Source organism: Mustelus asterias, chromosome 3 (genome assembly GCF_964213995.1).
Source record: "Mustelus asterias chromosome 3, sMusAst1.hap1.1, whole genome shotgun sequence".
Classification (NCBI taxonomy): domain Eukaryota; kingdom Metazoa; phylum Chordata; class Chondrichthyes; order Carcharhiniformes; family Triakidae; genus Mustelus; species Mustelus asterias.
The window spans coordinates 44,829,438-44,973,616 of NC_135803.1; the positions used below are offsets into that span (position 1 = coordinate 44,829,438).

Below are 144,179 nucleotides of genomic sequence, written 5' to 3' on the forward strand. Positions count from 1 at the left end.
TAGGGTAGCAATCTCTGGATTACTCCCCGTGCCATGTGCTAGTGAGGCTAGGAACAGGGAGACTGTGCAGCTGAACACGTGGCTAAAGAACTGGTGCAGGAGGGAGGGTTTCAGATTTGTGGATCACTGGGAAGTCTTCCAGGGAGGATGGGACCTGTACAAGAAGGGCGGGTTACACCTGAACTGGAGGGGCACCAATATCCTGGCTGGGAGGTTTGCTAGTGTGGTTCGGGTGGGTTTAAACTAATGTGGCAGGGGGGTGGGGATCAGAACAGTAGGTCAACAAGCATAGAGACTGGGGACGAGCATGGGGCTAAGACAAGGCTACCTAAGAGGAAGAGCAATCTGGGGGAGGATGAACTCAGTGGGCCTGGAGGTCTGGAGTGCATCTGCTTCAATGCAAGGAGCGTAACGGGCAAGACAGATGAACTTAGAGCCTTAATGCTTGTGCGGAACCTGGATGTGGTTGCAGTGACGGAGACTTGGTTAAAAGAAGGATAGGACTGGCAGCTGAATATTCCGGGCTGTAAGTGTTTTAGGCGAGACAGAGGAGGGGCTAGAAGAGGTGGGGGAGTAGTAATACTGGTTAGGGAGCATATTACAGTGGTACAGAGGGTGGACAATTTAGAAGGATCATGTAACGAGACACTGTGGGGAGAGCTCAGAAACAGGAAGGGCACAGTCACTATCTGGGGGTATACTACAGGCCTCCCAACAGCCCACAGGAAGTTGAGGAACGGATATGTAAGGAGATTCTGGACAGGTGCAGAAAAAATAGGGTTGTTGTAGTGGGAGACTTTAATTTCCCTTATATAGACTGGAAATCCCTTAGGGCTGGGGGTCCAGACGGGGAGGAATTTGTAAAATGTGTCCAGGAAGGTTCTTTGGAACAGTATGTTGATAACCCAACTAGAGAGGGGGCTATACTGGACCGAGTACTGGGGAATGAGCCCGGTCAGGTCATCAAAGTTTCAGTGGGGGAACATGTGGCGAACAGTGACCACAATTCTGTAAACTTTCGGATAGTCATGGAAAAGGGTGAGTGTTATCCTATGGGTAAGGTGCTGAATTGGGGGAAGGCTAACTACAGCCGGATTAGGTGGCTGTTGATTGGGAGAGGCTGTTCAAGGGTAAATCCACATCTGGCATGTGGGAGTCTTTTAAGGAGCAGTTGATAGGAGTGCAGGACAGGCATGTGCCTGTAAAAAGGAAGGACAGGAAAGGTAGGATTCGAGAGCCGTGGATAACCAGAGAAATTGTGGGTCTAATCAAAAAGAAAAAAGAGGCATACATAAGGTCCAGGCAGCTAAAAACAGATGAAGCACTGGAGGAATACAGAGAAAGTAGAAAAGAACTCAAACAGGGAGTTAGAAGGGCAAAAAGGGGTCACGAAATGTCCTTGGCAGACAGGATTAAGGAGAATCCCAAGGCATTTTATACATACGTTAGGAACAAGAGAGTTGTCAGAGAAAGAGCCGGACCTCTCAAGAACAAAGGAGGGGAATTATACTTAGAACCCAAGGAAGTAGGTGAGATCCTAAATGAATACTTTGCATCAGTATTCACAAAGGAGAGGGACACGTTGATTGGTAATGTCTCAGAGGGATGTGTAGACCCGTTAGAACAAATCTCAATTACAAGGGAGGAAGTGTTAGGTGTTTTAGGAAGCAATAAGGTAGACAAATCCCCAGGGCCAGATGGCATCTGTCCTAGATTGCTGAGAGAGACAAGAGATGAAATTGCTGGGCCTCTAACAGAAATCTTTGTTTCTTCATTGGACACAGGTGAGGTCCCAGAGGATTGGAGGATAGCAAATGTGGTCCCGTTATTTAAGAAGGGTCGCAAGGATAACTCGGGGAATTATAGGCCAGTGAGCTTGACGTCTGTGGTAGGGAAATTGTTGGAGAAGATTCTTAGAGATAGGATCTATACACATTTAGAACATAGAACATAGAACATAGAACATTACAGCGCAGAACAGGCCCTTCGGCCCACGATGTTGCACCGACCAGTTAAAAAAAAAAAAACTGTGACCCTCCAACCTAAACCAATTTCTTTTCGTCCATGAACCTATCTACGGATCTCTTAAACGCCCCCAAACTAGGCGCATTTACTACTGATGCTGGCAGGGCATTCCAATCCCTCACCACCCTCTGGGTAAAGAACCTACCCCTGACATCGGTTCTATAACTACCCCCCCTCAATTTAAAGCCATGCCCCCTCGTGCTGGATTTCTCCATCAGAGGAAAAAGGCTATCACTATCCACCCTATCTAAACCTCTAATCATCTTATATGTTTCAATAAGATCCCCTCTTAGCCGCCGCCTTTCCAGCGAAAACAATCCCAAATCCCTCAGCCTCTCCTCATAGGATCTCCCCTCCATACCAGGCAACATCCTGGTAAACCTCCTCTGCACCCTCTCCAAAGCCTCCACATCCTTCCTGTAATGTGGGGACCAGAACTGCACACAGTACTCCAAGTGCGGCCGCACCAGAGTTGTGTACAGTTGCAACATAACGCTACGACTCCTAAATTCAATCCCCCTACCAATAAACGCCAAGACACCATATGCCTTCTTAACAACCTTATCTACTTGATTCCCAACTTTCAGGGATCTATGCACACATACACCTAGATCCCTCTGCTCCTCCACACTATTCAAAGTCCTCCCATTAGCCCTATACTCAACACATCTGTTATTCCTACCAAAGTGAATTACCTCACACTTCTCCGCATTAAACTCCATCCGCCACCTCTCGGCCCAACTTTGCAACCTGTCTAAGTCTTCCTGCAAACTACGACACCCTTCCTCACTGTCTACCACACCACCGACTTTGGTGTCATCAGCAAATTTGCTAATCCACCCAACTATACCCTCATCCAGATCATTAATAAATATTACAAACAGCAGTGGCCCCAAAACAGATCCCTGAGGTACACCACTTGTAACCGCACTCCATGATGAATATTTACTATCAACCACCACCCTCTGTTTCCTATCCGCTAGCCAATTCCTGATCCAATTTCCTAGATCACCCCCAATCCCATACATCTGCATTTTCTGCAGAAGCCTACCATGGTGAACCTTATCAAACGCCTTACTAAAATCCATATATACCACGTCCACTGCCTTGCCCCCATCCACCTCCTTGGTCACTTTCTCAAAAAACTCAATAAGGTTAGTAAGGCACGACCTACCTGCCACAAAACCATGCTGACTATCACCTATCAATTCATTACTCTCCAAATAACTATAAATCCTATCCCTTATAATTTTTTCCAACATCTTGCCGACAACAGAAGTGAGACTCACCGGTCTATAATTCCCGGGGAAGTCTCTGTTCCCCTTCTTAAACAATGGGACAACATTCGCTAACCTCCAATCTTTATTTAGAACTGAATAATCTCATTAGCGATAGACAACATGGTTTTGTACGCGGGAGGTCATGCCTCACAAATTTGGTTGAGTTTTTTGAGGAGGTGACAAAAATGATTGATGAGGGAAGGGCTGTGGATGTCATCTACATGGATTTTAGTAAAGCATTTGACAAGGTCCCTCATGGCAGGCTGGTGCAAAAGGTTAAACCTCACGGGATCAAAGGTGAACTAGCTAGATGGGTACAGAACTGGCTTGGCTATAGAAGACAGGGGGTAGCAGTGGAGGGGTCTTTTTCTGATTGGAGGTCTGTGACTCGTGGTGTTCCGCAGGGCTCTGTACTGGGAATTCTGCTGTTTGTGATATATATAAATGATTTGGAAGAAGATGTAGCTGATCTGATTAGTAAGTTTGCGGATGACACAAAGATTGCTGGAGTTGCGGATAGTGATGAACATTGTCAGAGAATACAGCAGGATATAGATAGGCTGGAAAATTGGGCGGAGAAATGACAGATGGAATTTAATCCAGATAAATGCGAAGTGATGCATTTTGGTAGATCTAATGCAGGGGGAACTATACAATGGCAGAACCATCAGGAGTATAGACACACAGAGGGATCTGGGTGTGCAAGTCCACAGATCCTTAAAGGTAGCAGCAGGTGGAAAAGGTGGTGAAGAAGGCATATGGCATGCTTGCCTTTATTGGACGGGGCATAGAGTATAAAAGTTGGCATATGATGTTGCAGTTATATCGAACGTTGGTTAGGCCACATTTGGAATACTGCGTCCAGTTCTGGTCGCCACACTACCAGAAGGACGTGGAGGCTTTAGAGAGAGTACAGAAAAGGTTTACCAGGATGTTGCCTGGTATGGAGGGTATTAGCTATGAAGAGAGATTGAGTAAACTAGGGTTGTTCTCCCTGGAAAGACGGAGGTTGAGGGACGACCTAATAGAAGTTTATAAAATTATGAAGGGCATAGATAGGGTGAACAGTTGGAAGCTTTTTCCCAGGTCAGAAATGACAAACACAAGGGGTCACAAGTTCAAGGTAAGGGGGGCAAGGTTCAATACAGATATGCGGGGGACGTATTTTACACAGAGGGTGGTGGGGGCCTGGAATGCACTACCAAGCAAGGTGGTTGAGGCAGACATGCTAGGATAATTTAAGACTTATCTAGATAGCCACATGAACAGACTGGGAATAGAAGGATACAAACGGATGGTCTAGTTAGGAACACATGATTGGTGCAGGCTTGGAGGGCCGAAGGGCCTGTTCCTGTGCTGTATTGTTCTTTGTCCATATGTGTGCTACAAAAATGCCATCAGATAAAATAGCTGATCATTAAAAGGTTCTCTCATTCCCATGTTCTTCATCATTCATTTAATCTTGGTCCAAGTCCTGCAAATCCAGCATTTGAAATCTCATATTTCTCATTAATACCAAAACCACATTTTATCAAAGATTTTCCTTGTGTAATAGCCTTGTCATGTTCAGTCCTCCGGTACAAGAGTGTTTTAATAAAACAAAGGAAAGGCTATGTCCATGGCTTAAAACAAATCGAGGCCTGGGCTCCGGACCTACAGGACCTGTGGTCCAGGCTGTAAATGCAGGTTTTAAACTCCCGCCACTGGTCTCTCATTGAGCAAGCTCCTGCTCGCTCAATAGGAAACACATATTCCACGAGTCCATGGGGAGATCTAATAATGACGCCCAATGTCCTTCATGACCACTATAACACCTTGCTTAACCCAATGAGATTCACAGAGAGCTTTTTTTTTTATATAAAAGAAGTGGGTTTGAGTGGAAAGAGGATTAGAGGTGACACAATAATAAGTTGGTACCAATTGGTTTGGTTTAGTTGATAATATTCTGAATTAAATGATTAAGGATACAAATCTTACTACAGGATATAGTGGAATACTACGACAGTGCTATACTGCATTGTCCAACATGGCATCTCATAGAAATTGCTGGTGCAATATGGATGCAAAGAATGACCCCTGCACTGGAACAGGTAGACCAGAGGCCCAATCAGAATTGGACTGGAGGCTTCATTTATATTAGGCCAAGAAGCTGCAGATGCCTACTGTGTTTTTCCAAGCAGCTCACTGCCAAAGCAAACATAGTAGCATTTTATTCTTAGCTATGTGTAGATCCTGGAAGCTGAAGATGGGGTGGAGGAGCAGATGGGGTGCAAAGTGTCTCCTGGTCATCCTAGCTTCTCCTAAAAACAATAACTACTTCCATTGGCAACCACAAGGGTAGGAAATGGATCCAACACCAGTTATGCTCATCACTATAAAGGGGTTCTTTAACAGCTCTCATGTCTCAGGAGTATAGCATATGTAATATGGCTATATCCAGCCAGGACATTTAAAAATGTCAATGTCCATGAGTTTAGCAGTGGGGCTACACCTGTGCAAAATTGCTCGCAGCTATCCACAGCTAAATTGATATGCTTTACACCCATTTTGTGCCTAAAAACAATATTTACACAAGAAATAAGAAATAGGAACAGGAGGAGACCATATGGTCTGTTGAGCCTGCTCTGTCTGCCATTCAATACAATCATGGCTAATCTTTGGCTCTCCATTTTCCCACCTGCAGTTGATTCCGAGGCACCAAACTCCTTGTTTAATATATTCAACGTATCTACAACCCTCCGCAGTAGAGAATTCCAAAGATTCATAATCCTTCGATGGGGAAATTTCATATCTCGGCCCTAAATTGGCTAGCTGTAAGAAGACAGAGGGTGGTGGTTGATGGGAAATGTTCATCCTGGAGTTCAGTTACTAGTGGTGTACCGCAAGGATCTGTTTTGGGGCCACTGCTGTTTGCCATTTTTATAAATGACCTGGATGAGGGCGTAGAAGGATGGGTTAGTAAATTTGCGGATGATACTAAAGTCGGTGGAGTTGTGGACAGTGCGGAAGGATGTTGCAGGTTACAGAGGGACATAGATAAGTCGCAGAGCTGGGCTGAGAGGTGGCAAATGGAGTTTAATGTGGAAAAGTGTGAGGTGATTCACTTTGGAAGGAGTAACAGGAATACAGAGTACTGGCTTAATGGTAAGATACTTGGTAGTGTGGATGAGCAGAGAGATCTCGGTGTCCATGTGCATAGATCCCTGAAAGTTGGCACCCAGGTTGATAGGGTTGTTAAAAAGGCATACGGAGTGTTAGCTTTTATTGGTAGAGGGATTAAGTTTCGGAGCCATGAGGTCATGTTGCAGCTGTACAAAACTCTGGTGCGGCCACACTTGGAGTATTGCGTACAGTTCTGGTCGCCACATTATAGGAAGGATGTGGAAGCATTGGAAAGGGTGCAGAGGAGATTTACCAGGATGTTGCCTGGTATGGTGGGAAGGTCTTATGAGGAAAGGCTGAGGAACTTGAGGCTGTTTTCGTTAGAGAGAAGAAGGTTAAGAGGTGACTTAATAGAGACATACAAGATGATCAGAGGATTAGATAGGGTGGACAGTGACAGCCTTTTTCCTGGGATGGTGATGGCTAGCACGAGGGGACATAGCTTTAAATTGAGGGGTGATAGATATAGGACAGATGTCAGAGGTAGGTTCTTTCCTCAGAGAGTAGTAAGGGTGTGGAATGCCCTGCCTGCAAGTAGTGGACTCGCCAACATTAAGGACATTTAAATGGTCATTGGATAAACATATGGATGATATTGGAATAGTGTAGATTAGATGGGCTTTAGATTGGTTTCACAGGTCGGCGCAACATCGAGGGCCGAAGGGCCTGTACTGCGCTGTAATGTTCTATGTTCTAAATATTTGCCCCTTATAAGGCTGCACCCATGTTTTAGATTTCCCAGGCAGCGGAAGCAATCTTTCAGTTGTCAATCCCCCAGAATCTTGTATGTTTCAAAAAGATCATGCTTACATTCTTCTAAACCATAGAGAGCATATGCCCAATTTACTCTCTTTCTCATCATAGAACCAACCTCTCATCCAAAGAACCAATTCAGTGAAACTCTGTTGTATCTCTAATGCAAATGTGTCTTCCTTAAATGTGGAAAATAAAACTGCAGAGTATTCCAAATGCCGACACACCAAAGCCCAATAATTGTAGCAAGACTTCTTTATTCTTGTATTTCAATTCCCTTACAATAAAGGCCAATATGGCATTTACCTTCCTCATAGTTTGCTGTACCTACATGCTAACTTTGTGTTTCTTGTAAGAGTACATCAAAGTCCACCTGAGCATCAACTTCCTAAGTTTCCTTAAAAAAAATCTGCTTTTCCATTCTTATGACCAAAATGAATAACTTCACAGTTCCCCACATTATACTCCCATTTGTCACCTTGTTTCCATTAACATAATCTATCCATATCCCTTTGCAGATTATTTGTGTCCTCCTCACAGTTTAAATTCCTATCTAGCTTTGTATCATTAGCAAATTTTGATCCATCACTCTCTCTCTCTCTCTGTCCAAGTCCGTGGATCACCACCTTGACATGGTGGAGAGGCAAGCGTGCACTGACAATCACTTCAGTGATGCTATCAGAAGCTCCTTTGCTCAAAAATTGACCTAAAGCACCATAAACAAGGTTTTATTTCCTGCTGCGCTCAAAGTTCTGGAGCTAATTTTAAATCCATTTTGAACCAGTGTAATTGCAGTAAATTTTCATGTATTGCTGTTTAGCCTAGCAGCAGAGATAAGATTCGTTCAGGCACAGGGTTCGATAGGTGGTTGTAAAAGATCACAGAAATTCAGTCAGTGTAATTACATGCATGGCTCATACACTCAATTTTTCTTGATCTTTTACGCTTTACGCCTCAATTACAGATGTCTCTGGATGCAAATACATGACATTTGTCTCCATAATGCTATTTCTTGGTATCTGTGAAACAAAAATGTACTTCAAATTACGAATAAAATTTAAGCATCAAATGAAACGGATGCTTTTATTTCAAACAAAACGTAACTTTCACAAGTCTGAGCAAACTGACAAAAACAAAGTGTACAAATATGACAGAAATCACAGCTACGTAAATGGATTTATTTACTCAATCGATTAACTTCCCACATCACCATTAAGCATTTCAGCAATGTGTACAAAGACCAATAACAGCTGCAGATTTTCATTTCAAGACTCTAACATAAAATTTTATGCATTCAACATTAATAAAACTTCATACATAGAAAATCCAGATCAGTGACATTTACTTTTAAGAAGACAACAACTCTTACATTTTGAAACAGTTAAGTGTACAGTTAACTATGCATGTGCTTTATTCTAAAATAATGTTTCAAAGGGAGGGTTATTTAAAAAAGTTGCAAATGGCATTTTTTTTTTTAAAGTCCTAAATCACAGTCTAAGTAAGAAGTAAATTTCTGGCTCACTGACGGTGCTGGGTTCAGTTTGCAAAATTGAGTTGTCAGTGTAAAAGTTGTCAAGGTACCTATGATGTAGTGTACTACAAGAACCTTCAGGAATACCTCGGCCTTCCAATCCTTCCTCTTCGAGCTGGTTCAGGTATCCAGCAATGTAGGAACCTGTAGAGTGCCTATTAACTGTATGGTGCTGTATTGGGGGTTTATTTCTTAAAACCACACCACCAGAAAATCTATGCTTGTTGGCTTCTTGAATTTGCTTTGCCCTGTTGGCAATGTAACGCACTCTGCTCTGGCTCCTCGATGAGAGCTTTCTTACTAGTCCCCGTTGGAAACCGGATTCTGGCCTTATACCTGAAACCTGGGTTACTTGATTTTCCTCCTGTTCTAATGATACAAGTTTGCGCAATTGCTCTGTTAAAGCATCTGCAGGCTGTGGCACATTTTTAAAGGAAGATGTTTGTTGATCTTTTATACGTGGCACAATAAAACCTTTGCTAATGAACTTGTATTTGCTTTCAAAGGTGCAGCCTATGTCCTCGGAAGTTAGATCACCAAGACTCTTGGATTTACATGTGTTCGGTTGATTTGCTGCAGTAAAACAATGGATGTCTGTTGAGGTTCTGCATGTAGCTGAAGGCGGTGGATTCCAATTATTTGTTTTAGAAGTACACAATGCCGCCTTTTCATCTGCAATTGAAACTGGCAAGTCCTCCAAAAACATGCAGTTTCTTACGTTTTCACCATCCATGTGGCCCAATGGATAATAATTCCAAGCTGATGGGGAATTTTCTGGGCCCATGTCTTCATTACAGTTTTCTGTGGCTGTCATTGTAAACTCAAATTCATCCATTTCTATCAAACTACTGCCAACAGAATCTATCGGTGCAGACACATTAAGAACTGTATCATCAGCTGCCGTACCTGTGGCAGCTGTACTATCACATTTAGTGTGATCATCCATCGAGCTACAGGTTACGTCACAGATAGATGCATTTACATTTATAAAAGTATTTGTATGGCTATTCAAAGGATTTAAGGTTTTATTTAATGCTACCTCCAAAGTTCTATCAAATGTATTTCCATTTCTAGTGTTTTGCAAGGAAATTGGAGAGAGAACTTCCTCATGAATTATGGTATACGTGGAATGGTCTGATGTTTCAGGGCTAGAGAAGACTGTAGTATCTGCTGTAACATCCAAACATGGTTTCTTGTTTTCAACGTTCTTACAAAGTGGATCTACAGGTGCACTCATTTCTAAGCCACAAATATGTGACAGTCCAGACATCATGCTTAACGTATGACTGCCGGTTCCCTGAAAACTGGAAACCATGGTCAGATTGGTTCTGTCAGCTGTTGTTTCAAACTGTGAAATGAGTGCTGAAATGGAACTGCCAACTCCACTTTCACTGGACAAGGACATGGCATCAATCAGATGAGAGACTGTGCTGTCAGGAGTCAAAGCTAAAGATTGTGAAGCATCAAAATTGTTGACAGGGACTGGTGAACAAATGGAAGACATTGTGAGGTAATGCACCTTATTGTTGGATTCTATTTTTCCAATAGTTTCTTCAGCTTCTACAAGCTTTGTATTGCAAAATGGAGCTGAACCAATTTCCCGATTTGGTTCCTGCTGTCGCTCAGTGAGATCCTGTTCTTGTATCAGGTTTTCTTTGGTCAGCTGACACAAAGTCCGATTAGCTTCAAATTGGAACTGTTCATTTTTGTGCAAATGTTCTTCCTTACGTACCTCATCAGATTTAGCATGATGCTGCCCTTTGAAGGAAAGATTTTCAAAGCAGCTATGCTCATGTTTTGGAATGTTAGATGAAAAGTCTTCTGTATTTACAGATAATACTTTAGAAATATTCCTCGTCAAGTCTTGTGATTGAGATCCACAAAATTCATTGGCAGCAGTTAATGGAATACAGTGAGGTAAAATAAAAGATGATTCCACATGGTTGTCTTCACTGCACTTTTTACTTGAGCTTTTGTTAGTTTTTGTTCCTGCAAAACAAATCAGCAGAAAGTGAGTTTTTGAAGGAAGGCCCATAATTTTACATTTGTTTAATGGTAACCTTTTCATTTCTGAATCAGTTGATGGATTCGGGTCTCACTCCAGACAGTGTCAGCAAGTGAAGCCAAGAATATGGCCTCTAAATAGCTGGCTTTTTGCATCTAGATGGAATGACCACTGGTCAGTGGTAGAATTCCCACTTGTGCGACAGAAGGGGTCAGTTTGAGCTCCAGGCCAGACAATGTCACAGCACTGGTTCTAAATGTTGGACTGGCTTCTGGTTGGGAGCCACTGGCTGGGCCAGCATTTATTGCCCATCATGCTGGGTCATTTCAGAGAGCAGTCAAGAGTCAACCACATTACTGTGGGTCTCGAGTTCTTTGTAGGCCAGACAAGGTAAGGATGGCAGATTTCCTTCCTTAATGTACATTAGTGAACCAGATGGGTATTAACAACGATAGACAATGGCTTTCAAGGTCATTATAGATCACTAGATTGTGTCCAAGGATGTGCATTTTAGGTTGATTGGCCATGCTAAATTGTCCCCTAGTGTCAGATGGATTAGGAGGGTAAATACATGGGGTTACAGGGTCTGGGTGGGATTGTTGTTGGTGCAGGCTCGATGGGCTAAAACATGGCCTCTTTCTGCACTGTAGGAATTCTATGATCTGACAAATGTGGACAATGGCTGCAACAAACATCCTCCCTCTTCCTCCCCACCATTGTAAGAGGTAGATGGGTTTCTTTAGTCTTAGCCAACAAGTTCAAATGATAAATATTCACATTCATAAGTATAAATTTAAATTCCCTACATAATTTGAGTGGTTTTAAAGGGTGGCAAGAATTATTGTCCAATTTGTGTATGAAGTAAATGTTTCTGACCTTGGATATTACCAATTTACTCTCAGCATCCTGAATGCAGATCTGTAGGATGTAAGTTGCAACTCTTCACTGCAACTCATTCATCCCTACTTGATCCTTTCACTGAAGACATCTGTTTTTAACAATCACACGAGAAAATGTATGGAGATGTAGGTTTCATGAAAGTATTTTTAAATACTTGGAGCGAGGAAGAGAAAAAAAGTTATTGATGAGGTCCTTCACTGAACTTCATCATATGTTTCAGTTTAAATTTAGTGACATTTCAAATCTGAAAACAGCAAAGAAAAGAAATTTATGAAATACAGTCTTGATTCTTATCAGTGAAGCACCTTTCTCAAAGTTTAGATTTACCTGCAGAAGTTTCCTAGTCAGTTTTGAACTACAAAGAAACAGGACAGTGAAGACAGAACAAAAATAGAAACAATTTTGTTAAAATAATTCTCAAATCAGATCCACATTACAGAATTTCAAAAGAAAGCAATTTAATCAAAGGGAAGAACACAATTGGACCATTAAATTTAAGATACAGAAAATGCTTCATAAACAACATTCACTTTTGTCAGGGATCATATAGATATTTTTCATGCATTTATTTATTTTCAATTTAAATTTGCCTTCCTAAAAGAGACAAAACTAAATGCTGATTTTTAAAAAATTGATGCAGCTTGCGAGGCTATATCATGGACTGTTTGAGTGTTTTGATAAGACTGTGGCAATAATTCTGTGTACAAAGATTCTTTATAAATTCTTTATACAGCAAGTTCAGGTGAAGGCGGCAAAAGCAAAAAAATATAAATAATACATAAATGTAGATAGGGTTCAGACAATGTGTCATCAGATAACCTTTAGCCAAAGAATGCAATGAATTCAAGAGGATTCCATATCATTCTCCATCAAGAGGATGATGGAATTAAGGGATTTGAAAATAAAATATTTCTTGCTTGTATGGTTCATATAAAGAAGTCAATTTGTTAAAGAAAATAACTTGCCATGACTTACTAAAACACTTATCACCTCATTTGTCTATTTGCTTACATTAAAAGGCAATTACTTCACTTTATGCCTCTACAAAATTTTGTATCATCAATATCTTGAAATTGTCTTCTATCTGAATATTCAACATGCTAAATATGAAACGGCTACTGAACCAAATCTAGAAAATCAATTATACCCAGAACCGGGCTTGCAGGGGCGAGGACATGCCCTCTACATGCCATATGGGTCACAGCACCCATATTAGGTTGGTGCTGGCAGGCCATGATAACAGTAAGAGTTTTAACAACACCAGGTTAAAGTCCAACAGGTTTATTTGGTAGCATATACCATTAGCTTTCGGAGCGCTGCTCCTTCGTCAGATGGAGTAGATATCTGCTCTCAGATATCCATTCCATCTGACGAAGGAGCAGCGCTCCGAAAGCTAATGGTATATGCTACCAAATAAACCTGTTGGACTTTAACCTGGTGTTGTTAAAACTCTTACTGTGTTCACCCCAGTCCAACGCCAGCATCTCCACATCAGGCCATGATAAACCAGGCATTCAGCCAGTCATACGCACTTTTTAATGGCTGCAGGCTTGTCCAAGGGTTGGGATCTTGAGCTTCACTGACACAACTTAGTTGACATTTCTTAAAAGGAACATGCGTCCTGGTTGCAGACAGCAGGAATTATTTGCAGTGGAGAGTTTAGTGCAAGTATAAAGGGTGCATTCAGATTCTCTGAAGCTGTATTCAAAATCCAGGTCCCGACAGTGGGCAAGGGGAAAGAGCAAGGGGCAGAAACCTTTCCAGGCAAAACCTCCGCTGCAGTGGGAAGTGGATGCTGAGGAGCAAAACGCCAGGACTATGGCTCCCAAGGATATGGCTGCAATGCAGGAAGCAGTTCAATAGCACAATCAGGATTTTCATAGTAAGAATTTTGTTTCTCATAAAAGGTCCCCTTTAAAGTTTTTCAGCCAATTATTTTTTCAGTGTGTGGTCCTTTTGAATTGCTTTGAATGCAATTGTGGAATTATTCTGCCTGTGCAGCACCATCTGGTCTACACACTTGTGCAGCTTAGCAAGAACATTGCTTCCAGCTCTCCTACTATTTCCTCACCTGCAATCTCAATACTGCTCTCCCTTGCTTCCCTCAGTCCTCTACAATCACTGCACCACACTATATTCCAGCTTCTCTTCTGCTCACATAGTTGCACTTTCATCACTATTACAATTCTCACTTTCATAACTCAGATCTTACAAACTACATGCAAACTACCTGACCATGACAGGCACCTTCTTTAAATACTTGGTCATGTTTCTCATGACAGAATGGGATGCCAGTTCTGCAGCTATGCCTGGGGTTGCTGACAGTGTCATGAACCACTTCTGAAGGCCTTTGTTTCACAGTGGCATGATATCCTGAGTTGATCAAAGACAACACAAAGGGCTGGTACAAACTAAATGAATTGTGAGTACTCTCAACAAACTAGACACAGAATTGTAATGATGCTCTGCCTATGTACACAAATCAGCTGGGCACAGAGGAAGTGGAATCCTTTTCTATTCAAGATGATGGAGGTCAAACAAGACACTGTTGGTGCAATTTACAATAATTTACACCTTGGGAAACCTGCAATAGAGGTGAAACCTTGTGTCTTTTCACCCTGCTTTCACTCTGTGCATTGAGAAAATAATGTAGCTGATCCACTTGGTACAGACAGCCTCAGAGACCTGTCATTTACAACACTGAAGTGTAAATCAGTAGATGTCGCTGGTGTCACCTGCTGCAGTCTGGAATGACACCGTGACACAAAGCTTAAGGGCCATAGTGACTTTAACAGCTACAGGCAGTGCTGTTCATGCTTTGGTTTCAGTCCTGAGTTTTGACTCAAACAAGTGACATAACTCGGTGATAAATTTCCGAAGTGATGATGCTTCAAAATTAAGAATAAAGACCTGCTGTGGGTATGGCCTCCTGCTCACTCCGGTCATTTTGACAGCTCCCCCACTTATCTCCAGCCCTGAAGATGGATCTACAGACTACCCATGATTGCAGGAAAATTCTTTTGGGGGACAGTTCAATACCAGCAAAATGTGTCAGATCACATATCAGTTGTAGAAGGTGGAAAATATGCCAAATCTACCTGCAACAATCCCCTCCTTCCACCACAGTAGTTAGCCAGAAGCCTAAAATGAAAAACCTGCACCTAACCTGTATGTAGTGAGTGAACCCTTTAAATAAACATGCTAAACAATCCATTCTGCCTGTTAACTCACTCAAGGGGTATCACATGACAAGTCTCTTCTCTTTCTTCAAAAGTTCATCTTTTACATGCACTAGATCTGTACTGGAGGAAAACCAACTTGTGTAAATCCTTCTACTACTATGTTAGTCAGGTGAATTTTGCCTCCACCAGTTTTGTATAGAATGCATCATTCTGAATGCCAATATTAATTAGTTAGGAGGATTGGCCGTGCTAAATGGCCCCTTAGTGTCCAAAGATTTGGAGGTTTGGTGGATTAGCCATGGTAAATACGCAGGTTTACAGGGATAAGGCATGGAGGGCCTGGCTGGGATGCTCTTTTGAAGAGTTTGTGCAGACTTGATGGACCAAATGGCCTCCTTCTGCACTGCAGGGATTCTATGATATGCTACTGTATGGTAATTATTTGACCCCAGTTGCCCTGAAGCAACCCATTGGCTGCCCTGTCCCTACATGTCTTCAGAAGTCACTCTCACCTTATCTCTGGCATTCAGCTCTTTTGTCCATGTTTGAACTAAGGCTGTAATGAGGTCGAGTGGCCCTGGCGGAACACAAACTGAGTGTCAGTGAGTGGGTTATTGCAACTGCCGCTTGATAGCACTGTTGATGGTCCCTTCCATCACTTTACTGATAATCAAGAGTAGAGTGATGGAGTGGTAACTGGCTGGGTTGAATTTGGTCTTTTTGTGTACAAGACATACCTGGGTATTTTTCCACATTGCTGGGTAGATGCCTGTGTTGGAGCTGTACTGGAACAGCTTGGCTAGTGGCACGGCAAGTTCTGGAGCAGAAGTCTTCAGTACTATTGCCGAAATATTGTGAGAGCCCATAGCCTTTGCAGAATCCGGTGCCTTCAGCTGTTTCTTGATATCATGCGGAGTGAATCAAAATGGCTGAAGTCTGGCATCTGTGATGCTGGGGACCTCCTAAGGAGGCCGAGATGGATTATCCACTCGGCACATCTGACTGAAGATTGTTGCAAATGCTTCAGCCTTCTTTTTTGCTCTGAGAACAAAGCTTTTTATAGACACAAACTGGGGGTCAATGGACCAGAATAGGAGTAACTTTGCTGTGGGTATCTTGACACATCTAAGTTGTTTCCCTTTCTTTTGTATGATGTAAGAAAATCCTATTTTTGTTATTGATAAGTAATAAACACTCTAAAATGTCATCTTTATAGAAAGAATCATATTCCTGTTTGCACCACTACTTAAAAAATGTAATTTTGCATTTTTAGAATTCTGTATTTGCCTTACCAGAGCTATCTTGATTTTCATCAACAGGTGGCGTTATTTCTCCATAAAGCAATTTATCGACTGGCATAGAAGCAGGCCGTGTTTGGAGTTTTTTCATTCCACACCTGCTGCGAGTTTCTTGCCTGCTGCACTCAAGAGGATCGGATTCTTTTGGCTTCAACTCAGTGCATGTTTCCAAAAGCACACTTTTGCTCTTTTTGCCTCCCTTTGTAGGTGCACTGGCAGTGCGGCGTAGAATGCGATTCCCAAACGATTTCTTTTGTGTAAAGTTGCCACGGTTTTTGTTTCCAGAGGCATTCTTGGTGTTTTTGTTAAATAAACCTTTCAGTCCCATTAGTTGCTGCATCTGGTGGTTAAAGCATTAGTAACTCAAATCAGGAGAATTGACTAATTTTTTTTGAGGGATTTTATATTCCTGATGTTGAACATGCTGGTATTAGATTTTTTCATACATCAGGGAAAATCTGAGCAATTCTACTCCAGGCATGCTAATTAATAAATACAGTTCACAATGCCTGGTACACACTACTATGGAAACTTAAAAATATTAAGTTGTACATTTTAAATGGTTATTTACAAAATTGGAAATGATTTCCATTTGTTTCACAATTGTTTACAATGGTCTTTTAAAGTTTTTGATTTATTTCAAATCAAGGACTAAATAACCCTTAAAATAACACATTGAATCAAATGAAAACAAAATGATCCATATTGAATGTTGTAATGACAACAAAACTGTCAGCATCACTGTTGCTACTGTATAAAATGGGCAATCACTTCTGGTGTTCACAGATAGACAGTGAAATATAGAAATCTGGAAGCTTCTGTCAACGATGCCCTGCTCCAATTTTATAGATTTGATCAATACAGAATAAGTGATCCCACCTGAACTTCAACCTTGTAGGCACTATTCTCACTCAAAAGTCTTGGTGAATGAGGTGTAACTGAGTTTTTGACAGGTTAAATACCCATGAATTCTCTGGAAAGATCAATATTACTACTGTGGAGTAGCATTTCCTCACAATGTGTAAACATTGGATGATTTTTAAAATAAAAGATAACTCAATTTTAAAGCTTATGATATTTCAGTTTTTACCTTAATCTCAATTATTCTGCTCCCTATAACGTGATTAAAAAGTGATTATGACCCATGCTTTTATTTTCTGGCATTCCAGCTATGAAAATGCTTCATTCTGATTGGTTGATCATAGAAATCATAGAAACCCTACAGTGCAGAAGGAGGCCATTCGGCCCATCGAGTCTGCGCCGACCACAATCCCACCCAGGCCCTACCCCCCACATATTTACCCGCTAATCCCTCCAACCTACACATCCCAGGACTCTAAGGGGCAATTTTTAACCTGGCCAATCAACCTAACCCACACATCTTTGGACTGTGGGAGGAAACCGGAGCACCCGGAGGAAACCCACGCAGGCACGAGGAGAATGTGCAAACTCCACACAGACAGTGACCCGAGCCAGGAATCGAAACCGGGACCCTGGAGCTGTGAAGCAGCAGTGCTAACCACTGTGCTACCGTGCCGCCCATGATCCACCAGCTTATGGCTTTACTCTTATTGGATATCACAGATTCCGATAGATGGTGCCAGATTCAATGTCACACACGAATAGGAGAATTGACATCAAGAGACACTAAATGTTGGTGGGCAGCTTTTCTCGACATCAGTGGCATGCATCTTTTCTTTGCTGCCTGCTGTAATATCCAGGTCCAATATATCAATTTAACATAGTCATCATTTTTTGGCAAGGTCCATAGGCAAAAATGCCTATCATGGACTATCATTGGAACTCTGAGAATAACACTAAGTTGGACTGATTAGGGGCTCTAGTGCAAAGCAAAAGAATGTTTAAGTTTATTTATTAGTATCATAGGTAGGCTTACGTTAATACTGCAGTGAAGTCACTGTGAAAGTCCCCTAGTTGCCACACTCCAACGCCTGTGACTACTAGCAACGTTGATCAGTTTGTCAGAGAACATAACCGTGGGATATTCTTATCACTAGCCAAATACTGTAAATACAAGGCCTAACTAGGCTGATGTGACAGCAAAGCTTAATCATCATCTTAAAGGTAACAGGGATACTTTGTATAAAAGATGTAGGAGCAGAAGCAGAAGCCCATCGAGTTTGCTCTGCCAGTCAACCAGATCCTGATATGATAAATTCACTTTCCTGCCTTATCCCCATAACCCTTGATTCCCTCGCTGATTCAAAATCTATATCACCCTTCCTTGAACATTTTTAATGATCCAGCCTGAGAATTCCTGAGATTCACTACCTCAGAGAAGAAATTCCTCCTCATCTCAGTCTTAAAGGGTGACCCCTTACTCTGAGATTATGCACTCTGGTCCTAGACACCGCCACAAGGGTAAACAACATTTCAGCATCTACCCTGTTAACCTCCCAGAGAATCCCATCTGTCTCAATATCTTCACCTCACATTCTTTTAAACTCCAATGAGTGCAGGCCCTGTCCTTATAAGAAAATCCCTCCATACCTGGGATCAGCCTAGTGAACCTTTTCTGGAGTGTATGCCAGTATATCAGAGCTGATAAGCAGCCATTCCATTCCTAACTATCGCAGGACCATCTCATTTTCAGTGGCACAGTGGATAGCACTGCTGCCTCACAGTGCCAGGGACCCAGGTTGAATTCTGGCTTGGGTCACTGTCTGTGCGGAGTTCTCCCGATGTCTGTGTGGGTTTTCTCTGGGTGCTACAGTTTCCACCCACAGTCCAAAAGATGAGTTGGTTAGGTGCATTGGCCATGCTAAATTCTCCCTCAGTGGACCCAAACAGGCGCCGGAGTGTGGCGGCTACGGGATTTTCACAGTAACTTCATTGCAGTGTTAATGTAAGTCTACTTGTGACACTAATAAATAATCTTTAAACTTTTCTAAATAATATTTAAAACTTGAAGATGATCTGTTACTCATCCAATTTCAATTTGGATTCACAATTTAAAGCTGTCCATTTTCGTCAATAACTTTTCAAGTTAAATTGCCAAAATCTAACTTGCAATTTGCTTTACTCGAAGCTTTAAAATCATGTGAATTCATCTAGTGAGATGTACCTAACATCTAATTTTGTATCTCCAAAGAATACATTCCATACAAACAAAACAGCACTTTGACCAAGAACATTTCCAAATCGGAAATGAAAATAAACAAACCCAAGCAGATTACGTACCTTTCCATAAATGTCATGAATCATCACATGCACAAAGAGTGAAGCTTCTTCCATGCCTTCCAGGTAAACATGCCTATATCCTGTGGAAGGAAGCATTTTGTTCAAATCTCTATGTTACCTGTTGGTCCACAGCAATGTAATAATGAATGGCGTTTTCACAAATGATTTCAAAAGGTGTACTGACCAGGCATGAGAGTACTAAAAGGCACAGTCCTTTGACCAACAAAATCTCGACCAATAGGATCATGATCCCAGACCAGGAACCGAACCAGGGCTATTTCAGGCATGTGGACTGTAAAAGTTATAGTTTCCTCCCAGACAGGATTAAATCCTAAAGATGAGAATCAAATGTATAATTTCACTCCTGTTTGGAACATCTCTTTACATCATATACACACCTTTCTCTGTCATTAACTACATTATTGGAAAATAACCAATATTGCTTTAGAGAATACAGTTAAAGAAATGCAGATGCTGGTACCATTCACCATGTGATGAAAATTGAAATATGGAGTGCAATATTACATATTATGTGTGATGTGTAAAAACTGAAACTTTATTTAGAACTATCCAACAGTATGCAAATTAATCAAAAGTTGACAGTATAAAGCAATGAATGTAAATGTGGCAGATGAGCTGATCCGTACGAGGGAAAGAAAGTGTTTGCACATACACAAAGAGGTATTGTTAATCAACATATAGGGCCCGATTTTACCATTTTCGTTCTAAGTGCTGAATCTGGGCGTAATTCAGATCCGACTTGGAAATCTGCTTTCAGGCGCCCCCATACGCACTCAGCCTGAAAAAAAAATCACCAGTCCCATTCGTGGTGTGGGCGGGGCTTAGCGCGGCCAAAACGATCGGAGCTCTGAACCACGCATGCGCAGTTAGAAACAATTTGAAAAAGCGTGCCCGTGTCAGATCGCTCCCGAGCCGCAGAAAGCGGAGAAAGCGGCCCGGGAGCGAAAAGCAGGAGCGATGGTGCACACACACATCACTGTCCTCCTTATCCTCCACCTCCCCCCCCGCTACCCACACACATCACTGTCCCCCTTATCCACCCCCCCACTACCCACACACATCGCTGTCCCCCTCATCCACCCACCCCCCCGCTACCCAGACCAATCGCCACCCCTGCCCTGCTCCCCCCCACCAATCACCCACAGAGTGGCAGTGGACCCCCTGCCCCCCGCGCCTCCACCAGAGATCCATCTGCCCCCCCACCAGAGATCCATCTGCCCCCCCCCCACCAGAGATCCATCTGCCCCCCACCCCCCCCTTCACCAGAGGTCCATCTGCCTCCTCCTCCCACCAGTGAGCGATCGGGCCTCCCCCCCCACCCCTACCCCCACCAGACAATGATCTTGCCTCACCTCACCCCCCCCCCCCCTCCAGACAACGATCTGGCCTCACTCACCCGCCCCCCCACCCCCCCCGGACAACCATCTGGCCTCACTCACCCTGCCCCCCCCCCTCCCCTCCCCCCCGAGAATGGTCTGGCCTCACTCACTCCCACCCCCCACCCCCAGAGGAACATCTGACCTGACTCCTACTCACCCCCCCCACCAGACAACGATCTGACCTCACTCTCCTCCCCCCCCCAACCAGAGAATGATCAGGCCCGCCTCCCTCCTCCCCCCCCACTGATCTGAGTCAGTGAGCCGTTGGAAACACTGAACGCGCTCTTCAGCAGCTGGAGCGCCCATTTCAGACTATTATTTAGCAGGTCCATTACGGCGCACTTCCGGATTGGCGAACGCGGTGGTAAAGGGGGAAATGCTGATAAAGTTGGGCAGGCAGTTTATTAATTCAATTTAAATGCATGCAAATACATTTAAATCGCCGTTGCACACATTTTGGGCGTGAAGCGGATCGCTGCCATTCCCGGGTTTCGGTAAAGTGGCAATCTGCGTGGACACGGGCACAGATCGCGATAATGGCCTCACACCTGACTTTACCACGTTTTCGCGCCCGCAATGGTAAAATCGGGCCCATAGTGTGGAGCCAGAGTCCCATGCCAGCTGGACTGGATATGGGCTGAAGAATATTAATGAACCAGCTGGGTTACAATAACCCAGCAACCCATCATGCTCTTTTAAAAATTCCTTTACTCGCCCACAAATTACCAAATTTAGTCAATTCTTTATCATGGTGGGATTTGAACTGTCATTTGCTGAGTTACAAATCCATTGCCATAACTGCAACACAATTGAATCCATGGGATCACATGCTCAGGAAGTGATGGGGCTCCCAGGTTCTAAAGCTTTTCCCAATGTATCTTTTACCCCTTCTCCAGAAGATCTCTTCCCTGCAGTGCATGCGTATCGCAGGAATACTCCCCACTGCAATTTTGAGACACCAGAGCCCTACTGTCTAGTACTCTGTTTCCTCGTACTGACAAACCTGCATTCAACCAGATTGTCAGAACTCCATCCCAATGCAATGATAACCTGGAAGCCTTCCACAGAAATTCAGATACAAGCTACGGCTGCCTCCGTGCTCGAGGTCAGAGCACCTTCCCCATCTCCGCTAATTCTTGCAACCTTCCTCTGTTAGTGATGGAAGATGGTAATACCTTCGCAATGCTATGTGAAAATAAATTTGGGTTATACTTTAGCTGACCTGGAGCATGTGTATACTATATTCAGGGTAGTAACTCACAAGGTCAAGGAAGTCATTTTAACACTACCATGTGGCTGAAGAAACCATTTTGTATCCTGTATTAACATGTATGAATAAAAGTTCCGTATTGAGTAGTGCAGTGGTTCCCAACCTTTCTATATGTCATGACATACCTCTGTACGATAAGAAAATTGAGGCGCAACTCCTATTTTCTCTTCCTTCTTCTCTGATTGGGAACTTAGTTTATAAACTTGTCTCTGTCCTGTTGCCTGTATTTTTAATCTCTCCTGTCTCTCTCCCTCATTTCTCCCAGGGTTTTTATGCCCCTTTTGAGTTTTTGATTTTTGTGCAGGCACATGGGACCTTTGCCTTCAGCATCAAGTCCCGTTGGTCATGCGCATGGGTCTGACCAACATAAAAAATCTAAACTGTGCACCTGTGGCTCTTTCCCAGCTAGTGCTGGAGATGCCAACCACACAGAGCTCAAGATGAAGATTAATTTCAGTTTAATTATATGAACTTTGAATCATTTTGAATCGTTTCTTGCGACACACTTGGAGGGGTCTTCACGGCATGCTGGTTGGGAACCAATGGAGTCGTGACCGGTCATGAAACAGGTCACTGGTAAAAGGAATGCACCTTCATGGAGTTAAAATCAATGAAATTGATAATGATATTACAAAGATCCTAGGTTTTTATTTACATATTAATGTATAATCATTGTATAAGTTTTAAATTTTTCTCTCCAAAAGTGCAGTTTTAGCTGGAATTGTGCAAACAATCCTGATTAGGTCAGTGAGCCAGTATGCTATGGTCTTCAAGAGTCTAGCTTCATTCAGGAAGAGTTGATTAATAAGCAGCGAGAATTAATCTCATTGTATTCCTATTACAAGGAGGTCTTGTGGCGTATTGGACCTCTGAGCCCGAAGCTCTGGGTTTGAGTCCCACCCCAGGACTTTGATGGCTAAGGAAGATGCATTCATAATGCAGTTAACAGGTTGCGTATCAACCTGCAAAATTCTTCCAACGCACCAACAGCAGACAGTAAGAGCAGGAGAGTCTCCTGGACAGCCACACTTCGTGTGGAGCTATGTTCCTCGAAGTACAAGTCTGGCGACAGGCTAACGACCTGTCCCAGGTAAAATTCGCTATGGAATCAGATGACAGTCTGCCTTATGCGCCACTAGGTGTGGGAAGAGAGACAAACAATTCCTGTTAGAGATCCTAATAGAGATAGGGGAAAATGATGGCATAGTGCTAACGTCACTGGGCTAGTAATCCTGAGGCTCAGACTAATGCTCTGGGTAACATGGGTCAAATCCTACCACGGCAGTTAGTGGAATTTAAATTCAATTAATAAAATCTGGAGTTAAAAGCTAGTCTCAGTAATAGTTCACTAATGTCTTTTAGGCAAGAAAATCTGCTGTCCTTACTTGGTCTAGCCAACATGCAACTCCAGACCACAATAATGTGGTTGACTGTTAACTGCCCTCCGAAATGGCCAAGCATGCCACCTCGAGAGCAATTACAGACAGTCAACAAATGCTGGCCTTGCCTGCGATACCCATATCCCATGAAAGAATAAATAAAAATGAAATACAGAGGATAGACGGTCTCAAGAAGGAAGATGCAAGTGAAATTTACCTAGCCAATCATTAAATCAATGATGGTCTGACTCTAACATACTATGATCGTCATCGAGAGGTTCTATAAACTTTTGTTGCTAGCCATTGAATAGTTCAAACTAATTTACGATCTTGACAAGTGGGTTCAAGACCAGACCAGCAACTTCAGAAGGTGAATCCTGTGGCCTACACTTCAACAGAATGTGCAACCAGCTGAAGCTAAAAAAGTCATTGGCTCAAGTTGCTAAGTATACATTTTCATCAATAAACTTCCTAAATTTTATGATTCAAAGCATCATGTTTTGCCTTAATTGGTTAAGTCACTTTCAAACAAAAGTAGATTTATCAAGTCACTTACAATTTGAGTATTGCTGAAAAGAAGAGACATGCTATCAAAGCTTTTTGTCTTGCACTCATCAGGACAGATTCGCAAGAATACCAAATCTCAATAACAATTTACACACGAGAAGCATGTCTTCTTTGTCAGCAATCCTCAATACTATACTGCCAAGTGACTATTTGCTTACAATTGCTGGCAATTTGAGTGACTGAAATCAGTCACATTGAGTTGTACCTCTCAAATGGCAACTGCACTTCAATAGAACTGCAATATCCCAGGATCCTAATTTTTTTACCAATTGCTACAAATTCCTATGCTATCTCTCAATTTCTTCCAGATTCAGAAAACATTCTCACTGGGGTGGGGGGCGCGGGGAAGGTAAATGGGGACAGGTTGTAGTTCGCACACCCATGGTTCACGGAGGTGGCTGCACATGTAAATGTGCAGCTGCCGTCAAATAGGCGCAACTGAGATGCCATAAACATGACTCGTGGGTTTTAGACCTATGAGGATAAAGGCCTAAAGTTGTCAAAGTTATTAGAAGAGGTACAGTATTCTTTGAGAGGTGCAGATATGCCTTTGAGAGAAGTGAGGTTCCCTTTGTCAGATGTCACGTGCCCCTTGGGTTTGAGAGTAGATACGGCTGTGCATAGAAAGTGGATAAACACAGTGAAACTATCAAGCTGTCAAATCATTTAAATTCCTAAGCCCCGTGAATTAAAAAAAAATACAGCCTGTGGTTGCTTAAAGATTCATTAGCTGTCTATTGACATAAGCCCAAGGGTTACCTTTATAAGATTTGTGCTGCATTCCACACCCTATCATTTCATAGTGAGGTGGGGAGCTCTGGAAGTTCACACTCCATTGATAGCCTCACGTGCTTATATAGTTTTGATGTGAGGCTATGAAGACAAATATTAGCTTTCATATAGGATCAAATACTCAAAGGAAATGTTTGTTTTTATTAGGGATTGAGTACTTGAATGAATTTAAATGTATTCAGTGAGTTTTTTATTAATGACAGTGTTTATTTTTAAATATAGGGTAGATAAAACAAGGGTAGATGAAACAAAATAAAGTTCAGAGCTCTGCCCATGGTGGACGTGGGCGAGTTGGCATGGCAAATGTAATGGTAAAGAGTGGCAGACCCCAGATGATGATCTTTATTGCAACTAGGAAATGCTTTTGTAAAAGGATATGTCCACAACTTTATTATACACAAACTCTGTTTTTATCCTATGAATTTAAACAGGTGGCAGGACAAACATTTGTGGCTAATTGAACAATGCAGACTTGAGCCAAAGGTGCCGACCACGCCTCTGTTTCTTCATTTATGAAACAGCACCACTTAAGAACATATGTACACAGCACATAAGCCCCAACAACTCACCATTATCATCCACCACTCTGGTCTGTTCCTTACAGCAATCAATTGGTAAACCAATGATTTCCACTTCAACAAAGGGATCAATTATCTGTTGGAGATCAAGCAAGTGAAAAGCATAAACATGTGAATATGTTATTAAGAGTCAGCTGATTTACTTACTCAATTTAAAGAAATAAAACAATAAAGAGAAGAAATTACATATTATATTACAGCAATAGATGCACTGTAGTAGAGACCATTTGTACATGTCACAAGAAACATAACTGTTGGAACCAGGGGCTATATTCCCTCCATTAATTTTAGCAAGACAATAGGTAAAGTATCAACAGCTCAAATGGTTACTATTTTTATTTTACATTTATAATTTGTTTAGTCAGTGTTGCTATTTTTCACGAATGTTCATTTTTTACCTGTTTGTTCTACCTTGTATCAGAGATCTGTGTGGCGACTAGGGGATTTTCACAGTAACTTTATTGCAGTGCTAATGTAATCCTACTTGTGACTAATAAAACTTTAGAACACCTTCCAGTCCTAAATGTACAAAGTGTGAAGAATTGGTATTTCTGGTTATTGTGCACATGTGGTTCGTCTGTACAAGATTTCAAGCAAGCGAAGTGGACCAATGTTGACAGGAGTTATGGGTAAGTGTATAAGAAGAGGAGAACAGGAGAGTGTGCTGATCGGGTGAGATGAAGAGGGGTTGGTGAGACTCGCGGAGTGTAAACACTGACATGGACCATTTGGACAGAACGGCTAATTTATGTACATTCAATGCTGTTTCAGTGAAGAGAAATGATAGTTCTATATCGTTACATTTCAATTTGGTCTCAGTACCAAGGCCAAATCGTTTTGTGGAAACTGAAAAGTAGCCACTGGAATAATTCCATTCTGGAACACACTAGTCCCCTTCACCGGATCAAAATCCTGGAACTTCCTCCCCAACAGCACTGTGGGTGTACCTACACCACACGCACTGCGGCAGTTCAAGAAGGCAGCTCACCACCACCTTCTCGAGGGCAATCAGGGATGGGCAATAAATGCTGGCCTAGCCAGTGACACCCACATCCTTGAATGAATTATTAAAACATTTGTGTTGGATAAGAATACCACCATCACCGTAATTGGAGCTGTGTTGGTAATTCGCCTTAAATGAGAACTTTTTTTGGAAAGATGAATCAAAGTAGGGATTGTAGAAGCATGAATTGTATTTCAATGATTAAAATCTATACCAGCAACCCAGTGAAACTACATTACCTCTCCTCTGTCCCCAAACATGGAATGAGGTGGCTTTGGCAACTGCTGCCCACTGATTATTTTCAGAGTTAGCTGCTTTTTTGGATGGCCATGCAGAGGATCTTCGGAGAATGGATTAAAAACATCTAAAACCGCAATTTAATACAGTTTAAAAAACAGCCACAGGATTTAATTGATCAGCTATGATTTCTTTAAGAGAAACAGATTTCAACTTAACACAACAGCTTGTCAATATTGGTATGCAGGTCAAACTAATTTAGTCGTATGTTGCTTCCACTTGGCACAACTCAAAATGCATCTGCTACAACTATTAAACTCCAATGAGATGCTTGCACATCATCTGCTTTACTACATAAAATGGACTTGGCAAAAATGAGAGACAACCATCCAGAAATTATTGTGCATTAAGTTTTCATCTGCTATTATGTATCTGTATGGGATGCCTCTGCGCAAAACATTAGCTAGATGTTGTGTTGTTTAAAATGGAATTTCATAAAATTATATTAAAATGTTGTTTGCTTTAACTTCTAAAATGAAATCTGAAAAGCTTTGGGGAATCTTAATTCCCACCAAACAAATTCCCACTGAAACTGAAAGAGGAGGGGAATTAAAAAGGAGTGGAAGACTTAACTGCTGCTCTCCACTCAGGCTGACTGCAATATTATATTGCAGTCACCAAAGGACATCCACCTGAAGCTGGCACAGATTGGGCAGAAATCACTGTCTTTGGCCCTCACCACAATCTGTGTGACTGAATCTACGCACCTCCCTAGTAACTGTCTCCAGTTGAATCAGACTGTTCACAACCTGTCTTCTATCTTGACTTCTGCTGAACTTCTGAACCTCCAATTCCTCCCCATCACTAAGACCATTCATTTCCTACTTCAAGACTCTGATCTATGCTTTTTGATACTTTCAGGCTCTGGTCTCCAGCAGTGCTTCTTGCCATTCAGTTTTAATGATCAGGCAGGAGCTTCTTGTCCACTCCTGATAGTTTCTGTCGGAAAGTCAGCCAGTGACACATTAATGAAGCCAGGCCATTAAAATTGGTTGAGCTTCCCAGCTGCCATTCTCAGACAAGCCAGACACTCATTTGGCATAATTCCGAACTGGAGGTTAAAATCAATTCCATTGCTTATTTTAATTCAATTAGTCCTAAACCGTATTGAATCATACAGTGCAGAAGGGGCCCTTCAGCCCATCAAGTCTACATCTACTCGAGAAATACTTGACCTACCACCTAATCTCATTTACCAGCACTTGGCCCATAGCCTTGAATGCTATGATGTGCCAAGTGCTCATCCACATCTTTTTAAAAGGATATGAGGCAACTCGTCTCTACCACCCTCTCAGGCAGTGCATTCCAGACCGTCACCACCTTCCTCACATTCCCCAAAACCTCCTGCCCCTCACCTTGACCCTTCAATGGGGGAACAGCTACTTCTTATCCACTCTGTCTAATACCCTCATAATCTTGATCAGGTTGCCCCTCAGTCTTCTCTGCTCCATTGAAAACAATTCAAGCCTGTTCAACCTCTCCATAACTTAAATGCTCCATCCCAGGCAGCATCCTGTGAATCTCCTCTGCATCCCCTCCAGTGCAATCACATCTTTCCAAAAATGAGGCAACTAGAACTGCACACAGTACACTAGCAGTGGCCTCATCAGAGTTCTATACAACTCCAACATGACTTCTCTGCTTTTGTAATCTATACCTCGATTGATAAATGCAAGTGCCCCATATGCTTATGTTTAGAAAGCGTTGGAACAGAAAAGTAGTCATGGCAGGAATCTTATTAACGGCCAAGGAGTTTTCAGATAGATCCAATTTGTTCAGATTCTTTCAAACATGAGCTAATAGCTCTTGAAGTGCAGACATTAACTGGCCCTTTTTAAAAAAAGATTCTGGTAACAACTCCTGCAGGAGGAAATGAGACAGCTCATTTTTTAAATTACAAAAAACTGATCGCCAGTACAATCAGATTGTACAAACTGTATACAGCAGAAATTAACTACTGTTTTGTTGGCTCTCAGACTCTGTACCTGCATCCCTTTAAAAAAAATGTATCCTTCAGGAAAAATATACGTGTCTGCTTTGTAAACCTGCCTTTATTCATCAAAAGTTATGTTGTAAAATAAAATATTAAAACATATTTTTAATGCCATTTAGTGGTTACAACTCCCCATACGAAGGTGATCATTTTTGCAGCTACCTAGTTTACCCAACATTCACACAGTAACATTTAATTTCAGTAGTCCACAGGAAGTAATATATTTACAACGTGAATTTAACATTGAAAAATATTCCAATACATTTCATATAAATATAATCTGACACAAATTGATACCAAGCCTAAATAGGAGGTGCAATATTAAAAGGGTTGACAAAATTCTATTACTAAGCTACGAAGGGGTACAAAAAAAACTGCATTTAAGGTTATTTTGCTTCAAGTTTATAGATAAATGGAATCTTCTACCACCTATCCTTTATTCTTTAAAAAGGTAAGAAATAGGTGAAAATTTAAATGGCAGAATACCTTGACACATCGACTGAGGTTTTAGGACATACCCACAATTTCCATTCAGTGTAAATAGTGCCCTGTTTAGCTGCATCATTCGACCATCAGACTGGTAATTTAATGCCACTGTGGATACAAACAGAATGCCAGAATCACAAACAGAACATTTCCCTTTTCATTACTTCAATAGCTACTTTCTAAGAATGAAATTGTCTACAGAATAATTGTACAGATTAAGCTGTAGCAAGGCTAAATGTTAAAAGTTAATGCTTTTATTTGGTTCTGAACTAACAGTTCATTTTAACAATTCTGAAATGTCCCAATCGGAAAAATCTGAAAGAAAAAATCTGAAAGAAAAAATCTGAAAGAAACAGTTTGTTCAATCCACCCACCATTAAAAAAATAATAGTCTTTTCTAAAACAGGAGGCGAAGGGACCAAAATATTTAAATTTCATTTTGGGTCAGAAGACATCTGTAATGCATGTGCTGCAATAATTTAGGTAATTTATCAGTTCCAGGAAAGCACCTTACTTTACCCTTTTTCTTTTCTATAACATTAGGTATGGTGGAATTACCAGCGTACATCCTGATTCAGTTAATTCCTTCCCTTTAAACTTGTTTCATCAGCAGCTTCTAATAGGGTTTGTCAGGGAGCAGCAACACAGGAAATAAATCAATACACTCATTTCAATGGCGGTGATTTTCAGGCCCCACCACAATGGATGAGCAGCTCCAGAAAATCCTGCCAGTGAGTGGGGCCTGAAAATCTTGCCCAATATGTCCATCATATTTCTACTCAAAACTTTGAACTCTTGTATCTGTGATGCTTGTGTCTGTGATGCTTATAGGTAACACTGATAGTAAATCCCCTATTTATTTCTAATTGCATTGGAATGTCACATGATGGTTCCTTAAATATTATTATTCTTCCTTTTCCTTTAATGTTGCATTTTTGAAACAGAGTTGGCGAGGTCTTTGCCAGTACTTCCTCTGACATAATGATGAGCATGCTACCAGTTTTGGTCACTTTAAAAGTAAATATTTGGCCTCACCACAGCTTAGGCAAACTGGTGCCAATTTTTACCATTTTCCCAAGTTGGTCTGTTCTGCACACGAATGCCCATCGATGACTTTAGACTTTAAATGCAAGGCATTAATTTTTAATAAAACATTCAAGTTATCTCATAGATGTGAGATGTGTCCAAAGATGTGTGGGTTAGGTTGATTGGTCATGCTAAAATTGCCCCTTAGTGTCTTGAGATGCGTAGGTTAGAGGGATTAGCGGGTAAAATATGTAGGGATATGGGGGTAGGGCCTGGGTGGGATTGTGGTCGGTGCAGACTCGATGGGCCAAATGGCCTCTTTCTGCACTGTAGGGTTTCTGTGATAGACACAATGGGGAAAATTTTGCATCAAAAAAGGCTAAATGTGGGTTTGGTGGGAAGTTAAACTACTAAAAGTCTAAACCCTGAACCTAATGTGCCTTCGACATGCTGATTTTCAATCTATTTCAACACAAGCAGGGTGGGCTGGGGTGGCAGTTGGCAGCCAAACTGCTCCAAGAGGCAGGTTGGCACCTTAAACGTAATAATGAGATTGTGCGCTACATTTTGTATTCACCCCCATATGAAATTGAACATTGGTCTCAGAGATCATGCCAGCTAAACTGAGGTGAGAAGCTGATGGATTCGGCAGTAAGTGCCTTTCCACTTACCTGCTGATCCAGTGTGCCTGCCTGGCCAACCAATGCCTGTCATCTAGCAGTTCCATTCTGTAGCTTTGGTAGCTCATTTTTAGCCATCAAGATTAACTACACCAACCTGTGAAACACTTTGCAATGCATTCTTTCATCATAAAAACTTTTCCAAGTGTTAAACACTCTTTAAACAAGCGCAAGAAAACCTGTCAAACCCCAAAGTCTGTGGGGAAACCCAGTACACCATCTATAACAGGCACAGACACTTCTCCCCTCCACTCAACCTCAACACTATTCTCCTCTTGTAACCTAGTATCTTGACCTTGACTCTCATGGATGACTGAATGGTACTAATTATTTTTAATTCATATTTGTCACACAACATTTATAGAGATGATTTTGTGCCATAGAGTAATTACAGTGACAGCTGAAATTTTGCTTATAAGCACTTAAACATATAACAATTTTAAGATAGGAATCTGAAAATAGGATCGAGCCACCTATTGTTAATTAAATATCATTTTTGGATATCTGAACAATAGGTAAACTATTACATCACCAATGTGGTTACTCACAATTTGGCAAAACAATGCTCTTTCAGAGTAAACATGGATTAAAATGAGAGGCAGATTGCTCCAGATACAAGAGAGACACGATAGATAAGAATCTAAGGAGCAAAGACTTCAAACTTTGATGACTGGTATTTATTCAAATAGTAAATATTATCGAAGGTTGTCAAACATTTACAAAAGCAAGTCATACGACGAGCAGCTCCAGATTTCTTGGAGTGACTGCACCTTGGAATTGTATTTGGATAGTATGTGATATGGTCAAACTGAAGGAGGAAACAAACTAAATTGTATTAAGTTTGCTCTTGGAAGAGACTCGATTTTAAAATCATTAACATACTTACCCATCTGACAGCCAGCATTCCAGTATTCTTGTGGGTTAAAATTGCTCGAGTCTATTCTGTAGGCAGATGGGTAGATGCGGGTGAGTTGTTTTTGGTTAAAACGGATGAAGTATTCAGGCTTTTGATGTAAAAGTTGGTTGGCTTGAGTCTCACTTAAAGACAAAACTTTCCCTGCAGGACCTGTTTGAGCATATTTAGAATGTTAACTGGGGACAGAACCTTACATAAAATGAAGACATCAACAACCATGACAATCTCATCTTTGTGTACTTTACCAAATTTAAAAGCAGAGGGAGTCTCAATATGAGTGCAATCATCTCAGTATGAGATAAGAGCTGCCACTGATTAGGTTCATGCTTAAACAACAGCCACTTGTATAAGTGCTGGACAGTAAGTCAATGCATTAGCACAACAATGAATCATTACTTTGAGGAAAGATGAGTGACAGGAAAAACACTGGCAGAAAAGCCTTTGACAGAAAAAACATTGAGATTCTCAGTAACACCCCCCCCCCCGGCGTGTTTCTCGGCAGCCCGCCATTGGCCGGGAGCGAGATCTTCTGTCAAGGGGATTTGCCATTCAATCCTTCCAATGCCACTGGGAAACCCACGGCAGGGGAATGCCATCGGCGGGGCCAGAAGACCCCGTCAGCATGAAGAACTGGAAGATCTCACTCAAAATGTTTTTGAAAAAGTGAGAGATCAGATGATGGAGGGTACAAGTGGTCAAAGAATTGACGTGATCACACACCATCCTCGACTTGGAACTATATCAGCATTGCTTCATTGTAGTTGGGTCAAAACCCTGAAATTGCTGCTCTATCAGCACTGTGGATGGGCCTACCCAGCAGTTCAAGCTGGCAGCTCAGCACCATTTTCTCAAGGGCAATTAGAGATGGGTACTAAATGTGGCATTGCCAACAATGCTTACATCCCATGAATAAATGAAAAAAATGATTGTCACAAATGTTTAGTGCTGCAAAACAACCTTGAATTCATCACAAGCTTAAATTCACATCACAAGCTGTGGCAGTGAATATATTACTGACGATCAGATTGTGCAGTAAGTGTTTTACCTATGGTGTTAGCAGGTCATTTTAATCAGTAGCAAGCTTATTTGCAGTTTTTTGTTCAAAGCTCAATCCAGATTTTGAAGCATTCAAACAGAATTTTATTTTCTTTAATAGGATTTTACAACTATTTCAAATGCATCTTTCATAGTAAGAATGCATACCATAAATATTTGATTGACAGCCGATTGTGTGTAAATGTCAACTCTCAACCTTTGCCCAAAAAATCCTTAATTTTTCACATATACATCAATCCCCAACTTTTGGTGACAAAATCCTTATTTTTTTCATATACACCAATTCTTTAAAACAGTAATTATGTGACATTTTCCAATGGCTTGGCCTTTTGCTTTTTTTCCCCCTGCCACCACTTCCTCTCCCAGGCTGTGGGGGTTGGCGGAGGCTCTCTGATAGGGAGCACAACCTGACGAAACCTTGTTGCGGACTGGGCTTAAGTTCAATGCCTCTATGGGATTTTGGTGGGAGCACCATGTTGACAGGTCATTACGGTCACCTAACATCTAATGTGCATTGTAAAAACAGATCAATCTGGAACTGAGTGCCATGCTACCTGAAAGACTGGGAGTTCCATGCCCTGTTCAAAGTTCATGGGTGATTAAGCCCTGGTACCTTGCTTGAAAGCAAAGAAAAGTTCCACCATTTAGGACAATTCAGACATGCACCCAAACAATAAGTGTGCTGATTGGTGTTTCCATACGTCTCAGCGATGGCTTCCGTATTATCTCTTAGTTGAAAGTAAGCCCCTTGAAAACATTACCTATGTAATTGTCAACCTCACCTCCCCCCACCTAATTTTTTGTCTAAAAATTGGGTCTCAGAAATTCAACTCTTTTTTGATCACGAGAGCCTCACAAATGCTGCTTACCTTTCCCTAGAAGATCCTGAGAAGTCACAGAGTTGGTGTATATAACCAGATCAGAAAGCCCGCGGTAGAGTTTCACTGTTTTCCTGCGGTGGCCCATTCTACGTAAAAACACAAAGAAAACTTACTGATGATTGGAAAAGTAGTTTAACTCCAGCAAACTATCCAACACTGGTCTGGAAGAAAGGTCAATTAGTGAGCTGAATAATTCCATTTACAACTCAATTAAATTTTGTTCTTTAAAGTGGTCCTTTGTAAGATTGCTGTAGCCAAATCTCTGGAGACCACTTTAAAAACACTTCATGTCAAAATGACTTCTACTGTTTCCATTTTAAAAAGTTATGGGTGGAATCAGATTCTTCCTAATTTTAAAATTGAAAGAGAAGAAAGCTGAAAATACTCGGACTTGGCACCATTTATGATGAAGCAATCTTCTCGTGTTTCGCGTCTAAGATCCCTCAGGGCTGGAAGGTATTATAGCTGTACATCAGGTAAAAAAGAACAAAATAAATGAAAGAAGGGAGGGAAGAGGGGGAAAAATAGAATAACGTGTGAATGAAGTGCTTGGGTGAAGAACTGGAAAAAGTGATATCAGCAAGAGGCTAAAGGAGACCATCGTAACAGAATCAGAGAAGTAAAGGACAGTGGAGATAGAGCTTGTGCATATCCAAGGGGCAGAGGCAAAAAGAAAAGTATAAAAAAATCAGAAAGGAGAGTTGACTCCAGTGGTCTGGGAATCTGGAAAAATAAACAAAAAGCAGATTGATATGAAGGATGTAGACCACTTGATTATTAGTGTGGGGGCTGCACCCGCAACCATCATTATGTTTCTCACCCTTGGATACACCAGCACACCTCTCCAACATTGTTCCACTGGAGCAAGCTGAGAGGGAGTGATTGGAGGCAGCAGTGCTGGTGAGAGATTAATTGAATTGTTTATTTATTTAATTAGTCAGCTAGTGTGTGTTTTTTTTTTGGCCTTTACTTTTGCAGTAGTATTTTAAGTTTAAAGTGAAAACTGGAAGTGGGCTGCTAAGGAGTCTGGGAAGGGTTTTTATTTTAACTTTAAAAGTCAGTTACCTGGGAGGTTCCCCCTCATTGTTCCACTGGAGCAAGCTGAGAGGGAGTGATTGGATGCAGCAGTGCTGGTGAGAGATTAATTGAATTGTTTATTTATTTAATTAGTCAGCTAGTGTGTGTTTTTTTTTGGCCTTTACTTTTGCAGTAGTATTTTAAGTTTAAAGTGAAAACTGGAAGTGGGCTGCTAAGGAGTCTGGGAAGGGTTTTTTAAGCACGTGAAGTATAAAAGGTAGGCTGCAGTATACAGTGGGCAGCGTCGGGAGCGGGCAGTGGAGTGCGTGGGAAGCAGAGTGTGAGGTATAAGGCTTTGGCTCACAGGGCTTAGGCAGAAAGGGTGAGCAGGGGTGAGTTTAATTCATTTTTGCTGTTTCTACCTGGTACTGGCAAGGTATCTAGAGGGGATGGGCGTGCAGGCAGTGCTATGTTCCTCTTGCACTATGTTTGAGGTGAGGGACGACGACAGTGTCCCTGCTGATTACATCTGTGGGAAGTGCACCCATCTGCAGCTCCTCCAAAACCGTGTTAGGGAACTGGAGCTGGAGTTGGATGAATTTAGGATCATTCAGGATGCAGAGGTGGCCATAGACAGAAGCTTTAGGAATACAGTTACTCCGAGGAATGAAAACAGATGGGTGACGGTGAGAGGGGCTGGGAGGAAGCAGTCCGTGCAGGGATCCCCGGTGGTCGTTCCCCTTAGCAACAAGTATTCCGCTTTGGATACGGTTGAGGGGGATGACATACCAGTGGTGAGCCGCAGTGAGAGGATCTCCAGCACTGTGTCCGTCTCTGTGGCTCGGGAGGGTAAGGGGCAGAACGGGAGGGCAATAGTTATTGGGGACTCGTTAGTTAGAGGGATAGATAGGAGGTTCTGTGGCAGCAAAAGAGACTCACGGATGCTATGTTGCCTACCGGATGCCAAGGTCTGTGACGTCTCAGACCGTGTTTTCCGGATTCTGAAGGGGGAGGGGAAACAGTCACAAGTCGTGGTACACATTGGTACCAATGACATAGGTAAGCGAAGGGACGGGGATTTAAAGCAGGAATTTCTGGAGCTGGGCTGGAAGCTGAGAGCCAAGACAAAACATGTGGTCATCTCTGGTACGTTGCCGGTACCATGTGATAGCGAGTTGAGGAACAGGGAGAGAGTGCAGTTAAACTTGTGGTTGCAGGGATGGTGGAGGAGGGAGGGTTTCAGATACGTGGATAATTGGAACACTTTCTGGGGAAGGTGGGACCTGTACAAACAGGACGGGGTGCACCTGAACCAGAGAGGCACCAATATCCTAGGAGTGAAATTTGTTACGGCTCTTCAGGGGGGTTTAAACTAATTTGTCAGGGGAGTGGGAAAAGGAGTTGTAGTCCAGAAGTCAGTGAGGGTGGTGAGGTATTGGGGAAGGTATCAGGGTCAAGGGTGGGTACCGGTAGACAGGAAGGTGGGTTGAAGTGTGTCTACTTCAATGCAAGGAGCATCCGGAACAAGGTAGATGAACTTGGGGCGTGGATTGGTACTTGGGACTACGATGTTGTGGCCATTATGGAGACGTGGGTAGAACAAGGACAGGAATGGTTGTTGGACGTTCCGGGGTATAGATGTTTCACTAAGTGTAGGGAAGCTGGTAAAAGAGGTGGAGGAGTGGCATTGTTAATCAAGGATAGTTTAACGGCTGCGGAAAGGCACTTCGAGGGGGATCTGCACACTGAGGTAATGTGGGCTGAGGTTAGAAATAGGAAAGGAGCGGTCACGTTGTTAGGAGTTTACTATAGGCCCCCAAATATTAATAGAGACGTGGAGGAAGAAATTGCTAAGCAGATTATGGATATGTGCGGGGGTCACAGGGTAGTTGTCATGGGGGACTTTAACTTTCCAAATATTGATTGGAACCTTTGTCGGTTAAATAGTTCGGATGGGGCACTTTTTGTGCAGTGCGTGCAGGAGGGTTTCCTAAAAAAGTGGATAGGCCGACAAGAGGTGAGGCCACATTGGATTTGGTGCTGGGAAATGAACCGGGCCAAGTGTTAGATTTGGTTGTGGGAGAGCACTTTGGAGATAGTGACCACAATTCGGTGTCTTTTGTTATTGCAATGGAGAGGGATAGGGCCGTACGGCAGGACAAGGTTTACAATTGGGGGAGAGGTAATTATGATGCGATTAGGCAAGAATTAGGGGGCATAAGTTGGGAACAGAAACTGTCAGAGAAAGGAACTAATGAAAAGTGGAACTTTTTCAAGGAACTGGAGGATGTACACCACTTGATTATTAGTGTGGGGGCTGCACCCGCAACCATCATTATGTTTCTACTGGATGTCCTTGATAGGTATGTCCCTGTCAGGCAGGGAGGAAATGGCTGAGTGAGGGAACCATGGTTCACGAAAGAGGTGGAATGTCTTGTGAAAAGGAAGAGGGAAGCTTATGTAGGGATGAGGAAACAAGGTTCAGATGGCTCGATTGAGGGCTACAAGTTAGCAAGGAATGAGCTGAAAAAGGGGCTTAGGAGAGCTAGGAGGGGACACGAGAAGTCCTTGGCGGGTCGGATCAAGGAAAACCCCAAGGCTTTTTACTCTTATGTGAGGAATAAAAGAATGACCAGGGTGAGGTTAAGGCCGGTCAAGGACAGTAGTGGGAACTTGTGTATGGAGTCAGTAGAGATAGGCGAGGTGATGAATGAATACTTTTCTTCAGTGTTCACCAAGGAGAGGGGCCATGTTTTTCAGGAAGAGAAGGTGTTACAGGCTAATAGGCTGGAGGAAATAGATGTTCGGAGGGAGGATGTCCTGGCAGTTTTGAATAAACTGAAGGTCGATAAGTCCCCTGAGCCTGATGAAATGTATCCTAGGATTCTTTGGGAGGCAAGGGATGAGATTGCAGAGCCTTTGGCTTTGATCTTTGGGTCCTCGCTGTCCACGGGGATGGTGCCAGAAGACTGGAGAATGGCGAATGTTGTTCCTCTGTTTAAGAAAGGGAATAGAAATGACCCTGGTAATTATAGACCGGTTAGTCTTACTTCGGTGGTTGGTAAATTGATGAAAAAGGTCCTTAGAGATGGGATTTACGATCATTTAGAAAGATGCGGATTAATCCGGGATAGTCAGCACGGATTCATGAAGGGCAAGTCGTGCCTCACAAATTTGATAGAATTTTTTGAGGAGGTAACTAAGTGTGTTGATGAAGGTAGGGCAGTTGATGTCATATACATGGATTTTAGTAAGGCGTTTGATAAGGTCCCCCATGGTCGGCTTATGATGAAACTGAGGAGGTGTGGATAGAGGGAAAGTTGGCCGATTGGATAGGTAACTGGCCCCTGTTTAAGCTCTCTCCTGCTATCTTTGTATTCTTCAAGAGCCTTGTCTGTTTTCAATTTCCTGAAATTTATGTATGCCTCCTCCTCCTTTTTCACTAAGCTCACAATCTCTCTTATCATCTCGGGTTCCCGAATCTTGCCACCTTTATCCTTCATTTTTACAGGGACATACTTGTCCTGAATTGTTAACAACTGACTAAAAGACTCCCACATAAATGTTTTATTGAACATTTTTAAATTATGAAATACTTACAGTGAACAAGAGAATCACAATGTTCCTTACCTGTAGACCTGCCCAGTTTCTTTCCCTGTGGATTCCTGCTGATCTTCGTCACTTGTAGCGTACAGTTTTGCTTTGGATTTTCCATTTTTCTGGGATAACAAAGGAAATCATATTAGGCGCAACATGCTAAATGCACTGATTAGAAGTTCTACTGCTACTAAATTCAACATATTGAATAAGCTTAAATAATTAAACTATAGCAGCCTGCTGTGTCCAAATCAGTTATATATTTCTCTATGTTTTAAATAACAGCTCGAACACATTGTACCAATAGATTAAAATGAGCAAATGATACCTTGTGTTTGGAAAAGCTACTGATAAACGAACGGTTGTGTGCTTTCTTTTCATTTTCTTTAACCTCTAACTTCTGGAGGAGCAAAAATAAAGGAAATGTATAGCGGTTAGATTTACAATATGAAACAAAAATCAGATATATGCCATAAAATATTCTATAAAATTATTAAACGATCATAAAAGCATTGCCTGATGATAATGACGATTAAATTATTAGAATAAAAAGAAAATTTCTTTCTTAATCGTGTTTAGCAGTTTTAGAATCCTTTAACAGGTGGCATAGTGATGCACTACAACTGTCCTTTAGTATTTGGATGTGGGATTGTAATTCCATAATTCTGCACTTTCCCAATTTAGGTCAAGTTCCTGACAGGCAAATCATTATGGCATGCTTACATACATCATTAATCATGAGTGGGAAGCTCAGGAATATTATTGTTCCTGACCCAGTTTATTATCCAGGAAATAGAGGCTTATGAAAAACTATTTACAAGAAAGTAATATAGCAGGAAATGGAAAAAAAGCTACTTAGCATTCTTTGTGTAGTCTCAGTTGGATACTACAGTGTATATTATACCTCTAGGGCAGTGGTTCCCAAAGGGTGCGGCGCGCCACACTGGTGCGGCGAGAGAGGATGGCAAGTATGGCGGGAAGATTCAAGGACAATCAAAGAACCATTTAAACATGGTTTAAACAAGCATTGTTTTATACTTTCTGGATGTCCCATGATCATATTATAAAGTAGTTGTCTTCTATGTTATGAATCAAGCACTGCTAGGAGTTGTTTTTTTTTTGTTTTTGAATGTATTTCTTATCAATAAAAAATTCGGTGTGGCGTGAGCAAATTTTTATTCCGAAAGTGCGGGCCAGTGGAAAATAGTTTGGGAATCACTGCTCTAGGGTTTCATTTTAAACAACCCAAGACTGTCTCCTGGTCTAAATGTCTTACTGAAATAAATTTCAGTTCCATCAACCATAGCACACAGCTAGCCTCACTTTGACATTCTTGCTCTCAAGCATTACTGGAACACAAATGTGGAGGATTGAAAATGTTGCAACTATGGTGGAAGTTACTTTTAAGATTTCTGTGACTTAGAGGAAGATTTTCATTGCATTTGAATAACATACCCAACACTGGATCAATTGAGGTCACAAGCCCGAAATGTGAGTTTGCAATTTTCCAGTAGGAAAGAAACTAAATTCAATAGTTTATGTACTAACGTAATGAAATGAGCTGGAAAAATATTTCAGTAAAGTGAATGCTACATTCGTTGCTTTCTTTGCCAGGTAAGAAAATTAAATGGAATGTTGAAATTTTTTTTTTCCTGATTAATTTCTTTCTTTGGATTAATTTATTCCTTTAACCCTTCTTCCACAAAAAGCCATGCAGGAAACAGCATTCTGCATCACATAGGAACAGGAGTAGGCCATTCAGCCCCTTGAGCCTGTTCCAACATTCAATGAGATCATGACTGATCTGTGGCCTAACTCCATATCCCTGTCTTTGGCCTATATCCCTTAATACCTCCGCTTAACAAAAATTTATCGATCTCAGATTTAAAATTAGCAACTGATCTCGGATCAACTACTGTTTGTGGAAGAGAGTTCCAAACCTTTGTGTGTAGAAATGCTTCCTAACATCTCTCCTGAATGGACTGGCCCTCATTTTTGGACTATGTCCTCCAGTTCTAGAATCTCCAATCAGTGGAAATAGTTTATTTTTATCAACCCTGCCTTTTCCTATTAAAATCTTGGAAGACTTTGATCAGATCATCCCTAAACCTTCTAAAGGAAACGGGCCGAATTTGTATAACCTCACCTCATCTCATGACTTAACCCCTGAAGTCCAGGTATTATTCTTGTAAACCTGTGTTGTGCTACCTCCAAGGCCAGTACATCCTTCCAAAGGTATGGTGCCCAGATCTGCTCACAATACTCCAAATGGGGTCTAACCAAGATTTTGTAGCATTCCTCCTGCATCCTTATACTCCAGTCCTCTAGATATAAAGGCCAGGATTCCATTAGCCTTCTTGATTAAGTTAGCCCACCAACTGTCAAACAATCAATTGATAAAGTTGCATTCCAAACCAACTGGATACCTGGGTTTGATCCAAAGACTAGCCTGTTGACTAAGCAGTGGTTAAGGGACTGAATTAGGTTTTCTGTTGGTCTTTTTGATGAAGATATGATATTGGAATAATGGAGTCCACTCAAACTCAACGCAATGTGATCAAACACCAACAAGAGTAATAACCCTATTTATCCATAGTACACTATATCTGAGGCTCTTTATTGGTGTCTATGTCTCCCTAGAGGTCTGCAAGATGGCTTCAAATTTACAGACCAACTATTCCACATTGTTCACAAATGTCTCATCTTTCTGGCTGTACATCTTCTAATTTCAGATTCCCAATAGTCGATGATTCCATCCTGAAAATCAGAAACGCGTACTGGTTTTACTAAAAGTTATTTTCAAAATTCTGTACAGCTTGGCAGAATATCTTACTGCAATGCCAGTCTCCTTCAAAGTTAGTCATGCTTAAACTTATTTTACTATCCTTTACCCCATGCTGACCCACACAAGAAGGTTCGAGTGCCTGATTCCATGCTTCAATGATTGCTATTTCCTTAGGTCATAGCTTGAGGCCATTTACATCCAATTAGCCAAGTGAAATGCTGGATGTGACTGAACAATGGATTGAATAAAGAACAAGATTCCGGCAGGGCAATGACTTGTGACTGATAGCTGATCTTTCCAAAGTGTGTGATTCATGGGCATGGTTGCTAATTTAAATTGGAATGAGTAAAAAGTAGGGTTATAATGGATTTCTTGCTGAAAGCACTCAATCACCCTGGTGAAAGAACATTATCTCCAAGTGCAATCATGTAGAAACAAGAGAAACAACCACAGCAAGATATAGATCGGTTGGAGGCTTGGGCAGAGAGATTGCAGATGGAGTTTAATCCAGACAAATGTAAGGTAATGCATTTTGGAAGGTCTAATACAGATAGGAAATATACAGTAAATGACAGAACCCTTAAGAGTATTGATAGGCTGAAGGATCTGGGTATATAGGTACGCAGGTCACTGAAAGTGGCAATGCAGGTGGAGAAGGTAGGCAAGAAGGCATACGACATGCTTGCCTTCATCGGCCGGGGCATTGAGTTTAAAAATCGGCAAGTCATAGAACATAGAACATAGAAAGCCACAGCACAAACAGGCCCTTCGGCCCACAAGTTGCGCCGATCACATCCCCACCTCTAGGCCTATCTATAGCCCTCAATCCCATTAAATCCCATGTACTCATCCAGAAGTCTCTTAAAAGACCCCAACGAGTTTGCCTCCACCACCACCGACGTCAGTCGATTCCATTCACCCACCACCCTCTGAGTGAAAAACTTACCCCTGACATCTCCTCTGTACCTACCCCCCAGCACCTTAAACCTGTGTCCTCTCGTAGCAACCATTTCAGCCCTTGGAAATAGCCTCTGAGAGTCTACCCTATCCAGACCTCTCAACATCTTGTAAACCTCTATCAGGTCACCTCTCATCCTTCGTCTCTCCAGGGAGAAGAGACCAAGCTCCCTCAACCTATCCTCATAAGGCATGCCCCCCAATCCAGGCAACATCCTTGTAAATCTCCTCTGCACCCTTTCAATGGCTTCAACATCTTTCCTGTAATGAGGTGACCAGAACTGCGCGCAGTACTCCAAGTGGGGTCTAACCAGGGTCCTATAAAGCTGCAGCATTATCTCCCGACTCCTAAACTCAATCCCTCGATTAATGAAGGCCAGTACGCCGTACGCCTTCTTGACCGCATCCTCCACCTGCGAGGCCGATTTAAGAGTCCTATGGACCCGGACCCCAAGGTCCTTCTGATCCTCTACACTGCTAAGAATGGTACCCTTCATATTATACTGCTGCTTCATCCCATTGGATCTGCCAAAATGGATCACTACACACTTATCCGGGTTGAAGTCCATCTGCCACTTCTCCGCCCAGTCTTGCATTCTATCTATGTCTCGCTGCAACTTCTGACATCCCTCCAAACTATCCACAACACCACCTACCTTGGTGTCGTCAGCAAACTTACCAACCCATCCCTCCACTTCCTCATCCAGGTCATTTATGAAAATGACAAACAGCAAGGGTCCCAGAACAGATCCCTGGGGCACTCCACTGGTCACTGACCTCCATGCAGAGAAAGACCCCTCCACAGCCACTCTCTGCCTTCTGCAGGCAAGCCAGTTCTGGATCCACAAGGCAACAGCCCCTTGGATCCCATGCCCTCTCACTTTCTCAAGAAGTCTTGCATGGGGGACCTTATCGAACGCCTTGCTGAAGTCCATATAGACCACATCCACCGCTCTTCCTTCGTCAATGTGTTTGGTCACATTTTCAAAGAACTCAACCAGGCTCGTAAGGCACGACCTGCCCTTGACAAACCGTGCTGACTACTTTTGATCATACTAAACTTCTCTAGGTGATCATAAATCCTGTCTCTCAGGATCCTCTCCATCAACTTACCAACCACTGAGGTTAGACTCACCGGTCGGTAATTTCCCGGGCTGTCCCTGTTCCCTTTCTTGAATATAGGGACCACATCTGCAATCCTCCAATCCTCCGGAACCTCTCCCGTCTCCATCGACGATGCAAAGATCATCGCCAAAGGCTCCGCAATCTCCTCCCTCGCCTCCCACAGTAACCTGGGGTACATCCCATCCGGTCCCGGCGACTTACCAACCTTGATGCCATTCAATAGTTCCAACACATCCTCTTTATGTCCACATGCTCGATCCTTTCTGTCCACCGCAAACCAGCAGTACAACCACCCAGATCCCTTTCCACCGTGAATACCGAGGTAAAGTATTCATTAAGCAGCTCCGCCATTTCTAACGGTTCCGCACAAACTTTTCCCCCTTCACCTTTTAAGGGTCCTATGCCTTCACATCTCATCCTTTTACTCTTGACATATTTGTAGAAAGCCTTGGGATTCTCCTTAATCTTACCCGCCAAGGCCTTCTCATGACCCCTTCTCGCTCTCCTAATTTCCTTCTTAAGCTCCTTCCTACATCCCGTATACTCCTCTAAATCCTTAACACCTCCTAGCTCTCTGAACCTTCTGTACGCCTCTCTTTTCTTATTCACCAGGTTCATCACAACCTTCGTGCACCACGGTTCCCGTACCCTACCAACACCCCCCTGTCTCATCGGAACGTTGTCATGCAGAGCTCCAGACAAACATTCCTTGAAAATCCTCCACTTTCCTTCGGTACTTTTCCCCAAGAATGCCTCCTTCCAATTTACCCGTCTAATTTCCTCCCTGATGACACTGTATTTCCCTTTACTCCAGAGAAACACTTTCCTAGCCTGCCTGATCCTATCTCTTTCCAATGCTATCGTGAAGGAGATAGAATTATGATCGCTATCCCCAAGATGCTCACCCACCGAGAGATCCTCCACCTGTCCAGGTTCATTAGCCAGCACCAGATCAAGTACAGCCTCTCCTCTAGTAGGCTTATCCACATACTGTGTCAGGAAACTCTCCTGGACACACCTAACAAACTCCTCTCCATCCAAACCCCTAGCCCTAGGGATATTCATGTTGCAGCTTTATAGAACCTTAGTTAGGCCGCACTTGGAATATAGTGTTCAATTCTGGTTGCCACACTACCAGAAGGATGTGGAGGCTTTGGAGAGGGTACAGAAAAGATTTACCAGGTTGTTGCCTGGTATGGAGGGCATTAGCTATGAGGAGAGGTTGGAGAAACTTGGTTTGTTCTCATTGGAACAACGGAGGTTGAGAGGCGACCTGATAGAAGTCTACAAGATGAAGGGCACGGACAGAGTGGATAGTCAGAAGCTTTTTCCCAGGGTGGAAGAGTCAATTACTAGGGGACATAGGTTTAAGGTACGAGGGGCAAGGTTTAAAGGAGATATACTAGGCAAGTTTTTTACCCAGAGGGTGGTGGGTGCCTGAAACACGCTGCTGGGGGAGGTAGTAGAAGCAGTGAGTTTTAAGGGGCATCTTGACAAATACATTAATAGGATGGGAATGGAGAGATATGGTCCCCGGAAGAGTCAGGGGTTTTAGTTCAGTCGGGCAGAATGGTCTGTGCAGGCTTGGAGGGCCTCTTCCTGTGCTGTAATTTTCTTTGTTCTTTGTCTCCATATCTGGTCCTGGAAGAGTTGGGGTGGGGATGTAATATCTGGACAGAGGCCAAGTGAAGGGCTTAGCGAGGCAAACCTGTGAAGGGCATGCTCACTGAATTTATCACTTCAATGCATTCACAGATCCACTAAGACATCAGTGATACAGGCAACCCTATCTAGGTAATGACTCTTAGCCAGATGAGAAGGGCCCATTGCAGGTTGGCCAGGATGAGTAACGGCCTGTGCGCAGCAAGTGGCAGCAGGGCCTCAAGTAGGTCAAGATGTTGGCGAACACGGACATCTGCAACAACGAGCATTGGCCTGACCATGGTTGTATCACAGGCGGTATTCCTTGTGAAAGGTAATGCTAAAGGTGCCCACATATGTCCCTGGATGTGGATGCTCACATCTGCTAGTTTCTCCAGTACGAGCTGCAGCCACAAGGATTCTGGAGGAGCAATGAGGAGCTCCTGGCCTGGATTGAATGAACAGCTGTCCAGGTCCCATTTAAATTTGGCACCAGGGCCTTTGGTCCACCTGGTAATGGCAGAGCAGGTGACTTCCTGCCCACCCCACCACGAGATTTGCCATGCCCCTCACAAAAAAATTACCACCCATGCCGGTATGAAAGAGATAAAACGCAGGTACTTTATCCTCAAACAAAAGCATTGTATTAAAATTCTCACTGTTACTACAAAAGAGGGCAAAGTCAAGCAAATTTACATGAAATGTTTGTTTGAACCAGTAAAAGAAACCATGCAATCACAATTGCAATATAGATTTTTTTAAACATTGAAGTGCTGTCCTTTCGTTTGATTCATTTATTTTGTTGAAAAAGCAGCAAATATCCTCCCAACCTGCTGTATCTTGTGGGGAATCTCCTTTTTCATCAGGCTACACTGGTGATGGTGGGGTAACTCTCTCATATTCTTTCATTCAAGAAAGGTGTGATCAAATACAGCCTGCAGCAAACCTTCCTGGTATGCTCAATAAATATATTTACCCACCAGAACTCCTGGTGCTGCAACCCTGTGCAAACCCTTTGGGCTGGATTTTACACAACCCCACCAGGCATGCTTCTACTAGGAGCCATGTCAAACATGCCGGATGGCCAGCCCACCACATTCCCACCCACACAGCCCTGAGCTGACACCTATAAAACACTAGGTGGGTAGGTGCAGAAATTGGCGGCCTACCATACTTAAATAAATATAGATCATTTAGTTTGGCTCGCAAGCCTATTGATTGGCAGAATACACTACGCATGCCTTAATACGGTTGGTGAAGTCGCGCAGGTGGAACTGGAAGGGCTGCTTTTTGTTGCCAAGGTGAAAAACAGCAGGAAGGATGGAAGGCATATTGTTTGAGGGTAGAATGGGGAGGGGGAGGGGCAGGAGGGTGCTGTGTACATTAGGGGCAATCGTTCAAAGGTGCCATCCCTCTTTCTCCCTCAACTCTTGCTCGGCAATAATTGCCCCTCCCCCCTAAAGCTCTCTCTCCCACTCTCTGGATTCTTGGATCCCACACTGCCCTAAATGCCCGAAACTTACCTTTCTGCGGTAGTCATAGCCTTTTAGGTGCTTCATCCTGCAGACCCAGTAGGGCTACTCATAAAACTGTTCAGAGTTGTCGGCCAATTAGGTTGACTGTTTGTTCTTAAGAGCAGGGCTTCCATCCCATCAGGAAGTCCCATTCTCAGCAAGTATTGCCCGCACTCCAACATGCTGTGGTAGCAGAGTGTGCTTCTTTAGGGCCTGTCACAGCCAGGTGATTTTCTTTCTGGGAGGTAAACAGTCCGCAGCTGCTTTTGTGAGAATACTGAAGCGGAACTGCCACCCTCTGCCCCAGAGCTTTTGGAAGCGCTTGCAGCTATGTCTACAGATTCCTCAGAACCAAATTCAGTGAAATGCTGGTGTGATATTTTGTTGTGGATACTCTGATCAATACTACACCGTTTCTGCTGTGGTGTTGCAAGTGTTGGTCCTGTATCTTACTGATGTGAAGCTGGAATTTCAGCAACAACCTCAACGAAAGTAATGAGACATGCTGAAATAGAGTCGCAAGTCATATCGATTTACTGCACAGAAGGAGGCCATTCAACCCATCCTGTGATAATGGCGTGTACTTGTTGATGGTACCTACCCCCCCACACCTCAACAGAATTGTTGCTGGACACCTTACATAATTAAAATAAAAATAACAAACATTTAATTGCACAACTGATTTTTATATAGGAAAAATTCTTGTATTACAGGAGAGCCATGAATTTTTATAACATGGGAGGGCGGCTTCAGAAGCAAGTCATTGCCCTCGATAATAGCAAGTATATAAGACCCAAGACCCCATGGAAAGTCAAGCTTCCCTCTTCTTCACAATTATAAAAGATATATTCGAAGAATTTTAATTTTGCTCTCTGCGCAGTAAGCTTTATTTGTAAACAGAGGGATTTTCCTTTTTCAGCTTTTGCAAGATGTTATCTTTAAGACTTCTGTTCATAATTTATTTAGAGGCTATCTTCTACTTAGACTCCACTAATTCACTCTGGGCAGATACCATTCATTTTGTAAAGCAGATGTTGGAGAATTGCATTTCCATGTAATACTGACGTCTTAACTTAATGCTCTGCTTGCCATGTTTTGAATACCAACGAGCTGTATGACAAATACAAAAACACTGGGCTGAAACGTAACCTGCAGGAACGAGTGTGGGAGTGGGTCGAGGTTATAAATAGAGGAAATTGCATGCTGGGAAGCCTGCTTCAACCTGTCAACTTCTGCATTTAACTGCAGCAGATGGAGCTGTGCCTGAACAACCCCCTCAGGAGAGGCCGGTTGTTTCAATATGTTAATTGCTCAATTATGACAATATTAATATGGCTTTAGCAATTTAATTGTGCGTCCATCGGTCTCTCAGAGCTTCTGGAACTCACCAAGGATAGAGAAAACATAGTGACAATGGAGGGGGCTGGGAAATATACCAATAAGTACTGAAACCTCATAGCTGCTTTCCTACCTACTTGTATGAAAAGCTTTGTTCACAGCATTTGTGCTGAGAAATTACTTTGAGAACACTGGACAATTGTTATGTCTAATCTCCATTATGGAGCTCTGATTAGATTGTTTTACCAACAAATTAGGACCAAAAAGACAAGTAGCAACAACAGCACCAGCTGGAGCAGCGGGAAGATCACCAATAGGAAAAGCAGCAGCCTGTAGCTCCATTGGAGAGATGAGCAGTGAGAGAGACCAGAGGAGGCCATGCCCACAACACAAGTTCAGCAGGGACAGGATAAGCTTTTTCGACCTGTAAGAACACAAATGTGTTAGGAGGCTTAGGGTACTGCAGCATACGGCTGACAGTCACCACCACCCTCAGCATCTCTGTCTTTAGACCTGTCCAGGGCTCTACTGAAGACATTTGTGGAATCTTGCAGTCAGTGGCCTACAAATACATATGTCAGGTGACTGATGTCATGTCTGCCAATCAAGAGTGACTGCACAGATGGATTTGCACCTCTGGCTGGCTTCCCACAGGTGGAAAGCATTATTGACTGAGGGCATGTGGCAATTAAGGTGCCCCAAATCACCAAAGACATGCTTCAACCATGTAGGCTTCCACTCCCGTAATAGTTGTTTATTCAGGTATGAGCAAGATTCTAGGACAGCCTGTGTCCATAAAAGTTCATTCTTTCTGATTTCTTCACACGTTGAAGTAGGCTTAGTAGTTTGCTGTTTAGAGGCATGGGATGCCCATTTCAAATGTGATGACATCTGTGAGGAACCCAACCAATGAGCTCCAGGAGTGATAGAGTGGAAGCCATATGACCACCAGCTGTGTCACTGAGCAAGCCATTGGCATACTGAAGAAGCATTTCAGGTGCCTAGACACATCTGGAAGCACACTTGCGTATGTTCACTTTGTTGGGTTAAAATCCTAGAATTCCCTCCCTCACAGCACTGTGGGTGTATCTGCACCACCTGGACTGCAGCGGTTCCTGGCAGCTCACCACCACCTTCTCAAGTATAATTAGGCGATGGGCAATGAACGCTGACCTAGAGGCCGGAACCCTTGAATGAATTTTTTAAAAATGCACAAAGAAAATCTCCAGAATGGCCAGTGTGTGCTGCGCTCTGCTCAACATTGCACAGTAGCAAAGTCTATCAAAATTTCAGATTTGGAGGGGCCTTTAAATATTGGAGTTGAAACCGATATTGCAGGTCATCATCACTCCCACTAATTTGATCAGGAATCCCAGAAATAACATGAAAATGCAATGATTCAGTTAAAAGGCCACTGAGATTAGTGGTTACACTTATTTCAGGGTCCCGCATGCTATACAATACCCCTGCTTCCAGTATGTCAGGAATGTAAAATTAATCAGGCCACATAAGGACTATGTAAAGCTCTTTCAGAAGTTTCATATGCATATGCCCAACGGCTGAAAAATTCAGGCAGTAGTGTATCAAACATTATTGATGAGCTGTAGACATCAATGTGACAGATGCTAAAAAGTAAGGTTGCTGGTACTTAATGGCTTGTCCTCAAATGAAGTGGTTGCATACAGTAACAGAAGTTGACTTTATTTATCTTATCAGGTGCATACATATTGCATGTATAAAGAATTCTGGATACAGTGATTGGTTTGACAAATAGTGAAAATTACTCCATCTGATTTGGTATCACATTCTTGCTCATTTTTGGGTCAACGCATGTTCTTGTTCACAAGAATCATGCAAGAAAATCCATAATTAAAACCTTGAAGCCCCTTCATTGATCTTTGAAGACTGGACTCCAGGGCCCAATAACTGCTGTCAATTGTGGTCTCAATTGGCATTTTTAGCTATGAACAAGATATCATTGATGTTCAGTGCAATTAAACTTGATGAGTTGTACCTTCTTTGCAAAAAATGGCTTGAACGTCAAGGTAAAAAAAACATTTTAGTGTCTGTCAGTTTCATTATCACCTTTAAATGGGTCAAGATGATAAAACTCCATTAACAGCACAAAATGTGTTATAGACAATGGAATGTTGAACTTCAGCGTGGAGATAGAAATGCATAATCAGATCATTCCTCTGTTATGCATCGCATCTGATGATCTGTGAGGACAGAACAAATCAAAATTTCCATTGGCTTCAAGGCCAAAATTGTGTGCTGCTCAGGCACTGCTGACTTTAGCAATGAAAATCAAACCCAGCGGGTTAGGCACTTGCAACCTCAGCATTCTTTGGATTGTGGTAGGATGGAGATTAAGATCAGAAAACAAAAGGTCAATGTGAAAAGGCTACCTTGTAAGGAGAAGTCATTACAACAAAAATTAAAAACTGAAACTCGTCTCCCATTCTGGTGACCTGACAGATAAAAGAGGTATGCCTGCCTAACCCAGTCAACATGTTACCATAACATCAGGCTCTTTGCACATGCATTGCGTATTTTATTTTGTTGCCCATAGCTATCTTCTATTAATAAGGGATTCGAGAAGAAAACAAGATAAAAGACAAGTACAAAGAGAACTATAAACAGATGAGAGGAAAGGAGGTCAATAATGACTGACAATGCCAGTTCCTTTTCTTCATCATATTATTCCAGGTGTGTACATAGTAAACATCAATCCCTTCCTCAAATTCATCTAACCTCACAGTCTCAGCTTCTCTCCTTCACACTCTTTTCCTCCTCCATGCTCACACTGGATCAAAGTTATCCTGCCACTCATCTAGCAGCTTGCCAACATCATAATGTTGAACACAACCTCTACTGTTTGGTTCTCTCTTGCTCACCTGGGGTTTGAGCAACTGCTACTGACAGCAACACAGGCTTCCCATTCACACAAACACATGGAAAGAACAGCAAATAGTTGCAGTGTGAAGGCTGCACCATCACAGCAGTGTTCCTAAGAAACTCATAATATACAATCCCTACATTTCTTTACTAATTGGCATTGTATGTTTAGGATTGTGGTGAACCATTGTTGGTTCCCACCAGGTAGTGCTGAGCCATGGTCTGGCCAGTACTAGGAGTCTGTATATATGTTACTGTTGGGGTTAGGGTTGGGCTGTTCTACCTGTTAATATAGTTGTTATGGTACACCCCAGTCGGCTCCGCCTCCTGGGAGAGGTATAAAGGTCACTGCTCTGCCTGGTGACCCTTTAGTCTGGGATCGTATACTGTATATGGTAGCTCTGTTATTGTTGGCAATAAAAGCCTTTATTTCCCGAGTACATCACGCCTCTCGTGTGTTATATCACGCATCAAGGATGAAATGTCCACCAAGCTTATTTAATCATAAATCAGTCATTGGGTTAGTACAAATTCTGATCATTGCCATTACAAGATTTTTTTGGTGTGGCTCAGTACCTAGAATAATTTAACCAAATAACGTGTGGCTTTGTCAAGTTAATAAACTTTCACCCAGTTTGAACTTTCACGCCAAATGTCTTAACTCAAACATTTAAGTTGTTGAAAAATAGGCAATGCGTCTACAAGAAATAACATCGATTAGAAATAAATGCTCTTTACTCATGTTGCAAATAAAATATCAGTGCTATTTTTCCATTTGACAGTTCTACGAAGACTATATTTTCAAAATATGTGCAAATTTCCACAAGTTCAAACCAACTTGAGAGGGAGTAAGCAATTCCATAGGTTGAATTTGGTTCTGATTGACTGAAGACTCAGTTGCTGAAGTTGCTGATGACACAAAGATAGGTGGGAAAGTAAATTGTGAGGACATAACATATCTAAATCCCTTTGTAGATTCTTTAGTGAGTGGGCAAAAAATTGACAGTATGTGGGAAAATGTGAAAGCACACACTTTGGCAGGAAGAATAGAAAAGCAGTACATTATTTAACTGGAGAATGACTGCAAATCTCTATGGTACTGAAGGATGTGGGTGTCCTAGTACATGAATCACAAAAGGTTAGTTTGCAGGTACAGCAAGTGATTGGGAAGGCAAATGGAATGTGACATTTATTGCAAGTGGAATGTAATATAAAAGTAGGGATGTTTTCTACAATTGTATAAGCCCTTGGTGAGACCACATCCGGACCACTGTGTACAGTTTTAGTTTCCTTGTTTGAAGAATGATTTAGAGGCAATTCAGAGAAGGTTTGCTCAATTGATGCCTGGGATCAAAGGGTTGGACATGCTGGGCCTATGTCCACTAGAGTTAGAAGAAAGTGAGATGTACTTAATGAAATATGCAAGATCCTGAGAGAAAGTGACAGCATGGACGCTGACCCCTGTGGGAGAGACTAAAATTAAGGGACATCGTTTAAAAATAAGGATCCCCATTTAAACAGAGGAGAATGTTTTCCTCTCAGAGGGTTGTTGGTTCGTGAAATTCCCCACACAGTAGTGGAGATAGGGCCATTGAATATTGGTCAGGCTGAGTTAGATTGACTTCATTGTCAATCAAGAATCTAAGCAAATAGAAGATGGGAAGGAAAGTGGAGTGGAGGCCACAATCAGATCACCCTTGATCTTATTAAATAGGAGAGAAAGCCTGAATGGCCTACTCATGCTTGCAATCTGTATGTTGGCAAAGACCCAAAACATTTGGGACTTCTCAAAGGAATGGTCAAATTTTCAAAAAGGAAATGGTGCAAGTCATTTAAAAACATTTTAGTTTATGTGGCTGATAAACAACTATCCATGTATGAATTAAAATTGTTCGAAAAATAGATGGATTAATGGCTCCAATCTATAGGTTTATCCCAATCCTCTTTCCCCTCCTCCTTCATTTGAAGTTAAACCATCAGGCACAACAAGGAATAATACAAGGATATATAGGTTGTATACAAGTTGACAATCATTACCTGCTGAAGACTGACATTTAGGCCTTTGTGTGTAGCTCTCAGGAGTGCACAGACTGTATAGCTATCTGGATCCTCTTTATCCTGGATCTGAGACTCTTTCAGCAAGAAATCCAGTTTCTTTCTGATAAATGATTCCACTTGATGATAGTTTGTGCTGTTACCCTGTATGGGTCACATATAAAGACAGTATTACATCTTGTCAATAGTGTTGCTAAACAATTGCTAAAACATGCTAAAATCAGAAGTTCTAGGGACAATGTTTTGCTCTGCCAGAACCAGGCAGTATAAATCAGCTGGGAGGCTTATCTGCTAATGTCTTGCTTTCTTCCTGCAGTCTTTAAATTTAACCTGCTCTTCTGAGCAAGAAGTAGGAACACCCGGCAGAAACATATTCCTTCAACATGCAGATTAGGCACCAATAATGTTGTCATGGATCGATTGCCATTTTAAGCATCATAGTGGGGAAGCTTTCTATCAACATACAGTAAAAACAAAATACATGTTCAAGATCATTCTAACTGAAGGTTGTGGCATTACAAAATCTATTGAGTATAAAATTATAAACAGCTGGTGATAATTATACCATCAAACATTTTAAAGATACCTTAAATGCCAAGGCTTGCAAGTAACGTTGAGACAGGTTCACCTCTCAACTGTTATCATTCAACAATTACACAAATTTGTCTCTTGATCAGACTGGATATAGTTTAATTACGGAGTGGTATTTAAAACCCAATGTCATCCTAAAAACAGTGACGAAAGCTATAAAAAGTTAAATTCAGAATTTAGTTTGGAAATGCTCAGTTGAACTCAGTTGGAAAAGGAAAAATTAAAGTGAAACGGGGATGGGGCAAGGTCGAGACTTAGCACAGGTATATTGGGCTGAATAACCTCCACTTGGTACTATGGTTGTAAATTCATTCTCTCTACTATATAATACATTACAAATTACATGGCAGAATAATTCTGTTAAATGGGGCATCCTACAAATTGCCACGACCTATGCCACAAGAGATCCACAGGTTTCATAGGATCTTTACTTGCCAATGCCAGGGTTCATTCCTCTCCAACAACTGTCTCCGCACCCCCCTCCACATCACCCCCCCCGCCCTCAAATCCACACTAAGTGCTTTTCAATGCTTCCTTTAACCTGCTTTAATAAATTTAAGTACAATTATTTGAAGCCATTTGAAGTATAATTTTTCATGCATGCTAGAGGAAAATTGCAGAACTTCGTTACAAGATTAGAAGCCAAAATAAATAATTTCAATTTCATCGCACTTCAATGATATTGATCACTTGGACAGATCAACGCTGAAATGCAGGGTTATTAATCTCAAGAGGAAATGAAAAATCAATTATATTTACAAACCAAAATCTCTCTCGGATAGGTCAACTAAAACAGTGAAACCTTTAGGTTCAAATTACTTACTTTGGGCATAAAGGAAAAAAGTGTGTTAGCAGCAAAAAATGATTGGCAAAACATTTTTTTCAAAGCAATGTTTGTTTTTAGTCATTATAATAAATGAGAGTTTTTTACATCATCAATCACAAATGGATCATCATTGCATCTCAATCGATATTGTTGATTTTGTGCAATTTTTGCATATGAAACTGCTCCCTGCGAAACAAGCCATTATACTTAAATGCTATTAATAAGTTTCCTTCTGAATTTGGATTGAAAATGCCAAGTTGAACTATTACATTGATTTGTTTTAATTTGCACTCTTCTTCAATTTCATCAGCACTATCTTCATCAGACACTTCTCCTTCTTCTGCATCAGTCCGGAGGTCAGGAGGCAGTTTTTTCCCCTGAAACAAAACAGCATTGCACAAGTTAGTCAATTCTCACCTTTACCAGAGTATAATTTTGGGTTGTTTTTACTATTGAAGTTACATTTGTCTGATACACAAGGCTTTATGCTACACCTTTGAGAACAAGTTTATATTGGTATCAAATAAAGGTGACTTTTAATTACTTCAACAATGTGTGTGCTTTAATCGGTGGAACACACAAATCTGGCATTAATAACCTGGAAACTTAAATATACTATAGAATTTGTGCTATGGAAACATTAATTTCATTGCATTTACACTTTTAAGTCCATTATACCAACAAGATGGTAATTATACTGTGACTTTTGAATTAAATAGAATGGCTTTGGTTCCACATTATTGCGTATCGCCATAGCTTGAAATTTGTTTTGCGAGTTGACTTTCAAACAGCACAAGAACTGTTCATCTCGCATTTGATTGACTTCATGTGGAATATAATTTCAGTCTGGTTTAAATGCAACAGTGTATAATGCTCAGACACAGCACTCCCTTTTCATTTCCTGAGCATTTTATAACTTTTCCTAGTGTTACAAAAAGGCACACACATATTGAGAGACTCAAATCTACCTTGGATGTACCTTTATCTATAGCAGTGCCGGTGCACAAATGGATTAAGCATCTTATGTTTACGTCCATTATCTAACAACAAGAAAGCGTAACCATAAGACCACAGAATCATAGAATCACTACAGTGCAGAAGGAGGCCATTCAGCCCATTGAGTCTGCACTGACTCGCCGACAGAGCATTCCACCCAGGCCCTATCCCCGTAGCCCCATGTATTTACCCACTAATCCCCCTAACCTACATATTTTGGGATATTAAGGGGCAATTTAGCGTGGTCAATCCACTTAACCTGCACATCTTTGGACTTTGGGAGGAAACCAGAGAACCTGGAGGAAACCTATGCAGTCACAGGGAGAATGTGCACACAGACAGTCACCCAAGGCTTGAATTGAACACGGGTCCCTGGCGCTGTGAGGCTGCAATGCTAACCACTGTGCCACCCATCTTGTGATCAGAGCTAAAAATTGTACATTTTGCATTGGCGTCAAGTATACATTTATTTTTAAAATAGCTAAAAAAAAACACAAGAGCATACCATGAATCATTAATCCGCTTTATTTTAGAGACAGCAAGTGAATTTAAAGTAACAGGTGGCACGTGATCTCACCTATTCTAATTTCTATTCCCTCATCAAAGAAAAATAACTTTGTACTGCTGTCTTGGTAAGTGGTCTAACGACCATTCTTTTAGATCAAAGCAAGTGCTGCAGATGCTGGAAATCTGAAATATTAATGCTGAATGTGACTCCTCACTGAATGAGTCATATTTGACTCCAAATCTTAACGCTGTTTCCCTCAACACCATTTCTGCCAGACCTGCTGAGCTTTTCCAGTTACCATTCTTTTCATCTGTCTTAGCATTAAAACCAAAGCTTATGCAGAACATGCTTGTCCCTTTTCCTAAAGTAATGTGCCTGGACCTTACTGACGGCCCTCTTAGCAATTCACCCAAATGATCTCTCAACATTGATAAAACCTCTCTTCAGAACAATCTGAAATGTTGGGTGGAATTATTGTGTGTGGTGGCAGGTTAAAAGATCAGAAACTGCCAGGGTGTTGGAATGCCTGCGGGAATCTGTCAACTTCTGTATTTAACTTGAACACATTTGTTAGCATGCAGGAAATGGCCACAGGGTGGGCAGGTCTGACGGTACATATGTTAGAAGCCAACTATGAGGAGTTTTAACCCTGGATTTTACCTTTAACTTGGAGCTCACAAGTTTCTTGAACTCATTATACTGAACTAGATGAGAGGACAGTGGGATAGACAGGGCTGAGCAAGTGGCAACCAAGAAAGTTTTTAAGAACTAAGATATTATAGCTGCTTCTTTGTCCAATGTAAGACTTTTGGTCACAGGACTTGTTCTAAGAATGCACTTTCATCACTTTGGAGGGGTTTTCCGATACATTGGAAGCAAGTTTTAGGGGGAAAAGGATATATTGGCACGGAGGGAGTGCAGAGGAGATTCACTGGGTTGATTCCAGAGTTGAGAGGGTTGGCTTATGAGGAGAGACCGAGTAGAATTTAGAAGAATGAGGGGGGATCTTATGGAAACATATAAAATTATGAAGGGAATAGATAAGATAGAAACAGGGAGGTTGTTTCCACTGACGGGTGGAACCAGAACTAGGGGACATAGCCTCAAAATAAGGGGGAGCAGATTTAGGACTGAGTTGAGGAGGAACCTCTTCATCCAAAGGGTTGTGAATCTGTGGAATTCCCTGCCCAATGAAGCAGTTTAGGCTACCTCGTTGAATGTTTTTAAGGCAAAGATAGATAGATTTTTGAACAGTAAAGGAACTAAGGGTTATGGTGAGCGGGTGGGTAAGTGAAGCTGCGTCCACAAAAAGATCAGCCATGATCTTATTGAATGGCGGAGCAGATTCAAGGGGCCAAATAGCCTACTGCTGCTCCTAATTCCTATCATTCTCCCCAAAACAATTCTAAGTGTCGAATTCACGTGAAAACTGGAGTGAATCACGCTGGTTGTTTCAGCGGGAGTTTAAAAATGAATGGCCGTGCAAGATACCCAAGGAGCACCCATGGTGTCTATCAATCATGCACCAGACAAATCTCCTATCGATACTCACACCTTCAAGCAGTCTGTGGATGGTTCCTTAGAGAGAGGAGCTACCTTTAAAGGTGTGGCTGATGATACCTGTGAGGAGCCCTACCACTAACACTCAGGAAAGGTACAATCAAAGCCACATGAACACAAGAAGACGTTGGGCAAGCCACCAAGGTGCTAAAGATCTGATTAATTTAACTGGATATATCTGGGGGGCTCACTTCACTCTTTAAGCATTTCTAGAATGATCGTGCTGTCTCTTGCACAGCAATGAGGACTGGACTTTCATGAGGAGGGAGACAATGGCCACTCTGCATCTTTGAAGGAGAAGCCTGATGTCGTGAAGGAATGGAGCTTGCCAAAGATGCCTGCATGGATTGATTCAGACATGCTTCAGCTAATCTAATGCAGTGAAGCCATCTGGAACATTAATTCTGAAACCACTGTGCCCCTCAGCCTCCAAAACAAAGCAGTCCCACATTCAACAATCCATCCCTATCACAGATATCCATTATTCATTTATCATTCTTGTCATATAATTTTTCACAAGGCAGACAACAGCAATGGGGAGAATAGAACTTTGAAATAAGGTTTATAGCTGATAAACAGTGAACAGAAAAATTACATTGTTAGTGTTAAATACCCTGGTGAATACCCGAAAACAGCACAAATCCTTTATCTTTTCCTTTTACTCCTATTTTGTGTAACCGCTGTAGCTTTAGCAGACCTGAGTCACGCTGTTTTTTCTCTCTCTGCTGCATAGTTTAGATGCTGATAACCTCTGGGATTTGGAGCACGCAAGAGTCACACCAAAGATTACCAAACTGCATCTGTGCAGGGGTAGACTCAGCCAGTGGGACAAATGTGGTACGTGGGCAGAAGTTGAATTGCTTTGAGCAGAGTCTGCATTTCCATGTACCCTTTCCCCATCTTCCCTCTCACAGCTAGGAGCTCAGAGCTGGAGAGCACTTTGCTGTACCTCAGTGAGGCTCTGAATTGCCATGTTGAAGTTTTTCTCTCTCCTGCTTCAGTAGGCTATGGGTCAAGGCAAGCCTATACCCATTGCCTGCCACGTCTGATAGTCCCTGAATGTGGCCACTCTTTCCACTGGCGCAGTTGTCAGATCAAACACCTGAGACACCATAATACTTATGGTAGAGACATTCTTCCAATCTCTCTCCAATCATGCACAGTGCCTCTGGAATATTTTCTGCTGCTGCTTCAGGAGAGTCCTTTTCATTGATAACCCCTTAGGCTGACCATCTGTGTCCAGCTGAGCAGAGCTTGGCGCATCCTGTGTTCTCTGGGGAGATATCTGTTCCCATCTCCACCTCCTCGCTCCATTCACTTGTGATGTGTGCTTCACCATGTGACATCTTGGCGATCCCATTGAGTGCACCTTCTCTCGGCAGCAAGCTTCTCTCTTCTGCCTATCATCTCCGTCTTTCTCTCTCCACAGATGCTGCCTGACCTGTTGAGTATTTTTCAGCATTTCAACATGATGCCTTTTTTCCCCTCTTTCTCTCCTGCAGGGAGTTGGGGTTTGATTCCTAACCCCTCCCAGGAGTTGGTTATATGAGATGCTACTTAATCCTGCTATATACCTCCTTTCTTTGAAACTGCATCCGCAAAGCTCAACAAGAGTGCATTTTCAAACTCCCTATGGCATGACTGTTTCTTGGAAACATTAAAATTTTATCCGGCCCTTTGACCACCCTCTGACTGGGTGTTGATAAAACTGCGGGAACCCATGGTCCCCAACCATATCCCGCCATCAGGGAATTTTATCGCAGTACCTGTGGCCCCAGTGATATCTCCAGAGGGGTTTCCTCTTCAGCACTCACCCACTATTTTAAAAGTTTTCCTTTATCCTACCACTTGTTGGCTGCAGGGCCCCTGCCTGCCTTAGCCGTGGCCACTGCTCCTGATGGCATGGCTGAAGCTGCTGGACCTCTGGTTGGACTAGTCCTCAGGCAGGCTGCCATTAGGAACAGGATTTCAGCAGCCCAATGGCAACCACTCAACTAGCTGCTGCCCATAAAAAATTTCTAGAAGGCCCATTGTCGATACACATTTCCACACAACATTGGGCTGCTGAACCAACCTGTGACGTTCTACCCAGTGACTCTATTTCTGACTGCCATGCAGGATGGCAACAAATAACAGTTCCATCCCCTCTATGTACCAGCCACTTCATGCTGGAGGAGAATTTCTAAAGGCTGATGAGATCTCCTCTAAATTAAAACCAACACTTTAACCCTAACCCAGTACAAATATGATAAAAGAAATTCTGAAAATATCGCAGAATCATTACCTTTATGAGAATTTTTCCCTTCAGGCGCTTGGGAGTTGGAAATTGGTCTGTATCGCGAATACCAACAGGGGATAAGTCCAGTTTGTCACCAAGGATATCTTTTAAATATTGGGCAATCTTTTGTTGCTGCTGGATGCTGCAGTGGTTCTCAATGGATAGGATTACAGGATACCTGTCAATAAGATAAAAAGAAGAATATTAATTCAGTTGCTGGCAATGTTGCTGGGTGTTGGGTGAGGGGAAATCTAAACGGAATCTAAAATCAAATTTTGTTTCTTTAGAGCACACATGAACATAGCTTTTAGAACATTTAGTACAACATCGCAGGTATTATTATCCAAATACTAATATTTATTCCTTGTGGATTCATTTTTCCTCTTTTGGTGTAACCCATGCTATTGGTGAATGCTGGACAGACTGAAGGCCTACATAAAATAAAGAATCCTGTATGCTATATGGCAAGTCACCAATCATGCACCATAATTGTCAGTACAGAAATTGAGATTGGTAAACACAGATTATGTGAACTGAAGAAAATTAACACCTGACACACAAGCATTCAATATTAATCTATTACAGAACAGAGAACGGTACAGCACAGGAACAGGCCCTTCAGTCCACAATATTGTGCCAAACATGACGCCAAATTAAACTATTCCTTTCTGTCTGTCCTTGGTCTGTATCCCTCTATTCCTTGCATATTTATGTGCTTATCTAAAAGCCTCTTAAACGCCGCTGTCGTATCTGCCTGCACCACCACCCCTGGCAGCTCATTCCAGACACCAACCACAATGTGCAAAAGACTTGCCCCTCACATCTCCTTTGTACTTCCCCCCATCTCCCTCAGTGCATGCCCCCTAGTATTAGACACTATCACTCACTCATTTTGGATGAAAGCATATTTGCCGATGGTCTCAACAACATCTCTGAAGAGGACCTTGGAGGTGAGTGTGTAACCATGCTGCACAATTGGCTCCCCCTCTGGACCATCCCAGCAGTCAACTGCATCAAGAGAAAACAGTTTAAAGGTCAAGCTGGACCAATGGTAATAAATCAAGTGACACGCCAGCAGAGATAACATAGATAAATAAGAGAAAACTGAAAATAAAACGTAGGTTGATGACAGTTATGTAAATCGATCTCGCTTTTTGTTGTGCATTCATACTTCCGCCATTCATTGATTCATTCTCCAGGGCAACGCCTTCACCAATCAGGGTCAAGCAGCCTGGTTTAAATTTCAAATAATGCTTGGCAGTTATCTGTCAGTCACCATCAACTAGTGCATTCTCCATGGCAATGCCTTTACCAATCAGAGTCCACTTGCAGAAAAATCAACATTTTTTTCTCATACAGTATAAATTGTTGTTTTCCCCCATACTGGTTTCTTGTGAAGTGTCCTGATGAATTGAAGGCAGAAATCTTCAACAACTGTTTTTTTCAGCAACTGCTTCTTTATTAAGATCAACTTTAGGAGGGAAAGTGGTTGTCCCATCTTTAAAATCAGAACAGAAGTGGAACCTCACCCATCCATGGAGAATACAGTGCTGATGGCTTTACTGCCCGTGTCAGGATACCAGCATTGCATATATAACTTGAAGCTAACACATCATTAGTACCTTCCACACAGCGGCAACCAGCCTGTAGTACCCAGGAATACATATCCACCTTGGACTGAGAAAGGAGTTGATCCCCTGTCAAGTAAGTGTTGTGCGATGAAGCAATAAAGTAGTTGCACAGGGGCTGATCCATATCCTGATTTACTTCACAGTGCAAAGGGTTAAATATGTCACATGCAGGACTGCGCATGAAGTTAGTAAAACCTAGATGCAAAAGGAGAATTAATAAACCAGAGAAAAGCAGGTTTTGTTTACAATCCTTCGATTCACACACAGCATGGAACCTTTCCCCATGGAATAAAATCCATTAAGTTTAATGAGCCGAAATGTTAAAAAAGCCAGCAAGGAGTATAGTATGTTATAATGATGCCCAAAGTTTATTTGTCTCAATATGCAATTGGAAACCTCAAATGATTGAAAACACTTTCAGAATAAGTTTACCACTGAATACCATTAGTTCTTCATCCATAACTAAATATTACAGCATTGTGCTAGTTCTATAGGTCTCCAGACCTGGGTCCTTAATTATCATGTGGAATGAATGAAGTTTTACTGACCCTGATTTGCCACGTATTAATGCACAGAACACTGGAAACCACTATGCGTGCTATTAAGTTAGTTGGTCTTTTGAAGTTGTGCTGCTATTAAATCTACGTGGTAGACTGGTATATACAAGTAATAGGAGCAGGAGTAGACCATACAGACTCTTTGAGCCTGCTCCATGAATAGGAAATAATAAATGCCCCATTTTTTGGGAAGGACTCACAAACCAATGTACAAGGTTGACTGATACTCTAGCAAAATCTCAGGAACAGGCCTGTATATTCCAAATACCAGAGTGACGATCTTAAATGGACTAAAAAAAAACATTTTCACAATAGCATTACAGCTTAGTTCCTGGTTTTGGCCTCAAAGTTCTTCATTTGCAACTGAAAGCTTGCAGTCTGAGCTGACCTTTTTTTTTCCAGATGTCATCACCTCTGTGTAAATTATTTTAAGAAAGTAAACATTAAATTCAACAGAGAATAAGAATATCATGCATGAATTTTTAAAGGGTGAACATCTGTCCAAGGTTTTCAGGATAACAACTCAAAGCAGACACAACCCAAATTTCCTCTGGTTTCAGAATTGCGCCAATAGTACTTCATAAAACATAACAAAATAGAAACTGGAGCACAGGAAGCAGCTATTTAGCCAATTGTGTCCATGCTAACTCCATACTACAGCTATTCAATCTCAGGTTCTGCTCCCTTTAATAGCTTTCCAGCTGATTGATTTTATTTCATACGATCATCAGAAATAGGAAAAGGAGTAGGCCATTCAGCCCTTCGAGCCAGCACTGCCATTTAATAAGATCATGGCTGAATTAACACTCAGCAAGTCCATTTTCCTGCTTCCTCTCTGTAATCGTTAATTCCCCAACTGATAAAAAAAAAATTGATCTCAGCCTTGAAGATGTTGAAGGATTCAACCACCACAGCATCCTGGGATAAAGAATTCCAAATAAGAAATTCTACCTCAAATCCCTCTTCAATTAACACCCCCTTAGTCTGCGTCTATACCCTCTGGCCCCAAACTCTCCCACGAGTGAAAGCACCCTATCTATTCCCCCTAAGAATCTTATATGTTTCAATCATATCATCTCTCATTCTTCTGAACTCCAAGGAGCGCAGACCCAACCTGTCCAAGGAGCGCAGACCCAACCTGTCCAAGGAGCGCAGACCCAACCTGTCCAAGGAGCGCAGACCCAACCTGTCCAAGGAGCGCAGACCCAACCTGTCCAAGGAGCGCAGACCCAACCTGTCCAAGGAGCGCAGACCCAACCTGTCCAAGGAGCGCAGACCCAACCTGTCCAAGGAGCGCAGACCCAACCTGTCCAAGGAGCGCAGACCCAACCTGTCCAAGGAGCGCAGACCCAACCTGTCCAAGGAGCGCAGACCCAACCTGTCCAAGGAGCGCAGACCCAACCTGTCCAAGGAGCGCAGACCCAACCTGTCCAAGGAGCGCAGACCCAACCTGTCCAAGGAGCGCAGACCCAACCTGTCCAAGGAGCGCAGACCCAACCTGTCCAAGGAGCGCAGACCCGGCGTGTCCAAGGAGCGCAGACCCGGCGTGTCCAAGGAGCGCAGACCCGGCGTGTCCAAGGAGCGCAGACCCGGCGTGTCCAATTTTTCCACATATGGCAGTCCCTCCATACCCGAGATCATTTTAGTAAGTTTCCTTTGTATTGCCTCCAATGATAATGTATCTTTCCTTAAATAAGGGGACCAAAACCATACACAATATTGTAAATGTGACCTCACTAGTACCTTCCACAGTTGCAGCAACAGCCCTTACTTTTATACTCCAGCTCTTTTGAAATAAAAGCCAGCATTCCATCTCATGGCTGGAATTTTCCGGTCGTTTATGCTAGCCGATTTGGCCGAGTGTCAAATTCTCTGTCCTTCCTTGCAGCAGCGGCGGGGCGTGAAGGGCCGGAAAATTCCAGCCCATATCTTTTTTTTTGGTCTGTGACTTTGATAAATTATAAACCTATTTCAATACTTCTTTCAGTAGCTGTCATTCTTCTATTCCAATGTACACCCAAAATGTTAAAAATGTAGTTAGGATTCTCCAATAAAATGTATTTGCTCAATTATGATATTTGTCATTGCGAACATAAAAGATCAAGTGTAGTATGGATCGCCTGCACTTGGTTGAGGTCATTAGGTTACACTGAGGCTTCATGTGTTTCATATGAAGCAATTTTTAAAAGCGGCATCTCAGCCTTTTGGCTAAGATGCAAATGAGCTCAAGTCTTGGAGGAGGATCCTCCCCCTTCTCCAATCAGCTTGACTCATGTAGATCAGGCCCAGGACAGGGTGGTTTTGGTCTCCCGTCCTGTCTTGTCAGCCTGGATCTGAAATGTCTCAACTTGTTGAGACTCTGAATTGGATTTGATTTGATTGAATTGGAAAAGTATTAAAAAAAACAAAAATAAAAAAAAAACATAATACTAAGAAAGAACTTGCATTTAAATGGCATCTTTCACAACCTCAGGATGCCTCACATTTGCCTGCAATCAATGAAATACATGTAAAGAGCAGTCATTATTGTAATGTAAAGGGAATTCAAGTTGATAACTGTGTGTGGAACAGGTTAAATTGAAATTACTCAACTGTATCCCAATCATTTTTTTTTACTATTTCTTCTCCCTTGTAATTCTTACTCTAAGAGAATCTGAATGCTCCTTTAGCTGACTGAACATCTTATGCGCCTTCACATCAAGAAGTTCTTCCGAATAAGTGACTTTGTTTTGCACTCTGCAGGCTTTAGCTCAGCTTACATAAATCAATACTCATACACGAACTTCATATATCCCCAGAGACACTAATGTGCTGTGACATGACCCCCGAGGTTATATTATAACCCAAAATAGTACATTTGAGAAATATTTCATACTAAACTCTGGTGCTTAAATGTGTTTATTTAATTTGGAATTTTAAAACTGATTGCCTTGAGATCATTACACTTGTTTAATTTATGATATTTTTTAAAAATTACAGCAGTCAGCAATTGCAAAGAATATTTAAACCACATGGCTTACCAGCCAGTAGGTGCCATATTTTAAATTCAAACTTCAAAAACTAAGTGCTGGATTTTCACCAGCAAAATGGGCAGTTCGAGTTGGGAAATTTCCAACCTCCTTTAACAGACCCCCTTATATCCAATTTTCATTCTGGGGAGGTGGGGGGTGGGGTAGAATCAGGCCCACCAACCCTGGAAGCAGATCCTAGGCAGGCACAAGAACAGGCAAGTGGGCTGGTTAGAAAGCCTGCTTCAGTTCTCTGGGACCTTGTCCCTGTTGTTTTAGAAGCAGTTAGGTTCTGTTGCCCTCACACCCATTCCCAATGGCTCCTGAGATCCACAAGCTATCTTCATGCCAACAAATACACCATACCCCCTCCCATGCCCCATCATACCTCATGGCACTTCCAACTCATGCCCCCACCCATTCCCATCATACCCCCAATTCCCCCTCGTACCAACAAGCTCCTTCCACAACTAATTCCCCAATATCTACATTGGGCAGACCTCAGAAGCCGTATGGAGTTTAAAATAAAACTAAACAAATGCAGCTCTCACTCATTTACATTAGTGGTAGAGGTAGTAAAAATTTGCATATTCCCATACAACTGTTAATTAAGCAAATTATATACACTGACATCACTAAAACGATTGCAAGGAATTTCTTGCAGAAATCAACATTTTAATGTATGAAAACATTTTTAACTGCATTGATAGGAATGATAAGATCATGAGATGAAAATTAATATGCAAATAATTTTCATAACATTTAAAGCATTTTTAGTGCAAACTTAATGTTAAGTAAGAAAAGGGACCAGGCTATCCAATCAGATCATGAGGTTAAAAAGTACAAAAGAAAACATTTGGCTAAATTCCATTCCATTAGTGCTGGAGTGCTCACTACCATCAAGTGTAGTACAAATTCTTTGAAAAGTTCCAATTACCTTCAACTCCCAAAACATTTTGTTGCTTGTTTTCCTCGGAGACTTCAAACTTTCTTATAATATCCATACAATATTCTAATGTCACATTCGTCATCTGTGTGAAGAATAAATGTGAACCTAGAGGTTTTTTAAAAAGAAATTTCACCATTGTCCTGAGAAAAACACAATGCGATGGACAAAATCTCAAACCCAGAGTTTGCTGATTATAAATAAATTAACTTTCAGGTAACTCCAAGCAATTTAGTTCAATTGAAAATTTATAACATTTTAAATAGACATTTGAACTTGGGTTAAATTGGATAGTTTCTGAAAACAGGTGCAGGTCCCATGCAGAAGACACACTGGGTGGAATTTTCTCATCCCGCCCACCATGAGAATCGTAGCAGGTGGGATGCGGACCACACAAAGATCCATTGACTTCAGGCAGGATCTTCCGGCTCTGGGGTGAACACGGCCAGAAAATCCCACCCTTTATTTCTGTTACCTTCTCATCTGAATGATGTCAGTTCATCAGCAAGAGGCCAATATCATGAGTGGCAAGTGCCAATTAAAGTTACTCTGCACTGTTTAAAGCAGCTTGCATGTGTTGAAGTGGATGTGCACTGTGACTGGAGTAGATGCCAAGAGTTGTGGTTGAAGACAATATGGCCAGGGAAAAATGAGGAATGGCACAGCCGGGGAATGTGCATACTCTGAATTTTCTGGACAATCCTCTGGAGACCTTGGTGAAAAGGGGAATGGTTCAGGTCCAGAATGCACTGCCTGAAAGTGTGGTAGGGGGAGGTTCAATCAAGGCATTCTAGAGAGCATTAGATGATTATTTGAATAGAAACAATGTGCAGGGATATGGGGAAAGAGCAGGAGAATGACACTAAGTCATGTTGGTTATTTGGAGAGCCTGTGCAAACATGATTGGACAAATGGCCTCCTTCTGCACTGTAACAATTGTGATTCTGTGATCTTGTCCTGATGCAACTGGTTTGCACATAAATCTTGAAGTCAGAAAAACATCCTTTAGTAATGACCATATCATTTCCTGTCGTCTTTTGCAACTTCAAACAACCACTTCTAGAATAGTAACAGCAAGAAGAAATCAACTAAGCAATAGGTACTTAATGAACCCTTTAAATAGCATTCATGACAGAGGAGTTTTTCTTGTTCAGCTATGTGAAGTTACTGGAGCATTGAGCTGCAAAGTGATAGTGTTGGTGCCTAAATCAATGTTGCACATTGCTTTATGTCATGATCTGTCTGCTATGACTCTGGTACATGTTCAATGAGTGCATTGCTGCCTGCACCAACAGGCCACTGACAAGTTCAATCTCTCGACCTGCCATTCTTTTAACAAAATGGCTTTCACTGGGTAATAGATCATTTGTCCAGCTTTTCCTCTCATCAAAGGCAAAAATGCAGAATAATTATTTTGTTTCACTGCTTCAACTAACACAATTATTATTCTCCATTACACTATTAGCCTTGCAGTCAGGCTTTCGGGAGGAGGGGGGCACAAGACAGCGTTTCATAGACGAGATCCAATTGGAAAGTACTATGCAGCAAACTGTCCAACTTATACACAACAACATAGCAAATTTGCCAGACCTCTGTTCCTGATGACTACCTAATGGGCATCGTTGCAAAGTATGATTGCGTAGGTGACAACTGAACAAATCTATGAAGTCCTCCTTAAATTGCTCCTCAACACCTACTGTTTAAATTCACATTTGAGGAACGGCTGCTTGTACAAAGTACCAGAGGCAGCCTAAAACAATAAGAAACATATCCCAGCATGAGTTATTAATAATGCCTTTAGGAAAGTGAAAAAGAAAATTGAGTGTTGGGTGGAGTGGGTGGGTGAAGAGAAATTAGCCACAAGTTATTTATGGAACCATGAATTGTGCACAGATGTTGGGTAATCAACAAAACTATCTTATTATTACTGCAGTCTGAACCTTGGACTGATTTGACAAAGATTTTTAATCCATTAAAGAAAGCTGTAAATCAAAACATCAAAAATGTATAGGTAAGCATGTGTTCTCAATGGCAACTTAAAGTTTGTAGAGTTTAAATATGGTGTTTGAATGACTTACTTTTTGTTCCAATTTAAGAAACTGAGCGAGCTCTTCCACGGTTAGATAGTCCTTCCTGTCACTGTAAAACCTCACCAGTAGGAAGAGATCCCTTCTCAAAGACATCATCTTATAAAACACAGAGAACTCTTCGAGATTTAACGTGCCCTGATTTTCATCTGTATCAGCTTCCTATTGGGGAAAAAACATAAAAGTCTTGTCAAAACAAAGATTTCAAGTTATTTGGCAGTACATTTTTTGATTTAACTTTTATGAAGATTTTTTGGAGTATATTTTCTTTTTACCATAACAATCTTAACTCCTTGTTGGTTTTCCTTTCTTAAAGTTACAAAGTCAATGCATAGAATGAACAGGACAAGCCTTTAATCCATTTCCATGTTTTCTCCAAAAGACAATTCAAATCGAATCCAATTCATGGTCTCCACAAGAGAGACATTCAAGATCCAAGCTGACAAGAAAAAGCATTGCACCTGATCTTGAACTTGGTCTTTTCGCCTCACTCAACAACCTCCTGCAATTCTCCTGTTAACTGCAGTCAGTTTCAATGCTGCTGTCATTGGCAAGGAGGACAAGTCATAAATTATTACATCTCACCAGCTTTCCTTTAGCTTCCAACTCCCAAAGTGGAACAGAGCACACCCTCCTCTATTAAGCTGAGACCAGGGACTATTTAAGGTAGAACGCTAACCTGCTTCCATTCTTACTATCTAAAAACACTCAAAACCAGTTACAAAATTGAAGTATTCACATGTTGTCCACATGGAAGAATTTCTACTGCAACAGTTGAAAGTGAAATACAGCACTAGAAATTAATTCATATATAAAACAAGTATCCCTTTTCACATTAAAGATAAATTCTGCGGACACATTAACAATTGTTGGTGACAAAATATAAAAAGTAAAAGGTACAAGCAGAAATGCACCATTATATAAAACGTAGAGTGAAATGTTTAATTTCTTAAAAATAACAAGTTAGGAGTATTTTGTCCAATGCAAGTAGTTTGTAAAGCAACTGTTATACTAGTGACCTTAACTGTTCAATTAGCTTATTGGTTAATCATATTTGGGAATTCACTGTTCAAATGGTAAAACTCAATCATGTCCACTAAGTTAACCGAACAGTCACCCATGACTTAAAGGCATTTGTGAAAAAGAGAATTTATAATCATATCTATATCTAAGTCAATCATAGTACCATCATGATAAAGTTGTCTTGTCTGATATTGTGTTAGCTCTTTTTCTACTTCATTGGCAATCAGCAGTGTGATTCTGTCATATTAATTATAATATCATTCTCTGTGCTCTCCTTGCTTGTCATGCTTCATTAAATTTAGGAAAGAATGAGCAACTGATTCATTTACTATTTGAACTGTATCCAAAACAATGGGCAGAATTCTCTCAAGTCCTTGCTGGTTTTGATCGCAGACACAGGAGGAGAACCTGACGTGAGGCCTAGATATCTGTTTCACACCCACATGAAGTTACATTGGGACCAATCCTCGGTTGGTTCCCAGCAAGGTGGGTCAGAAACCCCGCCAGAGGCTGGCATGAACCTCATTTGCATCCCATTAACTGGATGTAGATGAAAGCCCAACCTCCACCCAATGCCAGATTCTCCACAGTGCCAGTGGGAAAACAGGCCAGTGTGGAACACATTCCAAACAACATGGCATGCAGATGTCGGGACTCATCTGAACAATGCCTGGGGCAGCCTTCAGAATTCAGGATAGAGGCTGCCAGCAACCCTGGAACACCACAGCAGTGGGCCAAGGGGACATCTGCATGTGAACCTTCCAGATTCGGTGTCCTGGAAGGGGTCCATTTTACAGCCTCAATGTTCCGGGATTTCATCTTCGTTCTCAGGTGGTCCACCTTCTTTCTTAATAGTGGGTCAGTAATTTTGGGCACCTTTTCAATATGGCACCCAGACATGATTGCGGACTACGTGCCATCCAGACTTGCCTCGCCACAGAATATGGCATGAAACATCCAGGTGCATAATAGATAAGGTTAGGGTCAGAAGATTTGGTATGTTTTCCCATTGGGTGCCGCAGCAGCAGTGGTAAATAATGCCACTTGTGCATGATACTTTGTAGTGGTCTTTGCATGCTCTTGAGTAATATCTGTCACGTTCTGTTTTTTTCTCAAACTTTTATTTCCTCACTGAAAAGATTTAAGAAAAAGTGTTTAAATGCATTTAACATAAAAAGGCAATAGGTGCTTAAAATACTAATGCATCAAGCTCAAACTGTTTCCCCATCACTAAGTAAAAGCTATTTTTTTCATCTCATCCATACAATAAATAAGTGCCACACAATGTTTTGGGAAGACTCTCAAGTTAGGGCATGATATGGTTAAAAAGCTACATTAATTTCATGCATTAATTAGTTTCAAGGACAACTGACATTATTTGCAGATATTGCACTTTTGAGCCGAATGTGTAAAATAACTTATAAAAAATATTTTTGTTACCCTCAATAGAGGCTATGTTTTCGAAGGTATAGCAATACCTTTTTATCAATGTTTGAGAAAAATATTAATTGCCTTCTTCTATTGCAAGGACTTTGTCTTTTTTTCAAAAACATTTGGAATTCTCCCATTTCGAGACTAAGTGCAGTGGTGGATATAGGAATATGGTGTTTCCCACTGTGGTGGCTGGCGGAAAAACATACCAAATCTTCCGGCCCTAACCTACAAAACTATGAAGTCAGTGAGACTTCAAACGGAAAAAGGTCAATGAAAACTTTGATGAAGCTCAAAAGTTTGGAATGCATTTTTTGCATGTGACTTGGGAGAAGTATGTTTATTGTTTAGTCATATTACATAAGGACAGCATTAATTGAACCAAATCAATTGACCATATCTGTTCCTTTGTATGTCCACTTGCCATGAAATAAAGGAGACTAATGATTTTTAGCTGGCCACACATCATCAGCCTACCTTGGAAAAGATGGAAAAAAAACATACATGCAAAAAAAATACAAATAGCCAATACAGATTATGAAAATACTGCCACACCCTGAATTAGACTATTATGTATATATAGATAATGGCCACTCTGTGAAGATATCCTTTTTTTAAAATAGGCTGTATTAGAGTGACCAGTACCAATAATTTATTGGCAAGGATCATTCGTCAAATTAGAGAAATGGCCCCTGCACTAATTCCTGAGGACAGAATCATCATATTGTTACAAGTGCTGCAATGGGGCAGATTTTAGCTTAAAAGATTTTTTAAAAATGTTTTGAAGATTTTGCTTGGCAATTTAAGTTTAAGTTTATTTATTATTGTCACAAGTAGGCTTACATTAACACTGCAATTAAGTTACTGTGAAAATCCCCTGGTCGTGACACTCTGGCATCTGTTCAGGTACACAGAGAGAATTTAACATGCCAATGTTTCATTTTTTACTGCTTTGGTCTGATATCACTCTATCTAATGTATATCCCTTGCTGATTATTTACAAAAGATTATTCAAAGCCTTTAAACTTATTTAGGTATTTGCTGATCATGAAACTATTAAATCAGAATCAGCAGATGAAAACAAATTTTCACCCTAAATATAGCTTTCAATCATACATTTTAAAAAAGCATTAAAGGGTTAATTCGGAACATTCTATTGTATGTTACACGTTACCAAAATAATTTTGTCAATATTCGATATTAGGAAAGCTCAACTCATCACTAGTTCCCTTAATACTTTCTCTTTCATGATTATTTTTAGATAGCATACTTAAAATTGTCATAACATTTCAAAATGAAAAAAAGGATAAAAATGAAAAGAGTCTTTACTCATGACTCATATTAAATTGAGATCTATGCACAAATACATATATGCATTCAGTAAGTCTTCCTCCCAAGGTTTGATCTCAACTTTTATTATATACTGAAGCTTCATCTCTATATGTCGAGGGTAGTGTAAGCTGATGGGATTCTTCTAAAATGAACTTGCCAGCTTAAACTGTCTGATGACTGATTAAAATCTGCCTCCTGGCCTTCAACTATTTGAACCGCAACTGGATTACAGGCACATTTTCATTTTAGGATGATTATCAAAATCGGTGAGGGGGGGGCGCGCTTTAGATCAAGTTTAGTTTTCAATAATATACAATGAATGACGGGAGCATTGTAATAACATCAAGTTCAATTTAGATTGGAAAGAAGAGGTTTGGGGAATCACACTAACTCATTGCATATTATAAAAATCCTTCATTATTTAAAAGGTAACTCTTGTTCATACATTTTATTTTGTGGAGTATGTGCTTTGCACTCAGCTTGAAAATAGTTTCTAGGATTGCCTCTATCACAATCTTTAGATTGACAAACATAGAAGTGGGTGCTTTGGATGTGCATATGTCTGTATAAATGTATTTTCCACAGCCCAAGGCAAGGTGATTTCTGGCAAATCAAGTTTATGCTCTGATGCTGCATATTCCGTGACCCTTAGTGGAGCTAGACAAAGAGCCGTGGCCTTAGTTGTGTCATTCAAGAGGAAAAGGCTGCTCCAGTGGATGACTTAATACAAAGGGGTAGAACTTAACTGTATTCAACAGCTCAATAAAGGTCATCAGTTAAATTCTCCTTTCCTCTTCCCCCAACTTGTGTGCCTTGTTTTTCTACATTTGGAACATGTTTAGCTGGCAATCTGTGTGAGTGAATCGGATTATAAAATAGAGATTTCAATCATGTACTTTTTAGGCTATACATATTGGCCAAAAAATTTCCATTTTCGTTTGAACTGGGATTTTCCAGTGTTGCTGACAGCGAATGGAGTTTTGGCTGGAACGCCAAATTTTCTGTTCTTACTTCTAACAGGTGCCACCACAGATGAGACCAGAGACCTTGCCCAATAAGTACAATATTGCTAAATGTCTGATGAGTACATTCAATGTAGAAATTTGACAATACTTTCTGTACATGTGAATGAGATTCATTCAGAATCTACACAGTAAGAAAAATGTGAGAAAAGACAACTGATAATTCTCAAACACAAAGGAAATGAATGGTTTCAATGACCTGAAAATAGCACAACATAATAAAATTATTCTATATAAAGGATCATCCAATAGAGCAATGAAAGGTATCGGAAGAAAAAAATGAATAATTAAATAGCTAAAATAGTGAAAAGTCTATACAAGAAAAAAAGCATGAGGAAAGAAAGCGAAAAGCTGCAGGAATTAAGAAGTTATAAACATGAACTATTGCAAAAATGCAGTAGGTCCACTACTCCCCAAGGACAAAAAGAAACAGGTTAGACAATGGCACTCACCCCACATTCCTGACCTGCATTCAGAGAATACGTAAATATTTGAAACATGAACCTAACTCTCTTCTCTCTAATGCGACCAGATCCCCAACTAAATTAAAAAGTGAATTATATTTATTATTATTTAGTTTCTTTTTATTAATGTCACAAGTAGGCTTACATTAATAATACAATGAAGTTACTGTGCAAATCCTCTAAATCCCATTGACTAAAGTCAATGTCCAGACTAGAGGGCTGCAACGTATAGGTGAGATTGAAGAGTTTGGTTGGAATAATGTAGGAGACCAATGAGAAAAGTAAAAATGGCATTCGGATGGGAATTAAAGAAGTCAACCAGCTGGAGGACAGGGAAAGAGAGCACCTAACGTGCATTTGATTTCCACTATGTTGATACAGATGTGCACCCACATGGAAAAGCTGGAAACTCAGAAGACCGAAATAGATAGAAAATGAATTGATACACTTGCAACATTCTTCCAATCTTGATCTATCCATTAATCGAGACAAGGTTGCCTTCAACAGTGCTCAATGAACTTAACAGAGACCCGTTTCTGATTCTGCATTGATACATTAATTAGTTGAATTGAGGGGTCATTTTGAAAGACACCAGCAATTCCAGCCAGATTTTGCTGGTGCATGTTTGAGGTATTAGGTACATAATCACATTCAGATAGCAATGTCCAGTAGGGCAAATATATATCAACTTTGAAATCAAAAGCTGTATTAATACCCATATCTTCAGTTCCCTGTGACCTCAATATTGTTGACAGGATAATCCAGACTAAAAATTAATTTTATAGCTTAAATGCCTGAGGTAGACAACTACTGCTCAGTAGCAGCAGTGCGTACTATTTACAAGATGCACTGCAGCAATTTACCAAAGATCCTTAGACAGCACTTTCCAAACCCCCAACCACTTCCATCTAGAAGGACAAGCGCAGCAGATAAATGGGAACACCACCACCTGCAAGTTCCCCTCCAAGCCACTCACCATCCTGACTTGGAAATATATCGCCGTTCCTTCGCAGTCGCTGGGTCAAAATCCTGGAATTCCTTCTCTATGGCATTGTGGTCAACCCACAGAACATGGACTGCAGTGATTCAAGAAGGCAGCTCACCATCACCTTCTCAAGGGCAACTAGGGATAGGCAATAAATGCTGGCCAGCCAACACTGCCCATGTCCCACGAATGAATAGAAATTTTTTAAAACTAGAATTGGGAAAAATAGTTGCTTAATACATGTCAGGAGTGGGAATTTTACATTCCCCATTATAGATTACACTAACTACATAGGTCCTACTTGGTGATGGGTAGCTAGTATCTGGATTCATATTGTTTATCCATCATGAATTGCCAACCAAATGCCTGTTACCTCTGGTACGTTTTTGTTCATAAGCTGTACTAATGACTCCTGGGACAGGCTTTTGTCTTTGGGTCAGGACCAAATGGAGGTCTCAATTCCGCACTGTCCGGAACAGCGGTCCAGCAATGATTTTCTCTGACGTAGCCAATTTGTGGCTAGAAGGAGCACTTGCTCTCCAAATAAGCATGTCAAGTGAGTTGTCTCCAGCACTCAGAGCTGCAGCCTGCCACTGAAGGTAAGAGGGAGGCTGCCTCCATCTTGGGGCCCTCTCAAATTTAATAACTTCCACAGCTGCCGAGTCACCATTGTATTGGGACAGCCCTCCACAGCTGTGGCCATTTAAGCAGGGAGGACCTCAAAACCTGCCTGGAGGGCTCATTCACTGTTCTGCTGCGAGGTGGCTGCCTCTGGGCAGCTGATCTGTTCCTGACATCACAAAGGCCAACAGACCGGCTGGAAAATTCCAGTCAGCCTCTGGCCTTAATTGCCCTTTTTCTTCCTCCTCAATTCAGACTCCAGCAAAATGGCTAGGAGGCATGTTTGTGGGATATGAGTCAAAGTTACATGCCTGCCTGCATCCACTCTCACCTCTATATTGGGGTGAAAATTCTGCCCCTGGTTTCCAGTATTATGATTCCTTAGATGCCATTTATCATTTACAGAATACAGGCTGTTATGGATATATCACTGCACATTTTTGAAGCCTGTGAGAAAAATTTATCATCTCTTTAACCAGGTAAATATCCCATATATTATCATTTCCACATGAATGAGAAAAGAGATTGAATATAATAAATTAACGAGTAATTTTCTAACATCCTGCATCACTTCAGCAAAATACTTACATTTTAAGGGAATTAAGTCAAGGAATTAATAAAGCAAATCATATTGACCAGCTTAAATCAGCAATGACCAGCTCAGGGGAGGCAACTAACCTGAAACATCTGCCTGATTTTCCTGCGAGGTAGATTCACATTTAGTTTATGCATCAGTTGATAGATTTCCTCAATGCAGAGTAAGCCATCTCCATTTCTGTCAGCTTCTTCAAAGGTCTGTTTCATCCATTTAAAAAGGAAATTAAGGAAAAGTAAAATTGAGAACATAGTGGGCAGTGCATTCAGGTTTGCTGAAAATTATTCCAACCTTTATATGCATCATTGTCCACATGCCTATAAGAGTAAAATTGATAAGACCATAGAGTTTTGAATGTTTGCTTATTGTGATGAAAGAAAGTGCATTAAACAACTATATTAGCAATTCAACAAATTCTGGTGAAAATTGTGAGACACATTTTAAGTACATGTTTACATGGGCCGCCAATATGGCATGGATATGGTAATGAAATCATTGTGGTACCTAGCTTCGAGCCTCAAGTTCCAATCTTACCATGCAAAATTGAGAAAATAAACTGGTGACTTGTGGACTACAAGGATATGAACCATTCCCTTAATGAGATGAGATGAAAACTGGTTTGTAGTCTTAATTCCAAAGGATATTGATCATGAATTCTCTGTCTTTTCGCAAGTGAATCTTCATCTTTAATTCCAGCCATTAGGTATTTTAATCCAGTTATCCAAGTGCGTGCGTCCTCACAGTTGGATGTTACCAAATCTAATGCCTCCATATGACTGCCATGGTAAACACTAAAGCAGCAGCTAGAATCAAAGCTCCCCTCAGCATGCCGATGAAGGGTCCCTTCTAAAACTTTACAAATGGAATCAATGGTAACTGAGGGAAAGAAGAAAAAGTTGCGAATCATTTAAATGCACAACAGTGGTTTTCACAAATCATCTGCTCATTTATTTTACAATTTTTATCCAATTACTTTTTTCATTTGAACATGGTGTGGGCATGAACGAGTATTGAACATCAAGATATTAGTCTGCCATTGTAAAGAGGAAAAGCATTAGTATTTAAAAAGCTGTAATTTAATCTTTAAGACTAATTAAATTTGGGTTTTTTTTCCAGGCAGTACAGAAGTTATGCTCTTCTAGAACGTATCACTTTTTCTTGTTTTGCATTCTTTTTCCTTTAATGGTCAAGTTCAAACAAGTAATGTATTCATTCTTTAAAAATGGAAAGAGATTATGTATATTACAGATCTTACAATGCAACTTATTCAGTCATTGGCACTTTTTCAGTTTAGTGAATTAATTCTGATACAAGCTTTTCAAATAACCTGCCCATCGTATAACAATATTCAAAGTTAACCTGGTGTTTTGAGACTTCTTATTGTGAACCCAACTCTCTGCTCACCTGATGAAGGGGCAGCGCTCCGAAAGCGCGTGCTACCAAATAAACCTGTTGGACTTTAACCTGGTGTTGTGAGACTTCTTAATATTCAAAGTGCACAAGGTGAATTTTACAGTGCATCTCTTTACTTTCCACCGCCTGAAGTTTGCAACCAACTTTTTAAAAAGGCTGCCCTGTAGCAATATAATGCTGTGAATGGCCTCAACAAACAAGAGTGGGGGGCTTTCGCTCCTTAGTGGAAGGAAATCCCACTTTTGAGAGCTGCTGGCCAATCTTTCAGTCCCAGCAATGCAAGGAGAGAACAGTGGGTGCTGCTGGGACTGCAAGCAGTTCCATGAAAAAGGTGGCATAGATGCCAGAGTGAGGCATGTCCAAGCTTTTTGGGCGGAGGGAGACCGGGCATTCTCAAAAGAATCATAGAATCTGTACAGTGCAGAAGGAGGTCGTTCGGCCCATCGAGTCTGCACTGAGCCATCTTTTTATCTTACCCAGACCCTATCACCATCACCCCACGTATTTAACCTGCTAACCCTTCTAAACTACACATTTTAGGACACCAAGGGGCAATTTTAGCATGGCCAATCCACCTAACCTGCACATTTTGGAGTGTGGGAGGAAACTGGAGCACCCGGAGGAAACCCACACAGACACAGGGAGAACGTGCAAACTCCACAGACAGCAGTGACCCACGGCCGGAATTGAACTCAGGTCCTTGGCCCACGGCCGGAATTGAACTCAGGTCCACCGTGCCAGTGGAGGCGGGTGGATTGTCAGGTTTGGAAGGCTTAGTGAGGGGTGGGGAGGGCACAAAGGTTAGTTTCTACCTTGGGGGTGTGACCCAATGCACACAAGCACCCCCCCCCCCCCCCCCCCTCCTTGGAAGGAGGTAATCCTTACTTCCTTTCCATTTTTTCACTTCAGATGGTGGAAAAGCAGGCTTTCCACCTCATCCACCTTCCGCTGCCTAGCATTGTATGGCAGTGGAGGTGGAATGAATCCCTTAATTGCCACTTAATTGGACAATTAAGGGTCTCATTAGGCCTAAGGGCAGATGGTCCGGTGGGCACTTCACCTACCCTTTGTATTAAGGGGAAATGGTCAGGGGTGGCCGGAAAGCAGTGGGCTAGCCACCAGTCATAATTTACGTGTTCACCCAATTGAAAACATGTCTGTTGGGAGGCCACAAAATTCACCCCCTAGGCATTTAGTTAGATATATATTTACTGATGTATTTTACTACAAACTAATTGGAAAGTAGGAGGAGTAAAAATTCTTACTTTTTGCCTTTTCGTTTTTCCTGGATGGGCGCCACCTAATGCATGTCCTGTGTTCATCCAGGTAGAAAAGGCGAACCAAACCTTTGCTTCCACCTTTTAGCTTGACCATTTGAGTTCCTGACTGCATTACACTCATGCACCTTTCCACTGTGAAAGCAAGCCAGTAAGAGTCAATTAGCAAGGATAGAAAAAGCAGGTTTGATGTAAAGTCTGTTGATTAATATGCTAAGGTACCTCAAAAACTACATTAACAGATCCCTTCAGTACTAAAATCAATGTAAATTATTCCAACAATGCAACAGTTCCCAAGAGTGTTCTCTTTTACAAATAGGAAAAGAGAAGGATGGAAGAAAGAGCAGTAAGCAATATTGTTAAAGTTTGCATACATTGCATAACTTTTATCAAAGGGATGACACAAACTCTCAACATAGGATTTGTCAGTTAGTTCAAACATAAATATTTAAGTGAAATTACATTAACTTTGCAATGAAATGGAAAACTTAACATACCTTTAATAAGAGCATAAAAAGTCAGGAGCAAAAATATTACTCATTGATAATATTTTTCCATTCACGTGTTGAAGAAAAAGACGTGCATGCAAGGAATTTCAATTTAATATTAAATTTATACAGTCCAAGTCCTAGCTCTCTCTAGCTCACAACAGTGTATGTATCTACACCACATGGACTGCAGTGCTTCAAGGCGGCGGCTCACCACCAGCTTCTCAAACGCTGGACTAGCTGGCAATGGCCACATCCCATGAATGAATTTTTAAAAAATGACTCATTGCTGTCTTTGAGCTTGCAACCCCAAAATCTCATCTCACAACCCGACTGGTCACGAGCCACGCCACGGTTTGGCTTAAAACCTGCAACTGATTCTAATTCACCAAAAGGAAGCACCAAGTTTAAAACCGGTGTCTGCCAGACTATGGGTAGAATTTTAATGAAGGGAAGCGATTAAAGCTTGCCATCCATCAAGTCGGCACGTAACATGTTACCAACAACTCTCACAAGCCCACTGCCATTTAATTGTCATTTGAGCACTGACTGACAGTTGGTGGGACGTCTGTCCGCCACTAGAAGGAAGACCCGCCTGTGGCCGACAGCTCTCCAGCCAAGCATAGCGCTGCAGTGGCAAGAAGTGGTACTGCAGGAACAAAGTCCCTGGACCATTGAAAAGGCAAGTCCGGGGGTCCCAGGGGGTAGGTTGTGATGGGGATGGGGAAGAGGATGGGGGGCAACTCTGAAGGGATCTTCAGATTAAGGCACCCAGCTCTCCTTCCCGTCCGAGATGGATAAAAGGTTTTTTCTCCGTTTCCCACCCTACCTGCAACCATTCCTGCCAACTTAAAAATTAAGGCTGGGTGGGAAAAGGCCCTTAGGTGCCTACTTAAGGCCACAATAAACAAAAGGGCAGATTTCCCACCCGAAGCGCTGTCTGCCTAAGTGTACAATCTGGGTTTGGGTGGGTGGGTTTCCATGGGGAATGTTGCCCATTCAATTTTATGCTCCCCCTGTCTCAGCACCAGCTGTAAAGAACCAGGGAATGGAGGAAAGAACTCATTCATATTGCACCTTTTTGCATTTCAGAACATCCCAAACATTTCACCACCAATGAATTAGTTCTAGAGTGCCATGCTGTGAAGTAGACAGACATTTGAACCAAGGATTCTCACAACAAAAGCCAAAAAGCCTCAATGAGAAGAACATCCAGTTAAGTTGTTGGTCGCGAGGTGGTCATTGACCATGACATTGGAAGAACTACCAGCTGTTCAAGAGTGCAAAGGAATTTTGATGCCCTGCTAAACAACCAGATGTCTCTAAAGATAAAGGCCAGAGACACTTGGTTTCTGACAAAACTTGCACCCCGTCAGAAAAATGATCAAGCGGCATTTTGAAACCTCATCATCTGATGCTGCTAGTGCTCACTCTTGACGCTTTTCTCAGGTCATTCTCCTGATTTTGCAAGTTACTCTCTGAAATGTTGAACCCTTCTCTTTATTGCACTGATATGATTCTCTGTTCCATTGTTTGAGTGGCTCTGCAAGAATTTCCATGCAAAAACATGCTTTAAAAAGAACAAAAATCACATGAGCCCTCTAAAATATTTGACAATGAATTCAGTCCAGCAAACCATTCACTGCTTCTCTACTGCAGCCCTAAGCTACAGCCACTCTTTTTTTAAAAAAAGGCTCCACAGTTCATTTCCGATCTTCCCTACGCAAAACTCCAATCTTACAAGGGATTTGCAATAATGAGCCACCAAAAGGACATGCGGGTGAGTTGATCCCACAACTTACAATGGGGTCAGCACTGGAAAACAACTGGCAAAATCCAGCTGATGGGTACAACACTGGCATAAATGGCCCAGGTGAACTTGGGGCTAAAATATTCAGATAACCTTTGGTCTTTTTCTCACAGTTCCATTTGTCTCATCCATTGTGATAAATCTTGATAAAAATTCTAAAAGCTAGAAGCAGCACATACTAAATAGCACAGGCATAAAATCTTTAAAAACGGAGCTCTGATTCTAAAACAAAAGTTTCCGTTTGTACCTTCATAGTCTATTTTAATCATAGAAATACAAAAAGTCCAAATACAAGGTAGCTTTATTATTGATAAAAATGTTATTCGTCAGCATACAAACATTCTAAAATAAGTTATGCATATACACTGTAACGTGGTACGCATACTTTACTTTTCCTGAGAGCATCGTCCAGATGTTTTAAAGCCATCATCACAAAGATCTACAGCTGCAGTGAATATTCACTTCTTTGCAAAATTTGAAATAATTGCACAAATTTTATTCTCAGCATTCCAAAACTTACATGATTCCTTTTCTAAATAGATAGCGAAAACTAATTCACGATTGAGAACTTTTCAAGCCCTTCACCATACACAAATGGATCAATGATACCAACCTATTTGCTCCAATCTGAATTTCTGTGGCGCAGCAACACTACAGCCCACACTGATCATCCCCCATGCCAGAAGGACAGACATTCGCACAGACAAGGATTCCAGATATTGCAAAAAAGAAATCCGCATTTAGCTGTCGACTGCTTCTTCTGATCAACAAGAACTGGTTCACTTTACCAAGTCAGATACTGCATAGTATGACCCACTAATCCACGACAGAAGCCTAACTTGACAGTGATCTAATCATCAAATCTTATTTGTAATATACAGCAGCCTAATACTACAGCACATAATATTAAAAGTCTTGCATGTTTGTAAATATGTACACACTGATGTATTGCTGTGCATCAGGGAGGGATACACGAACATTGGCGGATGGGCAATAAATGCTGGCCAGCCAGTGATGCCCATGTATGGATAAAAAAGGTATCCAGTTTTAATAGGAAGTAGATCCATTTAGGAAAGGAAATACAGAGCTCAGGCCAAGAAGGCTGAAGGCACAGCTCCAAATATTTGGATGAAGGGAATGGGGAAAGCACAAGAGTTTAGTGTTTGAGGAACACAGAGTTCTTGGAAGGGTTTTAGGGTTGGACAAAAATGGAGGAGTGAGCCTTTGGAGGATTTTAAACATGAGCATGAGAATTTTAAATTGGAGGTTTTGGTGGATCAGCAGCCTATAGATCGCAGGGGCGTTGGGTGAGCATGATTTGGTGCAGGTTAGGATACAGTCAGTAACGTTTTGTATGAGCTCAGGTTTAAGGAGGGTGAAACATCACAGGCTGCCCAGCTACAGGATCAAGTCTGTGTAACAAGAGGACAGATGAGTATTACAGCAGCAGAAGGTTGACAGGCACGTGTGATATCACAGAGCGGAAAATAAATGATTGTAATTGAGAAAATGTAGAGTCAGAATCTCAGCTCAGCGTCAGATATAAGGCCGAGATTGCATTCCATCTGTAACCAGGAATCCAAATTACAGATGCATCTTAAAACTTTGACAGGATGCTGAGAAATTTTACTCATGACTTGCACACTTCAGTAAACTGAATTTGAACTGCATCAGCCATCACTATACTTTCTAAAGCATCAAAACACAAATCCAGAAAGCATCCTACAATACCATTCTCAGTGGTATTTTGATCAGTAAAAGTGGTTTGCATTAAGCATCAGCTTTGAAATTAAGATGCTCTGAATTTCAATCACCTCATGGCTTGTTTGCCCCATTATAAATGCAGCAAAATAAACAGTAACAAGCGTATGGAAAAGGGCAAAAATTAACCTCTTTCCCGGCTATATTTCTGTAAACATGGCCAGATTTTTCCATTCTGAGACTAAATGCTATGGTGGGTGCAGGAACAGAGGCTGCTTGGAAATCGTGAGACCTCGGCCTAATTAATAATGCAGTTGGGCTGACATTTTGCACTGAGCAGGCTGGATGGCGCACGTGTCCTGTTGTCACATGCAGGCACCTTTGCATAACTTTTTGAGGAGAGATGGCCTAAAGGAGCACAGGAAGCTCCAGCACCCAAATTCTGCACCCTCTCTCTGGGCATCCTGCTCGATGAAGGCGGCCAAGAAGGACATCCTCTAACCACAGAATGGGAGGAGGTGGTCTAGCAGGGAGATGAATTTGGCATGGGAGCAAGTCAGTACCCAAGGTGTGGAATGGATGAATAACACATTTGCTCTGCCTCAACTCCTCTAAATGGTACAGGGGACATCACTCCGGAGGGTGCTGACTCCTGTAATGCAATCAGATGTCCAGTGGGTTATTTGTTAAGACTGAAAGTATGAGAAAGATACCCGAAACCCAAATGCTGTCAACTCCATTTTTTGTCTTTGCACAGGAGAAGTTAAGCCGTAATAGGTGGGAGGGGGAGAAATTAGGAGGGGGCTGGTTACACTTACAACAACTGATTGACCCGAGGAGCAAGCAGTCCAGCTGGCAGGGGTGCAGCAGGACAGATCCTGCGAAAATGGAGAGATTGACTTACAGTTTCCATCCAGTAAGGATCCATGAACATCACAGAAACCGAAGAGAGTAGCATTGGAGTAGCTCAAGCAGTCACTTTCTCTCTCCTCTCATATTTGCGGTGCCGGCATGAAGAGGGCAAGGCCCAAAATTAATGAAGCCCTGTCCAGTACTCAGACAAGCCTAGAGTAAGGACATTACAGGGTAAGGAAGTGTACCTATATGAGCACCACAGTAGTCACCTGTACCCTCTACCAACCTAGAGGCCCACACCTTGATGGATATTAGATCTAGTTTAGGAATAGTCTCACACTGAGGTGGTCACTGCATGGACACGTATCTGTGCCAGGATGAGGCTCAGCCACGCCCATCAGCACTTGGAGGACTGCTGGGAAATAGGCATCTATGAGGCTAACACCTCATTGGCCTTCCAACTGACACTGGAGAAGCAGAAAGAGGCAGAGGAAGATCAGGGAGAGACTTCAGAGGTTCTTAATAGGGTGGCCTGCAAAGCCGTGGAGTTGTCTGCCTGCTGACTGATAAAGTTGTGCTGATGTGTGCATGTGTCAAGGTCTCCATGGGAAAGGTGGCAGACTCCATGGAGAACCTGAACCAGAAGATTCTGCCAGAGATGTGTGCAGACCTGCCCTGCATCGCCGTAGGCATGAGTGAGATTTTGCAGTGGCTACATGAGAGGCAGATGAAGCACATTGACCTCCCTTCAGGTGCCCATTTCCCCTGAAGACAGGGCAGCTTAGGTACCCTAAAGGAAGGAGGAGTGGCAGTTGGAAGCCCCTGGCATCTCCACTGAGGACTCTCAGGATGTCCAGCCCTTCGCAATCTCCCTGGCCTTTGACCCCTTAAGCTTCGTCTCCTGTGACCGCAGAAGGAGCAGCTGCCCCACAACAGTGGGGCCTTCATCTGTAACGAGAGGGGTGCAAATTGGTTTCACATCGGCATCTAGTGGGAATAGAGACCCAACCATGATGAGCAGGAGCGCAAGTGCCTGCCATCTATGGTAGCAATCAGGATAGATTGGGTAGGCCAGCCAGGGTTGTTTTCCTTAGAACAGAGGATGCTAAGGGATGACCTAATTGAGGTGTACAAAATTATGGGGGCCTAGACAAAGTCTGGTTTCCCCTAATTGAGGGGTCAATGACAAAGGAGCATAGATTTAAGGTGATTAGTAGAAAGATTCGAGGGGACATGAGGAAAACCTTTTTCACCAGAGGGTGGTGGACATCTGGAATTCACTATCTAAATTGTTGGTTGAGGCAGAAATGCTCAACTCACTTACCAAGTATCTGGATCTGCAACTGAAGTGCTGTACCTGCAAGGCTACTGACCAGGTGCTAAAAGTGGGATTAAAATGAGCGGCTAGTTCCTTTTTACTCTATGGTCGGCACAGACATGATGGACTGAATGGCCTCTTTCTGTGCCATAACCTTTCTATGGTTCTATCGTCTTACGCAGGTAGAAAACCGATTTTTCAGTTCCTGCACATTGTTCCTGCCTGGCTTGCCATTAAACCTGCTGGAGGTGGGGGTACAGAAAATTCCACCTCATGGTTTTGCTACTCATAGCGTTGAGAGAAAATCTTCCTTCATTTTCAAATGTAAAAACTACCAGTCACTGAAGAATAACTTAAGCATTTAAAGCCCAAGTGTGCTTGGAACAATAAAATGATGACAATCTGCTTTTTAGCAGTAGAGTAGCCATTAGCTTAGGACATGAGGCAGTGAGCGAGAAATCCTTTTTACATTCTAAGCTCTTTCAGTTGAAGCACTGTACCAATATTTCTGCATTAAATATTTAAATTTTGAATGGTACTCCGGATGCTCAAGATAGCTTAACCATCAGGGAGGACAACATGAAATTTACGTGTCCTGAAGAAATGTGCAGAGTGCTACTGTTAAAGGGAAAGCCAATTGGGAATAATCAACTACTTCATTTTAAAATATCAAGTATTTTGCAATCCATTAATGGATGAAGATGAACAACTTTCCCCAACTGGCTCTATAACTCAGCCAGTAATCTTTTCATTAATCATTCCTAGAAGCTACTGAGCAATTATTTATGTTCAGTTTAGATAGGAAATTCAGATTCCAAACATGAAAAGAATTTCCAGTCTGCTTCTGTTTCCAAAACATTTCAGTGTATGACATGTGCTTCAAATGGAAGAGATTAGATTGTTAAGGGATTTCTCACTCATCATCTGATCTCTGCTTTGACAGATACTGCTACAATAATGACAGCTACATCAAAAGTTGCACTGAAATTCATTAATTATAAATATATGCATACCAACTCCATAACACAAGACACACAAAAGACAACCCAGTTTTGCTGTACTCTTAAACTGCAGGAGAGTACTTCAATGAATTGGCATGCATCGCAAGATCAATGCAGAATATACTACTGATGAAATTTGACAATGTGCACTGGGCTGCAACACTATCCACTAAGATGTCACATCAAATTTATTTTATAAATACATCGCACTAAAGCAACAAATAAAATTGTATTTCCCTATATACATATTTACTAACCAGAGCCATATTTCAGCTTCATTTTAGATAGAAATATTTTTACTACCTAGAACACACTATTAAAAATATGGTTTGAAGAGATACTCCTATACCGCAATTCCACAGCACTTGGGTGGTAGCAAACAACCAAATTTTTCAACTGTCAGACACGCAAAATTTAAAATTTAACCCTTTTTATTGTTTCCTTTGAAGTTAATAAATTGACAGCTGTCAAGTAGAATTCTAGTCAGCTAAAACTCAGGAGACAGTCTGCCTACAGAAAACTGCTGTTTAGTGGTTAAAGCTAGATTGGTAAATAGCAAATTTACTTAACAATTATGAAATGATTAAATATATGATTATCAATATATTAAGCAGCATTTAACAGAATGTCCTTATTAAAAAGGAAAAACAATGTTGGTTTGTTCACTAGGAAAATTAAATGAAATACAAATGAAAAGCTGTGTAATTAAATAGAACCCAATGAAAACGTTGGCAGAGAATGACAGTTCCACTGCTATTTTATTTTGTGATAGATCTACACTTGAATTAAACACACTTTAGTAATATATCCCAAAAGTACAGTTAATTTTAACTAAGGTGCATTCTTTTAATGAAACACAAATCATTCCAATTCTCTTAGAAGCGAATTAATGTCTTTTCTTTAAATAGCTACCCATCCCACCCCCTCTTCAAAATTAAAAGCCCAATCATTACATTTCACAAAGTGCAAATTAACCACAATTATGCAGAAGACAAATGTACCTTGCAATATTCACATGACTTGCAGTACAAGAGAGGGATCACAAATATGTGAAAATGGAACCTTTACAATTATCAGCAACTGAATTTTGGGAGGAAATATATTCAGCTGAATTAATACAAAAATACATTTAACATTTAAAGTAATTTAACATTTTTGTGAAAACAACTCATGAATGCTTATCTGTGAAGAGATCGGAATACTGAGTATTCCCATCATGGATAAGCTCCAAGTCAAATTTTATATCAAACCAATTAAAAGGTGCGCTTTTGAAATATTTTGAATTTACCATCTTAACAAATATACCATTTGGTATCCTGAGTTGTATTTCTTCACAAATGTAAGTAGGTCAGCTTACAAAATTATCCCAAGTGCATATAGGAAAAGCACTTACCTCTATCAGGACTGAGATTCTTATAAAAATCTAGGTCTGCCATGAGTGATATATTTCTTACACATCACTGGATTAGTCATTAGATTTCCTGAATAATTTCATCAAGAGTCTTCCCACTCACAACCCTCTGTGCTCTAAGTTTTATTAATAGATTTCATACTGTATGCTATTCCACATAAAACCCCTAATCTGAAAGATCACAATTATGTCATTCATAAAAGAATGCCTCCACCCAGACTGCTGAAATATTTGATGTAAATTCCACAGAATTGTGCTTGAAGAGAACTTCTCAATAAGTAAAAAGCTCAAAGCAAAAAAAGAAAAACAAAATCGTCAGTGCCTGTTTCCAACTACTGCTTCTGTGAGGATGCAGTGGGCGTGACTACAGTTGGAAACATCTATTTATGTTTGATGTCAATACAGAGGTCCCAATAATTCTAAATGCAAATGAAGTGCAGGGCATTGCAGGTAAATCTTTGGAGGGAACAGCAGACTTAAGATTTGCTCTTCAGCATTCCAGAGTCAATTTTGCTGTCAATAATTAGGCAATTAAAAATCATAGAAAGTGAACTCGAAATTGAACTCAAAAGGAAATTATGCAAAAAGTATCGCACTTAGAAGTGCAGTTCCACTAACCCTTGAACCTTGGTAAACAAATACCTATTAAGATTGACCCAACTTGAATAAGGCTGATTCTTTGAAAGGTTCTTCAAATCTTATTTCATCCAATGTGTATTCTGGACCCTGAAAAGGTCTGTATTACTGAAAGGGTTAGATTTCCTACAAAAAAAATTGATCAAGCTTTAAACAGTTTCTAAACAACATATCAATTCTGAAATGAATATTTACATTTTTGAACGTATGTTCACATTTTTTAAAAATTAAAACTTAGATTCGTCAATTCATTTCTGATTCCCTATCACATTATTCAGAAGAGCAGCACAGTGGCCAGCACTGCTGTCTCAAAGTGCCAGGGACCTGGGTTCGATTCCGGCATTGGGTGACTGCCTGTGTGAAGATTTCATGTTCTCTCAGTGTCTGCACGAGTTCCCTCCCACAGTCCACAGGTGTATAGATTAGGTGGATTAGCCATGACAAATGTGGGGTTTACGGGGATAGGGTAAGGGTGGACCTGGATAAGATGTTCTTTAAAGTGTTGGTGCAGACTCGATGGGCCATATGGTCTCCTTCTGCACTGTAGGGATTCTATGGAACCCTCTGGCTACAGTGCAAGGGATACAATCAACTGATTGGAAGAAGCTTATTTCCATCCAGCGCAATCTAGTAGGCTGGGTGAGATATGACAACTTGAAAATATAGAATTCACTAGTTTGATCAGCGGAGGAATTTAAAAAAACAAGGGCGAAGAGGAGATGGGGGTAAGGGGAGTTGTGAAGTTGGAGCTGGATTTCCATCCTTGAGATGGGTAGTGGGAGTTGAGAAAATTCCGCACTTGGCCAGCCTGCCTTGTGCCAGGAAAGACAGGATTTTCATTGTGGAGAGGGCTGGGAATGGGTGCGGCTGCAGTTTGGGCAAGCTGACCCAGGAAAGAGTTCCAAGGCAGCCACAAGGGCTGCTGGGAGCTGAGGCAAGTTGTTTACAAGGCCCACCTTGATGCTGTGGGTTACTGTCCCATTTATAACGAAAGAAAAGTAGGGCTATCTAGCCCTCATCCTCTACACCCCAAGTAGCTTTGAATATTGTGGAAAGGAGAGATATGCTACCGAAGCTTTTTGTCTTGCACTCATCAGGACAAATTGAAAAAGCAAGGTGGACTTCCCAAACTCCCAGGCATTTCAGAAAAGGTGCAAGGTTTGAATATTCCTTTTGTTTCCAGGGAATGGGTCTCTGTGCGTAATGTATGTCGCATGAATGAGTCATGTTACAAGGCTGGCAGGTTTCACCAAGACAATGCCTCAGTCAGAGTCGACCTGCCAACTAATCAGAACACTGTTCTCCTTTAGTATCAATTGTCGTGATCGTCTGAAATTTGGCAACCTTGCATTTGCTTTGATGAGTACAAGGCAAACAGCTTTGACAATAAAATCCCACCTGAGGCCAACGGAGAATTCCGTTCTGCCAGCCTTGCCCGCCGCGATCCTGGGGCAGGTGAGACGGTAAAGTTCCGGCCTATATCTCTCTTTCCAGCCATAGTTAAGTTCAGAAAACACAACTCGGATACTTGAACATATTTGGCAGCACATATTGTGAGCAGGTGTTTTCAATGCTCAAACTGACCAAATCCGAAGTGAAAGGCACAATTTTGAACAGGAAACTCAGTGCTTCTGTGCAGTTGGCAAGAGAATCAGATAGTCCAAATATAAAATGCATGGTGTTTGAATTCAAAGGCAATCTTTACTCAATTTTAATTAACATGTTCATAGAATCATAGAATCCCAATAGTGCAGCAGGAGGCCACTCGGCCCATCAAGCCTGCATCGGCAACAATCCCACCTAGCTCCTATCCCTGTAACCCCATGTATTTACCCTACTAATCCCCTAACCTACACATCTTGAGACACTAAGGGGCAATTTAGCATGGCCAACCAACCTAACACGCACATCTTTGGACTGTGGGAGGAAACCGGAGCACCCGGGAAACCCACGCAGGCATAGGGAGAATGTGCAAACTCCACACAGACAGTGACCCAGGGTCGGAACTGAACCCGGGTCCCTGGCGCTGTGAGGCAGCAGTGCTAACCACTGTGCCACCGTGCCATTTCTGGAGATGGAGTGTGTAAGGACATTGGAAGAAGTGAGCAGAAATTATAACCTCAACCGGCTGAGAAGAGGGCCCAGAGAAAACAGAGCCCAGCGAATCCTGCACCTTCTCGGCCTGATGTCTTCCTCTGCAGCAAATGCAGCAGGGACTGCTATACCAAAAGGGGACTTGTCATATCAGGAAATGTTTAATAGAGTAGCCCACCATGGCACAATGATTGTCTTATGAGATGGAAAGCTGTTATAAGAACATAAGAACTAGGAGCAGGAGTAGGCCATCTGGCCCCTTGAGCCTGCTCCGCCATTCAATAAGATCATGGCTGATCTTTTCGTGGACTCAGCTCCACTTACCCGCCCGCTCACCATAATCCTTAATTCCTTTACTGTTCAAAAAATTATTTATCCTTGCCTTAAAAACATTCAATGAGGTAGCTTCAACTGCTTCACTGATTCATAACCCTTTGTGTGAAGAAGTTCCACCTCAACTCAATCCTAACTCTGCTCCCCATTATTTTGAGGCCGTACCCCCTAGTTCTAGTTTCACCTGCCAGTGGAAAAAACTTCCCTGCTTCTATCTTATCTATTCCCTTCATAATCTTATATGCTTCTATAAAAACTCCCCTCATTCTTCTGAATTCCAATGAGTATAGCCCCAGTCTATTCAGTCTCTCCTCAGAAGCCAACCCTCTCAATTCCAAAATCAACCCAGTGAATCTCCTCTGCACCCCCTCAGTACCAGTATATCCTTTCTCAAGTAAGGAGACCAAAGCTGTACACAGCACTCTAGGTGTGGCCTCACCAGCACCTTATACAGCTGCAACATAACCTCACTGTTTTTCAACTCCATCCCTCTAGCAATGAAAGACAGAATTCCATTTGCCTTCTTAATTACCTGCTGCACCTGCAAACCAACTTTTGTGATTCATGCACAAGGACATCCAGGTCCCTCTGCACAGCAGCATACTACAATTTTTTACCATTTAAATAATAGTCTATTTTGCTGTTATTCCTACCAAAATAGATGACCTCACATTTACCAACATTGTACTCCATCTGCCAGACACTTGCCCACTCACTTAGACTATCTATATCCCTTTGCAGATTTTCAGTGTCCTCTGCACCATTTGCTCCGCCACTCATCTTAGTGTCATCTGCGAATTTTGACACACTACACTTGGTCCCCAACTGATCAAGTGAGCGAGCAGGGACAACTGACTGATCGAGCGAGCGAGCGGCCCTTTGGCAGTCTATTAGTACCTCCTAGCCTTTCCCCAGATTTGACAAAGAGTCATCTGAGCTTGAAATGTCAGCTCTTTTCTCTCCGTACAGATGCTGCCAGACCTGCTGAGATTTTCCATCATTTTCTCTTTTGGTTTCAGATTCCAGTATCAGCAGTATTTTGCTTTTATCACACATGGAACCCTCATACAAGTGCGAGCTGCGTAGGAGAAATCATAAAATAGCATCGCAGCATGAGGTAGGTGTAAGTTTACAAGTTAACATTTAAGTTACCCACCTATAACATAGATCAAGTAATTAGTTTAAAAGCAAAACAAAACCACACCAATTAAATGCATAAACTTTAATTAATTCACAATATATACAACAAAATTGAGTGGGCATGGCCAGAAGGATAGTGTGCAGCAACTGCAGCACATAGGAGGTTGTGCAGAGTATGAGCGGGATTTTACAACCTCAATCCCAGCCAACGGAGAATTCTGTTCTGCGAGCCTAGCCTACCCACCCCAATTCCAGGGCAGCCGAGGCGGTAAAATTTTGGCCTATGGCCCTAAAAGCCCTGAAACACTCAATTGTCATTCTGGGGAGAACAGGGGTAGGACAGAGATCAAGCCTGCCAATGCCCGAAGCAGAGTGTCGGCAGCCACAAGGGTGCTGAGACATACTCATTAGAAGGCTCACCTTCTAACTGTGTGGTCATGTTCCCCATCTGACCCCAACATTGGGGCCCTGGCCCAAAGCCCTGCCTGTGGTTACAGAGTGACCAAGGTTTGGAATTTAATATTCCTGGATACATGACCTTTAGAAAAGAAAATAAGGAAAAGGAGAGGTTACCCTGATAACAAAGGGGCGTTATACTGACCCCCCAGCCTTGGGGGGAGCCTGTCAGCCATCCTAAATTGGACAGCAAGCATGCCATGGATTGGTCAACTTGCAGGATGACTGTTCCTGACATGGTGTGGGCCAGGACCCACATTTGATTCTGGTTCTTAACTCCAAAGGGAAAATCTAGTCCTTCCTACCTGTCTTCATGGTAAATACATTCTAGAAAATAATGGGAAAGCAGTGGTATGTAAAAATGATGGCCTCAAGGACATTAATATTAGTAAGGAAATAGTACAGGAGGATGGGGGAGATGGTGACATAGTGGTAATGTCACCAATCGAGTAATTTAGAGGCCCAGGCTAAAACTCTGGGGAAAACGTTTGAATCCCACCATGGCAGCTGGTGGAATTTAAATTCAGTTCGTAAACCTTGAATTATAAAGCTAGTCTCAGTGATAGTGGCCATGAAACCACTGTTGTAAAACCCCATGTAGTTCACGCATGCCCTTTTGGGAAGGTAATCTGCCACCTTTTACTCAGTCTGGCCTATATGTGCCTCCAGACCCACAGCATTGTGTCTGACTGTTAACTGAAATGGCCACTGAAAATTCCCTCCGAAATGGCCTAGTGATGCGCGTCAATAAGCACATGGAATCAAGGCTTCGGTATTGAAGGCTTTAATAAAGTAACAATGGAACTACTAACACGAATACACCAGTTGAGACTGAAGGGGTCCTGCCGGAGCAGGGGGTCTTATACCTCGCCACCGGAGGCGGGACCCCACTGGAATGTGCCATGATAACTCTTATAACAGGTAAACACCCTAACCCAACAACATAGTACAACCACCACAGTAACAACACCCTAGCCCAACAGTAACATAGTAACAAACCCCAGTGGTGAACCAACGATGGTTCACCACATTCACCCCTCCTTTAAGAACAAAAGGTGGCGGGGTGGACGAAAAACAGGTCATATAAACAGACAATAACAGAAAAATCACAGGATTCACAAGTCCAGACGGTCTGGAGGACCGCACCGATGCTGCGATCTCCTCAACACCGGTTGCGAAACCGGGGCAGGTGCCGATCTCCTCAACACCGGTTGCGAAACCGGAGCAGGTGCCGATCTCCTCAACACCGGTTGCGAAACCGGAGCAGGTGCTTGTGGTGGCGCTCTTTCCAAAGCAACGTCTGGCTGCCTCCACAATGGCCTGAGCCTCCTTCTCCACCGCTGAGTGCCGAATTTCTGGGCCTTGAAGGGTGCGGGAAAAGAACGCGACGGGCCTGCCTGCCTGGTTTAGTGTGGCGGCTAGGGCGAAGTCAGATGCATCACTCTCCACCTGGAAAGGGATGGATTCATCCACCGCGTGCATCGTGGCTTTCGAGATGTCGCTCTTCAAAACCTTGAAGGCCAATTGGGCCTCCGGCGTAAGTGGAAAGGTCGTGGACTTAATGAGCGGACGAGCTTTGTCCGCGTAGTTGGGGACCCACTGTGCATAATACGAAAAAAACCCGAGGCATCTCCTCAGTGCTTTCGTGCTAGCGGGCAAGGGAAGTTCAGTGAGTGGGCGCATACGGTCTGGATCAGGGCCAATGACCCCGTTTTCCACCACGTATCCGAGGATGGCTAACCTACGCGTACGGAATACGCACTTCTCCCTGTTATAGGTCAGGTTCAGGCGAGATGCAGTGCGCAGAAAGTGTTGGAGATTAGTGTCGTGGTCCTGCTGGTCATGGCCGCAGATGGTGACGTTATCCAGGTACGGGAAGGTAGCCCGCAACCCGTTCTGGTCCACCATTCGGTCCATAGCACGCTGGAAGACCGAGACCCCATTGGTGACACCAAATGGAACCCTGAGGAATTGGTATAGACGACCATCCGCCTCAAAAGCCGTATATTGTCGGTCCTCTGGGCGGATGGGGAGTTGATGGTAGGCGGACTTAAGGTCTATGGTAGAAAACACTCGGTACTGCGCAATCTGATTGACCATATCAGAAATGCGCGGGAGAGGATACGCATCCAGCTGCGTGTATCTATTAATGGTCTGACTATAGTCGATGACCATCCGAGGTTTGTTCCCGCTTTTGACTACCACGACCTGCGCTCTCCACGGACTAGCACTGGCCTGTATGATCCCTTCCTTGAGGAGCCGCTGAACCTCAGATCTAATAAAGATCCGGTCCTCAGCGCTGTAACGCCTACTTTTAGTAGCGATGGGCTTGCAGCCAGGAACCAGATTTTTAAAAAGGGATGGTGTAGTAATTTTCAGGGTGGATAGATTGCATGCGGGGCGCTTTGGGCAATTTGGAGGCTGCGGCTGATTCCCTACTGCCAGTGAAGGGAGTGGCCCACCGTACTGTAGGATCACACTCCTCATGTGGGCCATAAAGTTTAGTCCGAGGAGAATTGGCGCGCAAAGGTGAGGTAACACAAGGAGCCTGTATTGCTCGTAAATTGTGCCCTGTACCTCAAGAGTTACCATACATCGTCCTTGGATCGGTACAGACCGGGACCGTGATGCCATGGAAATTGTCTGTTTGGCAGGGAGAATCCGGAGTCCACACCTTTTAGCAGTTTCAGGGTGTATGAAACTTTCGGTGCTTCCGCTGTCAAACAGACAATTCACAGTTCTGCCACTAACCTTTACCTCCATCATAGAATGTTCCAGTCTGTAATGCCTGGTCTGATCCAGAGAGATCGACGCCACCGTTGGCCCCTGGGCGCCACTGCATGCTGCCGATGTGGATGCTGAGGACCCCTGCTGGTTGCTGCTGCATGCTGCCGATGTGGACGCTGAGGACCCCTGCTGGTCGCTCCTAGTCGTCGTGGACCATGATGGCCGCCCCCATGAATCGCATGTGGCCGAGGGCGCCAAGCGCAACGACTCCTGGTGGTCTTCCTCCTCCTCCGTCAGCCACGATGGCGCCGTCCTGGGATCGCACGTGGTCGGACCTCGTGGGTACTGCGATGCCGAAGGAGATTGTCTCCGTTCTGGAGGGTTACAAGCTGCACTGCCGTTTTTAGGCTTGGACCTGCAGACTTTGCCGTAGTGGCCTTTTTTACCGCACTGGCTGCAGATTGCCGTTCTTGCCGGACACTGTTGCCGTGGATGCTTGGCCCCTCCACAAAAATAGCATCGCTGGCCACCTGGAGCTGCCGCCGTCGTCGAATCGATCTGGGAGCGCGGGTTAGCGGGGCGAGGAGGGAGCTGAGCTTGCTCCAACCACGTTGACTGCACGTGGTCCTCGGGGTACAGCGCCAAGCTCTTCGACGCCGCCTCCAACCTCACGGCCATCTCCATTGCCTGGGTCAAGTTGAGTTTCCCCTTTTCTAGCAATTTAAGCCTGATGTACGAGGACCCTACCCCTGCTACGAACGCGTCTCGGGCGAGGTCGTACATATACTGTTCGGCGGAGACGTCCTTACAGTCGCAACCCCTGGCAAGCTGCAGGAGCTCATTGGCATAATCCTCCATGGTTTCGCCCGACTGCCGACGTCGTGTAGCGAGGAGGTAACGAGCATGTATCTCGTTGGGTGGCATAGTGTACCTTTTCTTTAGGAGCTCGACGGCACCCTGGTAAGTGGGAGCTGCATGAATGGCTAGGTAAATCGTGTCGCTTACCCTTGCGTGGAGGACCTGGAGTCTATCACTGTCTGTAGTGATAGCTACCGAGGCTGCCAGGTAGTCCTCAAAGCACTTCCACCAATGGTCGAATGTGTTAGCTGCACCGACCGCACGTGGGTCCAGTGTCAGACGATCCGGTTTTAGAATCTGTTCCATACTCTCTGTTTTTTTCTTCTTGTCGTACAGTTGTGAGTTTTCTGTTTACTTTATTAAATTGATGCGCGTCAATAAGCACATGGAATCAAGGCTTCGGTATTGAAGGCTTTAATAAAGTAACAATGGAACTACTAACACGAATACACCAGTTCAGACTGAAGGGGTCCTGCCGGAGCAGGGGGTCTTATACCTCGCCACCGGAGGCGGGACCCCACTGGAATGTGCCATGATAACTCTTATAACAGGTAAACACCCTAACTCAACAACATAGTACAACCCCCACAGTAACAACACCCTAGCCCAACAGTAACATAGTAACAAACCCCAGTGGTGAACCAACGATGGTTCACCACACCTAGCAAGCCACTCAAGCTGTAACACAATCGTTACAGAGCCGACAAAACGGAATGAAATTGGATAGACAACCCAGTTTTGACCTAGGCACCAGAAGCAACATTGACAAACCCAGTCCTGTTGACCCTGCAAAGTCCTTCTAACATCCTGGGGACTTATCTCAAAATTGGGAGAGCTGTCCCATAGACTAGTGAGGCAACAGCCTGATATCATCAGACCCACAGAAACATACCTTACAGAAAGTATCCCAGAAACCACCATCACCAAAAGGTGACAGCGGCACAGTGGTATAGACATATGGATGGTGTAGGTTTACGTTGGTCAGGCCCATGCTCACGACCAACGGGACTTGGTGTTGAAGACAAAGATCCCATGCACCTGCACAAAAAGCAAAAACGCTAAAAGGACACAAAAACCCTGGGCAAGCAAGAGACAAACAGAGAGGGAGAGAGGTTAAAAATAAAACAGGCAAGAGAACAGGTAGAGTTAAAAACATTTTTTTTTAAAACAGTATAGATATGAGCCATGACATATAAAAGGTTGGGAACCACTTATCTATCAAGATCCCTTTCAGAAAGAAAAAGCCTTACGCTACAAATATTGCATTGAAATTAACACATTAAAATGATGACTGTATTACTGCCTTTGAAGCAAATTTGAGAAATTCCATACAGCAACACCCCCTTGTGTCCAAAGAAGGTAATAACAATCCAAATGCTGTCAGAAATTACTGCAAGTCTGAGTATGTGAAGCAATATTTTTGAAAAAAAATGATGCCTCCATATGGGAATTTTGGAACCAGAGGTTGAAACGATTGAGAGAGCCTGATCAAAGATTCAAAAACTTACATAAATGGGAATATTTTATAGGACATTCTAGTGTTTATGAGTGCACGACCAATGCAAATCTCCATTGAATGAGTTAAGCTTACATGTTATCTATCCCCTGGTTCAGGACTAAAGCATGTTTACTTCAGCTTACAGTATAACAGCAGCACTGTGGGTGTACCTATATCACATGGACTTCCACGAACTAAGAAGGCAGCTCACCACCACCTTCTCAAGCGCACTTAGAGATGGACAATAAACGCTCAAGCCAGTGACACCCATATCCCATGAAAGATTTTTTTTTAAATGAGGCTGTAAAAATAAGGTTTTTGAGCCTCCTGAAGTTCATGAAGCTCCATCTAGTGGTAAATGTACACAGGTGCCAGGTACATCTCGAAAAGACAATCCAGTTAAAGTGCCATGCGTTGACATGAAAGAATGAATGGTAGTGTCCAAATGAACAACATTTGCACCAACACCAGCACGAGTAAAGTAATGAGCAACAAAGCAAATTTATAGTATAGCTAAAAACAGAAAATGGCCAACAGACTACAATTGGGTGGAAAGTTATAATCCAATGGGAGGCTAAAGAGAACTTGGATTTGACAGTAAATTAATGAAAACACCCTGCATGGAAATAAACTACCTATGAGCATAATCCTTTAACACTATGCTGAAAAGGTGTCACATTTCTTTTTGTCCCTTTGCTGAGCATAAAAGTTGCATTTACGTGTTTATCATTTAATCCTTCTACTGTTTTTATTAAAGTACAAAGTTGCAGTAAAATTCAAAAATCCAACTGTGTCATCTTAATACAAACCTTTCTTCTTAAAAAAGGAAAATCTGACAATGACATAGCAGATCCAATATGCCCCTAATTGCTGTCATACTGGCCTGCATTGATTGGACCAGTTTTTAACATGAAAGGATCAGCAACTCATGCAGCAACATCAAAGCTATCGTGGGATTATCAGCTTAAATACAGCCCAAAAGTTATTAGCATTATACAGCTTGCACGCAAGAGACCTGGGCTTACACGGTGTTCTGATATTGCACACACCAACCATACCAGCAAATTAACTAATGGAATTCAACTGCTCCACCAATTCCATCAAAATTTGTCAAAAAATTCAACATCCAATTTAACACACAACATACATTTCGAACAACCAAAGGAAACTTTGATGCAATGGAACCAGACTCCCAGCTAAGTTATTAAATTCATCCTTAAAGAACAATTGGTAAATTTGACCAATTCTTTAGAGAAAGGGCAGGACAAAGTTGAGGTTGTTAAAAAGGTAAATGGGTGCCTTTATAATTACAAAACTGAGGAAGTAATGTTCAACCTTGATAAACACTGGTTTAGGCGCAACTCTCATATTGTGGCCAATTCTGGACACAACAGTTCAGGAAAGTTGTCAGGAGCTTACAGAGGGTGTAGATGAGATTTATTGAAATAAGTCATAGAATTCGTACAGTGCAGAAGAAGGAGGTACTTCGGCCTATCAAATCTGCATTGACTATCTGAAAGAGCATCTTACCCAGGCCCACCACATTCCCCCCCCCCCCCCCCGCCCCCTCCTCCCAAACCCAGGTCCTCCATTCCCCTCAATCTCTGTAACCCCGCACATTTACCATGGTCTATCCGCCTATCCTGTGCATCTTTGGACGAGGAGAAAACTGGAACACCTGGACGAAACGCATGCAGACACGGGGAGAGCATGCAAACTCAAAGCAAACTTCTATATTTCTCTAATAAAAGTTTAAAATTACTTCCATAAAAATAGAAGCAATTGGAGGTAAACAGGAAAGATAACAAAATCTGGTTTAGAAGGGTATAACTATTGTAGTTTCCTTTCAGAATATCAGAAATATTGCATAAGGGTACTGGGAACCCCCCTCAATATTTATTCACTTGTTGAAGGGTTGGATATTGTAAAGCTCAGTAAGAAGTCTCACAACACCAGGTTAAAGTCCAACAGGTTTATTTGGTAGCAAATACCATAAGCTTTCGGAGCAATGCTCCTTCGTCAGATGGAGTGGTCTCTGTTCTCAAACAGGGCCCAGACACAGAAATCAAATTACAGAATACTGATTAGGATGCAAATCTCTACAGCCAGCCAGGTCTTAAATGCACAGACAATTGTAAAGCTGACAGCTTTTGTGTCCAACTTTGCCAACAACTGATTTACTCAGGGATTCAAGTAAATGGTTAGTGGAATACTTGGTGTTGCAATGTACTTATCCACCTTAAAATGCATTGTGTAATATAGTTCAGTAATAAATTTGTAAATAAGTTAGTAAAATATAATGTAACTTGTAGTCTTCTGCACGCAGTACAAGAACCCACCACCCTTGTATTTTCTGAAAGTGGGGAGATACAATTTTTGAAAATTAAAAGAAAATCCACTTCAAATGGCACTACAGATGTGTTCTCGACAAGGCACATCTCAGACAGTCCTCTAACTGCTGCAGAACTCTATGCTTATAGTTCATGATGTGGAGGTGCCGCCGTTGGACTGGGATAAACACAGTAAGAAGTCTCACAACACCAGGTTAAAGTCCAACAGGTTTATTTGGTAGCACAAGCCACTAGCTTTCGGAGCACTGCTCCTTCATCAGGTGAGTGGGAGTTCTGTTCACAAACAGGGCATATAAAGACACAAACTCAATTTACAAAATAATGGCTGGAATGCGAGTCTTTACAGGTAATCAAGTCTTAAAGGTACAGACAATGTGAGTGGAGAGAGGGTTAAGCACAGGTTAAAGAGATGTGTATTGTCTCCAGCCAGGACAGTTAGTGAGATTTTGCAAGCCCAGGCAAGTTGTGGGGGTTACAGATAACCCCCACAACTTGACTGTAACCCCCACAACTTGACTGGGCTTGCAAAATCTCACTAACTGTCCTGGCTGGAGACAATACACATCTCTTTAACCTGTGCTTAACCCTCTCTCCACTCACATTGTGTGTGCCTTTAAGACTTGATTACCTGTAAAGACTCGCATTCCAGCCATTATTTTGTAAATTGAGTTTGTGTCTTTATATGCCCTGTTTGTGAACAGAACTCCCACTCACCTGATGAAGGGGCAGAGCTCCGAAAGCTAGTGGCTTGTGCTACCAAATAAACCTGTTGGACTTTAACCTGGTGTTGTGAGACTTCTTACTGTATAGTTCAGGAGGCAGTGTTTACTGACAGTGGTACCAAGACCCTAACTTAAACTTCTAGAGACAACAGACCTTTGATCACTGTTTGTGAGGTTCAAGTCCAAGCTCCCCAGTTTCAAACCTGGGGTGGGGAATTTCCTTAAAGTTCACTTTAAATCCTAGCTGAGGTTAGGTCCTGACATAATGGCTCAGCCTGAGGGGATAGGCTTGGTCTTTGCATTGGGTGATCCCACTCAATGTTTTATAAAGGGCTAACAATCCAATTCCCAACCCGCTCTCTGAACAACTGAAGGTTTTGATGCTGAAGGACTGCTATGGCCCATTACTGAGTTATCGATCCCCAGGAGGGATTCAGCAGATTGGGACATTCAGGACGATACCCCTGAATCATGTGATTCCTTAATGATTAAATGCACCCTGGCATAGTTAAATGTTTTAATGAACAGTGCTCGTCAGGGCAGCAGTATTCCTGGTAGGATCACTGGCCTGGATGCTCCATATATCAATGATGGCCATAGGTTTCGAATTTGATGGCTCCCTTTTGGTGAAGTACCAACTTGTCATCTCAGGGAAGATTATAAACAGTTGCTGTATCGCTACACCCTACGCTAGACTGCTATGGTCACATTACTTGCAGGTGCTGTGATTGTAGCTCTTGTTTCTAGTTCTCAGCCTGCAGCTCCGATTACATTCTTCAGCAGTGTGAATATTAACTCTATCTATGCTATTGTGGCCAACCTGGCTCCACAGGCTGCGATAAGGCATGTTATACAACCTAGACAAGTCAGAAACTTGTTCCAAGGATTGGGATCCTGAACATTTTAGACAGCTCCCGCAAATAATTCACCACCTGGATCTAGTTTTCCCACTTACCCAGTGTAATAACTGGATTCAAATTGATGCCTAAATCCTGCAGACTGGCATTATGATTTTTTTGATTTGATTTATTATTGTCACGTGTTAGTATACAATGAAAGGCATTGTTTCTTGCGCGCTATACAGACAAAGCATACCGCACATAGAGAAGGAGAGGGTGCAGAATGTAGTGTTACATAGCTGGGTGTAGAGAAAGATCAATTTAATAAGGTAGGCCAATTCAAAAGTCTGATGGCAGCAGGGAAGAAACTGTTCTCGAGTCGGTTGGTATGTGATCTCAGGGTTTTGTATCTTTTTCCCAATGGAGAGTGGTGGAAGAGAGAATGTCCAGGATGCGTGGGGTCCTCAATTATGCTGGCTGCCTATCTAGGTCAGTGGGAAGTGTAGACAGAGTCAATGGATGGGAGGCTGGTTTCCTTGATGGATTGGGCTACATTCATGTCCCTTTGTCATTTCTTGTGGTCTTGGACAGAGCAGGAGCCATGCCAAGCTGTGATACAACCGGAAAGAATGCTTTCTATGGTACACCTGTAAAGGTTGATGCGAGTTGGAGCAGACATGCAAATTTTCCTTAGCCTCCTGAGAAAGCAAAGGCATTGGTGGGCTTTCTTAACTATAGCATCGGCATAGAGGGACCAGGACAGGTTGCTGGTGATCTGGACACCTTGGAAATTGACAAAGGGATGTGAATGTAGCCCAATCCTTCACACAAACCAGCTTCTCATCCATTGACTCTGTCTACATTTCCCACTGCCTTGGAAGCTCTTGACCATTTCCACTTTATCCCCATTGATGTAGACAAGGGCATGTCTTCCACTATGCTTCCTGAGGTTGATGACTATCTCCTTCATTTTACTGACATTGAGGGAGAGAGTATTGTCATCGCATCAGTTCACCAGATTCTCTATCACTTTCCTGCACTAAGTTTCATCATTGTTTGAGATCCGACCCACTACAGTGGTGTCAACAGCAAACTTGATAATCGAGTTGGAGGGGAATTTGGCCACACAGTTATCAGTGTACAAGGAGAATAGTAAGGGGCTGAAGACACAGCCTTGTGGGACACCAGTGTTGAGGATAATTGTGGATGAGGTGTTGTTGCCTATCCTTACTGATTGTGGTCTGTGGGTTAAGAAGTCTAGGATCCAGTCACAGAGGGAAGAGCTGAGTCCTAGGTCATGTAGTTTGGAGATGAGTTTTGTAGGAACAATGTTGTTGAAGGTTGAGCTGTAGTCAATAAATAGGAGTCTGACATAGCTGTCTTTGTTATCTAGGTGTTCCAGGGTTGAGTGTAGGGCCAGGAACATAGCGTCTGCTGTGAACCTGTTGTGCCGATTGGCAAACTGTAGTGGTTCCAGGCAATCTGGGAGGTTGGTATTAATTCATGCCATGACTAACCTTTCGAAGCACTTCATAATGACGGATGTCAGAGCCACCAGGCGATAGTCATTAAGGTACGCTGCCCGGTTTTTCTTTGGTATAGGGATGATGGTCATCTTCTTGAAGCAGATATGGACATCAGATTGGTGTAAAGAGAGGTTAAAGATGTCTGTGAATAACCCCTCCAGCTGGTCCGCATAGGATCTGAGTGCTTATCCAGGTACCCCATCCGGGCCATTCGCTTTCCGTGGGTTGACCTTCGAGAAGGCTGCTCTGACATCTGCTATGATGACCTCAGATACTGGTTCGGCTGAAGCTTCTGGGTAAGGCATGCTCTCGCTGACCTCTTGTTCAAAATGGGCATAGATTGCGTAGTGCTCATCGGGGAGGGGTGCATTAGTGACGGCGATTTTACATGCCTTCAACTTGTAACCTGTTATGTCTTGCAGACCTTGCCATAGTCGGCAGGGGTCGGTGTGGCTAGCCTCGGACTCTAGCTTGGTCTAGTACTGTCTTTTGGCATCTTTGATGGATCTCTATAGATCATATCTGGATCTCTTGTCTGGGTCAGTGTCGTCTGACTTGAACGCCTTAGACTTGGACTTCAGCAAGCAGTGAATATCCCTCTTCATCCATGGTTTCCAGTTAGGAAACACATGGATTTTGTGGTGATCCTTCAGAATACAGTTAAAGCTAGTGGCTTGACAGCTGCTTATCCGTTCGGTGAAATTCTTATTAATAGAAACTGGGAAACAATTCATAGTGGCTTAGTTAACCAATATCACAGTTCTGCTCTCAGGATGCATTGTGAGGACGACCTCACTGCCTATCTGGATGACCAGAGATGGGATAATGTTGAGCACATTCTCAGCTATAATCATGTCCTGGCAGGCTTGCCCCTAGTAAAACCTGTCAAAAACCTGGAACCTAATGTCAGGCAAGAGGCCTCGGCTGCACAGAAGCAAAGCCGTCCCTTGCCACGGACTGCTGCTTGTCATGGTTGGTCACAGCCCCGTGGCCTATACAGCCTCCCTCAAGGGCAGTTTGCTCAGTCTGTACCCCACCTTCTCTGCAGTACAAATGACATCTTCTCCAGAAAGATGGGATTCTCTTCCCCCCCCCAATTATAGGCCTCCACCTCACAGGGATAGCAGGGAACACTGGAGTCTTGCGGGGAAGATTTCTATAAGAAAACTCTGGGAGGTTTTCGGTCTGGTGAAGGCAGAGATCAGCAAGATTTCTTACAGGACTGGCATCCACCCCCTGCTGGTGAGTGTTATGGCTGCAAGGCCCCTATCAAACCAGCTAATAGCTCAAGGAAAGCCGATGCCCCTATGAAAGAGCCCAGCCAAAATGAAGCAATTTTTTAAAACCGGCATCTCGGCCTTTTTTGGCTGAGATGCAAATGAGATCAGCCTTGGAGGAGGTGGGCTTGCGCCTGCTCCAATCAGCTTGTCTCATGTAGATCAAGCCCGAGACTGAGGCTGCAGAACCTCAGTTGAGAGTGATTACAGCTCAGGGACAAAAAGTCAGCTTTCTGACGAGCACAGCTCTCAGGGTTGAAGATTTAGCAGGCTCTTTTGCATTCTCCTATGCCCTGGCCGCTCTACCCACTGCTGTACAAGTTAAAGTTCTGTTTGACATAGATTCTGAGTACACTGTCTCAGATCCTAAATTTTCAGAGCCGACTTGGGAAGATTTGGGGAGCCCGATTTATCAGTTAGAAGGATTTACATGGTCTAAACTACAACTTTTTAAAAATACTTTTCCAATTCAATCAAATCAAGTCCAATTCAGAGTCTCAAAAAGTTGAGACATTTCCGATCCAAGCTGACAAGACAGGGCCTTCACACCTGTCTTGGGCCTGATCTACATGAGCCAAGCTGATTGGAGTAGGTGCAGACTCACCTCCTCCAAGGCTTGATCTCATTTGCATCTCAGCCAAAAGGCCGAGATGCCACTTTTAAAAATTGCTTCAAATGAAGCTTATATGTAACCCAATGACCTCAACCAAGTGCAGCATCCGATCCATACTACACTTGATCTTAGCCAAAAGGCTAGTTTTTTTTAATACTTTTCCAATTCAATCAAATCAAGTCCAATTCAGAGTCTCAACAAGTTGAGACATTTCCGATCCAAGCTGACAAGACAGGGCATGCAACCCTTTACCCTGCCTTGGGCCTGATCTACATGAGCCAAGCTGACTGGAAGAGGCGCAGTTCTTCCTCCTCCAAGGCTTGATCTCATTTGCATCTTAGCCAAAAGGCCGAGATGCCACTTTTAAAAATTGCTTCATATGAAAATGAAGCTTAAATGCAACGCAATGACCTCAACCAAGTGCAGCATCCGCATAACTACACTTGATCTTAGCCAAAAGGCCGAGAAGACTTTAGTTGTCTTTCTATTACTATTTATGGCATTACAGCTAGTTTTGAGGTTGGGCTGGTACCTGGCTTAGTTTGTCTTATTCTGGTCAGCCTGATATACAACATTTCCTTAGAATTAGAAGATGGCCATCTGGTATATCTTCAGGCACAGTTAGATCGCACTTGTCTCGAGGGGAGAGAAAAAAGCCCTTAACAAATACTATCTTTATTTCCAAAGATATCATAATCAATGTGGTAAAGTGAATATAGCGCCTCATTTAGCTTGACAGCAGAATTCTGCTGTATTTCTTTCTGGTATCAGAAGAGCATAAGTCACATATTGATCTTGCAAATGGCTTTTGGTCCCACACATTAGTTGAAACTGATTAGCCAAAAACAGCTATGACAGTCCCTGATGGATTTCAGTATGTCTGCATTTCTTAGAAACCCTACAGCACAGAAAGAGGCCATTCGGCCCATCAAGTCTGCACAGACCACAATCCCACCCAGGCCCTACCCCCATATCCCTACATATTTACCCACTAATCCCTCTAACCTACGCATCCCAGGACACTAAGGACAATTTTAGCATGGCCAATCAACCTAACCCGCACATCTTTGGACTGTGGGAGGAAACCGGAGCACCCGGAGGAAACCCACGCAGACACGAGGAGAATGTGCAAACTCCACACAGACAGTGACCCAAGCCGGGAATCGAACCCAGGTCCCTGGAGCTGTGAAGCAGCAGTGCTAACCACTGTGCTACCATGCCGTCCCTGTAGGGTTACTGTGTACTACCGTGTTTCCTGTAGGGTTTTCATGCCAGTCCTGTACTTTTCTCAGCTCATGTTAACTTTTTAAAGGATTTGCCTAATGTTAACTCTTACGTGAATGACAGCTACTTTTCCCACAGTAATCTGCAGGATCATTTAAATGATGTTGATGTGGTTGTTGTCCCAGCTCACTGATTAAACACCTGGCAGCAACATTAATTGGAGTTCGAGAGCAGGTTGATTCTCTAGGCTTCAGTATTACTGGAAATAGTGAGGGTTAACCCATTCCAATCAAAGGAAAAGCTAGCTATGATTCAGATATGGACCGAGTAAAGGCAGTAAGAAGTTTAACAACACCAGGTTAAAGTCCAACAGGTTTATTTGGTAGCAAAAGCCACACAAGCTTTCGGAGCTCTTAGCCCCTTCTTCAGGTGAGTGGGAATTCTGTTCACAAACAGAGCTTATAAAGACACAGACTCAATTTACATGAATAATGGTTGGAATGCGAATACTTACAACTAATCAAGTCTTTAAGAAACAAAACAATGTGAGTGGAGAGAGCATCAAGACAGGCTAAAAAGATGTGTATTGTCTCCAGACAAGACAGCCAGTGAAACTCTGCAGGTCCACGCAACTGTGGGAGTTACAAATAGTGTGACATGAACCCAATATCCCGGTTGAGGCCGTCCTCGTGTGTGCGGAACTTGGCTATCAGTTTCTGCTCAGCGACTCTGCGCCGTCGTGTGTCGCGAAGGCCGCCTTGGAGAACGCTTACCCGAATATCAGAGGCCAAATGCCCGTGACCGCTGAAGTGCTCCCCAACAGGAAGAGAACAGTCTTGCCTGGTGATTGTCGAGCGGTGTTCATTCATCCGTTGTCGCAGCGTCTGCATAGTTTCCCCAATGTACCATGCCTCGGGACATCCTTTCTTGCAGCGTATCAGGTAGACAACGTTGGCCGAATTGCAAGAGTATGTACCGTGTACCTGGTGGATGGTGTTCTCACGTGAGATGATGGCATCTGTGTCGATGATCCGGCACGTCTTGCAGAGGTTGCTGTGGCAGGGTTGTGTGGTGTCATGGTCACTGTTCTCCTGAAGGCTGGGTAGTTTGCTGCGGACAATGGTCTGTTTGAGGTTGTGCGGTTGTTTGAAGGCAAGAAGTGGGGGTGTGGGGATGGCCTTGGCGAGATGTTCGTCTTCATCAATGACATGTTGAAGGCTCCGGAGGAGATGCCGTAGCTTCTCCGCTCCGGGGAAGTACTGGACAACGAAGGGCACTCTGTCCACTGTGTCCCGTGTTTGTCTTCTGAGGAGGTCATCTCACGTGAGAACACCATCCACCAGGTACACGGTACATACTCTTGCAATTCGGCCAACGTTGTCTACCTGATACGCTGCAAGAAAGGATGTCCCGAGGCATGGTACATTGGGGAAACTATGCAGACGCTGCGACAACGGATGAATGAACACCGCTCGACAATCACCAGGCAAGACTGTTCTCTTCCTGTTGGGGAGCACTTCAGCGGTCACGGGCATTTGGCCTCTGATATTCGGGTAAGCGTTCTCCAAGGCGGCCTTCGCGACACACGACAGCGCAGAGTCGCTGAGCAGAAACTGATAGCCAAGTTCCGCACACACGAGGACGGCCTCAACCGGGATATTGGGTTCATGTCACACTATTTGTAACTCCCACAGTTGCGTGGACCTGCAGAGTTTCACTGGCTGTCTTGTCTGGAGACAATACACATCTTTTTAGCCTGTCTTGATGCTCTCTCCACTCACATTGTTTTGTTTCTTAAAGACTTGATTAGTTGTAAGTATTCGCATTCCAACCATTATTCATGTAAATTGAGTCTGTGTCTTTATAAGCTCTGTTTGTGAACAGAATTCCCACTCACCTGAAGAAGGGGCTTAGAGCTCCGAAAGCTTGTGTGGCTTTTGCTACCAAATAAACCTGTTGGACTTTAACCTGGTGTTGTTAAACTTCTTACTGTGTTTACCCCAGTCCAACACCAGCATCTCCACATCCCGAGTAAAGGCAGCAGGTTTATTTAAGTTAGGGTATCATGATCGGCACAGGTTTGGAGGCCCAAAGGGCCTGTTCCTGTGCTGTACTTTTTTTTGTTCTTTGATTCAGTATCCAAAGACATTGAAGAATCTGCAAGCCAGTTTAGGATGGTTCCTAGGTTTTTTGCACTGCCCTTTCTCGAGAGCTCAGCATCTGTATGCTGGAGTGGGCAAAACGACAAAAGGCCCACTTATTTTTTCCAAGATGATTTTTTCCAGATTACTGAAATTGTGTCATGATGTACAGAAAATCACTGACCTGGAACAAAGAGACTTGCAAGTTCCATTCAATATGCAATGGCGATTTCACCTAAGGTAGAACTGGTCGTTTTTTTCAATGAAAGATACTTTAAATGTCTTTTCAAAAGAACTTGAGAAGTGTTTATGATGGTATTGTTAATCCTTATCCAATGAGAAAACATTCTTACAACTTAGCACAGCAAATTAGAAAGACAGACTTTAAAAATCTATATTCCTCTAGTCAAGGTTTAAAATTACTTTCATAAAAATAGAAACAATCGGAGGTAAACAGGAAAGATATTAAGGACACATTTAAGGAAATGACCAACAGATATTCGGCTCATAGAACAGATAATAAAACTATTTTAACAATTAAATAATAGTGAATAACAAGAACACATCTAAGGGGAGGAGTTAATCAACACCCTTTGTTATTAAAGAATGATGTATTCTGGTTTAGAAGGGTACAACTGTTCCAGTTTCCTTTCAGGAAATCAGAAATGTTGTAGAAGGGTACGAGAAGAGTCCCATCAATATTTCTCCAGTTGTCGAGAGATTGGATATCATAAAGCTGACAGCTTTAGTATCCGACTTCCCAGCAACTGATTCACTCGGGAATTCAGGCACAACATTACTTTCAATACTGATGGGTATTCTTAAATTGATATTAACTGTGGCATTCTATTTTTGAATTTTTATTGTATTCTGTATTAGAACTAAGACTATGCTTTTTGTCTTTTATAGTCATTAATTTGGTGATGTACTTATCCACTTTAAAGTGTATTGGCATGTTAAATAGTTCTGAAATAAACTTGTAAATAAGTTGGTGAAGTATAATGTCTCTTGTAGTCTTCTGCATGCGGTATAAGAACCCACCTCTCGTGTATTTTCTGAAAGTGGGACAATATAATCTTTGAAGAGAGACTCCCGGACTCTTAATATCTAATGGTGGAATTCGAATTCAATAAAAAATATCTCAAATTAAGAATCTATTGATGACCATGAAACCCTTGTTGATTGTCAGAAAACCAACAGGGAGGTGGAGGAGCAGATAGGGAAACAGATCCTGGAGAGCTGCAATAATAGCAGAGTTGTTGTGATGGGAGACTTTAATTTCCCAAACATAGATTGGAATATCCCTAGGGTAAGGGGATTGGATGGGGAGGAGTTCGTTAGGTGTGTTCAGGAGGGTTTCCTGACACAGCATCTGGACAAGCCTACAAGAGGAGAGGCTGTACTTGATCTGATACAGACCAATGAACCTGGACAGGTGTCAGATCTCTCGGTGGGAGAGCACCTTGGGGATAGCGATCATAACTCTATCTCCTTTATGCTTGCATTGGAAAAAGAGAGGATCAGGCAAGCTAGGAAAGCGTTTATATGGAGTAAGGGGAAATATGAAGACATAAGGCAGCAAATTAGAGGAGTAAATTGGAAGGTGGTATTCTCGGGCAAATGTACTGAAGAGAGGTGGCAGTTTTTCAAGGAATGTCTGTCTAGAGTTCTACAGGACAATGTTCCGAGCAGACAGGGGGGAGTTGGTAGGTTAAAGGTGCACGAAAGCTGTGCGGGACCTAGTCAAGAAGAAAAGGAAAGCGTACAAAAGGTTCAGAGAGCTTGGCGAAGGTAGGGATCTAGATGAGTATACGGCTTGTAGGAAGGGACTAAAGAAGGAAATTAGGAGAGCCAGAAGGGGTCACGAGAAGGCCTTGGCAGGTAGGATTAAGGAAAACCCTAAGGCGTCCTATAAATATGCGAACAGTAAAAGGATGAGACGTGAAGGAATAGGGCCTATAAAAGGTGAAGGCGGGAAAATCAGGATAGAACCAGTAGAAATGGCAGAGGTGCTTAATGAGTATTTTGCCTCGGTTTTCACAGAGGATAAGGACCTGGGTGGATGTACTGCGGGCTTGCGGTGGACTGAAAAAATTGAGTATGTGGACTTTAACAAAGAGGTTGTGCTGGAATCTTTAAATGGCATCAAGATAGATAAGTCGCCGGGTCCGGATGGGATGTACCCCAGGTTACTGTGGGAGGCGAGGGAAGAGATTGCAGAGCCTCTGGCGATGATCTTTGCATCATCGATGGAGACAGGAGAGGTGCCGGAGGATTGGAGGAAGTGCGGATGTGGTTCCAATTTTCAAGAAGGGGAATAGGGATAGCCCACGAAATTACCGACTGGTGAGTCTAATCTCAATGGTTGGTAAGCTGATGGAGAAGATCCTGAGGGACAAGATTTCTGAGCATTTAGAGAGGTTTAGTATGCTCAAGAATACTCAGCATGGCTTTGTCAAAGGCAGATCGTGCCTTACGAGCCTGGTGGAGTTCTTCAAAAATGTGACTAAACACATTGACGAAGGGAAAGCGGTAGATGTGGTTTATATGGATTTTAGCAAGGTGTTCGATAAGGTCCCCCATGCAAGACTTCTAGAAAAAGTGAGAGGGCATGGGATCCAAGGGGCTGCTGCCCTGTGGATCCAGAACTGGCTTGCCCAAAGGAGGCAGAGAGTGTGCATAGATGGGTCTTTTTCTAAATTGAGGTCGGTCACCAGTGGTGTGCCCCAGAGATCTGTTCTGGGACCCTTGCTGTTTGTCATTTTCATAAATGACCTGGATGAGGAAGTGGAGGGATGGGTTGGTAAGTTTGCCGACGACACGAAGATTGGTGGGGTTGTGGATAGTCTGGAGGGATGTCAGAAGTTACAGAGGGACATAGATAGGATGTAAGGCTGGGCGGAGAAGTGGCAGATGGACTTCAACCCAGATAAATGCGTAGTGGTCCATTTTGGCAGGTCGAATGGGATGAAGGAGTACAATATAAAGGGAAAGACTCTTAGTACGGTAGAGGATCAGAAGGACCTTGGGGTCCGGGTCCATAGGACTCTAAAATCGGCCCCACAGGTGGAGGAGGTGGTTAAGAAGGCGTATGGTGTGCTGGCGTTTATTAATCGAGGGATTGAGTTTAGGAGTCCGGGGATAATGATGCAGCTATATAAGACCCTTGTCAGACCCCACTTGGAGTACTGTGCTCAGTTCTGGTCGCCTCATTACAGGAAGGATGTGGAAAAGATTGAAAGGGTGCAGAGGAGATTTACAAGGATGTTGCCTGGATTGAGTGGCATGCCTTATGAGGATAGGTTGAGGGAGCTCGGTCTTTTCTCCTTGGAGAGACGTAGGATGAGAGGAGACCTAATAGAGGTATATAAGATGTTGAGAGGCATAGATCGGGTGGACTCTCAGAGGCTTTTTCCCAGGGTGGAAATGGCTGCTACGAGGTGCTGGGGGGTAGGTACAGGGGAAATGTTAGGGGGAAGTTTTTCACACAGAGGGTGGTGGGCGAGTGGAATCGGCTGCCGTCAGTGGTGGTGGAGGCAAACTCAATAGGGTCTTTTAAGAGACTCCTGGATGAGTATATGGGACTTAATAGGATGGAGTGTTATAGGTAGGCCTAAAAGGTAGGGATATGTTCGGCACAACTTGTGGGGTTGAAGGGCCTGTTTTGTGCTGTAGTTTTTCTATGTTTCTATGTTTCTATCTGGTTCACTTATGTCCCACGAATGAACCATTCTGCCTGCACTGACTTTTTGAAATAGTTATCCAAATAGTTCTACTACCCTGCTTTTCCCCCCTTGCTCACCATATTCGTCTTTTTTGAGCATTTATCCAATTCCCTTTGAAAAATATTAAGTCTGCATCCATCACACTTTAAGGCCATCCATTCCAGATGATCTTGCTGCATAAGAAAATGTTTACACATGTTGCATTTGGTTCTTTTCCCAATTATCTTAAATCTATATACCTTGGTTACTGTCCCTTCTACCACTGGAAACAGTTTATCCTTATTTACACTGTCAAATCATTGAACATTTTGAGCTCTGTCAAGTCTCCCCCAAACCTTTTCTATTCGAAGGGAGACAACCACAGTTTTTTTAATGTCCCAATGCAACTGAAATCTTCCATCATAGGATTGAAGTGAATTATAGCTCTCGCCCCAAATGCAGACTACCCTAAATCAGGAGCATTCCCTCATCTGAGTTCAAAGCAGCCACTTCACACAGACACTTATTTTGTGTCTGAGAAAGTGAACTACATTTTCCCCTAAGAAATGTGACTATTGCTTTTTCCCCAGATAGCCTGATCCCCCCAAGAAATGTGACTATTACTTTTTCTGCCTGTTATTTTTTTTATTCATTCATGGGACATGAGCATTGCTGGCTGGCCAGCATTTATTGCCCATCTCTTGTTATCTGAGGGCAGTTGAGAGTCAACCACATTGCTATGGTTCTGGAACCACATGTAGGCCAGACCAGGTAAGGACGGCAGATTTCCTTCCCTAAAAGGACATTAGTGAACCAGATGGGTTTTTCCAACAATTGACAATGGTTTTATGGTCACCAGCAGATTCTTAATTCCAGATATTTTATATTGAATTCAAATTCCACCAACTGCCATGGCAGGATTCGAACCTGTGTCCCCAGAACATTAGCTGAGTTTCTGAATTAATAGTCTAGAGATAATAGTCTGGAGGCCATCACCTCCTTCTATGCTGTACCATCCTATGATTCCTGGTAAAACCATTATGTTGATAATAGGGCAGGATGGCACCTCAGTAATTGAAGTTCATGTAAGAGGCAGTATTTAAAACAAAAGCAAACTACTGTGGATGCTAGAATCGGAAACAAAAACAGAAAATGCTGGAAAATCTCAGCAGGTCTGACAGCATCTGTGAAAATTTAAAATGTTGTTCAACGTTTTAGTACAAGTTAGTGTGTGGTAAAAACTTCCAACAGACTAAGAAGTATATATTATAAATAATTTTGATTAACATATGACTGAGCATATCGTGTTTCTGGGCATGAAATATGTGGGAGTTTGTGCACAGACTGTCCCAAATGAATGAGTCTGCAGTTGATGCCTCCCATCTCAAATCTCTTCAGTTCAGATTCTTTAAAACAGAATGTACTTTGGAGAAATTCCAACACTCAGGCATTTTGTGTCTGAGAAAGTGAACTACATTTTCCCTAAGAAATGTGACTATTACTTTTTCCCAGGTAGCCTGTTTTTTTTTATTCATTCATGGGACATGAGCATTTATTGCCCATCCCTAGTTGTCTGAGGGCAGTTGAGAGTTGCATATTTATGGAAAGCTAGCTCCAGTCCTCATTCACGTGCTAATGAGAATGTTGAATTTCTGTCAGTATTTATAGTAGGGATCTGTGTGCTGAACATCCTAGGAACCGAGCTACACCAAAGCTGATGTAGGTAAAATAACAGCAATTAAGAAAATAATGGCGCTAAAAAGAGACAAAACGCCAAGACCAGATGGTTTCTATCTCAGCATTTCAATGGAAGCAGGTTTTAAGTTTATTTATTATGTCACAAATTGACTACATTAACACTGCAATGAAGTTACTGTGAAAATCCCCTAGTCGCCACACTCCGGCACCTGTTCAGGTACACTGACGGAGAATTTAGCATGGCCAACGCATCTAACCAGCATGTCTTTCAGACTGTGGGAGGAAACCGGAGCACCTGGAGGAAACTCATGCAGACATGGGGAGAACGTGCAGACTCTGCACAGACAGTAATCCAATGCGGGAATTGAACCCAGGTCCCTGGTACTGTGAGGCAGCAGTGTTAACCACTGCGCCACCCAAACATTTCAGATACCCTAAATATAATCTTTGAATATGCTCTCAATTTGGGAACCGTTCTTTTAGATTGGAAAATTGTACATGTCACTCCACCATTTAAAAATGGTGAGAGAAGGAAGCCATGGAATTACAGACCATCTACTGTCAGGAAATTATGAGACCCATAACCAAGGATAAAATTACTTTAACATTTGGAAACTTCTAGCTGATTAGAGAGAGCCAGCATAGATTTCTAAAGACGACACATGCCTGATGAACGTGTACATTTATTTGATGAGGTAACTAAAGGAAAGCTAGGGAAATATCCATAGATGTTATTTGTATGGACTTTAGAAGACATTTAATAAAGTCCCTTTAAGGTTTAATAAAAATGGGTAACAAAAGTTGAAGGTTATGAAATTTAAGTCAAAACACGAACTGGGTGGGGGGGGGTGTGGAAAGAGTGGGATCATCTCATACAAAAATCATTAAAATGTCATGGACAGGTGCAAAAATAATCAAAAATGGTTAATGAAAAACTGTCCACTATTTCTAGAGGACTAGGATATAAGGAGTAATAGAAGTTATGTCGCAGCTGCACAAAACTCGAGTTAGCCAACACCTGGCATATCATGAGCAGTTTTTAGGAAGAGTATAATGGCCTTGGTAGGAGTGTGACATAGATTTATCAGAATAATACCTGGGCTCTAAGGGTTAAATTATCAGGGGAGATTACACAAACTGGGCTTGCATTTCCTGCAAATTAAAAGGTTAAGAGGTGAAGTTTTCAAGACATTAAGGAACAGATAAGATAGAAAGAAAGAAATTATTTCTTCTGGTTGAAGAATCTTACGGTTATGAGGCACAGTCCAAGAAATTAGAGCCACGTCTTTCAGAATTGAGTGAAGACAGGAGTTTGGAAATCTTTTACAAAAACAGCAATTGATGCTCATTCAATTGTTAATTTTAAATTGGACATTGGTAGATTTTTGGCAACCAAAGGTATAAAAGGATGTGGAGGAAAGGTGGGCAAATAAAATTAGACAAATCAGGCTCAAAGGGCTAAATGGCCTTCATTATTTTCATAATAACTTGCATTTATTTAGCACCTTCAACATAGTAAAATGTCCAAAGATTTTCACAGAAATAATATCAAACAAAATTTGACAAGGACACATTAGGACAGGTGACCAAAATCTCAGCCAAAGAGTTATGTTTAAAGGAGTGCCTTAAAGGACCAAGCGGTGGAGATGCACAGAGGTTTAGGGAGGGAATTCTAGAGCTCCGTCGACACTGATAGTGGCACAGCTGTCTATGGTGCAGTGATTAAAATAAGGGATGAGCAAGGAGGCCAGAATGTTGCGGGGGAGGTGTGGAGGGTTGTCAAACTTAAAGAGAGTCATGATGTGGAGATGCCGGCGTTGGGGTAAACACAGTAAGAAGTTTAACAACACCAGGTTAAAGTCCAACAGGTTTATTTGGTAGCAAAAGCCACACAAGCTTTCGGAGCTCCAAGCCCCTTCTTCAGGTGAGTGGGAATTCTGTTCACAAACAGGGCATATAAAGACACAGACTCAACTTACATGAATTGTTACATGTTACAAACAGGGCATATAAAGACACAGACTCAATTTACATGAATAATGCTTGGAATGCGAATACTTACAGCTAATCAAGTCTTTAAGAAACAAAACAACGTGAGTGGAGAGAGCATCAAGACAGGCTAAAAAGATGTGTATTGTCTCCAGACAAGACAGCCAGTGAAACTCTGCAGGTCCAGGCAACTGTGGGGGTTACAGATAGTGTGACATGAACCCAATATCCCGGTTGAGGCCGTCCTCGTGTGTGCAGAACTTGGCTATCAGTTTCTGCTCAGCGACTCTGCGCCGTCGTGTGTCGCGAAGGCCGCCTTGGAGAACGCTTACCCGAATATCAGAGGCCGAATGCCCGTGACCGCTGAAGTGCTCCCCAACAGGAAGAGAACAGTCTTGCCTGGTGATTGTCGAGCGGTGTTCATTCATCCGTTGTCGCAGCGTCTGCACAGTTTCCCCAATGTACCATGCCTCGGGACATCCTTTCCTGCAGCGTATCAGGTAGACAACGTTGGCCGAGTTGCAAGAGTATGCACCGTGTACCTGGTGGATGGTGTTCTCACGTGAGATGATGGCATCTGTGTCGATGATCCGGCACGTCTTGCAGAGGTTGCTGTGGCAGGGTTGTGTGGTGTCGTGGTCACTGTTCTCCTGAAGGCTGGGTAGTTTGCTGCGGACAATGGTCTGTCCATTGTAACAATGTCCAATGTAACAGACCATTGTCCGCAGCAAACTACCCAGCCTTCAGGAGAACAGTGACCATGACACCACACAACCCTGCCACAGCAACCTCTGCAAGACGTGCCGGATCATCGACACAGATGCCATCATCTCACGTGAGAACACCATCCACCAGGTACACGGTACATACTCTTGCAACTTGGCCAACATTGTCTACCTGATACGCTGCAGGAAAGGATGTCCCGAGGCATGGTACATTGGGGAAACTGTGCAGACGCTGTGACAACGGATGAATGAACACCGCTCGACAATCACCAGGCAAGACTGTTCTCTTCCTGTTGGGGAGCACTTCAGCGGTCATGGGCATTCGGCCTCCGATATTCGGGTAAGCGTTCTCCAAGGCGGCCTTCGCGACACACGATGGCGCAGAGTCGCTGAGCAGAAACTGATAGCCAAGTTCTGCACACACGAGGACGGCCTCAACCGGGATATTGGGTTCATGTCACACTATCTGTAACCCCCCACAGTTGCCTGGACCTGCAGAGTTTCAGTGGCTGTCTTGTCTGGAGACAATATACATCTTTTTAGCCTGCCTTGATGCTCTCTCCACTCACGTTGTTTTGTTTCTTAAAGACTTGATTAGCTGTAAGTATTCGCATTCCAACCATTATTCATGTAAATTGAGTCTGTGTCTTTATATGCCCTGTTTGTGAACAGAATTCCCACTCACCTGAAGAAGGGGCTTGGAGCTCCGAAAGCTTGTGTGGCTTTTGCTACCAAATAAACCTGTTGGACTTTAACCTGGTGTTGTTAAACTTCTTACCAAACTTGAAGAGGCCATGGAGAGACAAAGGCATGAGGCATTTGAAAAAATGGCGAGGTTTTAAAATGCAGCTGGAAGGAATGAAAACCTGCCTAAGTATACCTTCAAAATTCCAACCATCGAGCAAAATTACTGCAGCAGTAAAACCGTCAGCTACTCAGACCTTTCATGCTGTTGGTGAGAAAAAGTCATTTGAGAGAGGAGAAAAATCCCATTCTGCATTTGACCAATGTCAGGACAGAAACATAATCGAGAAAATACTTTTAAAAATGGTGGCATCAGAAATCCTGCAAAGTCAAAGGGAAATCATAACCTTGTGAGATTTAACAATTGTGTACGTAGAAATCCAACCCCAAGTCTGATTCCTCACAAAAACTATTTTCTTACTAACTTAAAAGTGCCTCTGAGGTAGAGTTGTAGGTGCATTGTAATGTTAGCTATACAACACAAAAACAATACATTCAGAACATTCTATATTAAACTGTAATGTATGTTTAACTGAACAAAAATTGTTAGATATTAAACTGGAAAATTCCAAAAACTTAATAACCCTGCCAGTGAAATAGATAAGCTGCATCAAAGCCAATCATAATCACCCCAGCTTCTCGAAAAGAAAATACAATAAGTGATCAGCAGGTAGCATCTGTGGAGAGAAACAGACTTAACATTTCAAGTTAACGACGTTTTGTCAGAGCCTGACCTCCCTGTCAACATGTTCAAAATGGTGACCCTGCCATGGTCCAGCTGTGAACAGTTTCTCTCAACATACATGAAATCCCTGGTACTACTGTCACTAAACTCCCATCAATAGGTTATAGTACCACGTTACCACAGAGGATGGGCCAAATGGCCTCCTTCTTTACTGTCGGGATTCTATGTAGATGATGAAAGATTAGCGTCAGGATTTTCCTTCTGGGCTTCAGGACCCCACCACCAGACTCAAATGGGAGATAGAAGCCCACACTGAATCACAGAAATGTTATGGCTGAGAAGGAGGCCATTCAGCCCATCATGTCTGCACCGGTAAGCAGTCATTCACCTGCGACTTTCTCCGAATTAGTCATGTTATTCAGGATAGGATTGTAATGAATCTTGCTGATCATTGCAACCTGGTTGAGATTAGCACACCCCAGCACTCTGCATAAGTAAGTGTGTCACTTACTTGGAAACCAAGATCCTCCTTTCCATGCATCATAAGACTTATGACAGAAGGCAATATACGCACTTTCAGCAAATATGATTGGTTTGATTGGTCTGTCGAGAATGTGAATGATAAGGCCTTATGTTTTATCGCACACTTCTTCAAGCAATTGGCACTTATTTCCCACTGCGAAGTGTTTAATCTGCATTGCAGGATGAAGTGTGGAAGATGCTGTATATAAAGACTCTCGTACACAACTGTCAGGTGGCCTTCTGCTATTGTGGAAAACGTTGGCACTGGAGATACTATTGCAACGAAGTCATATGTGAAATTAAGACAGCAGAGCAAAATCACTATACATCCAAAGATAGGAGAGCTAAAACATTCAAACCCTGCAGCATGGCATCATGAGATTTGCTTCATGATTACCAGCAGCACAGCTTCACATTGTAATATTGCAGTTGATAGTAAAAGTTTCTTTAAATACATTAAAAACAAACGGGAGGCAAAAGTAGACATTGGGCCGCTCCAAAATGACGCTGGTAATCTAGTGATGGGAGACAAGGAAATAGCTGAGGAACTTAATAAGTACTTTGCGTCAGTCTTCACAGTAGAAGACATGAGTAATATCCCAACAATTCAGGAAAGTCAGGGGGCAGAGTTGAATATGGTTGCCATCACAAAGGAGAAAGTGCTAGAGAAACTAAAAGGTCTGAAAATTGATAAATCTCCGGGCCCAGATGGGCTACATCCTAGAGTTCTAAAGGAGATAGCTGAAGAAATAGTGGAGGCGTTAGTTATGATCTTTCAAAAGTCACTGGAGTCAGGGAAAGTCCCAGAGGATTGGAAAATCGCTGTTGTAACCCCACTGTTCAAGAAGGGAACAAGAAAAAAGATGGAAAATTATAGGCCAATTAGCCTAACCTCAGTTGTTGGCAAAATTCTAGAATCCATCGTTAAGGATGAGATTTCTAAATTCTTGGAAGTGCAGGGTCGGATTAAGACAAGTCAGCATGGATTTAGTAAGGGGAGGTCGTGCCTGACAAACCTGTTAGAGTTCTTTGAAGAGATAACAAATAGGTTAGACCAAGGAGAGCCAATGGATGTTATCTATCTTGACTTCCAAAAGGCCTTTGACAAGGTGCCTCACGGGAGACTGCTGAGTAAAATAAGGGCCCATGGTATTCGAGGCAAGGTACTAACATGGATTGACGATTGGCTGTCAGACAGAAGGCAGAGAGTTGGGATAAAAGGTTCTTTCTCAGAATGGCAACCGGTGACAAGTGGTGTCCCGCAGGGTTCAGTGTTGGGGCCACAGCTGTTCTCTTTATATATTAACGATCTAGATGACGGGACTGGGAGCATTCTGGCCAAGTTTGCCGATGATACAAAGATAGGTGGAGGGGCAGGTAGTATTGAGGAGGTGGGGAGGCTGCAGAAAGATTTAGACAGTTTAGGAGAGTGGTCCAAGAAGTGGCTGATGAAATTCAACGTGGGCAAGTGCGAGGTCGTACACTTTGGAAAAAAGAATAGAGGCATGGACTATTTTCTAAACGGTGACAAAATTCATAATGCTAAAGTGCAAAGGGACTTGGGAGTCCTAGTCCAGGATTCTCTAAAGGTAAACTTGCAGGTTGAGTCCGTAATTAGGAAAGCAAATGTAATGTTGTCATTTATCTCAAGAGGCTTGGAATACAAAAGCAGGGATGTACTTCTGAGGCTTTATAAAGCACTGGTTAGGCCCCATTTGGAGTACTGTGAGCAATTTTGGGCCCCACACCTCAGGAAGGACATACTGGCACTGGAGCGGGTCCAGCGGAGATTCACACGGATGATCCCAGGAATGGTAGGCCTGACATACGATGAACGTCTGAGGATCGTGGGATTATATTCATTGGAGTTTAGGAGGTTGAGGGGAGATCTGATAGAAACTTACAAGATAATGAACGGCTTAGATAGGATGGACGTAGGGAAGTTGTTTCCATTAACAGGGGAGACTAGGACGCGGGGGCACAGCCTTAGAATAAAAGGGAGTCACTTTAGAACAGAGATGAGGAGAAATTTCTTCAGCCAGAGAGTGGTGGGTCTGTGGAATTCATTGCCACAGAGGGCTGTGGAGGCCGAGACGTTGAGCGTCTTCAAGACAGAAATTGATAAATTCTTGATTTCTCGAGGAATTAAGGGCTATGGGGAGAGAGCGGGTAAATGGAGTTGAAATCAACCATGATTGAATGGTGGAGTGGACTCGATGGGCCGAATGGCCTTACTTCCGCTCCTATGTCTTATGGTCTTATTAACCAAACTGATCACCAATCTGTAATATTGCAGATGAGATCATTGACCAAACTGATCACCAATCCATCACAGTGTAACATGTTCCCATTTTGCATTCTTTGGAGGTGATTTATAACCGCTAAGCCCCATCTTATACCCAAGCTGTCTACCATCTCTTCGGATCTGCCAGCTTCAGCCACAGGAGGACTTTAGGGAACTTGGGAGAGTTGAAATCTTGAAAAGCAAGCATTCCTGACAACATCTCTGCCAAACACATCCATGAGCTTTCATACAAAATTGCTATACCTTTTGGCAACATAATCAATGCACCACATGCATAACAGACAGTGAGAGAAGAATGGAAAAGGGTGCATATGATTCCTATCCTGAAATTGTCAGCCCCCAGCACTGACAACCTGTGATTAGTCACTCTAACCAACAGATCACAGATTAATAAAAGCACAATAAACAACAGGGGCAACGCAGCACAGCCTTGATCTCACACAGCTTGTAAACTTTAAAGCAACGTTACATTGCCTGATCAATATCCTGCATACACTTCATGAGTATAATGATACATCAGGATCAATTTCTCCAATGATGCTTATGAACCTTTCCAAAGCATTCACTCACATCAATCATTTGACTGCCACCTCAAAACTCCTATGAATGGGAACCAATTCATCTCTTGTTTCAAGCAACTTGATTTCAAATCGTAGTCAGTGTGTTAGGTTCAATGGCAAAGTGTCCAAACTAAGGTGGGGCCTATTGTGTTACTTGCCATGATCAATGATGCCTGCTACAGAGGAGTTGACTGGCATTTGCTGTTTCAAATTGTTCGATCTCACAGTTACCAAATTCACATTGAATTTCACATGCCAGCTGTCCTTGAGCAACTTGGCACAGTGGTTCGCACTGCTGCTTCACAGCGCCAGGGACCTGGGTTCAATTCTGGCCTCGAGTGATTGTGTGGAATTTGCACGTTCTCGCCGTGTGTGCGTGGATTTCCTCTGGGTGCTCCAGTTCCTGCTCACACTCCAAAAATGTGCAGGTTAGGTTGATTGATAAGTTGACCCTTAGTGTTTGGGGGACTGGCAGGGTAAATATGAGGGGTTATGGGGATGGGGCCTGGGTGAAATTGTTGCCGGTGCAGAATTGATGGGCCAAATGGCCTCCTTCTGCATTGTAGGGATTCTACGATTCTATAACTTCACAATTGGCCTGTAGACAATGGAATATTCTCTAATCTCAATAAACATGTGCCTGCTAACATCTCCTTCATTCACTACAAACCGATTTCTCCCAATTAGACAGTGAATTAAGTCACAGTCCAACATTTTCAATTCACTGGGTTTATTTATCCAGGCAGACCTAATTTTGGATGTACATATCAGTTCTATTGCTCATCAAGCTAACAGCCATCTGTACATGCTTCAGGAGTCGAGCACCATTCCCTCTGGAGCATTGATTTTGTAACCATTTTTTACATTTTCTGTCCCTATAGTGGAATACGGGGCACCAGTGTGGTTGAGCTGAATCACAAAGCAGCAATGTAAAGCCATCAAAACTATTCAAATAAAGGCTTTCAGGGTCATTCTTGGTCCTGATTACCATAGTTACTCAGATGCTTCACACAATTGCAGTCTGGAGATTTATGAGAACAGACAAGATCAAACTCTCTTGTTCTTCCATGAGATCGCTGCTGAACTCCAAACTTTACTACTTCCTATCCGGAGACAGATTTCATAGCAGTTAGTAGTAGCTATAGAATACAAAAGCAACTAACTGAGGTAAGATGTAAACGCCAAGATTTAGGAATGTTCCAATGCCATATTTCATCTATGCAACGAATAAACTATAATGACTGCTAAACTTTGAACCCAGATAAATCAAAGACCTTAATGTAATGATCATTATATTTATGTTACTATGCTTTTTTTTTGTATTTTACTTGGATTCATTGTAAAACTTAGTTGAATTCAGCACTTGGCCATAATGTTGGTTGATTTTAAATAAATCAATAAACCTTTGATGGTGATGAATTAGTGGCCAGAGGGTGGGATCACCACCTAATTAAGGATACAGGCAGGCTCAAGGACAATAGGAGATCCTCCAACCTGGAAACAGCAAAATGCCATGGCAGGTAATCAAGGGACAAGGTGCCCTTTCTCCAACTTAAAATAAAAGGGTCTTTGATGGGTCACCACTGTGGGGGAGGAATTCTTCCACAGGGCAGCCTACAGTGGCAGCCACAACCAGGCAGGCAGCCCGGTTGGACCATTGGCCCTCTGGTATGCTGCAAGAAGACTGCCTCCAGGAAAATCTCAGTTAACCTCCAACAGCAGGCCTTGACAGGCCTTTAGACCAACTGGCTACCACCACTCGCAGCCAGCTAAACTTGCCACCCACTGCCTCCCCCACCCACCGGCCCCCATACACTGGTCTGGGGCCCAAGAAATCTTGCATTTAATTGACATTGCATACATACATCATTACTCATTTACAGAGTATTACATTTGTACCACTTATAAAGGGACACACCCGAATAGTGTAATGCTGTCTTCTCGCCTTGCAAATGCCAAATAACCTGTTTTTTGTAGGATATGTAGTTCTCCCCCCGCCCCCCCCTTTTCATCACCAATGTCTTCTTCAACTTTAAGCATTGACTTATCACTTGGTAATCTAAAGAATGATATCTACATCTTGTTCAATAGGTAAAGCGAGTCAACTTACCATGGAACACACCATTGTCTGCTAGGAAGTGTCTACAGTACTGAAGGCCACCTTTTCTGTTCAGGATCCAGGAGCTCATTGTAAATCAAACTATAACCAGAGAAAAGTTCTATTGTGCTCCAGAATAATCCAAACAAACTGCAAAGCAAAGAAGAACAAGGATACACATTAATTAACAAACGACATAAGTCAGCTGTCAATGATTGGAGGAGGGGATCACAGAATCTCTACAGGGCAGAAGGAGGCCATTCAGCCCATCGAGTCTGCACCGACCACAATCCCATCCAGGCCCTATCCCCGTAACCCCACGTATTTACCCTTGCTAATCCCCCTGATACTAAGGGCAATTTAACATGGCCAATAAACCTAATCTGCACATTTTTGGACTGTGGGAGGAAACTGGAGCACCCAGAGGAAACCCATGCAGACACGGAGAGAATGCAAACTCCACACAGACAGTGACCAGAGGTCGGAATTGAACCCGGGTCCCTGGCGCTGTGAGGCAGAGGTGCTAACCACTGTGCCACCATGCCGCCCAAATCATTGACTTTTATCCAATGAGTTTAATTTTTGAATCAAACACATCTCTTAATAATGAAATTGGATCATGAATTGAGTAATGAAGCATTCTTTTTGGCTGATCAACATTGACAGCAACTATCATTAAAAGACAAGTGGCCTCCTTCTGCACTGTAGGGATTCTATGATTACTTCTATGATATAGTATCATAGTCACCGTGATGGAGGCCATTCAGCTCATTGTCCCTGCGCTATTTCTGAGTAAGAGCAATCCGATTAGTATAATGACATTTTAACACAATTTTCTAAAAATGATACTGTTAACCATAATACTTTTAATGGTCCAATAATCCTAATCAAATACAAAATGATTCTCATGATTTGTTAATTGCATGGCAATATTGATCTATATTGATGAAATCACATTGCTTCTCACAATCTTTACTCAGTGTAATTTTAGCCCAGTTTCTAACTTGCATCACAGTAAATAATGCATTGAATAGCTTATATGGATATTTATTAAAACATAGCGGATGAAAGTTGGTGAAGGAGTGAAAAAGCTGTGGATTCAGAAAGCATTCATGCCATGTTCTTGTGATTCAAGACATAATTGGAATAATGATTAAAATATGTCTGTTGTTCATGTACAAAAATCTGTAATTTTAGGTATTCTTGGCCTTGAAGTATCAGGAATGGATTATAACTTTACTTGAAAAAGAAAGTGGTCAGTTTTAGTTGAGGGGAAATAATGAATTTTGTGAAAGATGTACTCACAAGACTGTATATATCTTAAAGTCTGAAATGTGCATGGTGACAGAAAGCTATGCTCTTTGCAACTTTCACACTCTTTTACACAGTTCATATTTTGTTTATATTGAAATGCAGTGTCACTAGTCTACAAATCTATCTTCAGAACTAGACCGCCTATATAGGGCATAAGATTTCATCAAGGTATATTTTTCTCTGCCAGTTCCTGCAGTTTCCTGCTCCATTGGACTTCCATTTAGTTCTTACTGTACGGACTTCATCTGGTTCTGAAGATATCTATCTAGTCACACGGTACAAGTGCGCAATCCATTATAATTTTCTTGACTATCTTCAGTTGATATTCAAGGATTTGTGTTATGAACTTCAGCATGTACCATTATCAAATGAGGTACTTCAATTTCATAGATAAATATTTTAATATGGGGAAAATTGAGGTGGAATTGCAAATTTCCAATCTAGTTTTTATTGCTGTAAATCACTGACAGGACACCAATCTTTGTAGATGATTGCAGACAAGAAGTCTTGTGTGATAATTAAAATAATAGAGAAATAATTCTCTTTGCAAATAAATCTGTCCCAGAAACAGAATCGAAAGTTAAGTGAGGTCTTAAATTGTCAAAGATTGTGCATTCATGTGTTGATTGATTTATAAATTCATAGATGTTCTTAACAAAAATTGAACATCTTTTTTAAACTTCTCTAATACATTGTTTGGAAAACCAATGTATAACTTTGCTGTAAACACCAGAATGACCTTGGTTCAATTCTGATTTGCACCAAGTTTATTTATCTCAGCTGGATCAGAAACTGAACTGGTTTCAGTGCCCCCGAGGGAAAAGAAAATCAGCCAGTGTTCCTGATTGGTATCCAGCAGGTCTTGCTGGAAAACACACATATGATTATCTCGGTTGATAATAGGATAATGCTGGCTTTTAAATGCTTTCCATATTTGAATTGCACACACTGAATGCTCAATGTCCAGGCTCAGATATCAAAACTGGTTGAGATCTTGAAGAATAATTGATGGCTATGGGATTGTACTACAAAAGAAGTCAGCACCTTTAGAAGAGATATGCTGTGTTTCAGACTGAGGGAGTGGTGGGGGGTTTCAGGTCAGACTTGGAGAGGGTTCAGGAAAGGCGAGTGACTCCAGCCATTCTTGCGCATCTTCCAGTGGCTTGTCAAGATACCAACTCATGGAAACCTGGGAAAGTTGTCTGACTGACCACTGTCTCAATCAGACCAAAGAGAGATGAATGAAAATAATTAACATTGGTTGCTAATGTGATAGTTATGTACAATTTATAATACAAAGGTCCACATCTGAAATGTAATGCCAATGTCACGGTGGTAAAGCACTTTATAGAGAGCTTGTGGTTTTGTGAAGTGCACTATATTTATAGTGTTCATTGCCTCATTCACACCAGTATGTTGCACTTTATGCTTTTTGTTCTTAGATTCTTTCATATGGTGATAAATGTTTATTCCAGAGATCAAACTTTACCATATTTTGTACATATAATGCAGGGCTTTCTCATTCCCTCAAATTCCGCGAACAGTTTATCACTACTACAGGATCTAACTCTCAGAGCAAGCATCAGACAGATGCATATACATTTTATGACAAATTAGATCATCGGAAGGACAACATTGATGCACAATATCCTTCCATGTGACTTAAACACACATCGAGCAAACTGAAATGAAACATGTAAGCTATTCAGCTACTTCAAGGACTCAAAGGCGTAGCAATACTATCCACTCAAATCAAGCTTTACTTTTATCTCTCCCTCTGTCCAGTGAGCAGATTCACTAACTCCAACTCAATATCCAGTTGCAGTTGGCATGGTAACCAGCCACACACGCCACCCCTTTGGCCTCTGAGTTTTTTCATAAACAAAGAATGGTGTGGGAAAGATTAAGATTGCAAACGTGTTGATTTGTATTCTAAATTATATTGTGATTAAATTTAAGAAAATCTGATATCGCCACTTTGTAAGCTCAGAGATGTTAGTAGAATATGAGGTGTGTTGTCATATTGACTCTTAGCATTTTCTACCCATCTTGAGTTGCACCATATTATTGTAGCTTGAAAAACATGCACTGGAATTAGTAGGATTTGCAAATGTACAAAAATATTATAATTGCTCATGTGCTTTCTGGCTTGTAACCATTAACTTAATCACACAATGTTTCACTGTTAACCACTGGATTTTGTGAATTGCACATTAGTCAGAAATTATTCTGCAAAACTAACTAAATAATTGAATCAGATTCAGCAGACTGTTAGGATTGCTCGGTATTTTTTATTTGTTATAAAAACTGCACAATTGAATGGATGGAAATGGAACATCATTGCTGCCTTCTTTAATCTACATCATGCAAATACAACAACACTGGTATTATTTAGGAGGTGGGTAGAAAATCCACTAAATATATTCAACAGCATTAATTAGGGCAATATTGTCTCAAGGGTTACTGCATAAAGTGCTTCTGCAGTACAAAGAGCTTAATTCATTATTGCCTTCTCAACACTCCCCAATTACAGGTTGAAGTGAGAATGTTAGTGCCAAACACATAGCAGCTATAAACTATAGATCTGGGTTTCTGCTGACCAGACGGAGACTGATGACATTAATTTAACTTATAAACCTTAACAGCCATTAGAAAGGCAGCCTTCATCCCATCTGTTGTTTGGACTAGATTCAAACTCAGCTCCCAGAGGTGGAAGGACACAGGTTCCAAACAGTGTTCTAATGCACAATGCCATCCAGTTCTCCAGAGATCTGCAATTTTAGCTCATTCTGCACCTGGTCCTCATTCTAAATTACAAACAATACAACGTGCATAAAAATCTGTGATGTTCAGTAACATGAGAAGCAACAAAAAGCTCTCTCTTATTACAAGAAACTTACCTCAGACAGTAGATAGAAAACTGAACGATTTTCTACTAAAAGCTGCTCTTGTATTTCACAGACCAAAATAAAGAGGTCAGGCATATTGCCATTATTCTGTTCTGCAATCTTATTAACACAAATGCACAAGCATCTCAAACACCAAGCATGAAAGTTATTTCACTCAGATAATTAAAATGTTACTATTACACTAATTGTAGACTGTGTTATGATGACATTTGTTCACAATGTATATTGAAATAATGCTGTGAAACAATGCTGTGATTTGAACTTGAATTGAATCCAGATATAAATTCATGTGCTAAAATGCCAGGCAACTGACTATGTTTGCCAAGCTATTTATGTGGTTACAAATAAAACCCAAATGATAAATAACTCTACCTCTATATCATTTTTTAAAAAATCATTACACTGTATGATGCTAGCAACAAAACTTAAAATTATTGCTGTACTTTTCACACAACTATTTACTACTTCTGAAATAAAAGGAAGCATTAATGTTGGAAATCGTAAATGAAATAGGAACTCCCACAAATTGACCAATAGGCAACAATGACTATCCACTAGAACTTGCCAATGCTGGTGAGCAGATGTAACAGACAGAATGTATGTGTTTTATTGTTGTCCATGATTAAAATGCTTTAACGAGAAAGATTTGGGTCTCCTCTCGCCATCGGATTGGTTTGTCGCAATTTAAATGGTTCCAGCAGCAAACTTTTGAGAATTTAAAACTAAAGGTTATTCATTATCTTGCTCCAGAGATTGAAACAGGATGCCACACACACACACTAAAGGTTAGATACAAATGAAAGAAACAAATAAAAACAATTACACTCTGAAATCAGTTTCCTTCATAGTAGGCCTATAGTTTCTTGGATCAATTAATGCTTTACCTGGAGTAAAGATCGTGTAAAAGCAAAGGACTCTCAGTAAGCTGTGAAGCCTTGTTTAGCTGAATTGTCAGGTGGCCAGCTCTCGGGTTTGTTGGGGGGTGGGGAGGGGATGTGTGCGTGATTCATTTGCTCATTTTGAAGGGATGGCTGCATAATACCTTGGCTGGGTAGCTGTCTTGCAGCTGGTTCGATAGTTTAGATGGTGATTCTGGTGGCATCTGTTTAAGAATAGCTTTTGCTGTTATATTTTAAATGCAGGCTGTCTTACCTCTATGAGCTGTTACAAGTCCAAAGTCCTTTTTTCAAATAAGCTGGTGTGTTAGGCAACATCCTGTGTTGTGGCTTTTCTGAGTTTCAAACAGATAAGGGCTTTGTGTTTGGGATGAGAAGCCATCGCAATACAATGAAAGCTCAAACAGATCTATTTCATATTCATCTTACCACCATTGAGTTTTATGTCTCTATTGTCCATATTGAAGCAGAAAGATGAGTGGGTCAGTATCTTATTGTCTTTTCTTTGATGGTACATCGTTAACAAAGGGGTGTATGAATTTCACAAATGACTGTGATTACCCATATTTTAATTATGCGTTTGCTGGAGTTTCAGGACTGTCTGGAGCTGAATACTGCCAAGTCACGTGACATGCTAAATAGCTTTTGATGTCCAGTTGTTTCAAAATTGGTAATATTTTTATGCCTGCACACAGCATGACACAAATCAAACTATCTTTCACTTTCATGATCAACTGGCTGTGTATTTTATTTATTTTTGATGATACCTAATGCTGCTGGTCCCCGTGCAGTGGTTGCAGAATTTAAGCAAGGATTAGAATCGGTGGTGGACAATTAGGGCAGCCTGTTTATACTTCTATATGGCTGGCAGGAAAACTCTGTACGTAGATATTTAATTAGCCATTCAAATAGTAGATACTTAAAAGGCAACATTTTGTACAACAAATGTTAAAAACGATAGGAGTGATAAACTCCAGCCAGCATGAAATGAACGTAATGAGATACATCTTGAAGAGCATCCCATTTACTTTGATACTGATTAAATCAGGTCTGCATTATAATGCTCTGCTAATGTACACATACATATTTTCACAACCTACAGCATCAAGATATTAGTTTAAGAACACTGGGTGATAGCTACAAAAGGTATTTTGAACTGAATATTTTCACAGGGTTTCCAAGGCCTTATTGAAACTCTGATGACATTAACCAGCAGTCTATGTTGAGTATTGGTGGGTTGTAAGGAATGGGCATTGACATCACTGTCTCTCCAGTGTTGACTTATTTAAGGTTCCTTCTCATAACTGCATGGGTTTCAAGCTCAAGGCCTAGTGCCCCTCACTACTGCAAGCACCAGTCTGCTAGAAGCTGGTTCCTCTTGTACAACAGCTGCTCTAAGAAAAAATTGACTCCAGTCTCCAAGGGAACCATGCTAGCTATCTGCCATTCAAACTCAGGCCGTGCAGGGAGAACGTCATAGATTAGGGGCAGGCCAAGAGTAAAAGGTAACTGGTCGAACTGGATTACAAAATTGTTGTAGAAAAGGTGAATGGGTTTCTGTGACATTTCTTGGTGAATGTTATTGCTTAAAGTAAACAGTTTGATCACGTGGAGTTGGAAGTTCATTTCTTGTCCGATTTCAACTTTTAGAATGTGCAGGATGGCAGGGGAAGTATTAAATAAATATACCTCTATCTGAAGAAAGACTCGGCATAAATCTTGAATAATGAGGGGCTTAATGGGAATGTGTGGGGGAAATTATGCAGGTTTAAAATGACTTCATTTTTTGTTTCAATCTTTCTTTTTTTGAAAGTTCTGGGCTTTCATTTGTGCTGACCTTGTTCTGACAGCTGCTTGAAGTTGTCCTTTCTGTCTTGCTTCTGCACATTCCTTGTGCTGTGGGAAAGTCCTTCTTGGTCTGTAGCCCCTTGTGCACCAGTGTCTACATGCTAGTCAGACATGGGTGTGACGCCTGACTTTAAGAGCCTCCAAATCCATAGGTTCATTCTCCTCCTCTTTCCGGATATCAAAATAAAGTTACTCACATTGAGAAGCCCATGTTTAGAATGGAAAGCAGCTGTCTTGAGTACAGCCCACATAATTAAAAATGAATGCTATGTAGCCAAGAAAAAATAACCTTTAGTAATAGTACTCAAAATTATCACCTCAATTTGGTACCCACCTGAGTGATAGAGCACAGGAACTCTTATCACCACCAATACAAAGATGTAATTATTTGGGTTTGATTTCGGCAGAACCATCGAAGAATGGAATGGAGGGATAGTCACACACCTTTGACCGTATTTAAATATGGCAGAATGGATATGCAGCAGACCTTAATGCAAATTTATGATTATTTTTGGCAGGGGCTTGCCAGGTACAGTCATTTGTGACAGATTTGAGGGGCAAACTTTGGAGTGTATTTTCAGAAAAACAGGAAGTAATTCATTGAAGAATTCAGGAGTATACTATTTTACTAGTTATAAAGAAAACAGTAAGGTCTCAAAACTATAACATGTCAATGATTTGGTCGAATTACTCAAGCACCGGTAATGGAACTCATTCCATTTCAATATTGCCCTGGGATAACCATAAAGTCATATTATTCATCTCCAATGACCTCTTACAACTTAAAGTCATTATAGCAATTCAAATTAAATCAATGGAGATTTCTGTAGCTAGGCTCATTTTGATGCAAAGCTCTCAGTAAGCATGTTACTTTAAAAAATTCTGAAGAAAAATGACTGGCATAAACTTATGAAATATACATCAGAAAGGTGAGGTGTATGTATGTATCTGAACACTAAGATGAATTATATTGCAACTGCAAGTAAAATGAGTGATATTACACATCGCCAACAGACCCGAGAGCTCTCAGAGCCTTCTGGTTGCTGCTGGAAAAATTATTCTCTTGCATTCACCTTCTGTCTTTGGAGTGCATCCCCTCTGGTCTGCAAATTGCTCTGGTACAAGCTGCATTATCAGCTTTTCAGGATGCTCCCCTGGTTGGGTGGTCTACGGCAGACACTCAAGGAAAAAAAGGACAACAATGTCCCTCCAGATTCATTTAAAGCTAATGTTGGTCTACATAAACTTGAACTGCAGAGCCAGTACCACCCATTTTGTGATCTTATGGAAATCCTGGAAATGTTTGATGGAGCCAAGGACCTGGTATGTAGTGTTACCTCAGTGAAGCTCAACCTCACCTGGTATATGGACAAAGTCGCCGTTTATTTACTTACGGCAAGGAAATCATTGTAACATGAAAGACAACTCACGGCATAAATTATTTTGGATAGTTAGCTTCTGCTCTGGCAGGAGATCTGAACATCATGGACTAACCACATTAATCATTTACAGCCCTGGGGAAGCAGGACAAAAAGTGCACAATTCAAATGCTGAATGGCAACACGTGATATTGCCATTGTTTGGCTCTAAAATACCAACTGAATTGTAAAGTTATTTTATTGCCTTGTTCAGGTATTGTCACTGATGAAAATGAAGACGATACTGCTCTTGCTGAATAACGTAATTAATAATAAACATCAGCAACACAAGATGTATTTTTCTCTTCATGTATCTGAACACACCAAGATGAATTATATTGCAACTGCAAGTAAAATGACTAATATGACACGTCTTATGACAGCAGGCCCCAGAGGTCTCAGAGCCTTCTGGTTGTTGCTGGGAAAATTCTTTTGCATTCACCTTCTGTCTTTGGCGAGCACCCTCTGGTCTGCAAATTGCTCTGGCACAAGCTGCATCACCAGTTTTACAGGATGCTGTGCTGTAAATTCCCTGTGCTATCCTGGAAAAATCCTGATGCAAAAAACAACCGAGGGCCACCAACTTTGGCAGTGCTGTGTGGAAAATCTGAGGGCTCGGACCTGTTCAGCAGCTGACAAAAGGCTGCAGCATTTTCTGGGCTCAGGAAGAGCATTTTCCCTTCAAATTTATCTTGTCATTTTTGAAATGGCCCCCAGCAATGTCTGCAACGACATGTGGTTTGGTACATAAGGCAGGAGTGCTTGTGATGTGTGCTCCTTCCACTTGTGCTTGAAAATTGCAAATGGTGTTCTATAATTGATGGATGGTCTTCATCTGTATTTGTAAGCAGCCTCCCACCTGTTCTGGGCAGGAGGACTGCGTCTCTGTTTAGAAACTTGCATGAAAAGCACATCAGACACGCCTTGGACATCCAATGGTCAGCCTATATTGTCCTGTCATTTTCAACTGACTTATAAGTGGGTGGGTAGCAGCTGAAAATCTTTGGCTTTTGTTACAATGTAATGCCCAGACATACTATTAAACATCAAATCAACACACAGACTTACTTCAAACCACAAAGTGGTTTTATTATGCACGTATAATGAGTTTAAGTTGCTATAGTAGTAGGGTCCGTTACATACAGGGTTAATGTGGGCCTGGGTACAGTACATCCATATACAGATGTAAGAAGGCACATGACCCAAAACCAGGGTCAATCCTAGAGACAAACGGAGATGTGCAAAGTCCTAGGATGGAGTCAACTCCATACCTGTACCCTCTACAGGCAATATGTATATAGTTACAAGTTGTTAATATACTCAAAACTGCAAAGCCTACTTCATGGTGTCCAAACCAGGATTCTTCATGGCGGCAGCAGTTGGATCGAGAGTGGTGCATGAAGTTTCCTGTCAATCAGGAGTTCAGATGAGGACAGGCTGCACTGTACGTGGGTTGACCTGTAAGTGCAGTGTAGCAAGAAGTCCTTATTTTTCTTCAGGAGGGTATTCACCATACAGACTACTTAGTCTGCAAGTTTGACTGCAAGTTATCTTGTGGAGCTCTTGCCAGCATTGGTAGCCAAAGACTACCAGGCCATACAAGCAAAAGTGCAATCCCACAGACAAAAGCAAACTTCTGCCTATAACAGACCACCAGACACTTGCCACAGTCTTAGCATGGTGACGTGGTCTGGGCCTTGGGCCTCAGGAGATAAGGGACAGTCCCCTGCAAGAACAAGGACCAACTCCATTCCTACCAGATTGTTGTACCAGAGGGCACAGTCAGAAGCACTCCACCGTCTCCCTATACACACTCCCTCCATTATATGAGGGAGGACTATTGATGAAGATGCCCAGACACCAGTTAAACCTTCAAGCCAGCAAGGACCAGAAACATCAGAGCCTATCACTCTCTCTATGGGCGGCACGGTAGCACAGTGGTTAGCACTGCTGCTTCACAGCTCCAGGGATCTGGGTTCGATTCCCGGCTCGGGTCACTGTCTGTGTGAAGTTTGCACATTCTCCTCGTGTCTGCGTGGGTTTCCTCCGGGTGCTCCGGTTTCCTCCCACAGTCCAAAGATGTGCGGGTTAGATTGATTGGCCATACTAAAAAAATTGCCCTTAGTGTCCTGAGATGCGTAGGTTAGAGAGATTAGTGGGTAAATATATAGGGGTATGGGAGTAGGGCCTGGGTGGGATTGTGGTCGGTGCAGACTTGATGGGCCAAATTGCCTCTTTCTGTGCTGTAGGGTTTCTATGATTCTGCAGAATAGCAAGTGAAATATCAGGCCTCCAGACCACTTGAACCTCTAATATGAAGGGGAGACATGAGGTAGCAAGAATACTTGTAACACTAATACACTAATAGCAAAAATATTAGATAACAACTATATATCTATGGGATAAAGTCTTGGGGGGACATGTAGTAGTAGGCTCTGATACATACAAGGTTATTGTTCGACTGAATACAGTACTGCCCACACAGAGACGCAAGAAGGTTTATGACCCAGAGCAGGGTTAGCCAGGCGGGGGGGATTGCTGCCGGCCACTGTACACTTTTTCCTTGGTGATAAATACCTGTCGTGTTCCTGACGAAGTCTGTGAACGTGCATCATTACAGGTCAGTAATTATTTGTCCAGGTTTAAGGGTGAAAAATCATGTAACTTCCTAGCTCTACCCCTCAGTATTGCTCCCGTCTGATAAAGCTGTTGTGGGTCAGCTTGTTTGACAAAACCCTAATAGAGAGCATACTATGGTTTTATTTTTCAGCAATCTAGAAATAAAATACATCAAACAGTAACAAAACACAATAAAATAATCAAAAACCAAAGTTCACACTCAAATTGAATTACCTGAGGGAGCTGGCAGCTGAAATAACCACAGTTCAATGCATGCAGTAAAAGCTTCTATCCAACTGCCATGCAAGTTGTTTACATTGTGGATACATAATGTACTTTTGAGGAGAAACAGTTGTGGAGTCTTGTGTGTAAATCATTAAAGGGGGGGGAAGGACAGAGCACAAGTGATCCCAGAATAAGAGATAGAGTTAACAAAAGAGCAGCTATGGAAACCCCAGAAAAACAACAGAAATACTGGGCTTTCTGCAGCTTTCCTGCTGCAATGATGGCTGAACAATAGACAAACCACTGTAGAAATTCACCAGGACTATTATTTTTTCAAACATAAAACAAAACATGCATGCTGATTGCCTATTTCACCCCAAAACTGTGCTGCGGCTGGTAAGTCTCATGATAATTCTATGTCATCAGGCATTTCTACCCAGGGTAGTGTCCAATGCCCTAAAACAGTATTCCCATCAAGTGTAAAATGTGAGTAGTGGTGGGTTTGGGGGGGGGCGGAGTGTTATTGCAGGAGATATCCATATGTAGGGTATCTGCCAGAAGTGCAGTGCAGAGCAAAAGGAGTTAAAAGAGGAATCTTGATTGAGTTAATTAGTCAATGTGAAAGTGCCTTTTTGTTACTTTGTTGTGTCAGTTGCCTATCAGGTAATGCCTTAGTTTATGTTCATTTTAGTTTGTTACCCTAAAAATTTAGTTCCAAAAAAGGTTTTTGGTCTTCACAGGGATCATAATCTGTATCCAGATTTGTGGCCTTGTTACATAACTTGAGTTTATTGAGGGAAAAACCCTGACCATTAATCATAGAATCCCTACAGTGCAGAAAGAGGCCATTCGGCCCATCGAGCCTGCACCAACAATAATCTCACCCAGGCCTTATACCCTGCTAATCCTCCGACACTAGGGGGCAATTTAGCATGGCCAATCAACCTAACCCGCACATCTTTGGTGTGGGAGGAAACCGGAGCACCAGGAGGAAACCCGTGCAGACACGAGGAGAACATGCAAACGCCGCACAGACAGTGACCCTAAGCCGAACTTGAACCTGGCACTGTGAGGCAGCAGTGCCACTCCGACATTGATTAGAAAGCGAGGTGAATTTATATTGCTGCTGTCACATGGAATGTCTGAGAATTGGGTGTATTCTGTACAAATGCACTGCAGCAATTCAAGGCGGTGGCTCAACACCACCTTCTCAAGGGCAACTAATGATGGACAAAAAAAAAGTGCTGGCCACAACCTGTGAAGGAATAAAAAAAGTAGCAATACAAGATGAAGTCCGAATGTAAACACAGCTTCCAGCAGGCTCATTTCTCCGTGCTGTAAAAAGTCAAATCTTGCAATGGAATATTCCAGCACTCACCAGCAAGGGACTCCTTGTTTCTAAAATCTCAAAGTCCCACCATTCCTATTCCTCTTAAACACTAAACTAGCTTTTACAAGTGTTCTACGCTTTTACAAGTGTTCTACGTGGTAGTTAATACAAGAACAGTTCAACCTGCTTTTCATAACTCCAGACCACTTGAACCTCTAATAAGAAGGGGAGAGATGGGGAAGCAAGAATACTGGTAACACTAATACACCAATAGCAAAAATATTAGATAGCAACTATATATCTATGGGATAAAGTCTTGGGGGGGACATTACTACTGCTTCTCCACACAGCAGCAATTCTTCTGTCTTTGTCCCTCTCTCTCCATGTCCAAAAGGCAGTTGCCCCTCTTTTTATATCAAGGTATGAAAACTACCAATTGATTTTCAGTTTCTTTCTCATGACAACCAGATCACACAGGCCTGTCGCCAGGCAGAATTAGCATGATCACTATACAGATTCAATACATTCTATTTTATCTTAAATTAAGAGACAATTTAAAACAGAACTGTCTTGTATAGCAACAACAGTTGGGCTATACTGCATAGTTCCTCCTAAATGATTCAGACAGAAGTGTGCCTGAAAATGCCAAATGTCTGCTTGATAAGGTCCTTGGTTGCAGCATTGCTGTCATCCTAGATCACTTCTGCAGCAGTGTCCAGGTGCCTGACAGTAGTTGTGAATCACTTCTGAAGATGATAGCCTCTGTCGCCCTGCAGCCAGTTGTTAATGTGATGGCTTGAGTGGAATAAAGACAACACAGAGGACTAGTGCAGAATGATTGAATCACAAATGCTACATGCAAACTGGGCACAGGTGGTCACAAACAAACTAGACATTGTGGGATTGGATTTCCTTTACATTCAGAAAGATGGCAGGGTGGTGGTTTGGCACATTCAGGGCAATGGAGCTGCAATCTATGGCACCCAGTGCCCTGGGAAAGCTTGCAACATGGGAAAATCCTAGTGCTTTCTCCTCCTACATCGCTGTCCCAGGGTAAAATGTGTAAGAGAGCCTCAGTGACCTACCCAGTATAACAGCAAACAGGGAGATTCATGATGTCATAGCTTGGCAATAGTCTCTTTACAGAAGCAAGGGTGCCTGATATTACTCCTTAAGTTAAAGGGTTAAAAGTGCTCTCTAAAGACCTATGTGAATATGTGCCTTGCCCACCTCCTCCCTCTTTGCCCAATTGCTTGTGTTCCCTGTCATCTTGGCTGTAGCCTCTTATCCTCCAGCGCAAAAGAAGGCTCACCAGACCATTCACGAGAGAGTGCAACTTGAGACAGACAAATGAATCCTTTATCTGACTCTCCATAGCAGTGTTCACTCTCCGAACTTTAAAACGAGGCCCTTATTCTCACTTACTAGCTTTCTGCACCCCTCCCCCAAACTTTCCAAGATAATTGCATGCCCCTCCAGGAGTGCTGCAGCAGAAGGTCTGTGCGATTAATTCCCACGCACCAAATAGAATACATGCCCTTGGGATTTAGGAAACTGCAGCTCAGATCAAACCCTGGTGCGTAACATTAGCCAACTGGAACCAAGTAGCAGGACGAAAAAAAACTCATCAGTGGCTCGGGCTACAAGGACGATTCTATTTTATTATGTCTTAGTAACAAAATGGAAAGAGATTTAAAATAACCATTCTAGTGTAGAATATTCTTTGGTAAGCATTTTTTAACAATCCACTCTCAGAGCAATAGACAACAGCTTGATTAGAAATCCATGCTGTTTGGTCCATGGTGCCAAATGTAAAAAATATTTGAAGTGGTACAGCAACAAAGAACCTTTCCCAATAAGATGCAAATTAACACAGGCCTAATCTCAGTAATCAAGGTAGACGTTAAGGTGCACAACATGAAAGCAATAATTTTTACTGATTTTTTTTAACGTTTGTAATGGAGATCAAAGTACACCACTGGTTCATAAAAGATCCTTTCATTTATAGTCGGGCAACAGGCAGTTCGCACAAAGCAGGTGGGACAGCTACACAGTAACAACCCATGCACTCAGACTACCAAAGCCATGCCAAAACAATTCAAAAGCATACAAGAGAGTAGTTGTGCCAAACTGTAACATAAATTCACTGCTCAAATTTATTGAGGACATCCATTTAAAGCTACTCGATCTTGGCACAGATTTAGAAATGAACTGTAAAGCTCTCGACCACAGACATAAATAACAAAGTATCCAAAACTATGATGCAAGTCTAAAATATGTTAATCTATATATCAATGATTATATTCCCCTTCTACTTATATACTCAACTTTGTTAAATCCGGTGGAAAGTTAATTTCTTCCAGGGTTAAGGATATAAATAAAGTTCACTGGGAAAACACTAGTCAGTAATCCAGACATGGATTCTGAAACCTACAGTTATATTTTAAGTCCGGCAGAGACTTTCTGTTGCAAGTGAAGACAGGGATCTACTGAGAACAATCCTTAGCTCTTTGTTGCAGGCTTCAATCACATGACCCTGACATAAATTATTTGCCGTAAGGGAGCTGAGGTTTATTTCTTGTTTGCGTGGAAACCTCTACTGCCTCAGGCATCTACTTTCAGTACGTGTTCAGCAAACACACGTACCTTCCTTTTAAAAGTTAACAGTGCAATCTGCTCATTCTAAATAACATTCATGCTATTCTGAACAAAAAAACAAACAATGACACTGGACATCATTTCTAACTTTGACTGTAATTTAACAAATCAGTTACACTGCAAGCATTCAATCAACATTTGAGCACTTTCTGCTTAGTTGTTATTCTTGAGGTTAAATAAGTTAAGCTAAAATCAACGGTTGCACAAGAAGGGGTAAGTTTTAAAGGTCGTATCGATTGTGATTTACTTTAAAAATTGCATTCTTATTCGGTCATGGTTCGATTCTATACGACGTTGATTACTTCCTTAGATATTTTGTACAGAACAGTGTGCTGATCAGTCAGAAATTCGTAACATTAAGACATAGCTGAATCATGGCACGTATTCATTCAATTCCCCACCAACCTCTTTGTTTCCTTTACCTACACAAGGCGAAATGTAAAGATACTATTATTGAATATATCCGATTAAAAATTGATCTGAATACAATTACTTCCTTTTTGTTTTTCAAAAACTTACACTGTTTACAAAGAACAATAAGAGACATACCTCACCCTTCAGTTGAAATGAACATGTGTGTGAGAATTCCTTGTTTAGCTGCAGTGACACATTTGAAGTTGAAGTTAAGGTAAATACTCCAAACACTGACCTCTTCCACGAGTGGAAGTTAGCTGTGAGCTGCAGAAACTGTAATGTGCCGCCACAACCTGCTTTCTCATTCAAACACAATTACTATGTCTTTGAGCATGCTACAAAATAAGAACTGGAATATCTGGAATGGGTGTTCCACACTGGGATAGGAGTGGGAGGAAGGATAGGGATGGGGGGGGAGGGAGGGGGGGATGGGGGGGGTGGATGGGGGATGGGGACGATGGATGGATGGGGGGATGGATGGGGGATGGGGGGATGGATGGATGGGGGATGGGGGGGATGGATGGATGGGGGATGGATAGATGGGGGATGGGAGGGTGGATGGATGGGGGATGGATGGGGTGGGGGGGATGGATGGGGGTGGGGGGGATGGATGGGGGTGGGGGGATGGATGGGGGTGGGGGGGATGGATGGGGGTGGGGGGGATGGATGGGGGTGGGGGGGATGGATGGGGTGGGGGGGATGGATGGGGGTGGGGGGATGGATGTGGGTGGGGGGGATGGATAGGGGTGGGGGGGATGGATGGGGGGTGTGGGGGGGTGGGGGTTGGGGGAGTGCGGAAGGCGTGGGGAAGGATGGGGGGAGGGGATGGAGGGGGTGGGGAGGATGGAGGGGGTGGGGGGACGGATGGGTGATGGGGGGACGGATGGGGATGGGGGGACGGATGGGGGGATGGATGGGGGATGGGGGGATGGATAGGGGATGGGGGGATGGGGGGATGGATGGGGGGGATAGATGGGGGATGGGGGGATGGATGGGGGAGGGGGAGGGGAGAGAGGGGGGATGGGGAGAGGGGAGAGGGGGAGGGGGATGGGGGAGGAGGGTGGGGGTTCGGGAATGGGGGAGGGGGGATGGGGTTGGGGGGGATGGGGTTGGGGGGATATGGGTAGGTGTGGGGGGAAGGTAAACATAAGAACATAAGAAATAGGAGCAGGAGTAGGCCATCTAGCCTCTTGAGCCTCCCCCGCCATTCAATAAGATCATGGTAAGTGGATCAGTTCCACTTACCCGCCTGATCCCTATAACCCCTAATTCCCTTACCGATCAGGAATCCATCTATCCGTGATTTAAACATATTCAACGAGGTAGCCTCCATCACTTCAGTGGGCAGAGAATTCCAGAGATTCACCACCCTCTGAGAGAAGAAGTTCTCCTCAACTCTGTCCCAAACTGACCCCCCTTTATTTTGAGGCTGTGCCCTCTAGTTCTAGTTTCCTTTCTAAGTGGAAAGAATCTCTCCACCTCTACCCTATCCGGCCCCTTCATCATCTTATAGGTCTCTATAAGATCCCCCCTCAGCCTTCCAAATTCCAATGAGTACAAACCCAATCTGCTCAGTCTCTCCTCATAATCAACGCCGCTCATCTCTGGTATCAACCTGGTGAACCTTCTCTGCACTCCCTCCAAGGCCAATATATCCTTCCGCAAATAAGGGGACCAATACTGCACACAGTATTCCAGCTGCGGCCTCACCAATGCCCTGTACAGATGCAGCAAGACATCTCTGCTTTTATATTCTATCCCCCTTGCGATATAGGCCAACATCCCATTTGCCTTCTTGATCACCTGTTGCACCTGCAGACTGGATTTTTGCATCTCATGCACAAGGACCCCAGGTCCCTTTGCACAGTAGCATGTTGTAATTTTTTTCCATTTAGATAATAATCCAATTTGCTATTATTTCCTCCAAAGTGAATAACCTCGCATTTGTCAATTTATACTCCATCTGCCAGATCCTCGCCCACTCACTCAGCCTGTCCAAATCTCTCTGCAGACCTTCTACGCCCTCCACACGATTCACTTTTCCACTTATCTTTGTAGAGTGGGTGGGTGTGGCCGGGGGGGGGGGGGGGGGGGGGGGGGGGGAGGAAGGTAGAGTGGGTGGAGAGGTAGTGTGGGTGGGTGCGGAGGGGGAGGTGGAAAGGGTGGGTGCGGGAGGGGAGGTGGGGAGATGGGGAGGGTGGGTGCGGGGGGAGGTGGAGAGGGTGGGTGCGGGGGGGAGGTGGAGAGGGTGGGTGCGGGGGGGTAGGTGGAGAGGGTGGGTGCGGGGGGGAGGTGGAGAGGGTGGGTGCGAGGGGGGGGAGGTGGAGAGGGTGGGTGCGGGGGGGAGGTGGAAAGGGTGGGTGCGGGGGGGAGGTGGAGAGGGTGGGTGGGGAGGTAGAGAGGGGGGTGGGTAGGTAGGGTGGGGTGGGGAGATACAGGGGGGTGGGGAGGTAGAGAGGGGGGTGAGTAGGTGGGGGGGGTGGGGAGGTACAGGGGGGTGGGGAGGTAGAGAGGGGGGTGGGGAGGTAGAGATGGAGGGTGGGGGAGGTAGAGGTGGTGGGGGACGTAGAGGGGGTGGGGGAGGTAGAGGGGTTTAAGGAGGTAGAGGGGGTTGAGGATGTAGAGGGGGTGGGGAGGTAGAGGGGGTGGGGAGGTAGAGGGGTTTAAGGAGGTAGAGGGGGTTGAGGATGTAGAGGGGGTGGGGAGGTAGAGGGGGTGGGGAGGTAGAGGGGGTAGGGAAGTAGAGGGGAGTGGGGAGGTAGAGGGGAGTGGGGAGGTAGCGAGGGTGAAGGTAGAGAGGGGGATGGATGGGGAGAGGAGGAGACGGGGAAGATGTGGAAATGGGGAGCATGGACCTGAGGGCCTAGATAACCAGTTTGATATTAACCCATTTTTTAAAACATATTTGTATTAGTCTTAAAAGAAATGTCAGTTCGGAAATTTAGGTCCATGTTCCAAAAACTGATGATATTATAGGCTCATATAAATAGGGATCCATACATTTGCCACCTTATTAAGGCTGCCTTGTAAATCAAATGCAGGAGTCCAGTCCGACCATTTCCATTCTGTTTCTTTATATTATACAGAAGAGTCCGTAGAGTGGCTCTGGACGTGGAATATAAAATAGAAAGAGATGTAGAGAGATTCCCCTTCCAAAACAAATAAGACCACCGAATAATTAGAAAAGCACTTCAGTGTAAATACACGAGACTATAATGGTTCATTTTGCCCCCCTGCAGAAAAATTCTCTTTCTCTGCCTTCCTCCTTCTCCGATTGCAGAGTTGTGATGGTAAACTCACCATCAGGAAATGACAGATTCTATACTTCATTATCTAGGCTGAGATGACCATAGGTACTGTTCTCCTGGATCATTATATTGAAAATAATTTTCAGAATTTTACCTGGTTTCATACAGTTAGAAGGGAAAAATCTTCAACCAGTTCTATTATCCACTAATTGACTGAAAAACTCTTTGTTACAGCATTCATTCAGGTTTTGTCCTCCATGACACACGGCCCTAAGATAAAGTCGTTCTTTGTTCCACCACATTCAGTTTTCTTTGACTTCTCCTTGTTAAACATTTTGAATGAATGCCGTGATTTCAGTTTCACCTCTCTGGGTTCTAATTGTCCATGGTTGGATAGTTCAAAGTCTTCTACGTTCACGAATCAGCTTTCAGTCCATCTTCCATTTCAAACCTTTCCACCAATAGGAGGAAGCAAATGCAGCTTTCGTCATGCCTATTAGCACAACAATATAGTCTTTTGTTTTTTTTTGTATTCACTCCAGAATTCTTCGAGTCGAAAATCTGGAACATTATCTATTTATGTCGAAATAATAACTAGAAACCAAAGCTTCTTCAGTTGTTCTACAATTGCACCTTTACTGCTGATAATTAGATACTGAAAATAAATTCTTAATTATCACATGGAAGTATAATTCAGTTTACTTTGAGCTTAAAGTTATACTATATTTTCAGAAATAATGTTTTGTTTATTTTTTTTATCATTTAATTATTTTTTTCTATGCCACCCATCACTTTCTGTTCGAGATAGTCATCTGGCGCTCTCATTGTTGCTTGGAAATAAAAGTAGACTGCTGAATTAGCTTGCAATCTTCCCTCCCATCTCTTCAGGGAGAATCCAACCTTCAGTTAGTGCCTCCCATTGCTATTTTAAATTCAAATTCCATCACTTGGAGTATGATCAGTCATGATAAAAATGAATGGTGGAGAAGCCTCAAATGGCCAAATGGCCTGCTCCTGCTTCTAGTTTCTATATTTCTGTGTAAACAGTTCTTTTTTAAATACGCCGTTGTGTTTTTGCCTCTTTTTGGCCCCTCTTACTCCAAATTCTTGGTTCATGTATTTTACAGCATTCTCTTGGTGCTTCCTGACTCCCAATGTCTTTGACAATACCTTAACTAGCCTTGATGTCATGGTAATGTTTGAGTAACATACCCAGGATTATGAACAAAACTCTGCCCATTGACTTGGAATTTACAGGACAAGTGCAATATATGGCGCATGCTATGATTTGCATTCTCCAATCTTCTCACAGCACAATAAGACTAAAAGTTCCTAGAAAATTGATTCAATTGCAGTGTTTCAAGCCCAACGATGAATCAGGAATTGTGTGGTGTACCCAATAGCTTATCTTGCAGACCTACTCTATCAATAAAAAGCTGGAAACTAATGCCAAGAACTCAGAATGAGGATTGGCATTACTTAAAGTGGAAGTTATGCTGCAGTTACATAAAGCTCTGGGTAGAAGATATCTAGATTATAGCATTCAGTTCTGGACATCATACTTCAAGCTTTTGACAAAATGCTAAAGGATTATGATAGAGGATAGGTTACAGAGAGTAACGTTGTATTTCTTTGATATAGATAGTTAAGGGGTGAACTAATTGAAGTGTCTAAAACGAATAAAAAATTTGGTAAGTTAAATAGAAGCTATTTCTTCTGCTGGGGAATGCAGGACAAAGCGGTATAACCTTAAAATTAAACCTAGGCTATTCAGGGGTAATTACTTATTTGCATAAAGGGTTGAATTTTATCCTGGAGTCAGGGTCCCCTCCCCCAGCATTCAGGAGCGAGCCCTTCCCCTCTTGGCTGGTTTGTTCCACAGCTATTTAACAACTGTTGGGCCATTAATTCGCTTGAGATGGATCTTCCACTCATCAGCAATTCTCCTGTTCCAGTCGTGCCACTGGAGAGCAGTGGGTGAAAGTGAATCAGGGTCTCACCAGGGCCAGACTGACAGGCACTGTTAGAGGAGGGGGAGTCCGGGTGAACAAGGTTGAGGAAGGGCGGGGGGGTGGGGGGGGGGGGGGGCAGGAGGAGGGGAAACATGGAGTGGAATACCTTTTGGCCCAAAAGTGAGACACCCTTAATTTGCCGAGCCACCAGTCCACTTGGCAGGCTGGACACTTGCCATCAACCTCCCTTGTTGCAGATAAAAATCACAGCAGTGGTGGGGGAGGCCATAACTTAAGCGGGCCATCCAATGCTTCCCTGCATCTGATAAGATTGCAGTGGGGGCAAACAGGTAAAAGGTATGGTGCCACCTTTGGGGTGCCCAATTTTATGCCCCCCCCTGTAAGATTGTGATAATTCTACTAATTCTTATTGTTTGTTGTTGGTCTGTAACATTTATGGATTTTATTCCTTAAACACTTTTTAAATGGTTTAGTTTGAAATTCTGTAAGTGAGACGATGGGCAGACAAGGCAGGTGAGATGCTTTGCAGATGTTGTTTGAGAGAGAGAGAGAGAACATTTGTTTTACAACTTAAGTTGCCCAAGAGTCATATTCTGCTGTGTTTGGAGAAATGGCTAAAAGTACTTTGTTCTTAGAATGATGCCTTGTGTTTAAACAAACCATGCATTGCTTTAATTGATCTGTAGCAGAAGGAAGCCTTTATTTTCTGATATAATAGGAAATGTTTTAACATTTGTTCTTAATGGTTTTGTACGAGTGGAAATGGGTTCAAATATGCTGACAAGGGAATGATACTTTGTTTATAACTATTGTATTTTTTTTCATTTGTAATGGAATGTAAACTTTGAGGGGCCCTAGGAAACAACGCAGGAACATTTGTCTTTAGTCTGTATGGTTCTAGTTACAGAGGTGGGTGAGGTCAGCTGATTTGAACCCTTTAGCCAATGGAAGAGATGAATTTGGATTAATTCCAAATAAGGGAGGAGCAATAATGAGACTGAAGGATAAAAGTTGGACCATCATAATCGTTGTTGGCACAGTGTTACCATGGCTGATGGGTATGGCTCTACTGGACACAGTTGATCATCACTTTAAAGACAGAGAAGAGAAAGACATTACCTGTGCTGGCAATGCACTCCTCAGAAGTTCCTCATCCCTAAAGTTCCATGTTGTCTTTACTGCTATGTTAAGTATATGTAAAACCTTGCTTAATAAATTCTACTTGCTACATAAATACCAGTTATTCATGCCTTGTTAAGTCAAGCACAACTGAGGACCTTAATGATGAGAAATTAAGAATTTGGACCTTTGAGTTTTTAATTAGAAATGTTTTATACCCGGAACCCTGAAATCTTACATCCCAAAAAACCTGCCATCCTGCCCCTAGGGATTGTAAACTTCCAGCTAAGGGATAGTGAAAATCTGGAACTTCACCCACCGTAGCTGATAGATGGAGTTAGGATATGTGACATCACGATTGTGCCATTTACAACATGTCTACAGAAGTATGAACATGGCATTTTCACCTCCAAGAGCGAT

At 42.3% G+C, this 144,179-nt stretch overlaps 1 protein-coding gene across 1 annotated transcript; it reads right to left on the reverse strand.

The window, feature by feature from the left end:
• Window positions 1-8,707: 8,707 nt before the first annotated feature.
• plch1 (phospholipase C, eta 1) lies at window positions 8,708-86,348 on the reverse strand. The gene is made up of 22 exons (XM_078203612.1): window positions 86,306-86,348; window positions 77,728-77,874; window positions 75,695-75,925; window positions 75,133-75,263; window positions 67,568-67,738; window positions 65,481-65,574; window positions 60,970-61,173; window positions 60,235-60,355; window positions 59,354-59,525; window positions 54,275-54,382; window positions 52,571-52,732; window positions 38,604-38,675; window positions 38,309-38,397; window positions 33,650-33,747; window positions 31,695-31,874; window positions 29,103-29,210; window positions 26,566-26,690; window positions 25,315-25,399; window positions 19,522-19,668; window positions 19,272-19,417; window positions 16,131-16,476; window positions 8,708-10,740 (listed from the first exon to the last, which is right to left on the reverse strand). The coding sequence occupies exons 1-22, from the start codon at window positions 86,346-86,348 to the stop codon at window positions 8,708-8,710; spliced, it is 5,013 nt and encodes a 1,670-aa protein (XP_078059738.1).
• Window positions 86,349-144,179: the final 57,831 nt, after the last annotated feature.

Bases quoted from the DNA above. Each gene is read 5' to 3' on its own strand.
- plch1 (XM_078203612.1), bottom strand. From the start codon at position 86,348: ATGGCAGACCTAGATTTTTATAAGAATCTCAGTCCTGATAGAG. The intron at 29,211-31,694 runs GTAAGTATGTTA...TTGTATCCACAG, and splicing joins GAATGCTGGCTGTCAGATGG to TGGCATTAAATTACCAGTCT. The intron at 10,741-16,130 runs GTAAGGCAAATA...TTTGTTTTGCAG, and splicing joins TGAAAATCAAGATAGCTCTG to GAACAAAAACTAACAAAAGC.